Source organism: Numenius arquata, unplaced genomic scaffold, assembly GCF_964106895.1.
Source record: "Numenius arquata unplaced genomic scaffold, bNumArq3.hap1.1 HAP1_SCAFFOLD_424, whole genome shotgun sequence".
Lineage (NCBI taxonomy): Eukaryota > Metazoa > Chordata > Aves > Charadriiformes > Scolopacidae > Numenius > Numenius arquata.
The window spans coordinates 1-123012 of record NW_027414471.1 but is presented as its reverse complement, the minus strand read 5'-3'; the positions used below and the strand labels follow the sequence as shown (position 1 = coordinate 123012).

At 48.7% G+C, this 123012-nt stretch overlaps 2 protein-coding genes and 4 pseudogenes across 2 annotated transcripts; 4 read left to right on the top strand and 2 right to left on the bottom strand.

Moving 5' to 3' along the window:
• The first annotated feature begins 4208 nt into the window (after positions 1 to 4208).
• LOC141478028 (uncharacterized) lies at positions 4209 to 5833 on the top strand (annotated as a pseudogene).
• Positions 5834 to 16850: 11017 nt separating this feature from the next.
• Positions 16851 to 30343, bottom strand: LOC141478027 (carboxy-terminal kinesin 2-like). Its single transcript, XM_074167161.1, has 11 exons — positions 30328 to 30343; positions 28937 to 29085; positions 28716 to 28844; positions 28361 to 28477; positions 28073 to 28246; positions 27827 to 27994; positions 27602 to 27740; positions 18268 to 18407; positions 17777 to 17850; positions 17366 to 17441; positions 16851 to 16895 (listed from the first exon to the last, which is right to left on the bottom strand). The coding sequence occupies exons 1-11, from the start codon at positions 30341 to 30343 to the stop codon at positions 16851 to 16853; spliced, it is 1227 nt and encodes a 408-aa protein (XP_074023262.1).
• An 814-nt stretch (positions 30344 to 31157) lies between these two features.
• Positions 31158 to 33885, top strand: LOC141478026 (PHD finger protein 1-like; annotated as a pseudogene).
• Positions 33886 to 37214: 3329 nt separating this feature from the next.
• Positions 37215 to 38839, top strand: LOC141478025 (uncharacterized; annotated as a pseudogene).
• Positions 38840 to 58651: 19812 nt separating this feature from the next.
• Positions 58652 to 72147, bottom strand: LOC141478024 (carboxy-terminal kinesin 2-like). Its single transcript, XM_074167159.1, has 11 exons — positions 72132 to 72147; positions 70740 to 70888; positions 70515 to 70643; positions 70159 to 70275; positions 69871 to 70044; positions 69625 to 69792; positions 69400 to 69538; positions 60066 to 60205; positions 59576 to 59649; positions 59166 to 59241; positions 58652 to 58696 (listed from the first exon to the last, which is right to left on the bottom strand). The coding sequence occupies exons 1-11, from the start codon at positions 72145 to 72147 to the stop codon at positions 58652 to 58654; spliced, it is 1227 nt and encodes a 408-aa protein (XP_074023260.1).
• A 794-nt stretch (positions 72148 to 72941) lies between these two features.
• LOC141478023 (PHD finger protein 1-like) lies at positions 72942 to 75797 on the top strand (annotated as a pseudogene).
• Positions 75798 to 123012: the final 47215 nt, after the last annotated feature.

Here is a 123012-nt window from a genome sequence, read left to right as displayed (position 1 = left end):
CCTCTCCCCCCCCCAGGTTCATCTCTCAGCCCCCCCTCTCCCCCTTGGTTCATCTCAATGCCTCCCCCCCAAGCCCCCAGCTCCCCCAAGCCCCTAAAAGACCCCCCCTTAAACCCCCCCAGATCCCCTCAAACCCCTCCTCCCCCCCCAGGTTCATCTCTCAGCCCCCGCAGCCCCCCCCTCTCCCCCCAGGTTCATCTCAAAGCCCCCCCCAAAGCTCCGAAGCCCCCCCTCCAAGCCCCCAGCCCCTCCCAACCCCCTAAAAGACCCCCCCCCCGAAACCACCCCAAAGCCCCCCCACAGCCCCCCCCCCACCCCATCCTCCCCCCCCAGGTTGATCTCTCAGCCCACCCCAGCAGCCCCCCCCCCTCGACCCCCCCTCTCCTCCCAGGTTCATCTCGGGCCGAGAGATGAAGAAGCGCAAGGGGCTCTTTGGGCTGCACACGCGGGCGCCCACCCCGCTGCCCCCCGCTTTCCTGGGGGGCCCCCCCCCCTGCTGCCCCCCCCTCCCCGCTCACCGACAGCAGGTGAGCGGCCCCGGCCGCCCTCCGCCCAGTAGGTAACGGCGGGGGGGGGGCTCTGGGGGTTCCCCCCCCAACCTACCCCCTGCACCCCCAAACCTCCCCCCTGTGCCCCCCCGCCCGGGGGGGCCCCCCCCAAAACCCGGGCAGGATACGGAGGGTGTCTTACAGCTTCCCTTCAGGGCAGGGCCAGGGGGGGTCCCGCCGCCGCCCGCCCCCCCGCCGCCCGCAGGTGAGCCCCCCCCCTTCCCTAAACTAGCACCCCGATATTTTAGGGGTGCCCCCCCTCACTGCCCCCAATTTTTACCCCTCCCCAGGGCCCCCCGGCAGCTCCTACAACTTCCGACGCACTGACGCCCGCTGCCCCCCCAGGTTTGGGGGGAGTCAGGGGGCCTGGGGGGGGCTGTAGGAGGATTGGGGGGGCTCTGGGGGTTGGGGGGGCTGGGGGGGCTGTAGGAGGACTGGGGGGGTTCCGAGTGTCTTGGCGGGGGGCCTGGGGGGGGGCCTGCCACCAACTTCAGACCATCTCCTCTGCTCCTGTCATTATTCCCTTGGGAGAAGAGGCCAACACCCACCTCTCTACACCCTCCTTTCAGGGAGCTGTAGAGATCAATGAGGTCTCCCCTCAGCCTCCTCTTCTCCAAACTAAACATGCCCAGTTCCCTCAGCCTCTCCTCGTATGACTTGTTCTCCAGACCCCTCACCAGCTTGGTGGCTCTCCTCTGGCCACGCTCCAGCAGCTCAATGTCTTTCCTGTAGTGAGGGGCCCAGAACTGAACACAGCCCTCGAGGTGAGGCCTCACCAGTGCCCAGTACAGAGGCACCATCACTGCCCTGCTCCTGCTGGCCACGCTGTTCCTGAGACAGGCCAGGATGCCGTTGGCCTTCTTGGCCACCTGGGCACACTTCTGGCTCATGTTCAGCCGGCTGTCCACCAACACCCCCAGGAAGACAACAGTTCCCTGTGCTTGTAAGGGACTTGTAAGAGGGAGGTTCCCAATCAGCTCCTCGGAGACCGGTCCAGAGAAGAGCCGTTACGGATAGTTTTAATAAAGTCTGTGACATATGTATCCCGTGTGCCTTGTTTTTTAGAATGTTTTAATATACAAAGGTAATGTTCCTGGGGTCGGGAGGACATCAAGAAGCAATCTACTCCAAGTATTCTGGCGGAGCTTATCAAGAAAGACCTAATTCTGATTCGTCATGTTCAATGAAGCCCTCACGATCCCGGAGGCTCTAAAGGACTCCTGTGAGACTATACAGTATGTCTTGTTTCAGCTTTCATTTCCTAATCAAGAAGAGACAGAATCTCAGTCTAGAAAAGTTATCAAACTCACTAGGTGTGGGAAAAGCTAATTCAGTTAAACAGCAACTTTGACCCAGAATTACATGTGTACAAATTGCCACAAAATAGATAAGCTGGAGTTCAGGGCCATAAACGACTTTCCTGTAAGACCCACAGAAATGAGGAGTGAAGGCGATTGCATGTCATCAGCTTACAAAAGAAAAAGATGAAAGTTTATTTTAGCTATGAAGGAAGGGCACCAGATTCTGTTCTCCTGCAGCTTGCTCGGTTTTAATTTGTCAGCTTTGGGTTCTTTAGGATGGGGTAAACTCACAAATTCACTTTCCGAAGTATTACTTAAGAATTCATACACTGAAACTCAATTACTGAAGCATTCCTCTCCAAATTTATGTAACTACAATTCTAAACTGAGATTCTTTGGCTTTAAACCTGCGGCTGTACAACCACAGATTGCAGTGTTTTGAGAAGCTGTAGGTTTGTTACATGAAACAACCCGATTCGGTTTTGTTTTACAAAACAAAGATTGAAGGAATAATTCAACTTCCCCGTTATCACATAAGGGCTCCAAGTTTCCCTGCAACCAGAAAACATTATGCGTAAGAACAATTCTCAGTGGCGCTGGGAGGTAGATAAAGAGCTTTGGATAATTATTCACACCAAAATAACAGCTTTCTAAACGTCCACAAATTTTTTATCCCGGGCTATAGACAAAACAAACCAAAAAAATGCCCCACGTTCCTAATTGATTTCAGGTTCAGCAAGATGTTTTCAGTGGAAAAACATGTCCTCTGCTGCTTCTGTACCCGAGGTAGAACCTCTTCACACCAAGCTCCATGCTGGCACTCGGTGAAGTCACTGCAGATGGTGACACTGAACCGCAGAGACCAGGGCTGGCCTGTCGCTGCCCACAAGAAGGATGCCTCGGATGTCACCCCGATGCTCCCATCGCCCCAGAGAAACAGAATGTTTTCCTTCCTTGCCTTGCCCAAATTCTTCTGAGATCGGCACTGGTGAGGCCCCACCTCGAGGGCTGTGTCCGGTTTTGGGTCCCCTACCACAAAAAAGACATTGAGGGGCTGGAGCGGGTCCAGAGAAGGGCAACGGAGCTGGTGAGGGGTCTGGAGAACAAGTCCTGTGAGGAGCGGCTGAGGGAGCTGGGGGCGTTCAGCCTGGAGAAAAGGAGGCTGAGGGGAGACCTTCTCGCTCTCTACAGCTCCCTGAAAGGAGGGTGTAGCCGGGGGGGTTCGGTCTCTGCTCCCAAGTCACAGGCGATGGGACAAGAGGAAACGGCCTCAAGTTGCCCCAGGGGAGGTTCAGACTGGACATTAGGAAAAATTTTGACACTGAAAGGGTTATCAAGCCTTGGAATGGGCTGCCCAGGGAAGGGGCTGAGGCACCATCCCTGGAGGTGTTCAAAAGACGGGTTGACATGGTGCTGGGGGACATGGTTTAGTGGTGGTTTTTTTTGTCAGAGTTAGGTTGATGGTTGGACTAGATGACCTTGAAGGTCCCTTCCAACCTGGGTGATTCTATGATTCTACTTTTTGGTCGGTTTTTATCTGCAATGCAACTGCACGGTTTTTCCAGATTTTGCCTTCTCGTTTAGCAGAGGCGAGGGGGGGCTCATGCAGTGACTGTGTGGGACACCGATGGGATGAGCACAGGTGACTGTCACATCGATGGGCCCTGCTATGGGTCGACAGGGACTATAAATGACCGTTGTGCCCCACTGCAATGGGGGACCCCTCCCCACCACCCATCCTCACACTTGCCAAGGCCTGAGAATCGCGGATCAATGCGACGCCGGTGACTCCGGAGGATCATCGAGCCGTCCTGTGGACCCACCATCGTGGTGGTGATAGACTATTTCTTGTCTTGCAGCTCTCCCAAATTCTGCTTCTCCTTTCCTCCTTTCCTCTCCCTCTGCCTTTTCTCTATTGCCATTTGGCATCATTTTTTAGGTACCAAAAATAAAACTACAGTAAAGAGCATCAGACCTCATTTGTGTCTCAATCACGCCCCCGGAATCATTTTGAACCCCCTCCCGGACAAAAAAATCAGACCGGGACCTAACATATTACTGGTGACGAAGGTGGGATAGGATTCTGGGGACTGGGAGTGCTGTTTTTACTATTTGCTTATTGTGTGTATTGGAGAAGTGCTGAAGTTTTTGTGAACAGTAGGAGTTTATTTTTGGATTTGTTTATTGACTGTTAGTGGTCTGTGAACATACGTGTGTGCCTCTCGGAGACGTAAGGGGGTGGGAATCTGTGTTGAATTGTTTAGTGTGCTATGTGCGACCTCTCCGAGTGACTGCCCCCGACCTTTGTTGTTGAAAACCAGATTTGAGTTTTGATTTTTTTTGTTGTTGTTGAGTAAATATGAGTGAGAGCCTCTCACCCCCTTCGGGGCGAGATGTTTTGTCTGATCTTTTGGAAAAACATAATGCGCGCCCTTCAGTACCGGGTAGTGATTGGGCACGAGATAATTGGCATAATCTGCAGAGTGTTTCCGATCGAATCAGCACCTTACAAAGGGATGCCAGACTTCGCTTTGGAAAAGGGCAATCTATTCTATGCGCCGTTCTGGGTGCTAGTTCAGTTGCTGCCGTAGAAGCTCGGGATCAGCGACGCGGCGCCGAGTCTCAAATTGTATAGTCTCTGCAGACTCTGGTACAATCATCTTTGCAAGGAGGAGTGGAGGAGTTAAAGGGGCAGTGAGATCAAGAGCGAGCTCAGGCGAGTTGTTTGCAGTCCGCCCTTAAAGAACAACTCCTTGCGGACGGGAGCAGAAGAGATCCCTTATACCCCAGCACAGAATTAGGCGAAGCGAAAGCTAAATTGGACGAGGGGAAAGCCCCTCCTTGTTCGCTCCAGGCCTCTTGTCAAAGTGGAGTATGAGTTTGACGATGGTCAAAATGCTGCCCCTCAACTTACCATTAAGGAAATGCCTTACTCCGCTGTGGAATTAGCTAAACTAAAGAAAGAATTTAGCCGTGCTCCCAGGGAGTCAGAGACAGAGTATGTGTGGAGAGTGTCCTCATCGGGTGGAGATCAGGTACTGTTAAGTGAGAAGGAAGCTGAAGGATATTGGGCCCCTGGAATGTTCTTAACTACTGGCCACCACCGGGCTCCCTGGTCCCTAACTCAAAAAGCAGCCTATTGGGCCGGAGGTCTCAGTCCTTCAGAAGGAGGAGACCCCCTTGCTATCTCCGGGTCGGTCGATCAGATAGTGGAAAGTGTGCAAAAAGGGGTTTGCCTGCAAATGATGTCCAACCATGAGCTTAGACTCCAACGAGAATCCCCCGTGATGCTGCCAGTAGACCCCGAATGAACGGCACCGCCGATAAGAGGACTCCCTGGCTCTTTGAAACCAATCGGTACACAGCTGCGAGGAACCATTAGGGCAGCGTGCCGAGGTGAGGCAGCTGCAGCAGAGGAAGGGGAAGAAAGAGCACCCCCCGATCACAGAGATCCAAACCGGAGGGCGTGGACATGGGGAGAAGTTGCCCAAGAATTAATTAACTACGGGTGAAAATATGGTCCTGTTAGTGTCCCCTCTGCCAAACCAGACTCGAAAGGGTTAAGACAGACAGAGCTAGAAACCCCTCCGGCTGCCAGAGCCAGAGAAAAAACAATGGGTCAGTGGCGGGAGGGAGATATCCAAGAGGCGAAATACCTTGTGGACTATGGGATGGCAGAAAGGTACTCCCCGAGATCTGATGGATGGGTTACCAACTGACACGCTAGAAAAACTGGTTAAGGAGTGGCCCGAGAAACCTGTGGCTCCCCAAAATTTAACTTCAAGCTGGACAAAGACGCCGGGCAATTCTACCCCGAGTCTCCGCTGCCCCCCCGCTTTCGATCTCTCCAGCAGGAATCTGCGGGAAACTCACTGCTCCGCTTCTCAACAGCGGGCGGAGGAGCGGAGGGGCCTGGCTACGTATCAGACAGCTCCCTATGAACCAGCGAGGAGATGTTATGATTACCTGTTTTGTAGGACCTAAGAAAATCCCAATTACATTTTTGGTAGATACTGGAGCTCGAATTTCAGCCTTGAGAACTGAGGATGCGTCCCGTAGTGGCATTTCAGTACGGAAGCGAGGGTTGTTGTAGCTGATGCGGTCGGCAATGTACAAGCACAATCATTAGCCACAGTTAACTGGACACTGCCGGGAGAGGAAACAACCGTTTTAACACCAATGGTTGTCGGACCATTCCCACTTAACCTCTTAGGGCTGGGTGTCTTGAAAGATAGAAAGTGGACGGACACAGGGGGAGGGAGCTGGTCTTTTGGTGCAGTGGAGGTGCGACTTTTACAAACCGCACCCCCACTTCCCCCCTTGAAAATAACAAACATCAAACCCCTCGGGGCACGAGAGGGAATAGCCCCACTGTTAGAGGACTTAAGGGAACAAGGAGCTGTCGGTCCTACTCACTCTCCTTTTAATTCCCCGGTACGGCCAGTCCGAAAGCCAAATGGCAAATGGAGATTGACTGTAGATTATCCAAGAGTAAATGCAAATACTGGTCCATTAACAGCTGCAGTGCCAAAACCAGCTGACCTCACAGCTACTACCCAGGAGCGAGCTCACCCTGTTATGGCAACTATCGATGTTAAGGATATGTTTTCAATGGTCCCTCTGCAACCTGAGGACCAGGATCGTTTCGAGGGTACAAGCATTCTCCCGCATTAGCCCACCATGCTTTAGCAAAAGAACTTGAACTGATCCCGCTAGAAGAAGGAGTCAGAATTTACCAATACATCGATGATGTGCTAATAGGAGGAAATCAGACAGAAAAGGCTCAAAAAACACAAAATGACATTATTGTCCATTTGGAGAGCTTAGGATTAAAGATTCCACCTGAAAAGGTTCAAGCCCCCTCCAACGAGGTTAAATTCTTAGGAATCTTGTGGAAAGGAGGAATGACCTGCATTCCTAAAGATACTCTTACCACGCTAGACCAGGGAAAAATGCCCGGATCAAAGAAAGAGTTGCAGCATGTGTTGGGATTGCTCGTGTTTTGGAGAAAACATATCCCAGACTTTTCTATCATTGCCAGACCTTTGTATGACTTACTGAGAACAGGTGTGTCTTGGGACTGGACCCCATTCGTGAAGAAGCTTTGCAGCTTTTAATACATGAAGCAGCGAATCACCAGGCACTTGGCCCTGTATATCCCACGGATCCTGTGCAAATTGAGTGGGGGTTCTCTCAATCAGGATGGTCATTACGCTTTCGGCAAAAAGATCCTGAAGGTCCTCCTCGTCCTATCAGTCTTTCTGTCGGGTCCTTACAGGGCGCACTCACCATGGCCGCACTTCTCGCAGCGAACCGGGAGGTTTTCGGGGTTCAGGGCTCGGCCGGAGCAGACGCAGCAGGATTGTTCCTTGCCCGACACCGCCGCTGGGGGGGGATGCAATTAATGACAGGGGGGTAACTAATTAAAGGAGGGGAGGGGTTCATTAATTTAGGGGGAGCAGTTCTTACTGGGCCTGATGTCCCTTTACTTGAAGGGACTATTTTTACCTTAAAATTCTGGCAGGTGGCAACAGACCAAAGGAGAGGAGTAGGAGAGAAGGACGGGAGAAGCCGGGTGAAGGGTCCCTCTCGACTCCTGGTTTGACCAATGGAGGTGACACAATCATAGAACCATGGGATTGTCGGGGTCGGAAGGGACCTGTGGGATCATCTGCTCCAACCATGAACCCAACGCTGATAAAAGCCATCACTGACCCATGTCTCTAAGCACCATCTCAACCGGGCTTTTGAATCCCTCCAGGGATGGTGCCTCCACGCCTTCCCTGGGCAGCCCATTCCAAGGCTTCATAACACTTTCCATGGAAAAAATGTTCCCAATATCCAATCTGAACCTCCCCTGGTGCAACTTGAGGCCGTCTCCTCTCGTCCCATCGCCTGTTCCTTGGGAGAAGAGACCGACACACCCCCCCTGGCTACACCCGCCTTTCAGGGAGTTGGAGCGAGCGAGAAGGTCTCCCCTCAGCCTCCTCTTCTCCAGACTGAATACCCACAGCTCCTTCGGCTGTTCCTCAGAAGGTCTCCAGACCCCTCACCAGCTCCGTTGCCCTTCTCTGGACCCGCTCCAGCACCTCAAGGTCTTTTTTTGTGGTGAGGGGCCCAAAACCGGACACAGCCCTTGAGGTGGGACCTCCCCAGTGTCCAGTACAGGGGGACGGTCACCTCCCGAGTCCTACTCACCACGCTGTTCCTGACACAGGCTGTTGGCCTCCTTGGCCACCTGGGCACGCTGCTGGCTCATGTTCAGCCCACAGTCGACCAACACCCCCAGGTCCTTTTCCTTGGGGCAGCTCCAGCCGCTCTGCCCCACCCTGGAGCATCCATGGGATTGGTGTGACCCAAGGGCAGGACCCGGCACTTGGCCTTGTGGAACCTCATCCCATTGGCCTCGGCCCATCGATCCAGTCTGTCCAGATCCCTCTGCAAAGCCTTCCTGCCCTCCAGCAGATCAACATCCCACCCAGCTTGGTGTCGTCTCTGAAGTGCTTGAGGGAGCACTCAATCCCCTCCTGCAGATCATCGATGAAGATGTTGAAGAGAACCGGCCCCAGCACCCAGCCCCGGGGGACACCACTGGTGTTTCTAGATCTTTCAGGAAGTTCAGAGTGACACTCACAGGGAATGGACCGCAGCAAATCACGGCTCCCAGCTCAGACCCTGGGCAGGAACACCCCGGTGGCAGGTCCTGCGTGTCCTACAGATGAAACCTCGAGAGCTCCCTGTGCTGAATGTATCTAAAGGCAGCGGCATGATGTACGAAAGGATTCCTGAAAACCAGATTCCTCAAAAGCGACTTCTGTAAGTCCCTGGGCAAAACTGCCCATGGTATCACCACATTATGGAATCACAGAATCACACGGGGTTGCAAGGGACCTCTGGAGATCATCTCCTCCAACACCCTGCCAGAGCAGGTCCCAGAGGAAGGTGTCCAGGTGGGGTTTGAACGTCTCCAGAGAAGGAGACTCCACCACCTCCCTGGGCAGCCTGTCCCAGGGCTCTGCCACCCTCACAGGAAAGAAGTTCCTCCTCGTGTTTAGGTGGAACTTCTTAAATTCAAGTTTGTGCCCGTTTCCTCTTGTCCTGTCCCTGGGCACCACTGAAAAAAGACTGGTCCCGTCCTCCTGACACCCACCCTTTAAGTATTTATAGGCGTTGATCAGATCCCCCCTCAGTCTTCTCTTCTCCAGACTAAAAAGACCCAAGTCCCTCAGCCTTTCCTCATCAGAGAGGTGCTCCAGGCCCCTCATCATCTTGCTCCTGCATCCCCTGCTTGCCTTCCTCTGCCCGGGGACTGCCTCAGAGATTCCCCGATCCATGAGGTGCCGAGGTTAAATTTGTTCTTTGCCTTTAAGCTGTGTTTTTGTGGTTGTTCCTGCGTCCTGCCTGCATCGGCTCACACAATTATTATTTTTAGTGCTTGGGTTGTGCATCGTTTCGACCTTGGGAAAGAGGATGGAACTCGGCTTTGTTGTGCTACATCAAGATAAAGGCTGTTAATGAAAATATAATTACTGCAGGAGCGGTAATGTACTAGATTGGAGTTGGGTAGCTATCCTATTTTTTGAGCTTGCTGCTTTTGAGGTAGAAAAACTGCAAAGTTTAAATGTTTAAAGAAGTGCTAATAACTTCTACAGATTTACGCAACGACCGTTTAAATACCCTGAACTCAAGAAAATGGAGTAGAAAGCAAAAGCCGGAAGAGACACGTGTAAGAACAGAGAAATATAAAACCTTAAATCTTTTTGAGTTGCCTGAATCCCGGTTGACATCATTTGGAAATACTTCTTTCTAGGTTTGTCCAAAGCCTTTGCATTGAACCCACCAGCCTGCATCTGCCTTCCACTCTGCTTCTATCTACTTCTTGTCTAAATCTTACATGAGAGATGGGCAAAAGTCAATTCCTCTTTCTCTTCTAATGCTTTTGTTATCGGGGGGCGGGGGGAGGGTTGGTGTCTAAGCCCAGTTGTAACCCATACGGAATTATTTTCCCTACGGCTATTTGTGTGATCCTCTGAAAGAAACCTTACTAGTCTGACACGCTGAATTCTAATTAATTTCTGCAGCAAGTTACTCTGTCTTCTTGAATGATAACACTTGGTCTAACAACCTTTTACATACGTTTAAATGTGTTGGTTTTTTTTCCGTTACTGCATTTTTGGTCTTTCTGTGAACGGTCCATGAGGAAGGAGTAGGTCTGTCACCAAGAACATCAATTGCCATGTGAGCAAAACACTGATTTTATGTGGGATCTCTTTGATGACGTTTCTATGAGACATAAGGATTGTGTACAAAGTGTGATCTCTAAAGAAATAAAACAAGCCCCGAATCTTCTGTCTTATTATTTTAGCTTTTGGCTTTTCCATGCCGCTGTTTCCTCCTTTTTAAATGATCTAAGAAGTTGGGAAAAGAAGGGAGATCGGGCTTTTTCTTTTTTTTTAGAGCTGCAGAATGGCTGAAATGGAGGTACTTCCGGCAGAATTATTTTTAGGGTGTTCTTTTTTGCTGCTTTTACAACCTGATAAAAATATGCCTGGTCTGTCCCGGAAAACCAAGAAAACTTATTAAAAAAGCCAGCTGGAAAGTTGCTCTTTTGTGAGCTTCAGCTGAACTTTTGGATGCTGCAGAAGTCTGTGTTAAAGAATGAACTTCTGTCTTGTTTTCTTTTTCACATGAAGTAGTAAAAATTTAGGTCTCAAGACCTCTTTCCCTTTCCCGTCACCTCCTCCCAAAATCTCATACAACATGATTTCTGTTTGGTTTTTGCTCTAATTAAACACGAGGGTCTTAGGAAGCTGCGTAAACCTTGTCACTAAGCGTTCTTAGGGAGCTGAAGCTTTAAGTGCTTTAATTTGTGTGGTTTAATACTGTCTCTCTGTCTTCCAGCACCGAGCCCTTGGATGCGTTCGCCCATGGAGACGCCTTCCAGTGAGTCCAGTAAACGACGTCGTCTTTACCGGTCCATCAGACGGTGTCCGGCTTCTTCCTGGGGACACCCGAGAGTCTTCCCGCGGAGGTGAGATCTCTGGGTGGAAAAGAGAATTGATCATAGAATCACTCAGGTTGGAAGGGACCTTCAAGGTCATCTAGTCCAACCATCAACCTAACTCTGACAAAAAAAAACATCACTAAACCATGTCCCCCAGCACCATGTCAACCCGTCTTTTGAACACCTCCAGGGATGGTGCCTCAGCCCCTTCCCTGGGCAGCCCATTCCAAGGCTTGATAACCCTTTCAGTGTCAAAATTTTTCCTAATGTCCAGTCTGAACCTCCCCTGGGGCAACTTGAGGCCGTTTCCTCTTGTCCCATCGCCTGTGACTTGGGAGAAGAGACCGACCCCCCCCCCGGCTACACCATCCTTTCAGGGAGTTGTAGAGAGCGAGAAGGTCTCCCCTCAGCCTCCTTTTCTCCAGGCTGAACGCCCCCAGCTCCCTCAGCCGCTCCTCACAAGACTTGTTCTCCAGACCCCTCACCAGCTCCGTTGCCCTTCTCTGGACCTGCTCCGGCCCCTCAATGTCTCTTTTGTTGTAAGGGGCCCAAAACTGGACACAAAAATAGTCCCTGAAGGATAAGGCAGTGCTCAAGTAGGAGAATTATTGGCTGTGTGCAATGTCTTTCAGCACGAGGATCAATCTACCTCTCCTGCCTATATCTACACTGATTCTTTCGCTGTCTTTTAAGGGTGCACTGAGTGGCTCCCATTCTGGGAACAGAACGGGGGGGAAGTTAAAGGAAAAGTGGCAAGATATTCCAGCAATTGCTAAACAAGGGAGCTTTGCAGTGGCATGGATTGCCTCCCACCAGACCCACGAAACTCCGGCTAGCCGATGGAACAATGAAGCCGATGAGATGGCCCGACTTGCCCCCTCGCAAAATGAACCAATAGGGGAGAATTGGGAACGACTTTTGGAATGGTTACATGTGAAAAGGGGGCACACTGGGGCAAAAGATCTGCATGGAGAAGCTCAAACAAGAGGTTGGCCAGTCACCCGAGGAAATTGTCAGACTTGTATTCCAGCTCGTGGCCGATGCCGCGCGCCATTAGGAAAACATCCTCTTAGGGAAGACCCACTACGTATTCGAACGGGTGAAGGACTGTGGGGTGCCTGGCAAATAGATCACATGGGTCCATTCCCAAGATCTAATGGAAAATATTATGTACTCGTAGGGGTAGAAATAACATCAGGCCTAGTGCAAGCCGAGGCTTTTCCCCGTGCCACAGGAGAGAACGCTGTTAAAGCCTTGCAACTGTGGCTTAGTACCCTTCCTAAGCCTCAGGCAATTCAGTCGGACAATGGCTCTCACTTTACAGCTAAAATTGTTCAGGACTGGGCCAAAGAGAAAGGAATTCAATGGGTATTTCACACTCCGTACTATCCTCAGGCTAATGGAACAGTGGAACGTACTAATGGCCTCCTCAAACCCCATGAATCAGAGTGGGACAAACAGCCTTTCGGAAGCTGTTGCCCACGGTAACAGCCGGTGGGGGGTGAATGGATGCCCCAAAATTACAGCCTTTAGCCCACAAGCTCCTACCATAGTCCCAACAGCTCCTGGCCCAGACCACCCCAGTAAACCCTCGCATTACCCTGGACAACCAGTCCTGGTGGAACTACCTACGATAGGAGCAGTTCCCCTAGCATTGGGTACACCCCTTAAGAAATATACCTGGATTGCAAAAGATGCCCTAGACAAAGAATACAAAATTAATACTAGATGGACCGTCCCATCTTTTTAGTATCTGTAATCCCGCTTCCCGTTTTGAACCGAGGATGGCTTTTCTTTCATCTTGTCTTTCCAGGAACAGTCCACCAAAAACCGAAGACTCTACTGCAAGCTGTACTGAAGATATATGTAGGCTTTAATGCTTTAATCCTTTGCATCGTATTGGTACAATTGCTTTGTTTCGCTTATGCTTTTAGGATGTATTGTGTATCATCACAGAAACTGTTTTGGGCAACTCTTTACCCTTAGCTCTTGGGGAAGCTGTAGTCTCATAGATGTTACTGAATAGAAAAATGAGTTTGTGACGTTAGGGACCTCTGTAGCCCGGGCATTCAACCTCACTAATTGTTGGGTGTGCGGAGGACCACTTGGTTCAGCGACCTGGCCGTGGACCTCGGTCCCTGTTTCCCCTAATGGCTAGTGAGCAATTACAGCGAAGAAAAAAGGGACATCTGTTGGGAAGAAGAAAGCTCACCATCTCCTTGGCCAATCCGATACCCAGCTCGAGGCCAATACTGTCTGAGCCGCACTCAACCAGGTGGTACCTTTGTAGGGATCAGCACTTGTAATTGGACCTTCACACGTGGGAATCACGCGTCTCCCCCTAATGATCTTTTTGTGGTATCCGAAAGCAATTTAACTTCACTGCCAAAGGTCCTCGATAGGTTTGGGTGAATGAATCGGGGCACGTGAAGCTGTTTTCTGGCTTCTGGTCTCCGGTAAATATAACTGTCCACACAGACTGTTGGTATACACCAGAAAAAAACATAAGTTGTAACTGGAGGAATAGCACGGGTGCTTGGTGTTGCAGTGTTATAGATAGAGCCCACCATTCCAGTCCATGGCAAAATTTGGCATTCCATACCCCTTTAGGATTGAGTAATTCGACCTATTTTTCAGGTGCCCTAGACTCCCACTGGTCTATTTGAAAATGGCACCAGAGCACCGCAAGGCCACTATTGGATCTGTGGACACCATGCACACGAAATGCCACCAGCAAATTGGACAGGAACAGGTTACGTTGGAGGAATCCACCCTTTGTTTGTCCTCCTTCCCGAAAGCGGTGGTAATGATCTAAGTGTTAAGCTGTACGATGATCTCACACGGAATAAGCGATCTATTGACACCAGTCTGACACCTGGAAGTAGCCAAAAATGGGGAAAAGATGGCTGGTCCCCCGCAACAAACCATTGAACATCACGGGCCAGCCACCTGGAATCCTACTGAGTTAATTAGCGGTGCTCGAGAACCCATCTATAACCTAAACCGCATAATTCACCTTCAAGCTGTTTTAGGAATCGTTACTAACGAAACTGCTCGCGCCCCAGATCTGTTGGGGGGCCAGGCCACGCAAATGCAAACCCCAATTTTGCAACACCACGTGGTTCTCGACCACCTGCTGGCTGAAGGAGGAGGTGTTTGTGGTAAATTGAATGACTCAAATTGTTGCTTAAAAATTGATGATAACGGCCAGATTGTCAAACAAATAACCTCTGGGATAAGAAAGTTAGCCCACGTCCCTGTCCAAACCTGGAAAGACCGGGAAATTGATCCCTTTTCCTGGCTTCTAGGAGGTCCATGGGTCAAACGAATTCTGTTCTACTTGCTGTGTGGAACTGCAATGCTTTTCTTCTTACCGTGTATAATTCCGTGTTTAATACGATGGATTCAAAGTGCGGTACAAAATACGGAGTTTGTACCTACTGTCTCCCCTAACGGCGTGAAGTGTGTACGGGCCGTCCCAGAACCTGTTTCTTTGCCCCTAAATATTGTGTAAACTCCTGCCTAATTCTCCCTCTTTCCCTCCCCCCTCCTCACCCACCACGGGTCCTGAAGAACTCCTCGGGGACCTTCGAGCCGCGGGGTGGATGTAAGAGCCCGACAGATCGATAAGATGCCTCAAAGCCCGCTCGCCGCAGGACTTCTATCGCCGGTGTACCCATAACAAAGGATTTGTGTCCTTGGTTCTCAAAACTCTACCCTGTTTAACCCAAAAACTTGCCTGTTTCTCAAGGCCCAGCGCTGCTCACGAGGCAGAGGCAGGGCGGGGGGGAGGGGGCTCGTGCAGCAACCGTGTGGGACACCGATGGGATGAGCACAGTGGGAGACAGTGCCAAAAGCCTTGCTGAAGTCAAGGTAGATGACATCTGCTGCTCTCCCCTCATCCAGCCATCCAGTTATAACGTCACAGAAGGCTATCAGACTGGTCAAGCATGATTTACCCTTGGTAAATCCGTGTTGACCACGTCCAGTAACTTCTTGATCTTCAACGTGTTTGGAGATGACACCCAGAACGAGTCTCTCCGTTATTTTCCCAGGGATGGAGGTGAGACTAACCGGCCTGTAGTTCCCTGCGTCCTCCTCCTCGCCCTTTTTGTAGACTGGTGTGATATTTGCCTTCCTCCAGTCCTCAGGCACTTCACCTGTTCTCCAAGACCTCTCAAAAATGACGGAGCTGGCTGTGTGACAGAACTCAGAGGGTCATAATTAATGGAGCAGGGTCAAGCTGGAGGCCTGTAACCAGCGGTGTCCCCCAGGGGTCAATACTCGGCCCAGTCCTGTTCAACATATTCATCAATGACCTGGACGAGGGGACAGAGTGTATCCTCAGCAAGTTCGCTGATGACACCAAACTGGGAGGGCTGGTCGACACTCCAGAGGGCTGTGCCGCCATCCAGCATGACCTGGACAGGCTGGAGAGCTGGGCAGAGAAGAACCTCATGAGGGTCAACGAGGGCAAGCGTAGGGTCCTGCACCTGGGGAGGAAGAACCCCAGGCACCGATACAGGTTAGGGATGGATCTTCTGGAAAGCACTACTGAGGAGAAGGATCTGGGAGTCCTGGTGGATAGCAAACTTTCCATGAGCCAGCAGTGCGCCCTTGTGGCCAAGAGGCCAACGGGATCCTGGGCTGCGTAGGGAAGAGTGTGGCCAGTAGGTGGAGGGAGGTCATTCTCCCCCTCTGCTCTGCACTGGTGAGGCCACAACTGGAATACTGCGTCCAGTTCTGGGCTCCCCAGTTCAAGAGAGACAGGGAACTACTGGAGAGAGTCCAACGCAGGGCAACAAAGATGACTGAGGGATTGGAGCATCTCCCTGATGAGGAAAGGCTGGGAGAGCTGGGGCTCTTCAGCCTGGAGAAGAGAAGGCTGAGGGGAGACCTTATCTGTGTTTACAAGTACCTAAAGGGTGGGTTGAAGGAGGATGGAGCCGGACTCTTTTCAGGGGTTCCCAGTGACAGGACGAGGGGCAACGGGCACAAGCTGGAACATGGGAAGTTCCATCCAAATATGAGGAGAAACTTCTTTCCTGTGAGGGTGGCAGAGCCCTGGAACAGGCTGCCCAGGGAGGGGGTGGAGTCCCCTTCCCTGGAGATCTTCGAGACCCGCCTGGATGCTCCCGAGCGATGTGCTCTGGGCAGCCCTGCTTCAGCAGGGGAGTTGGACCGGATGGTCTCTAGAGGTCCCTTCCAACTCCGACAACTCCGTGATTCCGTGACTGTCACATCGATGGGCCCCGCTACGGGCCGACAGGGACTATAAATGACCGTCGTGCCCCACTGCAGTGGGGTACCCCTCCCCACCACCCACCCTCACCAAGGCCTGAGAGTCACGGAATGGGACCGGGACCTAACATGCCCCCCCCCCCCGCCTTTTCCAGTGACCCCTCCCAGCCCCTTTACCCTCCCCCAAGATGCAACAGCCCCCCCGCACCTCCCCCCCCCAAAGCCTACAGGGACAGGCAGGTGCCCTCTGAGACCCCCCCAAACCACCCCCAGCACCACTAAATACTTCCTGATGCCCCTGAATGCCCCCAGCCCCCCCAAAGTCCCCCACAAACCCCCTCAAAGCCCTGGAGCCCCCCCAACCCACCCTTATGTTCATCTCTCAGTCCCTCAGACACCTCCTCCCCAGACCCCCCCTTTATGTTCATCTCACAGCCCCCCCCAAGGTCGTCGTTCCCCCCCCCCAGCGGCTAAAAGATGCCCTCGACCACCCCCCCAAACCCTTTATTATTAAAATAAATCACCCGTTTCAGCCCTTTGACTGTTTTTTTTGTTTCAATTAACTTTATTTTACTTTATTATTTTTATTTATTAAAAATAATCCAATTAAATCCAGTTACTTCAATTATTTTTACATTTATTTCAGATCAGCGCTCGGTGGCGGCAGCAGCGGTCCCCTCGCAGGGCGCCGCCATTTTCCCCCGGGACACGTGAGCGCGAACAACCAATCAGCGATGGGGCAGGAAGTGGCGGGGGTTACTTCCGGTTGGGGTGGGCCGTGCCCACCACGCACTGGTTCACCTGAGGGAGGGGGAGGGGGAGGGGGAAGGGGAAGGGGAAGGGGAAGGGGGGGGGTGTTGTGGGACCCCCCAGAACGGCCCTTGGACCCCCCCCCCCAAACACCTGCCCCTTCTCCAACAGCTCCAACCTCACCCAAATCTACCCCCGCCCTCCCAAAATAGCCCCCCCCGCAAATCTACCCCTTTTCCCCCAAAACAGCCCCCCAGCCCCAAACCTACCTCCCGTTGCCCCCAAAACAGCCCCCCCTTGACTCCCCCCCCACCCAAACAGTTCACCCCCAAATCACCCCCTGCCCCCAAATCTGCCCCAGTCCCCCCAGTTACACTCCTCTGCCCCCCCAACCATCCCCCCCTTCCCAAATCATCCATCCCCCAAAACCACATTAATGCCCCCCCCCCCCCCGAAAATTTTCCCATTGCTTGTTTCCCAAATTATCCTTGAGCCCCCCCATCCAAACCTCCCCCCCCCACCTTGCTGGCGAAGCGCAGGGAGTTGAGGGTCTCGGAGAAGTTCTCCTCCAGGGGGGAGATGTTCACAAACATGAGCCTGGGGGAAGTCGCGGGGGTGTGGGGTGTCAAAGGGGCCCCCCCAAACCTCCCCCACCCCCCAATAACCCCAAACACCCTCCAGCCCCCCCACAACCCCCCCCAACCCCCTCACAAGCCTCCCCCCCAGCAACCCCTAGCCACAAAGAACCCCCAAGCCCCCCCCACCCCCAAAACTCCCCCCAGCCTCCCCATCCCCCCCCACACCACCCCCAGGCCCCCCCAAACCTCCCTCAACCCTCCCACCCCCCAACCCGCTCCGGCCCCCCCCAAACCTCCCTCAACCCTCCCACCCCCCAACCCGCTCCGGCCCCCCCCAAACCTCCCCCCCCTCACATCTTGGCGGAGCCCCCCAGGGAGTTCTGCAGCAGGTAGGTCAGTTTGCTGTTGCAATAGGGAATGTGGGGCTCCTGTGGGGACAGCGGGGGTTCGGGGGGGGGGGCCCTGAGGAACCCCCAAACCTCAGGCCCCACCCCCCCATTCCCAGTGCCCCCCCCTGACCCTCAGGGCCCTCCCCCACCCCCCCAATACCTTGTTGGAGAGGGCCATGAGGACGTGCCCCAGGGTGGGCAGGCTGGCATCAATGGGGGTCCTGAGGAACCCCCCAACCACCAGTGGCCCCCCCGATCCCCAGGGCCCCCCTGTGCCCCCCCCAACCTCCTCACAACCCCCAGGGCCCCCTTGTGCCCCCCCCCCCGCCTCCCCCTTTGTTGGAGAGGGCCATGAGGAGATGCCCCAGGGCTGGCATTGATGGGGTCCTGAGGAACCCCCAGTGCCCCCCCCCGCAAGCCCCAGGGCCCCCCCTGTGCACCCCCCAGGCCCCCTACCTTGTTGGAGAGGGCCATGATGACGTGCCCCAGGGCGGACAGGCTGGCGTTGATGGCCTGGGTCTCCCGCAGCCGCTCCCCCTGTGACAGCGACTTCTCCAGCCGCTCGCTACCCGCCAGGTCCACCAGGCTCAGCACAGCTGGGGGCACCCCAGAAAGGGGGGGGAAGAAGGGGTCACCCCAAAGCTGGGGCCACAGAGGGAGCAACCCCAAAAAGGGGGGGTCCCAAAAGGGCTCAGTCGAAACTGGGGGCTCTAAACCTGTGGCCCCCAAAGGGGGGACCCCGAAAGGGCTCAACCCTGATCGTGGCCCCAAACTTGTGGCCCGGGAGGGGGCGGGGGGGGCCCAAACCAGTGGCCGTAGACTGGGTGATGATGCCGTGAAAGACGAAATCAGGACTCAATAGTCGGGATGACTATTAAGCAGGTATCCTTTATTGCAGCGCTGGACGCACAGGGGATAGCTCCTCCAAATGTGCGTGCCCGACAGAGTCAGTTTAACAACATATATGCACACCATACATACATATTCATGCAAGGAGTTTTAACATATTCATTAGTTTCCAGTAACTCATTACCATATGCTACCTCCCTCTTGGAGCCCCCCATTTGTCAGAGATAAGATAACATTGTGCTGGCCTCACAATTGCTATCTACATAGGTACCTTCCTGTCTTGTTACTTATCGTAGCTCTGCAGGGGTGTAGGCCCCTATTTGTGGTCAGCCAAGTTGTATTTGCTAACTCATACTTAGGTAAGCAAACCTTCAAGCCATACCTAGCCTTATTCTTTAATTCAATCCCCCCTTTTCTTTATGCTATTGCAAATTCTTTTGCATAATTTTGTTTACAGTCCATAATACATGTACTTGTTGAGCAACAGTTCGTACTTTCCACCACAGCCAAATGTTGAGAATAGTCAGCAGTAGGGCTGCAAAAATCAGCACTAGTACAGGATGCACTAGGAAATTGAAAACCTGTGCAGCAGTTGGAGATTTTAGTGAGGTATTTAGAAAAATGTCCCACCAATGATGTTCACCAGTTTTCTCAATGGCTGTGATGATGTTCTTTATTTCTACAGTATCATGCTGGACTTGCCATAATGTTCGTTTCGAAGCTTCCTTCACCCTCTTTAGCAACATTTTAATGTCTGGGTGGGAAAGCATTTTCTTCAGGACATTAATGTCCATTCCAATCTGTAATTTAGGTATATCATTGTATAGCATGAAACTGTCAGAGATCAACTGAGAAGTGGTTATTGGAGCAGAATAATTAAAATCACAACCTTGTATCTTGGTAAAATTACAAACACAAAAGTTAGTTCCATTTGTTTCTTCTTCACAAGTATCAATGCTGACATTAACACAACTAGTCCTTATACAGACACATCCTTTTCCTACATAATACACCTGTGATTGAGCATGTTCTGAGGGAAGCATCTCAAACGTGCATGTACTGTCCTCTGTGTCTAAGCACAAATCTTCGTTTTCAATTACTGCATTCTCACAAACATATCCTAGTTGTTCCTTTGGGATGCAGGCTTCGGTACTAATGGTCTGCCATTTTCTTATATCATCATTATATTTTGCCCAAACATTATAGTTTATTGGTCTGACTACTACATCTTGATGGATTGCCCCTAGTGCTAAAATAGGGAAAATATCCCATACCTTTGCCTTTTGAATTGTCAGCACGTAGGCTTCAATTCGTTCTTTTGTGTCATCATAGGTGAAATTAACTAATTGCCACCAAGCCTGATGTTTTAATTCGAATGGGGTGGTAGTATCGTTCTTAGCGATAATTTCTCTAATTTCCTGTGGTAGGTTTCCTGACATCCCTTCTCTGATTATATCAGAAACCACAGATTGTATCCAAAGTTGTGTTTGTATACACTGAATGGCAATAGAGACATTTCCTTGTAGTCCTTTTACAAAAGTTGCTACTGCTTGGAAATCCTCAGTAGTATGGTTAGATAATAGGGAAATGAAATCAACAGTTAATTGCTGAGTTTCAGCCAGAGTGATTAAAGATGACCTTAGTGGTACTTCTAGCCTTCCTAAATCAGAGGTGACTGTGCTCAGTTTATTAATTATTACTTCCTGATCAATCGAGTTTAAAACTCCTAGTCCAGATCCAAACCATCCTGTTAAATCTCTCTGTTTCCTTGAGTGGTGAGCTCTGGAATGTAACCATGCCTTCCATCCTTTAAGACTTTGCGAAATAAAAGGTAAGCATTCTGATTTCATCTGAGATATATCAGCTTGTACCTTTACCCGTACCTTCTTTAAAGAATATGTGGGGTCCAGAAATAATTTCTGCTCATTGGATTGTCTCACTACATAAGGGCCTGCGAACGAAAGGTTATGGTATTTCACAGCACATTTAGCTGGTTCAAACAGAGGGATGGTGGTTGGACTTGGAGTAATTATATTTCTCCGAGGCACATAGAGCACAAAGGGGAATAGAAATGTTGCTGCACGGCTTTCTAGACTCCATAGTGCGCATATCTTATAAACTGCTTCTCCTTTATTTACTATAGTAAGGCTACATTGAGGTTGCTGACATGTAGCCTTCAAAGCAGTTGTTGGTACTTCCCATATGGTAAATTTCCCTTTTTCAGTGCTATTGTATTTTATATTTATAGTGATGTTTTCAGCCTTTTCAGATGCATTACAAGTAACCCTACTCCTAAAGGTAAATGTTTGAGTGAAAGTTTTTATCTCCTTTTTGCATGCTATATTTTCCCTATATATTACATAATTTTTATATATTACTGGTGCATTATAATTGAGAATAGTATTTGAACGTTTCACTTCTGGAAAGGGGATAAGTTGGGGAGAGAGAGTATCCATACCATGTGTGGCGGTTATATCCTTTGGGACTAAAATCAAGGCCGCTTGTCAGTATGATCTTATAATTTCCCTTGCATCATGTATAACTCCTATGCACCTAATCATTGAACTAACTTTAGGTTGGACCTCTGCTCGACAGTAATCTTGGTGGAGTGTACATACTGCTGAAAATATGCATTGTTGTGGCTCTTCTAAATTATATACATAAATGCCAACCGTTATTACAGTGGTTAAGTACACTTGTGTCATATCAAATTTACATGCTTTATCAATCAAGCTGTTTTCTCTTATTTCAAAGGATGGTATCTGTTGTGAATCTCCCCAGTCTCTTTTAATCTGGCCATCAATTTTTAAAACTGTGTATACCTTAGTCTTTTTATATGTGATATTCAGACCTGCATTGCCCAAATGTCCATTCCTGGTCCAGTCTTCGGGGTCGGGGACATCATCTAGGTCTTGATGGGTGGTGCAGTTCTCTGTCCATCCAGCTGTGATGTAGAAGATCACAATAATGATCTCCGGAATCGCAGTTTTGCTGATCCGGTACATTCGGAGGTCCATTTCTGCTCAAATTGGGGATCTTCCTTATGCCTCGGAGCCGTCTTTTGTAATCTTAGTTTTAAAGGTCCTAAAGGTTCAGAAGTCCACTGCTTGTCTGGAGCTTTTTTCACTCGAGAGTAGTGAATCCAGGACGGCTGCTCCTTCACCTTGATTGCAGTGAAGGTGGTCAGTAACACTTGAAATGGTCCGGTCCACCTCTCTTCCAGTGGATTGCCTGAAAAATTTTTGATATAAACCCAATTTCCAGGACTAAAGGGATGGATAGCGTGATCCAATCCCTTAACTCTAGTTCCTAGGACACTCTTATTGATTTTCTCTAATTGTTTTCCCAAAGAAATAACATATTTTTGTAAATAAGAATTACCCAACTGGTTTAAATCTTCTCCTTTATATTTTGTCTGGTATGGTCTCCCATATAATATTTCAAAAGGGCTTAGGTTTTCTTTAGCTCTTGGCTTTACACGTAGTCTAAGCAGAGCTATGGGTAATGCTTGATACCAATACAAATCTGCTTCTTGACATATTTTGGCTATCTGCTGTTTTATCATGTGATTCATTTTTTCTACTTGCCCACTGGCCTGCGGCCTATATGGGGTGTGTAACTGCCAATCAATTCCCAATAGTTTGCTAACTTGCTGCACTATTTGTGCACAAAAGTGAGTACCTCTATCTGATGAGATGACTATAGGTACCCCAAATCGAGGTATTATCTCGTTCAATAACACTTTAGTCACTTCTCTTGCCTGGTTTGTTCTACAGGGAAAAGCCTCTGGCCATCCAGAAAAGGTGTCTGTAAGCACCAATAAGTACTTATACCCCCCTTTTCTTGGGAGTTCGGAAAAATCGATTTGCCAATGGTCTCCTGGTATGTTTCCTTTCCCAATAGTTCCTAACTGTATTCGATTACCTGTGTTGGGGTTATTTCTCAAACATGTTTCACACTGCTGAGTCACCTGTCGAACAGTGGTATATAAATTCTTCCCTATCCATCTTTGGCCTAAAAATTTATATAACGAATCTGCTCCCCAATGTGTCTTATCGTGTTCTTCTTTAACAAGTCCCCACACTAGTTTGGCAGGTATAATCATTCTACCATCACTCAAATGAGCCCATCCCCGGGAAGGAACTTGTCCTCCTAATTCTCGTATGAACTCCTCATCTAATCTAGAATATTTAATGCCCTCGTGGTCATCCAGGTCTTGATTTCTATTGTCTGGAATTAAGGCTAGAATTTGTTCTTTCTGTATTCTTTCTGCTGCCTGTTTAGCCTCATAATCAGCCAATCTGTTACCTCTTTCTTGGTCAGTGTTACCCCTCAGATGTCCTCGACAATGCATGATGGCGACGCTAGCTGGTAACCGTACTGCCTCCAGTAGACGAAGTATTTCTTCTGCATGTTTGATTTGTTTTCCTTGTGCGGTTAGCAATCCTCGTTCCTTCCAGACTGCTCCATGAGCATGAACAACTCCAAAGGCATATTTGGAGTCTGTCCATATATTTATCCTTTTCCCTTTCGCCAGTTCCAAAGCCCTAGTCAAGGCAATAATCTCAGCCTTTTGAGCTGATGTCCCGGTAGGCAATGGTTGGGATTCAATTACCTTATTTGTTGTGGTCACTGCATATCCAGCCTTACGGATACCTTGTCGGACAAAGCTACTTCCCTCCGTAAACCAGGAGTCCTGTGCATCCTGCAGGGGTTCTTCTTTCAGATCTGGTCTGCTAGAATACACAGCCTCTATTGTTTCCAAACAGTCATGTGTTAGTGGTTCGGTTGTTGCTTCACTACGGAAAGAAGCTGGGTTCACAATGTTAGTCCTGGTATTTCAGAAACCTGGATGGGGAAAGCCAGTGATTCCCTTTTTGTTCTAATACAGCGGATACAGTATGCGAAACCAACACTGTCATCTTCTGGCCCAAGGTAAATTTCCGGGCTTCCTCAATATTTAGTATTACGGCCGCTACCGCTCGTAAACATCCTGGCCATCCTTTACTTACTTCATCTAATTGTTTAGAGAAATAAGCTACAGCTCTTTTGTATGGTCCCAGCCGCTGAGCTAAAACTCCTAGAGCTGTTCCTTGTTTCTCATGAGAAAAGAGCCAAAAAGGTTTGGTTACATCAGGCAAGCCCAAGGCCGGGGCTCTCATGAGTTCCTTTTTGAGTATTTCAAATGCGTTCTGAGCTTCTTTGGACCATATCAATCTAATGGGATTATTTTTCAAAAGTTCATATAAAGGTTTCACTATTATTCCGTAGTTATAAATCCATAATCGACACCAACCTGTCATTCCCAAGAAGGTTCTGAGTTCTTTTACCGTCTGAGGAAGTGGGGTTTTACAGATGGCTTCTTTTCGTTCAGTTCCCAACTCCCGTTGTCCTCCAGATAATTCATATCCCAGGTAGGTCACTTGCTGTTGTACCATTTGAACTTTCTGTTGAGAGACTCGATATCCATTTAGTCCAAGAAAGTTTAACAAGCTCACAGTCCATTGGATACACTCAGGTTTGGTTTCAGTTGCTATTAACAGGTCATCCACGTATTGTAAAAGGGTTCCATTTTTGGAAGGAGGCTTCCATCCCTCAAGCTCACGTGCTAATTGATTTCCGAAAATTGTTGGACTGTTTTTGAAACCTTGGGGTAACACTGTCCAAGTAAGCTGGGTTTTCCTACCAGTGGTAGGGCTTTCCCATTCAAAAGCAAACAACTTCTGACTTTCTTTAGCCAAAGGCAGACAAAAGAATGCATCTTTTAGGTCTAATACTGTAAACCATACCTGACTGTTTTTCAATTTGGTAAGTAATGTATAGGGATTGGCAACTACAGGGTGTAAATCTTTAACAATTTTGTTTATTTCTCTTAGGTCCTGAACTACCCGATAAGTTCCATTTGGTTTCTTTACCGGCAGTATGGGGGTGTTATATTCTGATTCACATTCCACTAGTAGTCCATGTTGTAAAAAGTTCTTAATTGGACCTTCTATCCCTCTGCGATCTTCTAATCTCAGGGGGTATTGTTTTTGACGTATTGGGCTTGCTCCCTCCTTAAGTTGTATTACTATGGGGGTAGCGTGTTTCGCCCTTCCTGGAGTCCCTGTAGCCCAAACCCCTGGATATACCTGATTAATGATTTCTTCAAGTTCGGGTGATGACACAGTGGGCTTTTCAGAGTGCATTAGGGCTAGGCTCAAAATTTCAATCAACTGATCTTCTTTCACTTTTAATTCCATGGCTCCTTGATTAAAAACTATCACTGCTCCTAATTGCTCTAATAAATCTCGCCCTAACAGTGATTTGGGGGAATGTGGCAAGTATAAAAATCGATGTATTCCGATCTGTTTTCCTAATTTAAATCTAAGGGGTTCCGAAAAGAACGCCTTTCTCTGCTGGCCAGTGGCTCCTATTACATTTACAAAATCCTTGCTTACAGGCATTAATTCTTGATTTCTAACTATCAATTCAAATCGTTTTGCCACCTTAGAGGGATCATCTCGATACCCTCTAGCTACCTCCTTCCAGTCATTTAAATCAGTGGTGGAAAACGGAATTTTCACTCTAGCTGGTCCACTAGATCCCATTACTTCCCGTAACGGGGCTAGGAGTTGTGGAGCTCTCTGAGTTTTGCTCCTGGTTCTTGCAGTAACTGGAGTAAAAGCAGTTGCCGCTTCCCCTTCTTCCTCACCGCTACCGCCACCCTCTGTCTCAGGGAATGGCGACTGGGGTGGAGAAAGCGGATCTGGCAATGGAGGGGGGGGCATTCCCAAATCCTCAAGCTGATCTTCTGTTTCCTCTTTCCTCTTACTGGATTCTGTCACTTTTAAACACCTTTGTCCAATACTACATGCCGAGCAACATCTCTTCATTTTCTGCTGCCCCTTCCTTTTATCTTTATGTTCTTTCTCGAGGGACAAAACTAAAGGGTCTTGCGGTGGTATATTAAATCCGCAGTCCTTTTGCCATTCAGGATGATTTCGCAAAGTGAAAAACATATCCGCATACATAACCTCATCCCATTTTCCTTCTCTCCGTAAGAACAACATCAACTGCAACATAGTATTATAGTTTAGGGTTCCATTAAGAGGCCACTTTTCTCCATCATCTAATTTGTATAAGGGCCACCATTGATTACAATATTTTATCAAAGTTTTCTTATTCATGTTCCCACCTGACGGTCCTCCTATATTTTTCCAATGTTTTAAAATACATCCTATGGGGCTCTTTTTCACAATTCCGCCACTTTGCTGTTCCCCCATATTTGCTAATTTAACACAGTACAGTTAGAGGATACAATCTGTCTCCTCAATATTCCTCCCACTGCATCCACAGCTGGCAATTAGGGCACTCAAGATCAGTACAATCTGAATTAGACCCAAACCAGTGAAAAAATCTTAAAACAATTTTAACACTTAACACTTATTGTTTGCTTTACACCCGTTATCTGGGTGGAAAGGACAATATCCATTTATATGACCGATCATATTCATCCAGTCAACCAAATATACTCGCTTTGTTCATCTCCGGCCGCACCCCTCGCGGGATAACGGAACCGCGGATCAGAACTCCACACTCGCTTCGCAGCTGTGCCGCGTCTCAGTCATACAAGAGCTAGCTCAATTCATTCACACACCTTTTACCAAATCCAAATCAACTTTCAATAAACAATTCCTTTAAACAGTTCCAATTTCAATACCGATAAGTTACTACCACCACAAAGTACGTTAATGCAAAGGTACTTAGCTTTACTCGTGACCGTACCTAACGTACTAAAACCAAGTGTATGAAATACAAAAGTACAAAACACAGCATGTGCTCATACCCGCATACACAAACCAAACCAAGTGTACGAAATACAGGAGTACAAAGCACAAAATGTGCCTGTACCCGCGTACACAAACCAAGTGTATGAAATACAGAAGTACAAAGCACAAAATGTGCCTATACCCGCATACACAAACCAAACCAAGTGTACGTAATGCAAGAGAGCGCAGCACAACCTGAGTTGCGCAGCACAACTCACGTACACAGTATGCCCTCAGGCACTAGTAGCCTGGCATACAGCGCCCTGCGTAGGACGTCTCCTACGACTTATGGGAACCCCAAATGACCGGTTCCAAAAACCAAAACTCTTTTTTTTTTTTTTTTTTTTTTCTCTAATTTTTCTTAAAAGAATACCTTATTTTCTAGATGGTCCTTGTCTGCCCCCGCAGTGATCCGTATGAGGCGAGGAGTCCCTCCGGGAAGATCCCGGGGGTACCCTAGGGAGTCCTGTTCTCAGAGGGTCCTGCAGCCGAGCAGAGAGGGTCCCACCTGGGGTGCCAGAATTGATGCTGTGAAAGACGAAATCAGGACTCAATAGTCGGGATGACTATTAAGCAGGTATCCTTTATTGCAGCGCTGGACGCACAGGGGATAGCTCCTCCAAATGTGCGTGCCCGACAGAGTCAGTTTAACAACATATATGCACACCATACATACATATTCATGCAAGGAGTTTTAACATATTCATTAGTTTCCAGTAACTCATTACCATATGCTACCTCCCTCTTGGAGCCCCCCATTTGTCAGAGATAAGATAACATTGTGCTGGCCTCACAATTGCTATCTACATAGGTACCTTCCTGTCTTGTTACTTATCGTAGCTCTGCAGGGGTGTAGGCCCCTATTTGTGGTCAGCCAAGTTGTATTTGCTAACTCATACTTAGGTAAGCAAACCTTCAAGCCATACCTAGCCTTATTCTTTAATTCAGTGACCCCTAAAATGTCACCCCAAACTGGTGGTCCCTAAAGGGTTGCCTATAGAGAGTGTCCCCGAAGGCTCCCCCTATAGAGGGTACTCCAAAACCAGGTACCCCCAAGGATTATCCCCAAACTGGGTGGCCCCCCAAGGTCCCAGCGCCCCCCCCAAAGGGGTCCCCCCCCCCCTACTCACAGGCGCAGCGGAGGCCGCGGGCCCGGTGGTGGCCCTGGATGTGGAGCTGGAAGATGCAGTGGCTACGGGAGGAGCGGTCGTTCAGCGCTGTCTGGGCCACCGAGCGGTTGGTGGCCGCCGTCTGCAGCAGCCCCAGCACCTGGAGGGGGGGGACACACACAGACACCCCGTCACCCCCAAACCCCAGCGCTAACGGGGTGGGGGGGTAAAGGGGGGGTCCCCTACCTCCTCCTCGCAGGCGATGGGGACGCGGCGCAGGTTGGGGACGTGCAGCTCCTCGCTGGCCGCGCTGACTCGACGGATCTCCAGCTCGGGCCCGCGTTCCCCCCGGGGCCCCAGTAGATCCCACAGGGACTCTTTGTAGATCTCCAGGAAACTGGCGCTGAAACCATACTGCCCACCGCCATCACAGCCAGCCCCAAACCCCCCAAAAAGGAATTAATCCTCTCTTTTTTTTTTTTTTTAACTCACTTCCCAGCCCTTTTCCCCCAGTTCCTGGGCTCCCTGGAAAAGCTGCCGCACGGCGCGAGGGATCACCCCCCTGCTCTGCTCGTCCGCCCCCTCCGGCCCCTCCATCGTGTAGGTCTTTCCGCTCCCCGTCTGCCCGTAGGCGAAGATGCAGACGTGGTACCCGTCCAGCGCTGACTGGGGGGGGGAAGAGGTGGCAAGAGAGGTGAGGAGGGGGCTGTTTGCCATTTTGGGGGGGGGGGTGGTGGGGGTTCAGGGGGAGATTTCGAGGGGAGGGGGGGAATCTGGGACCTGCACCAGCAGCGCGATCTCCTCGAAGATCTCCTGCTGGGAGGCAGCCGGGGGGAAGACGCGGTCGAAGCTGAAGTTGTAGCGTACGTCGCCTCGGGACTCGCGCCCCAGGTGAGACTTTTTCTGGGGGGAAAAAGGGATTTTTTTGAGGGGTCCCCAACTCCATCCTCAGGTCCCCTGGGTGAGCAGGAGCTGGAAAGCCCCCCTTTTGTCCTTAAAAAACTCATTTTGAAAGATGCCGGTGCTGATTGGTCTCATTAGGGGGGACTAACGATGGCGGGGGGGGGGTTGTTAGTGGCAGAGACCCAACAACCTGGGGAATTCAACGGGGGGGGGCACCCCCAAACTGACTCACCTCATCTGGCCTGGAGAGCACCAGCACAGTGTTGTCCTCAGGGGGGAACTGGAGAAGCTCCAGCCCCCTCTGGTGCTCCTGCTCCTCGGGCAACACCGGCCGCACACGGCAAAAGACACGGATGTTGCCCTGCAGAAGGGGAAGAGCCGTGATTTTGGAGGTACGGGGCGGGGGATTCAGATGATTTCCCACCCCCCCCCCAGACCCCCTCCCGGCTTCACCTTGAGCTCCTGGACCAGATTATGGAGACGACGACGCTCCATCTCCTGCCCGTGGAGCTGCTCCCCCTGCTGCTCCACCTTCTGCTTCTGGGCGGCTGCCTCCAGTCGCAGCTCGGCTGCCAGCGCTGCCTCCGCCCGCAGGTGCCCCTCTGTCACCTGCAGCTGGACCTGGGGGGGGAGGAGAACAGCCCTCGGTTAACACAGGAGGGGGAAAGACTGGCTCCGCAGGGGTGGAAAAGCAGCCCTGGTTGGGGGGACGCACACACACAGAAACCAGCCTCGACTGCGGGGTGCTGAGACAGCCCCGCTCCCGGGTGGCGCTTTGGGGCTGAGAGCAATCGGAGCAGAAAACCACCTTTTTTTTTATTTTTCTCCTCATTTTGCTGGAGGAAAGCAGGGAGATCTCCCCCCTCCGTGACCCACCTCCCTTTCCTGCAGCGCGGCCGCCAGCGCCCTGGCCTGCCCTTCGGCCTCGGCCACCGCTCGCCCCCCTTCCTCCACCTCCTCCTCCAGACGCCGCTTGTCCTCTGCCAAGCGCTGCGCCTCCCTCCGCCATTGATCTCTCTCATCCCGGCAGCTCGTCAGCTCCTTCTCCGTGCTCCTGGGGGACACGCACACCTCGTGTTAGGGGGGGGAAGTGACACCCCAATTCCCGGGGTGGGGGGCGGGGGGGGTCTCACTCCAGGCGGAGGGTGAGGAGGGTCCCCTGCTGCTGCTGTTCCTGCAGCTCCTTCTCCTGCTGCTCCAGGCGCTGGCGCAGCTCCTTCTCCTGCTGCTCCAGCCCGCTCTCACCCGGCGGCTGTCCCCCAGCGCAGCCCGCAGGGACATCAGAGGGGAGACAACTGTGGGGACACGGGAGGGGTTGGGGATATGAGGGGACATGGGGGGGGCACTCGAGGGGACACTGGGAGTTGGGGGCTCCAGGGGGACATCGGAGGGGAGACAACTGTGGGGACACGGGGAAAATGGGAGAGGGGCTTGGGGACGCCAAAGGGGCGCCTGTAAGGAGGTGAAGAGGGACTTGGGGAACACCGGGTGACATGGGAGGGGTGGCCCCGGGGACACCAAGGGAGTTGGGGGACACCAAGGGACTGGTCCCATCACTCACCAGGCCGTGGGGCGGCTGCAGCGGCCAGTTGAGGGGGAGGGACACGGGGGAAGGGACATGGAGGGAGGGAGGGTGGGCTCCCAGTATGGTACTGGGACCAGTGCCACTCCCCCAGCCCCAGTCCCTACTCCCCTCCCCAGTTCCCCCCCCCCCAAACCCAGTCCCTACTCCCCTCCCCAGTTCCCCCCCCCCCCCCCCAAACCCAGTCCCTACTCCCCTCCCCAGTTCCCCCCCATCGCTGTGTGAGCCCCCCCCCGGACCGAGACCCCCTCCGATTGGGAACCTGCCCCCTCCCCCATTCCTCCATGACCCCCCCCAGGCTGGGACACCCCCCCCCCCAAACTGGGAGCCCCCTCCAATCCAAGACACCCCCTCCAAACTGGGAGCCCCTCCCGTTCTTCCCTGAGCCCCCCCAGTCCGAGACCCCCCCAAAGTGGGACCCCCCCCAGTCCTGCATGGGCCCCCCCAAACTGGAAGCCCCGCCTATTACTCCATGAGCCCCCCCCCCCCAAGATCTGGACCCCTCCTCAAATTGGCACCCCCCCTCAGCCCCATTCCTTTGGGGGGGGTCCCCCCAAATCCTGCCCCCCCCCCCAATCCCCTGCGTGAGCACCCCCAGATTGGGACCCCCCCCAACTGGGAGCCCCCACGTCCCAGAGCATGCCCCTCCCCCTGCCCCCACTGCAAGCCACCCCAAACTGGGACCCCCCCCAAACTGGGACCCTGCCCCCATCCCAGCATGCCCCCCCCCCTAAAACTGGCACCCCCCCCAAACTGGGAGCCCCCACAGTCCAAGACACCCCCCCAAACTGGGAGCCCCTCCCATTCTTCCCTGAGCCCCCCCAGTCCGAGACCCCCCCAAAGTGGGAACCCCGCCCAATCCTGCATGAGCCACCCAGGCTGGGACCCCCCCAAACTGGGACCCTCCCACCATCCCAGCATGCTCCCCCCCCAAACTGGGAGCCCCTCCCAGCCCCATTCCTTTGGGGGGGTGGGGTGGTAAATCCTGCCCCCCCCAATCCCTCTCCCCCGATGCATTTTTGGGGGGGGGTGTCCCTAGCTGAGGGTCACCAGCTCCAACCCCCCCCCCCCCCAACAGGCACCCAGGATGTGATGGCGAGCGAGGCGGGGCCCCCCCCCAGCCGCGCCCCCCGCTGCCCCCCCCCAGCCGCCCCCCGCTTTTGGGAGGGCCAGGACGTCCTGGACGTTGGACGGACGGGCTCCTCTACCTGGGCACCATCAAAAAAGTGGGTGCCCGACCCCCCTAAATGCCCCCCTCCCCCCAAATGGCCCCTCCCATTTTAACACACCCCCCCCTTTTTTTTTTTGCCCCCCCCCCCCCGGTGGACACGGGGCGCCGGGGCTGCCTGGTGCAATTCGAGGATAATTCCCAATTCCTCGTCCTTTGGAAAGACATCAGCCCCGGTAAGAGCCTCCTCCTAAATTAATGAACCTTCCTTTAATTAATGAACCCCCCCCTCTCCTTTAATTAATTACCCCCCCGTTGTTAATTGCCCCCCCCCCCCCCGCTAGCGGCAGTGCCGGGTGAGGAACAATCCTGCTGCGTCTGCTCCGGCCGAGCCCTGAACCCCGAAAACCTCCTGGTTCGCTGCGAGAAGTGCGGCCATGGTGAGTGTGCCCCCCCCCGCACCTATTCCGGGGACACCCCCCCCCAAAATGTAACAGCCCCCCCCCCCAAAGCCTACCACCAGCAGTGCCACCTCCCCGCCGCCCACCCCGCCGGACCCTGGATGTGCCGCCGCTGCGTCTTCGCCGTGGCCACCAAGGTGAGCCCCAACGAGGGGGGGGGCGAGGGGTGTTTTGGGGGGGGGCACCACACGGGACGCCCCCTCCCCTTCATTTCCCTCCCCCCCCCCTTCCTTGTCCCCGCAGAGGGGGGGGGGCGCTGAAGAAGGGCCCCCAAGCCAAGGCGATGCTCAGCATGAAGGCGGTGCTGCCCTACCAGCTGAAGACCCTGGAGTGGGACCCCCCCCCACCTCGCCAACCGCCCGCAGTGCTACTGCTACTGCGGGGGGCCCGGCGAGTGAGTACAGACCCCCCCCTACCCCCCCCCGCTTTGCAATTTCGGGGTGCCCCCCCCCCTTAAATTAATTAATTAATTAATCCCCCCCCCAGGTGGAACCTGAAGATGCTGCAGTGCCGGGGCTGCGCCCAGTGGTTCCACGAAGCCTGTACCCAGTGTCTGAGCAAACCCCTGCTCTACGGGGACCGGTGGGTCCGGGGGGTCCGATTCGACCTGGAGCGGGAGATCCTGCCCTTCGCCAGCGCCAACTGGGACGCGCTGCTGCTGGGGCCGGTACGGGGGGGGCCCGCACCCCAAAAACCACGGGCGGGGGTCGGGGGGGGTCGGGTAGGGGTGGTCTCACCCCCCCTACGCCCCTGCAACCCCCCCCCCCCGCAGCTCGCCGAGACCCCCAAAGGGGAGCGCTACGGGCAGCTGCTGGGGGCTCTCAGCGCCCACAAGGACAGGTGGGTGCCTCCCCCCCCCCGAACCCCCAAACCCCTCCTGACCCCCCCACCCCCCCAGCACCCCTAAATCCTTCCTGATGCCCCTGAATGCCCCCAGCCCCCCACGAACTCCCCCCAAAGCCCCCCAGACCCCTGCCCCCATGTTCGCTTCTCAGCCCCCCCTCTCCCCCCCTCTCCCCCCAGGTTCATCTCAGAGCCCCCCCCAAAGCCCCCCCTCCAAGCCCCCAGCCCCTCCCAGACCCCCTAAAAGACCCCCCCCGACCCCTCCAAACCACCCCAAAGGCCCCCCCCAGCCCCCTCCCCAAACCCTTCCTCCTCCCCAGGTTCATCTCTCAGCCCCCCCAAAAGCCCCCCCCCTCCCCCAAACCACCCCAGAGCCCCCTCCAGACCCCCACAAGACCCTCCCCCCAAACCCAAGGCCCCCCCATCAGGCCCCCCCCCCAGCCCTCTCCAGAAGCGCCCCTCCCCCCCAACCCCCCCTCTCCCCCCCCCAGGTTCATCTCTCAGCCCCCCCTCTCCCCCTTGGTTCATCTCAATGCCTCCCCCCCAAGCCCCCAGCTCCCCCAAGCCCCTAAAAGACCCCCCCTTAAACCCCCCCAGATCCCCTCAAACCCCTCCTCCCCCCCCAGGTTCATCTCTCAGCCCCCGCAGCCCCCCCCTCTCCCCCCAGGTTCATCTCAAAGCCCCCCCCAAAGCTCCGAAGCCCCCCCTCCAAGCCCCCAGCCCCTCCCAACCCCCTAAAAGACCCCCCCCCCGAAACCACCCCAAAGCCCCCCCACAGCCCCCCCCCACCCCATCCTCCCCCCCCAGGTTGATCTCTCAGCCCACCCCAGCAGCCCCCCCCCTCGACCCCCCCCTCTCCTCCCAGGTTCATCTCGGGCCGAGAGATGAAGAAGCGCAAGGGGCTCTTTGGGCTGCACACGCGGGCGCCCACCCCGCTGCCCCCCGCTTTCCTGGGGGGGCCCCCCCCTGCCGCCCCCCCCTCCCCGCTCACCGACAGCAGGTGAGCGGCCCCGGCCGCCCTCCGCCCAGTAGGTAACGGCGGGGGGGGGGCTCTGGGGGTTCCCCCCCCAACCTACCCCCTGCACCCCCAAACCTCCCCCCTGTACCCCCCCGCCCGGGGGGGCCCCCCCCAAAACCCGGGCAGGATACGGAGGGTGTCTTACAGCTTCCCTTCAGGGCAGGGCCAGGGGGGGTCCCGCTGCCGCCCGCCCCCCCGCCGCCCGCAGGTGAGCCCCCCCCCTTCCCTAAACTAGCACCCCGATATTTTAGGGGTGCCCCCCCTCACTGCCCCCAATTTTTACCCCTCCCCAGGGCCCCCCGGCAGCTCCTACAACTTCCGACGCACTGATGCCCGCTGCCCCCCCAGGTTTGGGGGGAGTCAGGGGGCCTGGGGGGGGCTGTAGGAGGATTGGGGGGGCTCTGGGGGTTGGGGGGGCTGGGGGGGCTGTAGGAGGACTGGGGGGGTTCCGAGTGTCTTGGCGGGGGGCCTGGGGGGGGGCCTGCCACCAACTTCAGACCATCTCCTCTGCTCCTGTCATTATTCCCTTGGGAGAAGAGGCCAACACCCACCTCTCTACACCCTCCTTTCAGGGAGCTGTAGAGATCAATGAGGTCTCCCCTCAGCCTCCTCTTCTCCAAACTAAACATGCCCAGTTCCCTCAGCCTCTCCTCGTATGACTTGTTCTCCAGACCCCTCACCAGCTTGGTGGCTCTCCTCTGGCCACGCTCCAGCAGCTCAATGTCCTTCCTGGAGTGAGGGGCCCAGAACTGAACACAGCCCTCGAGGTGAGGCCTCACCAGTGCCCAGTACAGAGGCACCATCACTGCCCTGCTCCTGCTGGCCACGCTGTTCCTGAGACAGGCCAGGATGCCGTTGGCCTTCTTGGCCACCTGGGCACACTTCTGGCTCATGTTCAGCCGGCTGTCCACCAACACCCCCAGGAAGACAACAGTTCCCTGTGCTTGTAAGGGACTTGTAAGAGGGAGGTTCCCAATCAGCTCCTCGGAGACCGGTCCAGAGAAGAGCCGTTACGGATAGTTTTAATAAAGTCTGTGACATATGTATCCCGTGTGCCTTGTTTTTCAGAATGTTTTAATATACAAAGGTAATGTTCCTGGGGTCGGGAGGACATCAAGAAGCAATCTACTCCAAGTATTCTGGCGGAGCTTATCAAGAAAGACCTAATTCTGATTCGTCATGTTCAATGAAGCCCTCACGATCCCGGAGGCTCTAAAGGACTCCTGTGAGACTATACAGTATGTCTTGTTTCAGCTTTCATTTCCTAATCAAGAAGAGACAGAATCTCAGTCTAGAAAAGTTATCAAACTCACTAGGTGTGGGAAAAGCTAATTCAGTTAAACAGCAACTTTGACCCAGAATTACATGTGTACAAATTGCCACAAAATAGATAAGCTGGAGTTCAGGGCCATAAACGACTTTCCTGTAAGACCCACAGAAATGAGGAGTGAAGGCGATTGCATGTCATCAGCTTACAAAAGAAAAAGATGAAAGTTTATTTTAGCTATGAAGGAAGGGCACCAGATTCTGTTCTCCTGCAGCTTGCTCGGTTTTAATTTGTCAGCTTTGGGTTCTTTAGGATGGGGTAAACTCACAAATTAACTTTCCGAAGTATTACTTAAGAATTCATACACTGAAACTCAATTACTGAAGCATTCCTCTCCAAATTTATGTAACTACAATTCTAAACTGAGATTCTTTGGCTTTAAACCTGCGGCTGTACAACCACAGATTGCAGTGTTTTGAGAAGCTGTAGGTTTGTTACATGAAAAAACCCGATTCGGTTTTGTTTTACAAAACAAAGACTGAAGGAATAATTCAACTTCCCCGTTATCACATAAGGGCTCCAAGTTTCCCTGCAACCAGAAAACATTATGCGTAAGAACAATTCTCAGTGGCGCTGGGAGGTAGATAAAGAGCTTTGGATAATTATTCACACCAAAATAACAGCTTTCTAAACGTCCACAAATTTTTTATCCCGGGCTATAGACAAAACAAACCAAAAAAATGCCCCACGTTCCTAATTGATTTCAGGTTCAGCAAGATGTTTTCAGTGGAAAAACATGTCCTCTGCTGCTTCTGTACCCGAGGTAGAACCTCTTCACACCAAGCTCCATGCTGGCACTCGGTGAAGTCACTGCAGATGGTGACACTGAACCGCAGAGACCAGGGCTGGCCTGTCGCTGCCCACAAGAAGGATGCCTCAGATGTCACCCCGATGCTCCCATCGCCCCAGAGAAACAGAATGTTTTCCTTCCTTGCCTTGCCCAAATTCTTCTGAGATCGGCACTGGTGAGGCCCCACCTCGAGGGCTGTGTCCGGTTTTGGGTCCCCTACCACAAAAAAGACATTGAGGGGCTGGAGCGGGTCCAGAGAAGGGCAACGGAGCTGGTGAGGGGTCTGGAGAACAAGTCCTGTGAGGAGCGGCTGAGGGAGCTGGGGGCGTTCAGCCTGGAGAAAAGGAGGCTGAGGGGAGACCTTCTCGCTCTCTACAGCTCCCTGAAAGGAGGGTGTAGCCGGGGGGGTTCGGTCTCTGCTCCCAAGTCACAGGCGATGGGACAAGAGGAAACGGCCTCAAGTTGCCCCAGGGGAGGTTCAGACTGGACATTAGGAAAAATTTTGACACTGAAAGGGTTATCAAGCCTTGGAATGGGCTGCCCAGGGAAGGGGCTGAGGCACCATCCCTGGAGGTGTTCAAAAGACGGGTTGACATGGTGCTGGGGGACATGGTTTAGTGGTGGTTTTTTTTGTCAGAGTTAGGTTGATGGTTGGACTAGATGACCTTGAAGGTCCCTTCCAACCTGGGTGATTCTATGATTCTACTTTTTGGTCGGTTTTGATCTGCAATGCAACTGCACGGTTTTTCCAGATTTTGCCTTCTCGTTTAGCAGAGGCGAGGGGGGGCTCGTGCAGTGACTGTGTGGGACACCGATGGGATGAGCACAGGTGACTGTCACATCGATGGGCCCTGCTATGGGTCGACAGGGACTATAAATGACCGTTGTGCCCCACTGCAATGGGGGACCCCTCCCCACCACCCACCCTCACCCTTGCCAAGGCCTGAGAATCGCGGATCAATGGGACGCCGGTGACTCCGGAGGATCATCGAGCCGTCCTGTGGACCCACCATCGTGGTGGTGATAGACTATTTCTTGTCTTGCAGCTCTCCCAAATTCTGCTTCTCCTTTCCTCCTTTCCTCTCCCTCTGCCTTTTCTCTATTGCTGGCATCATTTTTTAGGTACCAACAATAAAACTACAGTAAAGAGCATCAGACCTCATTTGTGTCTCAATCGCGCCCCCGGAATCATTTTGAACCCCCTCCCGGACAAAAAAATCAGACCGGGACCTAACATATTACTGGTGGCGAAGATGGGATAGGATTCTGGGGACTGGGAGTGCTGTTTTTACTATTTGCTTATTGTGTGTATTGGAGAAGTGCTGAAGTTTTTGTGAACAGTAGGAATTTATTTTTGGATTTGTTTATTGACTGTTAGTGGTCTGTGAACATACGTGTGTGCCTCTCGGAGACGTAAGGGGGTGGGAATCTGTGTTGAATTGTTTAGTGTGCTATGTGCGACCTCTCCGAGTGACTGCCCCCGACCTTTGTTGTTGAAAACCAGATTTGAGTTTTGATTTTTTTTGTTGTTGTTGAGTAAATATGAGCGAGAGCCTCTCACCCCCTTCGGGGCGAGAAGTTTTGTCTGATCTTTTGGAAAAACATAATGCGCGCCCTTCAGTACCGGGTAGTGATTGGGCACGAGATAATTGGCATAATCTGCAGAGTGTTTCCGATCGAATCAGCGCCTTACAAAGGGATGCCAGACTTTGCTTTGGAAAAGGGAAATCTATTCTATGCGCCGTTCTGGGTGCTAGTTCAGTTGCTGCCGTAGAAGCTCGGGATCAGCGACGCGGCGCCGAGTCTCAAATTGTATAGTCTCTGCAGACTCTGGTACAATCATCTTTGCAAGGAGGAGTGGAGGAGTTAAAGGGGCAGTGAGATCAAGAGCGAGCTCAGGCGAGTTGTTTGCAGTCCGCCCTTAAAGAACAACTCCTTGCGGACGGGAGCAGAAGAGATCCCTTATACCCCAGCACAGAATTAGGCGAAGCGAAAGCTAAATTGGACGAGGGGAAAGCCCCTCCTTGTTCGCTCCAGGCCTCTTGTCAAAGTGGAGTATGAGTTTGACGATGGTCAAAATGCTGCCCCTCAACTTACCATTAAGGAAATGCCTTACTCCGCTGTGGAATTAGCTAAACTAAAGAAAGAATTTAGCCGTGCTCCCAGGGAGTCAGAGACAGAGTATGTGTGGAGAGTGTCCTCATCGGGTGGAGATCAGGTACTGTTAAGTGAGAAGGAAGCTGAAGGATATTGGGCCCCTGGAATGTTCTTAACTACTGGCCACCACCGGGCTCCCTGGTCCCTAACTCAAAAAGCAGCCTATTGGGCCGGAGGTCTCAGTCCTTCAGAAGGAGGAGACCCCCTTGCTATCTCCGGGTCGGTCGATCAGATAGTGGAAAGTGTGCAAAAAGGGGTTTGCCTGCAAATGATGTCCAACCATGAGCTTAGACTCCAACGAGAATCCCCCGTGATGCTGCCAGTAGACCCCGAATGAACGGCACCGCCGATAAGAGGACTCCCTGGCTCTTTGAAACCAATCGGTACACAGCTGCGAGGAACCATTAGGGCAGCGTGCCGAGGTGAGGCAGCTGCAGCAGAGGAAGGGGAAGAAAGAGCACCCCCCGATCACAGAGATCCAAACCGGAGGGCGTGGACATGGGGAGAAGTTGCCCAAGAATTAATTAACTACGGGTGAAAATATGGTCCTGTTAGTGTCCCCTCTGCCAAACCAGACTCGAAAGGGTTAAGACAGACAGAGCTAGAAACCCCTCCGGCTGCCAGAGCCAGAGAAAAAACAATGGGTCAGTGGCGGGAGGGAGATATCCAAGAGGCGAAATACCTTGTGGACTATGGGATGGCAGAAAGGTACTCCCCGAGATCTGATGGATGGGTTACCAACTGACACGCTAGAAAAACTGGTTAAGGAGTGGCCCGAGAAACCTGTGGCTCCCCAAAATTTAACTTCAAGCTGGACAAAGACGCCGGGCAATTCTACCCCGAGTCTCCGCTGCCCCCCCGCTTTCGATCTCTCCAGCAGGAATCTGCGGGAAACTCACTGCTCCGCTTCTCAACAGCGGGCGGAGGAGCGGAGGGGCCTGGCTACGTATCAGACAGCTCCCTATGAACCAGCGAGGAGATGTTATGATTACCTGTTTTGTAGGACCTAAGAAAATCCCAATTACATTTTTGGTAGATACTGGAGCTCGAATTTCAGCCTTGAGAACTGAGGATGCGTCCCGTAGTGGCATTTCAGTACGGAAGCGAGGGTTGTTGTAGCTGATGCGGTCGGCAATGTACAAGCACAATCATTAGCCACAGTTAACTGGACACTGCCGGGAGAGGAAACAACCGTTTTAACACCAATGGTTGTCGGACCATTCCCACTTAACCTCTTAGGGCTGGGTGTCTTGAAAGATAGAAAGTGGACGGACACAGGGGGAGGGAGCTGGTCTTTTGGTGCAGTGGAGGTGCGACTTTTACAAACCGCACCCCCACTTCCCCCCTTGAAAATAACAAACATCAAACCCCTCGGGGCACGAGAGGGAATAGCCCCACTGTTAGAGGACTTAAGGGAACAAGGAGCTGTCGGTCCTACTCACTCTCCTTTTAATTCCCCGGTACGGCCAGTCCGAAAGCCAAATGGCAAATTGAGATTGACTGTAGATTATCCAAGAGTAAATGCAAATACTGGTCCATTAACAGCTGCAGTGCCAAAACCAGCTGACCTCACAGCTACTACCCAGGAGCGAGCTCACCCTGTTATGGCAACTATCGATGTTAAGGATATGTTTTCAATGGTCCCTCTGCAACCTGAGGACCAGGATCGTTTCGAGGGTACAAGCATTCTCCCGCATTAGCCCACCATGCTTTAGCAAAAGAACTTGAACTGATCCCGCTAGAAGAAGGAGTCAGAATTTACCAATACATCGATGATGTGCTAATAGGAGGAAATCAGACAGAAAAGGCTCAAAAAACACAAAATGACATTATTGTCCATTTGGAGAGTTTAGGATTAAAGATTCCACCTGAAAAGGTTCAAGCCCCCTCCAACGAGGTTAAATTCTTAGGAATCTTGTGGAAAGGAGGAATGACCTGCATTCCTAAAGATACTCTTACCACGCTAGACCAGGGAAAAATGCCCGGATCAAAGAAAGAGTTGCAGCATGTGTTGGGATTGCTCGTGTTTTGGAGAAAACATATCCCAGACTTTTCTATCATTGCCAGACCTTTGTATGACTTACTGAGAACAGGTGTGTCTTGGGACTGGACCCCATTCGTGAAGAAGCTTTGCAGCTTTTAATACATGAAGCAGCGAATCACCAGGCACTTGGCCCTGTATATCCCACGGATCCTGTGCAAATTGAGTGGGGGTTCTCTCAATCAGGATGGTCATTACGCTTTCGGCAAAAAGATCCTGAAGGTCCTCCTTGTCCTATCAGTCTTTCTGTCGGGTCCTTACAGGGCGCACTCACCATGGCCGCACTTCTCGCAGCGAACCGGGAGGTTTTCGGGGTTCAGGGCTCGGCCGGAGCAGACGCAGCAGGATTGTTCCTTGCCCGACACCGCCGCTGGGGGGGGATGCAATTAATGACAGGGGGGTAACTAATTAAAGGAGGGGAGGGGTTCATTAATTTAGGGGGAGCAGTTCTTACTGGGCCTGATGTCCCTTTACTTGAAGGGACTATTTTTACCTTAAAATTCTGGCAGGTGGCAACAGACCAAAGGAGAGGAGTAGGAGAGAAGGACGGGAGAAGCCGGGTGAAGGGTCCCTCTCGACTCCTGGTTTGACCAATGGAGGTGACACAATCATAGAACCATGGGATTGTCGGGGTTGGAAGGGACCTGTGGGATCATCTGCTCCAACCATGAACCCAACGCTGATAAAAGCCATCACTGACCCATGTCTCTAAGCACCATCTCAACCGGGCTTTTGAATCCCTCCAGGGATGGTGCCTCCACGCCTTCCCTGGGCAGCCCATTCCAAGGCTTCATAACACTTTCCATGGAAAAAATGTTCCCAATATCCAATCTGAACCTCCCCTGGTGCAACTTGAGGCCGTCTCCTCTCGTCCCATCGCCTGTTCCTTGGGAGAAGAGACCGACACCCCCCCCCCGGCTACACCCGCCTTTCAGGGAGTTGGAGCGAGCGAGAAGGTCTCCCCTCAGCCTCCTCTTCTCCAGACTGAACACCCACAGCTCCTTCGGCTGTTCCTCAGAAGGTCTCCAGACCCCTCACCAGCTCCGTTGCCCTTCTCTGGACCCGCTCCAGCACCTCAAGGTCTTTTTTTGTGGTGAGGGGCCCAAAACCGGACACAGCCCTTGAGGTGGGACCTCCCCAGTGCCCAGTACAGGGGGACGGTCACCTCCCGAGTCCTACTCACCACGCTGTTCCTGACACAGGCTGCTGGCCTCCTTGGCCACCTGGGCACGCTGCTGGCTCATGTTCAGCCCACAGTCGACCAACACCCTCAGGTCCTCTTCCTTGGGGCAGCTCCAGCCGCTCTGCCCCAGCCTGGAGCATCCATGGGATTGGTGTGACCCAAGGGCAGGACCCGGCACTTGGCCTTGTGGAACCTCATCCCATTGGCCTCGGCCCATCGATCCAGCCTGTCCAGATCCCTCTGCAAAGCCTTCCTGCCCTCCAGCAGATCAACATCCCACCCAGCTTGGTGTCGTCTCTGAAGTGCTTGAGGGAGCACTCAATCCCCTCCTGCAGATCATCGATGAAGATGTTGAAGAGAACCGGCCCCAGCACCCAGCCCCGGGGGACACCACTGGTGTTTCTAGATCTTTCAGGAAGTTCAGAGTGACACTCACAGGGAATGGACCGCAGCAAATCACGGCTCCCAGCTCAGACCCCGGGCAGGAACACCCCGGTGGCAGGTCCTGCGTGTCCTACAGATGAAACCTCGAGAGCTCCCTGTGCTGAATGTGTCTAAAGGCAGCGGCATGATGGACGAAAGGATTCCTGAAAACCAGATTCATCAAAAGCGACTTCTGTAAGTCCCTGGGCAAAACTGCCCACGGTATCACCACATTATGGAATCACAGAATCACACGGGGTTGCAAGGGACCTCTGGAGATCATCTCCTCCAACCCCCTGCCAGAGCAGGTCCACCCAGAGCAGGTCCCAGAGGAAGGTGTCCAGGTGGGGTTTGAATGTCTCCAGAGAAGGAGACTCCACCACCTCCCTGGGCAGCCTGTCCCAGGGCTCTGCCACCCTCCCAGGAAAGAAGTTCCTCCTCGTGTTTAGGTGGAACTTCTTATATTCAAGTTTGTGCCCGTTTCCTCTTGTCCTGTCCCTGGGCACCACTGAAAAAAGACCGGCCCCGTCCTCCCGACACCCACCCTTTAAGTATTTATAGGCGTTGATCAGATCCCCCCTCAGTCTTCTCTTCTCCAGACTAAAAAGACCCAAGTCCCTCAGCCTTTCCTCATCAGAGAGGTGCTCCAGGCCCCTCATCATCTTGCTCCTGCATCCCCTGCTTGCCTTCCTCTGCCCGGGGACTGCCTCAGAGATTCCCCGATCCATGAGGTGCCGAGGTTAAATTTGTTCTTTGCCTTTAATCTGTGTTTTTGTGGTTGTTCCTGCGTCCTGCCTGCATCGGCTCACACAATTATTATTTTTAGTGCTTGGGTTGTGCATCGTTTCGACCTTGGGAAAGAGGATGGAACTCGGCTTTGTTGTGCTACATCAAGATAAAGGCTGTTAATGAAAATATAATTACTGCAGGAGCGGTAATGTACTAGATTGGAGTTGGGTAGCTATCCTATTTTTTGAGCTTGCTGCTTTTGAGGTAGAAAAACTGTAAAGTTTAAATGTTTAAAGAAGTGCTAATAACTTCTACAGATTTACGCAACGACCGTTTAAATACCCTGAACTCAAGAAAATGGAGTAGAAAGCAAAAGCCGGAAGAGACACGTGTAAGAACAGAGAAATATAAAACCTTAAATCTTTTTGAGTTGCCTGAATCCCGGTTGACATCATTTGGAAATACTTCTTTCTAGGTTTGTCCAAAGCCTTTGCATTGAACCCACCAGCCTTCATCTGCCTTCCACTCTGCTTCTATCTACTTCTTGTCTAAATCTTACATGAGAGATGGGCAAAAGTCAATTCCTCTTTCTCTTCTAATGCTTTTGTTATCGGGGGGCGGGGGGAGGGTTGGTGTCTAAGCCCAGTTGTAACCCATACGGAATTATTTTCCCTACGGCTATTTGTGTGATCCTCTGAAAGAAACCTTACTAGTCTGACACACTGAATTCTAATTAATTTCTGCAGCAAGTTACTCTGTCTTCTTGAATGATAACACTTGGTCTAACAACCTTTTACATACGTTTAAATGTGTTGGTTTTTTTTCCGTTACTGCATTTTTGGTCTTTCTGTGAACGGTCCATGAGGAAGGAGTAGGTCTGTCACCAAGAACATCAATTGCCATGTGAGCAAAACACTGATTTTATGTGGGATCTCTTTGATGACGTTTCTATGAGACATAAGGATTGTGTACAAAGTGTGATCTCTAAAGAAATAAAACAAGCCCCGAATCTTCTGTCTTATTATTTTAGCTTTTGGCTTTTCCATGCCGCTGTTTCCTCCTTTTTAAATGATCTAAGAAGTTGGGAAAAGAAGGGAGATCGGGCTTTTTCTTTTTTTTTAGAGCTGCAGAATGGCTGAAATGGAGGTACTTCCGGCAGAATTATTTTTAGGGTGTTCTTTTTTGCTGCTTTTACAACCTGATAAAAATATGCCTGGTCTGTCCCGGAAAACCAAGAAAACTTATTAAAAAAGCCAGCTGGAAAGTTGCTCTTTTGTGAGCTTCAGCTGAACTTTTGGATGCTGCAGAAGTCTGTGTTAAAGAATGAACTTCTGTCTTGTTTTCTTTTTCACATGAAGTAGTAAAAATTTAGGTCTCAAGACCTCTTTCCCTTTCCCGTCACCTCCTCCCAAAATCTCATACAACATGATTTCTGTTTGGTTTTTGCTCTAATTAAACACGAGGGTCTTAGGAAGCTGCGTAAACCTTGTCACTAAGCGTTCCTAGGGAGATAAAGCTTTAAGTGCTTTAATTTGTGTGGTTTAATACTGTCTCTCTGTCTTCCAGCACCGAGCCCTTGGATGCGTTCGCCCATGGAGACGCCTTCCAGTGAGTCCAGTAAACGACGTCGTCTTTACCGGTCCATCAGATGGTGTCCGGCTTCTTCCTGGGGACACCCGAGAGTCTTCCCGCGGAGGTGAGATCTCTGGGTGGAAAAGAGAATTGATCATAGAATCACTCAGGTTGGAAGGGACCTTCAAGGTCATCTAGTCCAACCATCAACCTAACTCTGACAAAAAAAACCATCACTAAACCATGTCCCCCAGCACCATGTCAACCCGTCTTTTGAACACCTCCAGGGATGGTGCCTCAGCCCCTTCCCTGGGCAGCCCATTCCAAGGCTTGATAATCCTTTCAGTGTCAAAATTTTTCCTAATGTCCAGTCTGAACCTCCCCTGGGGCAACTTGAGGCCGTTTCCTCTTGTCCCATCGCCTGTGACTTGGGAGAAGAGATCGACCTCCCCCGGCTACACCATCCTTTCAGGGAGTTGTAGAGAGCGAGAAGGTCTCCCTTCAGCCTCCTTTTCTCCAGGCTGAACGCCCCCAGCTCCCTCAGCCGCTCCTCACAAGACTTGTTCTCCAGACCCTTCACCAGCTCCGTTGCCCTTCTCTGGACCTGCTCCGGCCCCTCAATGTCTCTTTTGTTGTAAGGGGCCCAAAACTGGACACAAAAATAGTCCCTGAAGGATAAGGCAGTGCTCAAGTAGGAGAATTATTGGCTGTGTGCAATGTCTTTCAGCACGAGGATCAATTTACCTCTCCTGCCTATATCTACACTGATTCTTTCACTGTCTTTTAAGGGTGCACTGAGTGGCTCCCATTCTGGGAACAGAACGGGGGGGAAGTTAAAGGAAAAGTGGCAAGATATTCCAGCAACTGCTAAACAAGGGAGCTTTGCAGTGGCATGGATTGCCTCCCACCAGACCCACGAAACTCCGGCTAGCCGATGGAACAATGAAGCCGATGAGATGGCCCGACTTGCCCCCTCGCAAAATGAACCAATAGGGGAGAATTGGGAACGACTTCTGGAATGGTTACATGTGAAAAGGGGGCACACTGGGGCAAAAGATCTGCATGGAGAAGCTCAAACAAGAGGTTGGCCAGTCACCCGAGGAAATTGTCAGACTTGTATTCCAGCTCGTGGCCGATGCCGCGCGCCATTAGGAAAACATCCTCTTAGGGAAGACCCACTACGTATTCGAACGGGTGAAGGACTGTGGGGTGCCTGGCAAATAGATCACATGGGTCCATTCCCAAGATCTAATGGAAAATATTATGTACTCGTAGGGGTAGAAATAACATCAGGCCTAGTGCAAGCCGAGGCTTTTCCCCGTGCCACAGGAGAGAACGCTGTTAAAGCCTTGCAACTGTGGCTTAGTACCCTTCCTAAGCCTCAGGCAATTCAGTCGGACAATGGGTCTCACTTTACAGCTAAAATTGTTCAGGACTGGGCCAAAGAGAAAGGAATTCAATGGGTATTTCACACTCCGTACTATCCTCAGGCTAATGGAACAGTGGAACGTACTAATGGCCTCCTCAAACCCCATGAATCAGAGTGGGACAAACAGCCTTTCGGAAGCTGTTGCCCATGGTAACAGCCGGTGGGGGGTGAATGGATGCCCCAAAATTACAGCCTTTAGCCCACAAGCTCCTACCATAGTCCCAACAGCTCCTGGCCCAGACCACCCCAGTAAACCCTCGCATTACCCTGGACAACCAGTCCTGGTGGAACTACCTACGATAGGAGCAGTTCCCCTAGCATTGGGTACACCCCTTAACAAATATACCTGGATTGCAAAAGATGCCCTAGACAAAGAATACAAAATTAATACTAGATGGACCGTCCCATCTTTTTAGTATCTGTAATCCCGCTTCCCGTTTTGAACCGAGGATGGCTTTTCTTTCATCTTGTCTTTCCAGGAACAGTCCACCAAAAACCGAAGACTCTACTGCAAGCTGTACTGAAGATATATGTAGGCTTTAATGCTTTAATCCTTTGCATCGTATTGGTACAATTGCTTTGTTTCGCTTATGCTTTTAGGATGTATTGTGTATCATCACAGAAACTGTTTTGGGCAACTCTTTACCCTTAGCTCTTGGGGAAGCTGTAGTCTCATAGATGTTACTGAATAGAAAAATGAGTTTGTGACGTTAGGGACCTCTGTAGCCCGGGCATTCAACCTCACTAATTGTTGGGTGTGCGGAGGACCACTTGGTTCGGCGAGCTGGCCGTGGACCTCGGTCCCTGTTTCCCCTAATGGCTAGTGAGCAATTACAGCGAAGAAAAAAAGGACATGTTGGGAAGAAGAAAGCTCACCATCTCCTTGGCCAATCCGATACCCAGCTCGAGGCTGAATTAAAGAATAAGGCTAGGTATGGCTTGAAGGTTTGCTTACCTAAGTATGAGTTAGCAAATATAACTTGGCTGACCACAAATAGGGGCCTACACCCCTGCAGAGCTACGATAAGTAACAAGACAGGAAGGTACCTATGTAGATAGCAATTGTGAGGCCAGCACAATGTTATCTTATCTCTGACAAATGGGGGGCTCCAAGAGGGAGGTAGCATATGGTAATGAGTTACTGGAAACTAATGAATATGTTAAAACTCCTTGCATGAATATGTACGTATGGTGTGCATATATGTTGTTAAACTGACTCTGTCGGGCACGCACATTTGGAGGAGCTATCCCCTGTGCGTCCAGCGCTGCAATAAAGGATACCTGCTTAATAGTCATCCCGACTATTGAGTCCTGATTTCGTCTTTCACAGCATCAATTCTGGCACCCCAGGTGGGACCCTCTCTGCTCGGCTGCAGGACCCTCTGAGAACAGGACTCCCTAGGGTACCCCCGGGATCTTCCCGGAGGGACTCCTCGCCTCATACGGATCACTGCGGGGGCAGACAAGGACCATCTAGAAAATAAGGTATTCTTTTAAGAAAAATTAGAGAAAAAAAAAAAAAAAAAAAAAAAGAGTTTTGGTTTTTGGAACCGGTCATTTGGGGTTCCCATAAGTCGTAGGAGACGTCCTACGCAGGGCGCTGTATGCCAGGCTACTAGTGCCTGAGGGCATACTGTGTACGTGAGTTGTGCTGCGCAACTCAGGTTGTGCTGCGCTCTCTTGCATTACGTACACTTGGTTTGGTTTGTGTATGCGGGTATAGGCACATTTTGTGCTTTGTACTTCTGTATTTCATACACTTGGTTTGTGTACGCGGGTACAGGCACATTTTGTGCTTTGTACTCCTGTATTTCGTACACTTGGTTTGGTTTGTGTATGCGGGTATGAGCACATGCTGTGTTTTGTACTTTTGTATTTCATACACTTGGTTTTAGTACGTTAGGTACGGTCGCGAGTAAAGCTAAGTACCTTTGCATTAACGTACTTTGTGGTGGTAGTAACTTATCGGTATTGAAATTGGAACTGTTTAAAGGAATTGTTTATTGAAAGTTGATTTGGATTTGGTAAAAGGTGTGTGAATGAATTGAGCTAGCTCTTGTATGACTGAGACGCGGCACAGCTGCGAAGCGAGTGTGGAGTTCTGATCCGCGGTTCCGTTATCCCGCGAGGGGTGCGGCCGGAGATGAACAAAGCGAGTATATTTGGTTGACTGGATGAATATGATCGGTCATATAAATGGATATTGTCCTTTCCACCCAGATAACGGGTGTAAAGCAAACAATAAGTGTTAAGTGTTAAAATTGTTTTAAGATTTTTTCACTGGTTTGGGTCTAATTCAGATTGTACTGATCTTGAGTGCCCTAATTGCCAGCTGTGGATGCAGTGGGAGGAATATTGAGGAGACAGATTGTATCCTCTAACTGTACTGTGTTAAATTAGCAAATATGGGGGAACAGCAAAGTGGCGGAATTGTGAAAAAGAGCCCCATAGGATGTATTTTAAAACATTGGAAAAATATAGGAGGACCGTCAGGTGGGAACGTGAATAAGAAAACTTTGATAAAATATTGTAATCAATGGTGGCCCTTATACAAATTAGATGATGGAGAAAAGTGGCCTCTTAATGGAACCCTAAACTATAATACTATGTTGCAGTTGATGTTGTTCTTACGGAGAGAAGGAAAATGGGATGAGGTTATGTATGCGGATATGTTTTTCACTTTGCGAAATCATCCTGAATGGCAAAAGGACTGCGGATTTAATATACCACCGCAAGACCCTTTAGTTTTGTCCCTCGAGAAAGAACATAAAGATAAAAGGAAGGGGCAGCAGAAAATGAAGAGATGTTGCTCGGCATGTAGTATTGGACAAAGGTGTTTAAAAGTGACAGAATCCAGTAAGAGGAAAGAGGAAACAGAAGATCAGCTTGAGGATTTGGGAATGCCCCCTCCTCCATTGCCAGATCCGCTTTCTCCACCCCAGTCGCCATTCCCTGAGACAGAGGGTGGCGGTAGCGGTGAGGAAGAAGGGGAAGCGGCAACTGCTTTTACTCCAGTTACTGCAAGAACCAGGAGCAAAACTCAGAGAGCTCCACAACTCCTAGCCCCGTTACGGGAAGTAATGGGATCTAGTGGACCAGCTAGAGTGAAAATTCCGTTTTCCACCACTGATTTAAATGACTGGAAGGAGGTAGCTAGAGGGTATCGAGATGATCCCTCTAAGGTGGCAAAACGATTTGAATTGATAGTTAGAAATCAAGAATTAATGCCTGTAAGCAAGGATTTTGTAAATGTAATAGGAGCCACTGGCCAGCAGAGAAAGGCGTTCTTTTCGGAACCCCTTAGATTTAAATTAGGAAAACAGATCGGAATACATCGATTTTTATACTTGCCACATTCCCCCAAATCACTGTTAGGGCGAGATTTATTAGAGCAATTAGGAGCAGTGATAGTTTTTAATCAAGGAGCCATGGAATTAAAAGTGAAAGAAGATCAGTTGATTGAAATTTTGAGCCTAGCCCTAATGCACTCTGAAAAGCCCACTGTGTCATCACCCGAACTTGAAGAAATCATTAATCAGGTATATCCAGGGGTTTGGGCTACAGGGACTCCAGGAAGGGCGAAACACGCTACCCCCATAGTAATACAACTTAAGGAGGGAGCAAGCCCAATACGTCAAAAACAATACCCCCTGAGATTAGAAGATCGCAGAGGGATAGAAGGTCCAATTAAGAACTTTTTACAACATGGACTACTAGTGGAATGTGAATCAGAATATAACACCCCCATACTGCCGGTAAAGAAACCAAATGGAACTTATCGGGTAGTTCAGGACCTAAGAGAAATAAACAAAATTGTTAAAGATTTACACCCTGTAGTTGCCAATCCCTATACATTACTTACCAAATTGAAAAACAGTCAGGTATGGTTTACAGTATTAGACCTAAAAGATGCATTCTTTTGTCTGCCTTTGGCTAAAGAAAGTCAGAAGTTGTTTGCTTTTGAATGGGAAAGCCCTACCACTGGTAGGAAAACCCAGCTTACTTGGACAGTGTTACCCCAAGGTTTCAAAAACAGTCCAACAATTTTCGGAAATCAATTAGCACGTGAGCTTGAGGGATGGAAGCCTCCTTCCAAAAATGGAACCCTTTTACAATACGTGGATGACCTGTTAATAGCAACTGAAACCAAACCTGAGTGTATCCAATGGACTGTGAGCTTGTTAAACTTTCTTGGACTAAATGGATATCGAGTCTCTCAACAGAAAGTTCAAATGGTACAACAGCAAGTGACCTACCTGGGATATGAATTATCTGGAGGACAACGGGAGTTGGGAACTGAACGAAAAGAAGCCATCTGTAAAACCCCACTTCCTCAGACGGTAAAAGAACTCAGAACCTTCTTGGGAATGACAGGTTGGTGTCGATTATGGATTTATAACTACGGAATAATAGTGAAACCTTTATATGAACTTTTGAAAAATAATCCCATTAGATTGATATGGTCCAAAGAAGCTCAGAACGCATTTGAAATACTCAAAAAGGAACTCATGAGAGCCCCGGCCTTGGGCTTGCCTGATGTAACCAAACCTTTTTGGCTCTTTTCTCATGAGAAACAAGGAATAGCTCTAGGAGTTTTAGCTCAGCGGCTGGGACCATACAAAAGAGCTGTAGCTTATTTCTCTAAACAATTAGATGAAGTAAGTAAAGGATGGCCAGGATGTTTACGAGCGGTAGCGGCCGTAATACTAAATATTGAGGAAGCCCGGAAATTTACCTTGGGCCAGAAGATGACAGTGTTGGTTTCGCATACTGTATCCGCTGTATTAGAACAAAAAGGGAATCACTGGCTTTCCCCATCCAGGTTTCTGAAATACCAGGACTAACACTGTGAACCCAGCTTCTTTCCGTAGTGGAGCAACAACCGAACCACTAACACATGACTGTTTGGAAACAATAGAGGCTGTGTATTCTAGCAGACCAGATCTGAAAGAAGAACCCCTGCAGGATGCACAGGACTCCTGGTTTACGGAGGGAAGTAGCTTTGTCCGACAAGGTATCCGTAAGGCTGGATATGCAGTGACCACAACAAATAAGGTAATTGAATCCCAACCATTGCCTACCGGGACATCAGCTCAAAAGGCTGAGATTATTGCCTTGACTAGGGCTTTGGAACTGGCGAAAGGGAAAAGGATAAATATATGGACAGACTCCAAATATGCCTTTGGAGTTGTTCATGCTCATGGAGCAGTCTGGAAGGAACGAGGATTGCTAACCGCACAAGGAAAACAAAGCAAACATGCAGAAGAAATACTTCGTCTACTGGAGGCAGTACGGTTACCAGCTAGCGTCGCCATCATGCATTGTCGAGGACATCTGAGGGGTAACACTGACCAAGAAAGAGGTAACAGATTGGCTGATTATGAGGCTAAACAGGCAGCAGAAAGAATACAGAAAGAACAAATTCTAGCCTTAATTCCAGACAATAGAAATCAAGACCTGGATGACCACGAGGGCATTAAATATTCTAGATTAGATGAGGAGTTCATACGAGAATTAGGAGGACAAGTTCCTTCCCGGGGATGGGCTCATTTGAGTGATGGTAGAATGATTATACCTGCCAAACTAGTGTGGGGACTTGTTAAAGAAGAACACGATAAGACACATTGGGGAGCAGATTCGTTATATAAATTTTTAGGCCAAAGATGGATAGGGAAGAATTTATATACCACTGTTCGACAGGTGACTCAGCAGTGTGAAACATGTTTGAGAAATAACCCCAACACAGGTAATCGAATACAGTTAGGAACTATTGGGAAAGGAAACATACCAGGAGACCATTGGCAAATCGATTTTTCCGAACTCCCAAGAAAAGGGGGGTATAAGTACTTATTGGTGCTTACAGACACCTTTTCTGGATGGCCAGAGGCTTTTCCCTGTAGAACAAACCAGGCAAGAGAAGTGACTAAAGTGTTATTGAACGAGATAATACCTCGATTTGGGGTACCTATAGTCATCTCATCAGATAGAGGTACTCACTTTTGTGCACAAATAGTGCAGCAAGTTAGCAAACTATTGGGAATTGATTGGCAGTTACACACCCCATATAGGCCGCAGGCCAGTGGGCAAGTAGAAAAAATGAATCACATGATAAAACAGCAGATAGCCAAAATATGTCAAGAAGCAGATTTGTATTGGTATCAAGCATTACCCATAGCTCTGCTTAGACTACGTGTAAAGCCAAGAGCTAAAGAAAACCTAAGCCCTTTTGAAATATTATGTGGGAGACCATACCAGACAAAATATAAAGGAGAAGATTTAAACCAGTTGGGTAATTCTTATTTACAAAAATATGTTATTTCTTTGGGAAAACAATTAGAGAAAATCAATAAGAGTGTCCTAGGAACTAGAGTTAAGGGATTGGATCACGCTATCCATCCCTTTAGTCCTGGAAATTGGGTTTATATCAAAAATTTTTCAGGCAATCCACTGGAAGAGAGGTGGACCGGACCATTTCAAGTGTTACTGACCACCTTCACTGCAATCAAGGTGAAGGAGCAGCCGTCCTGGATTCACTACTCTCGAGTGAAAAAAGCTCCAGACAAGCAGTGGACTTCTGAACCTTTAGGACCTTTAAAACTAAGATTACAAAAGACGGCTCCGAGGCATAAGGAAGATCCCCAATTTGAGCAGAAATGGACCTCCGAATGTACCGGATCAGCAAAACTGCGATTCCGGAGATCATTATTGTGATCTTCTACATCACAGCTGGATGGACAGAGAACTGCACCACCCATCAAGACCTAGATGATGTCCCCGACCCCGAAGACTGGACCAGGAATGGACATTTGGGCAATGCAGGTCTGAATATCACATATAAAAAGACTAAGGTATACACAGTTTTAAAAATTGATGGCCAGATTAAAAGAGACTGGGGAGATTCACAACAGATACCATCCTTTGAAATAAGAGAAAACAGCTTGATTGATAAAGCATGTAAATTTGATATGACACAAGTGTACTTAACCACTGTAATAACGGTTGGCATTTATGTATATAATTTAGAAGAGCCACAACAATGCATATTTTCAGCAGTATGTACACTCCACCAAGATTACTGTCGAGCAGAGGTCCAACCTAAAGTTAGTTCAATGATTAGGTGCATAGGAGTTATACATGATGCAAGGGAAATTATAAGATCATACTGACAAGCGGCCTTGATTTTAGTCCCAAAGGATATAACCGCCACACATGGTATGGATACTCTCTCTCCCCAACTTATCCCCTTTCCAGAAGTGAAACGTTCAAATACTATTCTCAATTATAATGCACCAGTAATATATAAAAATTATGTAATATATAGGGAAAATATAGCATGCAAAAAGGAGATAAAAACTTTCACTCAAACATTTACCTTTAGGAGTAGGGTTACTTGTAATGCATCTGAAAAGGCTGAAAACATCACTATAAATATAAAATACAATAGCACTGAAAAAGGGAAATTTACCATATGGGAAGTACCAACAACTGCTTTGAAGGCTACATGTCAGCAACCTCAATGTAGCCTTACTATAGTAAATAAAGGAGAAGCAGTTTATAAGATATGCGCACTATGGAGTCTAGAAAGCCGTGCAGCAACATTTCTATTCCCCTTTGTGCTCTATGTGCCTCGGAGAAATATAATTACTCCAAGTCCAACCACCATCCCTCTGTTTGAACCAGCTAAATGTGCTGTGAAATACCATAACCTTTCGTTCGCAGGCCCTTATGTAGTGAGACAATCCAATGAGCAGAAATTATTTCTGGACCCCACATATTCTTTAAAGAAGGTACGGGTAAAGGTACAAGCTGATATATCTCAGATGAAATCAGAATGCTTACCTTTTATTTCGCAAAGTCTTAAAGGATGGAAGGCATGGTTACATTCCAGAGCTCACCACTCAAGGAAACAGAGAGATTTAACAGGATGGTTTGGATCTGGACTAGGAGTTTTAAACTCGATTGATCAGGAAGTAATAATTAATAAACTGAGCACAGTCACCTCTGATTTAGGAAGGCTAGAAGTACCACTAAGGTCATCTTTAATCACTCTGGCTGAAACTCAGCAATTAACTGTTGATTTCATTTCCCTATTATCTAACCATACTACTGAGGATTTCCAAGCAGTAGCAACTTTTGTAAAAGGACTACAAGGAAATGTCTCTATTGCCATTCAGTGTATACAAACACAACTTTGGATACAATCTGTGGTTTCTGATATAATCAGAGAAGGGATGTCAGGAAACCTACCACAGGAAATTAGAGAAATTATCGCTAAGAACGATACTACCACCCCATTCGAATTAAAACATCAGGCTTGGTGGCAATTAGTTAATTTCACCTATGATGACACAAAAGAACGAATTGAAGCCTACGTGCTGACAATTCAAAAGGCAAAGGTATGGGATATTTTCCCTATTTTAGCACTAGGGGCAATCCATCAAGATGTAGTAGTCAGACCAATAAACTATAATGTTTGGGCAAAATATAATGATGATATAAGAAAATGGCAGACCATTAGTACCGAAGCCTGCATCCCAAAGGAACAACTAGGATATGTTTGTGAGAATGCAGTAATTGAAAACGAAGATTTGTGCTTAGACACAGAGGACAGTACATGCACGTTTGAGATGCTTCCCTCAGAACATGCTCAATCACAGGTGTATTATGTAGGAAAAGGATGTGTCTGTATAAGGACTAGTTGTGTTAATGTCAGCATTGATACTTGTGAAGAAGAAACAAATGGAACTAACTTTTGTGTTTGTAATTTTACCAAGATACAAGGTTGTGATTTTAATTATTCTGCTCCAATAACCACTTCTCAGTTGATCTCTGACAGTTTCATGCTATACAATGATATACCTAAATTACAGATTGGAATGGACATTAATGTCCTGAAGAAAATGCTTTCCCACCCAGACATTAAAATGTTGCTAAAGAGGGTGAAGGAAGCTTCGAAACGAACATTATGGCAAGTCCAGCATGATACTGTAGAAATAAAGAACATCATCACAGCCATTGAGAAAACTGGTGAACATCATTGGTGGGACATTTTTCTAAATACCTCACTAAAATCTCCAACTGCTGCACAGGTTTTCAATTTCCTAGTGCATCCTGTACTAGTGCTGATTTTTGCAGCCCTACTGCTGACTATTCTCAACATTTGGCTGTGGTGGAAAGTACGAACTGTTGCTCAACAAGTACATGTATTATGGACTGTAAACAAAATTATGCAAAAGAATTTGCAATAGCATAAAGAAAAGGGGGGATTGAATTAAAGAATAAGGCTAGGTATGGCTTGAAGGTTTGCTTACCTAAGTATGAGTTAGCAAATACAACTTGGCTGACCACAAATAGGGGCCTACACCCCTGCAGAGCTACGATAAGTAACAAGACAGGAAGGTACCTATGTAGATAGCAATTGTGAGGCCAGCACAATGTTATCTTATCTCTGACAAATGGGGGGCTCCAAGAGGGAGGTAGCATATGGTAATGAGTTACTGGAAACTAATGAATATGTTAAAACTCCTTGCATGAATATGTATGTATGGTGTGCATATATGTTGTTAAACTGACTCTGTCGGGCATGCACATTTGGAGGAGCTATCCCCTGTGCGTCCAGCGCTGCAATAAAGGATACCTGCTTAATAGTCATCCCGACTATTGAGTCCTGATTTCGTCTTTCACGGCATCAAGGCCAATACTGTCTGAGCCGCACTCAACCAGGTGGTACCTTTGTAGGGATCAGCACTTGTAATTGGACCTTCACACGTGGGAATCACGCGTCTCCCCCTAATGATCTTTTTGTGGTATCCGAAAGCAATTTAACTTCACTGCCAAAGGTCTTCGATAGGTTTGGGTGAATGAATCGGGGCACGTGAAGCTGTTTTCTGGCTTCTAGTCTCCGGTAAATATAACTGTCCACACAGACTGTTGGTATACACCAGAAAAAAACATAAGTTGTAACTGGAGGAATAGCACGGGTGCTTGGTGTTGCAGTGTTATAGATAGAGCCCACCATTCCAGTCCATGGCAAAATTTGGCATTCCATACCCCTTTAGGATTGAGTAATTCGACCTATTTTTCAGGTGCCCTAGACTCCCACTGGTCTATTTGAAAATGGCACCAGAGCACCGCAAGGCCACTATTGGATCTCTGGACACCATGCACACGAAATGCCACCAGCAAATTGGACAGGAACAGGTTACGTTGGAGGAATCCACCCTTTGTTTGTCCTCCTTCCCGAAAGCGGTGGTAATGATCTAAGTGTTAAGCTGTACGATGATCTCACACGGAATAAGCGATCTATTGACACCAGTCTGACACCTGGAAGTAGCCAAAAATGGGGAAAAGATGGCTGGTCCCCCGCAACAAACCATTGAACATCACGGGCCAGCCACCTGGAATCCTACTGAGTTAATTAGCGGTGCTCGAGAACCCATCTATAACCTAAACCGCATAATTCACCTTCAAGCTGTTTTAGGAATCGTTACTAACGAAACTGCTCGCGCCCCAGATCTGTTGGGGGGCCAGGCCACGCAAATGCAAACCCCAATTTTGCAACACCACGTGGTTCTTGACCACCTGCTGGCGGAAGGAGGAGGTGTTTGTGGTAAATTGAATGACTCAAATTGTTGCTTAAAAATTGATGATAACGGCCAGATTGTCAAACAAATAACCTCTGGGATAAGAAAGTTAGCCCACGTCCCTGTCCAAACCTGGAAAGACCGGGAAATTGATCCCTTTTCCTGGCTTCTAGGAGGTCCATGGGTCAAACGAATTCTGTTCTACTTGCTGTGTGGAACTGCAATGCTTTTCTTCTTACCATGTATAATTCCGTGTTTAATACGATGGATTCAAAGTGCGGTACAAAATACGGAGTTTGTACCTACTGTCTCCCCTAACGGCGTGAAGTGTGTACGGGCCGTCCCAGAACCTGTTTCTTTGCCCCTAAATATTGTGTAAACTCCTGCCTAATTCTCCCTCTTTCCCTCCCCACTCCTCACCCACCACGGGTCCTGAAGAACTCCTCGGGGACCTTCGAGCCGCGGGGTGGATGTAAGAGCCCGACAGACCGATAAGATGCCTCAAAGCCCGCTCGCCGCAGGACTTCTATCGCCGGTGTACCCATAACAAAGGATTTGTGTCCTTGGTTCTCAAAACTCTACCCTGTTTAACCCAAAAACTTGCCTATTTCTCAAGGTCCAGCGCTGCTCACGAGGCAGAGGCAGGGCGGGGGGGGAGGGGGCTCGTGCAGCAACCGTGTGGGACACCGATGGGATGAGCACAGTGGGAGACAGTGCCAAAAGCCTTGCTGAAGTCAAGGTAGATGACATCTGCTGCTCTCCCCTCATCCAGCCATCCAGTTATAACGTCACAGAAGGCTATCAGACTGGTCAAGCATGATTTACCCTTGGTAAATCTGTGTTGACCACGTCCAGTAACTTCTTGATCTTCAACGTGTTTGGAGATGACACCCAGAACGAGTCTCTCTGTTATTTCCCCAGGGATGGAGGTGAGACTAACCGGCCTGTAGTTCCCTGCGTCCTCCTTCTCGCCCTTTTTGTAGACTGGTGTGATATTTGCCTTCCTCCAGTCCTCAGGCACTTCACCTGTTCTCCAAGACCTCTCAAAAATGACGGAGCTGGCTGTGTGACAGAACTCAGAGGGTCATAATTAATGGAGCAGGGTCAAGCTGGAGGCCTGTAACCAGCGGTGTCCCCCAGGGGTCAATACTCAGCCCAGTCCTGTTCAACATATTCATCAATGACCTGGACGAGGGGACAGAGTGTATCCTCAGCAAGTTCGCTGATGACACCAAACTGGGAGGGCTGGTCGACACTCCAGAGGGCTGTGCCGCCATCCAGCATGACCTGGACAGGCTGGAGAGCTGGGCAGAGAAGAACCTCATGAGGGTCAACGAGGGCAAGCGTAGGGTCCTGCACCTGGGGAGGAAGAACCCCAGGCACCAATAGAGGTTAGGGATGGATCTTCTGGAAAGCACTACTGAGGAGAAGGATCTGGGAGTCCTGGTGGATAGCAAACTTTCCATGAGCCAGCAGTGCGCCCTTGTGGCCAAGAGGCCAACGGGATCCTGGGCTGCGTAGGGAAGAGTGTGGCCAGTAGGTGGAGGGAGGTCATTCTCCCCCTCTGCTCTGCACTGGTGAGGCCACAACTGGAATACTGCGTCCAGTTCTGGGCTCCCCAGTTCAAGAGAGACAGGGAACTACTGGAGAGAGTCCAACGCAGGGCAACAAAGATGACTGAGGGATTGGAGCATCTCCCTGATGAGGAAAGGCTGGGAGAGCTGGGGCTCTTCAGCCTGGAGAAGAGAAGGCTGAGGGGAGACCTTATCTGTGTTTACAAGCACCTAAAGGGTGGGTTGAAGGAGGATGGAGCCGGACTCTTTTCAGGGGTTCCCAGTGACAGGACGAGGGGCAACGGGCACAAGCTGGAACATGGGAAGTTCCATCCAAATATGAGGAGAAACTTCTTTCCTGTGAGGGTGGCAGAGCCCTGGAACAGGCTGCCCAGGGAGGGGGTGGAGTCCCCTTCCCTGGAGATCTTCGAGACCCGCCTGGATGCTCCCGAGCGATGTGCTCTGGGCAGCCCTGCTTCAGCAGGGGAGTTGGACCGGATGGTCTCTAGAGGTCCCTTCCAACTCCGACAACTCCGTGATTCCGTGACTGTCACATCGATGGGCCCCGCTACGGGCCGACAGGGACTATAAATGACCATCGTGCCCCACTGCAGTGGGGGACCCCTCCCCACCACCCACCCTCACCAAGGCCTGAGAGTCACGGAATGGGACCGGGACCTAACATGCCCCCCCCCCCGCCTTTTCCAGTGACCCCTCCCAGCCCCTTTACCCCCCCCCAAGATGCAACAGCCCCCCCGCACCTCCCCCCCTCAAAGCCTACAGGGACAGGCAGGTGCCCTCTGAGACCCCCCCAAACCACCCCCAGCACCACTAAATACTTCCTGATGCCCCTGAATGCCCCCAGCCCCCCCAAAGTCCCCCACAAACCCCCTCAAAGCCCTGGAGCCCCCCCAACCCACCCTTATGTTCATCTCTCAGTCCCTCAGACACCTCCTCCCCAGACCCCCCCTTTATGTTCATCTCACAGCCCCCCCCAAGGTCGTCGTTCCCCCCCCCCAGCGGCTAAAAGATGCCCTCGACCACCCCCCCAAACCCTTTATTATTAAAATAAATCACCCGTTTCAGCCCTTTGACTGTTTTTTTTGTTTCAATTAACTTTATTTTACTTTATTATTTTTATTTATTAAAAATAATCCAATTAAATCCAGTTACTTCAATTATTTTTACATTTATTTCAGATCAGCGCTCGGTGGCGGCAGCAGCGGTCCCCTCGCAGGGCGCCGCCATTTTCCCCCGGGACACGTGAGCGCGAACAACCAATCAGCGATGGGGCAGGAAGTGGCGGGGGTTACTTCCGGTTGGGGTGGGCCGTGCCCACCACGCACTGGTTCACCTGAGGGAGGGGGAGGGGGAGGGGGAAGGGGAAGGGGAAGGGGAAGGGGGGGGGTGTTGTGGGACCCCCCAGAACGGCCCTTGGACCCCCCCCCCCAAACACCTGCCCCTTCTCCAACAGCTCCAACCTCACCCAAATCTACCCCCGCCCTCCCAAAATAGCCCCCCCCGCAAATCTACCCCTTTTCCCCCAAAACAGCCCCCCAGCCCCAAACCTACCTCCCGTTGCCCCCAAAACAGCCCCCCCTTGACTCCCCCCCCACCCAAACAGTTCACCCCCAAATCACCCCCTGCCCCCAAATCTGCCCCAGTCCCCCCAGTTACACTCCGCTGCCCCCCCAACCATCCCCCCCTTCCCAAATCATCCATCCCCCAAAACCACATTAATGCCCCCCCCCCCCCGAAAATTTTCCCATTGCTTGTTTCCCAAATTATCCTTGAGCCCCCCCATCCAAACCTCCCCCCCCCACCTTGCTGGCGAAGCGCAGGGAGTTGAGGGTCTCGGAGAAGTTCTCCTCCAGGGGGGAGATGTTCACAAACATGAGCCTGGGGGAAGTCGCGGGGGTGTGGGGTGTCAAAGGGGCCCCCCCAAACCTCCCCCACCCCCCAATAACCCCAAACACCCTCCAGCCCCCCCACAACCCCCCCCAACCCCCTCACAAGCCTCCCCCCCAGCAACCCCTAGCCACAAAGAACCCCCAAGCCCCCCCACCCCCAAAACTCCCCCCAGCCTCCCCATCCCCCCCCACACCACCCCCAGGCCCCCCCAAACCTCCCTCAACCCTCCCACCCCCCAACCCGCTCCGGCCCCCCCCAAACCTCCCTCAACCCTCCCACCCCCCAACCCGCTCCGGCCCCCCCCAAACCTCCCCCCCCTCACATCTTGGCGGAGCCCCCCAGGGAGTTCTGCAGCAGGTAGGTCAGTTTGCTGTTGCAATAGGGAATGTGGGGCTCCTGTGGGGACAGCGGGGGTTCGGGGGGGGGGCCCTGAGGAACCCCCAAACCTCAGGCCCCACCCCCCCATTCCCAGTGCCCCCCCCTGACCCTCAGGGCCCTCCCCCACCCCCCCAATACCTTGTTGGAGAGGGCCATGAGGACGTGCCCCAGGGTGGGCAGGCTGGCATCAATGGGGGTCCTGAGGAACCCCCCAACCACCAGTGGCCCCCCCGATCCCCAGGGCCCCCCTGTGCCCCCCCCAACCTCCTCACAACCCCCAGGGCCCCCTTGTGCCCCCCCCCCCGCCTCCCCCTTTGTTGGAGAGGGCCATGAGGAGATGCCCCAGGGCTGGCATTGATGGGGTCCTGAGGAACCCCCAGTGCCCCCCCCCGCAAGCCCCAGGGCCCCCCCTGTGCACCCCCCAGGCCCCCTACCTTGTTGGAGAGGGCCATGATGACGTGCCCCAGGGCGGACAGGCTGGCGTTGATGGCCTGGGTCTCCCGCAGCCGCTCCCCCTGTGACAGCGACTTCTCCAGCCGCTCGCTACCCGCCAGGTCCACCAGGCTCAGCACAGCTGGGGGCACCCCAGAAAGGGGGGGGAAGAAGGGGTCACCCCAAAGCTGGGGCCACAGAGGGAGCAACCCCAAAAAGGGGGGGTCCCAAAAGGGCTCAGTCGAAACTGGGGGCTCTAAACCTGTGGCCCCCAAAGGGGGGACCCCGAAAGGGCTCAACCCTGATCATGGCCCCAAACTTGTGGCCCGGGAGGGGGCGGGGGGGGCCCAAACCAGTGGCCGTAGACTGGGTGATGATGCCGTGAAAGACGAAATCAGGACTCAATAGTCGGGATGACTATTAAGCAGGTATCCTTTATTGCAGCGCTGGACGCACAGGGGATAGCTCCTCCAAATGTGCGTGCCCGACAGAGTCAGTTTAACAACATATATGCACACCATACATACATATTCATGCAAGGAGTTTTAACATATTCATTAGTTTCCAGTAACTCATTACCATATGCTACCTCCCTCTTGGAGCCCCCCATTTGTCAGAGATAAGATAACATTGTGCTGGCCTCACAATTGCTATCTACATAGGTACCTTCCTGTCTTGTTACTTATCGTAGCTCTGCAGGGGTGTAGGCCCCTATTTGTGGTCAGCCAAGTTGTATTTGCTAACTCATACTTAGGTAAGCAAACCTTCAAGCCATACCTAGCCTTATTCTTTAATTCAATCCCCCCTTTTCTTTATGCTATTGCAAATTCTTTTGCATAATTTTGTTTACAGTCCATAATACATGTACTTGTTGAGCAACAGTTCGTACTTTCCACCACAGCCAAATGTTGAGAATAGTCAGCAGTAGGGCTGCAAAAATCAGCACTAGTACAGGATGCACTAGGAAATTGAAAACCTGTGCAGCAGTTGGAGATTTTAGTGAGGTATTTAGAAAAATGTCCCACCAATGATGTTCACCAGTTTTCTCAATGGCTGTGATGATGTTCTTTATTTCTACAGTATCATGCTGGACTTGCCATAATGTTCGTTTCGAAGCTTCCTTCACCCTCTTTAGCAACATTTTAATGTCTGGGTGGGAAAGCATTTTCTTCAGGACATTAATGTCCATTCCAATCTGTAATTTAGGTATATCATTGTATAGCATGAAACTGTCAGAGATCAACTGAGAAGTGGTTATTGGAGCAGAATAATTAAAATCACAACCTTGTATCTTGGTAAAATTACAAACACAAAAGTTAGTTCCATTTGTTTCTTCTTCACAAGTATCAATGCTGACATTAACACAACTAGTCCTTATACAGACACATCCTTTTCCTACATAATACACCTGTGATTGAGCATGTTCTGAGGGAAGCATCTCAAACGTGCATGTACTGTCCTCTGTGTCTAAGCACAAATCTTCGTTTTCAATTACTGCATTCTCACAAACATATCCTAGTTGTTCCTTTGGGATGCAGGCTTCGGTACTAATGGTCTGCCATTTTCTTATATCATCATTATATTTTGCCCAAACATTATAGTTTATTGGTCTGACTACTACATCTTGATGGATTGCCCCTAGTGCTAAAATAGGGAAAATATCCCATACCTTTGCCTTTTGAATTGTCAGCACGTAGGCTTCAATTCGTTCTTTTGTGTCATCATAGGTGAAATTAACTAATTGCCACCAAGCCTGATGTTTTAATTCGAATGGGGTGGTAGTATCGTTCTTAGCGATAATTTCTCTAATTTCCTGTGGTAGGTTTCCTGACATCCCTTCTCTGATTATATCAGAAACCACAGATTGTATCCAAAGTTGTGTTTGTATACACTGAATGGCAATAGAGACATTTCCTTGTAGTCCTTTTACAAAAGTTGCTACTGCTTGGAAATCCTCAGTAGTATGGTTAGATAATAGGGAAATGAAATCAACAGTTAATTGCTGAGTTTCAGCCAGAGTGATTAAAGATGACCTTAGTGGTACTTCTAGCCTTCCTAAATCAGAGGTGACTGTGCTCAGTTTATTAATTATTACTTCCTGATCAATCGAGTTTAAAACTCCTAGTCCAGATCCAAACCATCCTGTTAAATCTCTCTGTTTCCTTGAGTGGTGAGCTCTGGAATGTAACCATGCCTTCCATCCTTTAAGACTTTGCGAAATAAAAGGTAAGCATTCTGATTTCATCTGAGATATATCAGCTTGTACCTTTACCCGTACCTTCTTTAAAGAATATGTGGGGTCCAGAAATAATTTCTGCTCATTGGATTGTCTCACTACATAAGGGCCTGCGAACGAAAGGTTATGGTATTTCACAGCACATTTAGCTGGTTCAAACAGAGGGATGGTGGTTGGACTTGGAGTAATTATATTTCTCCGAGGCACATAGAGCACAAAGGGGAATAGAAATGTTGCTGCACGGCTTTCTAGACTCCATAGTGCGCATATCTTATAAACTGCTTCTCCTTTATTTACTATAGTAAGGCTACATTGAGGTTGCTGACATGTAGCCTTCAAAGCAGTTGTTGGTACTTCCCATATGGTAAATTTCCCTTTTTCAGTGCTATTGTATTTTATATTTATAGTGATGTTTTCAGCCTTTTCAGATGCATTACAAGTAACCCTACTCCTAAAGGTAAATGTTTGAGTGAAAGTTTTTATCTCCTTTTTGCATGCTATATTTTCCCTATATATTACATAATTTTTATATATTACTGGTGCATTATAATTGAGAATAGTATTTGAACGTTTCACTTCTGGAAAGGGGATAAGTTGGGGAGAGAGAGTATCCATACCATGTGTGGCGGTTATATCCTTTGGGACTAAAATCAAGGCCGCTTGTCAGTATGATCTTATAATTTCCCTTGCATCATGTATAACTCCTATGCACCTAATCATTGAACTAACTTTAGGTTGGACCTCTGCTCGACAGTAATCTTGGTGGAGTGTACATACTGCTGAAAATATGCATTGTTGTGGCTCTTCTAAATTATATACATAAATGCCAACCGTTATTACAGTGGTTAAGTACACTTGTGTCATATCAAATTTACATGCTTTATCAATCAAGCTGTTTTCTCTTATTTCAAAGGATGGTATCTGTTGTGAATCTCCCCAGTCTCTTTTAATCTGGCCATCAATTTTTAAAACTGTGTATACCTTAGTCTTTTTATATGTGATATTCAGACCTGCATTGCCCAAATGTCCATTCCTGGTCCAGTCTTCGGGGTCGGGGACATCATCTAGGTCTTGATGGGTGGTGCAGTTCTCTGTCCATCCAGCTGTGATGTAGAAGATCACAATAATGATCTCCGGAATCGCAGTTTTGCTGATCCGGTACATTCGGAGGTCCATTTCTGCTCAAATTGGGGATCTTCCTTATGCCTCGGAGCCGTCTTTTGTAATCTTAGTTTTAAAGGTCCTAAAGGTTCAGAAGTCCACTGCTTGTCTGGAGCTTTTTTCACTCGAGAGTAGTGAATCCAGGACGGCTGCTCCTTCACCTTGATTGCAGTGAAGGTGGTCAGTAACACTTGAAATGGTCCGGTCCACCTCTCTTCCAGTGGATTGCCTGAAAAATTTTTGATATAAACCCAATTTCCAGGACTAAAGGGATGGATAGCGTGATCCAATCCCTTAACTCTAGTTCCTAGGACACTCTTATTGATTTTCTCTAATTGTTTTCCCAAAGAAATAACATATTTTTGTAAATAAGAATTACCCAACTGGTTTAAATCTTCTCCTTTATATTTTGTCTGGTATGGTCTCCCACATAATATTTCAAAAGGGCTTAGGTTTTCTTTAGCTCTTGGCTTTACACGTAGTCTAAGCAGAGCTATGGGTAATGCTTGATACCAATACAAATCTGCTTCTTGACATATTTTGGCTATCTGCTGTTTTATCATGTGATTCATTTTTTCTACTTGCCCACTGGCCTGCGGCCTATATGGGGTGTGTAACTGCCAATCAATTCCCAATAGTTTGCTAACTTGCTGCACTATTTGTGCACAAAAGTGAGTACCTCTATCTGATGAGATGACTATAGGTACCCCAAATCGAGGTATTATCTCGTTCAATAACACTTTAGTCACTTCTCTTGCCTGGTTTGTTCTACAGGGAAAAGCCTCTGGCCATCCAGAAAAGGTGTCTGTAAGCACCAATAAGTACTTATACCCCCCTTTTCTTGGGAGTTCGGAAAAATCGATTTGCCAATGGTCTCCTGGTATGTTTCCTTTCCCAATAGTTCCTAACTGTATTCGATTACCTGTGTTGGGGTTATTTCTCAAACATGTTTCACACTGCTGAGTCACCTGTCGAACAGTGGTATATAAATTCTTCCCTATCCATCTTTGGCCTAAAAATTTATATAACGAATCTGCTCCCCAATGTGTCTTATCGTGTTCTTCTTTAACAAGTCCCCACACTAGTTTGGCAGGTATAATCATTCTACCATCACTCAAATGAGCCCATCCCCGGGAAGGAACTTGTCCTCCTAATTCTCGTATGAACTCCTCATCTAATCTAGAATATTTAATGCCCTCGTGGTCATCCAGGTCTTGATTTCTATTGTCTGGAATTAAGGCTAGAATTTGTTCTTTCTGTATTCTTTCTGCTGCCTGTTTAGCCTCATAATCAGCCAATCTGTTACCTCTTTCTTGGTCAGTGTTACCCCTCAGATGTCCTCGACAATGCATGATGGCGACGCTAGCTGGTAACCGTACTGCCTCCAGTAGACGAAGTATTTCTTCTGCATGTTTGCTTTGTTTTCCTTGTGCGGTTAGCAATCCTCGTTCCTTCCAGACTGCTCCATGAGCATGAACAACTCCAAAGGCATATTTGGAGTCTGTCCATATATTTATCCTTTTCCCTTTCGCCAGTTCCAAAGCCCTAGTCAAGGCAATAATCTCAGCCTTTTGAGCTGATGTCCCGGTAGGCAATGGTTGGGATTCAATTACCTTATTTGTTGTGGTCACTGCATATCCAGCCTTACGGATACCTTGTCGGACAAAGCTACTTCCCTCCGTAAACCAGGAGTCCTGTGCATCCTGCAGGGGTTCTTCTTTCAGATCTGGTCTGCTAGAATACACAGCCTCTATTGTTTCCAAACAGTCATGTGTTAGTGGTTCGGTTGTTGCTCCACTACGGAAAGAAGCTGGGTTCACAGTGTTAGTCCTGGTATTTCAGAAACCTGGATGGGGAAAGCCAGTGATTCCCTTTTTGTTCTAATACAGCGGATACAGTATGCGAAACCAACACTGTCATCTTCTGGCCCAAGGTAAATTTCCGGGCTTCCTCAATATTTAGTATTACGGCCGCTACCGCTCGTAAACATCCTGGCCATCCTTTACTTACTTCATCTAATTGTTTAGAGAAATAAGCTACAGCTCTTTTGTATGGTCCCAGCCGCTGAGCTAAAACTCCTAGAGCTATTCCTTGTTTCTCATGAGAAAAGAGCCAAAAAGGTTTGGTTACATCAGGCAAGCCCAAGGCCGGGGCTCTCATGAGTTCCTTTTTGAGTATTTCAAATGCGTTCTGAGCTTCTTTGGACCATATCAATCTAATGGGATTATTTTTCAAAAGTTCATATAAAGGTTTCACTATTATTCCGTAGTTATAAATCCATAATCGACACCAACCTGTCATTCCCAAGAAGGTTCTGAGTTCTTTTACCGTCTGAGGAAGTGGGGTTTTACAGATGGCTTCTTTTCGTTCAGTTCCCAACTCCCGTTGTCCTCCAGATAATTCATATCCCAGGTAGGTCACTTGCTGTTGTACCATTTGAACTTTCTGTTGAGAGACTCGATATCCATTTAGTCCAAGAAAGTTTAACAAGCTCACAGTCCATTGGATACACTCAGGTTTGGTTTCAGTTGCTATTAACAGGTCATCCACGTATTGTAAAAGGGTTCCATTTTTGGAAGGAGGCTTCCATCCCTCAAGCTCACGTGCTAATTGATTTCCGAAAATTGTTGGACTGTTTTTGAAACCTTGGGGTAACACTGTCCAAGTAAGCTGGGTTTTCCTACCAGTGGTAGGGCTTTCCCATTCAAAAGCAAACAACTTCTGACTTTCTTTAGCCAAAGGCAGACAAAAGAATGCATCTTTTAGGTCTAATACTGTAAACCATACCTGACTGTTTTTCAATTTGGTAAGTAATGTATAGGGATTGGCAACTACAGGGTGTAAATCTTTAACAATTTTGTTTATTTCTCTTAGGTCCTGAACTACCCGATAAGTTCCATTTGGTTTCTTTACCGGCAGTATGGGGGTGTTATATTCTGATTCACATTCCACTAGTAGTCCATGTTGTAAAAAGTTCTTAATTGGACCTTCTATCCCTCTGCGATCTTCTAATCTCAGGGGGTATTGTTTTTGACGTATTGGGCTTGCTCCCTCCTTAAGTTGTATTACTATGGGGGTAGCGTGTTTCGCCCTTCCTGGAGTCCCTGTAGCCCAAACCCCTGGATATACCTGATTAATGATTTCTTCAAGTTCGGGTGATGACACAGTGGGCTTTTCAGAGTGCATTAGGGCTAGGCTCAAAATTTCAATCAACTGATCTTCTTTCACTTTTAATTCCATGGCTCCTTGATTAAAAACTATCACTGCTCCTAATTGCTCTAATAAATCTCGCCCTAACAGTGATTTGGGGGAATGTGGCAAGTATAAAAATCGATGTATTCCGATCTGTTTTCCTAATTTAAATCTAAGGGGTTCCGAAAAGAACGCCTTTCTCTGCTGGCCAGTGGCTCCTATTACATTTACAAAATCCTTGCTTACAGGCATTAATTCTTGATTTCTAACTATCAATTCAAATCGTTTTGCCACCTTAGAGGGATCATCTCGATACCCTCTAGCTACCTCCTTCCAGTCATTTAAATCAGTGGTGGAAAACGGAATTTTCACTCTAGCTGGTCCACTAGATCCCATTACTTCCCGTAACGGGGCTAGGAGTTGTGGAGCTCTCTGAGTTTTGCTCCTGGTTCTTGCAGTAACTGGAGTAAAAGCAGTTGCCGCTTCCCCTTCTTCCTCACCGCTACCGCCACCCTCTGTCTCAGGGAATGGCGACTGGGGTGGAGAAAGCGGATCTGGCAATGGAGGGGGGGGCATTCCCAAATCCTCAAGCTGATCTTCTGTTTCCTCTTTCCTCTTACTGGATTCTGTCACTTTTAAACACCTTTGTCCAATACTACATGCCGAGCAACATCTCTTCATTTTCTGCTGCCCCTTCCTTTTATCTTTATGTTCTTTCTCGAGGGACAAAACTAAAGGGTCTTGCGGTGGTATATTAAATCCGCAGTCCTTTTGCCATTCAGGATGATTTCGCAAAGTGAAAAACATATCCGCATACATAACCTCATCCCATTTTCCTTCTCTCCGTAAGAACAACATCAACTGCAACATAGTATTATAGTTTAGGGTTCCATTAAGAGGCCACTTTTCTCCATCATCTAATTTGTATAAGGGCCACCATTGATTACAATATTTTATCAAAGTTTTCTTATTCACGTTCCCACCTGACGGTCCTCCTATATTTTTCCAATGTTTTAAAATACATCCTATGGGGCTCTTTTTCACAATTCCGCCACTTTGCTGTTCCCCCATATTTGCTAATTTAACACAGTACAGTTAGAGGATACAATCTGTCTCCTCAATATTCCTCCCACTGCATCCACAGCTGGCAATTAGGGCACTCAAGATCAGTACAATCTGAATTAGACCCAAACCAGTGAAAAAATCTTAAAACAATTTTAACACTTAACACTTATTGTTTGCTTTACACCCGTTATCTGGGTGGAAAGGACAATATCCATTTATATGACCGATCATATTCATCCAGTCAACCAAATATACTCGCTTTGTTCATCTCCGGCCGCACCCCTCGCGGGATAACGGAACCGCGGATCAGAACTCCACACTCGCTTCGCAGCTGTGCCGCGTCTCAGTCATACAAGAGCTAGCTCAATTCATTCACACACCTTTTACCAAATCCAAATCAACTTTCAATAAACAATTCCTTTAAACAGTTCCAATTTCAATACCGATAAGTTACTACCACCACAAAGTACGTTAATGCAAAGGTACTTAGCTTTACTCGCGACCGTACCTAACGTACTAAAACCAAGTGTATGAAATACAAAAGTACAAAACACAGCATGTGCTCATACCCGCATACACAAACCAAACCAAGTGTACGAAATACAGGAGTACAAAGCACAAAATGTGCCTGTACCCGCGTACACAAACCAAGTGTATGAAATACAGAAGTACAAAGCACAAAATGTGCCTATACCCGCATACACAAACCAAACCAAGTGTACGTAATGCAAGAGAGCGCAGCACAACCTGAGTTGCGCAGCACAACTCACGTACACAGTATGCCCTCAGGCACTAGTAGCCTGGCATACAGCGCCCTGCGTAGGACGTCTCCTACGACTTATGGGAACCCCAAATGACCGGTTCCAAAAACCAAAACTCTTTTTTTTTTTTTTTTTTTTTTCTCTAATTTTTCTTAAAAGAATACCTTATTTTCTAGATGGTCCTTGTCTGCCCCCGCAGTGATCCGTATGAGGCGAGGAGTCCCTCCGGGAAGATCCCGGGGGTACCCTAGGGAGTCCTGTTCTCAGAGGGTCCTGCAGCCGAGCAGAGAGGGTCCCACCTGGGGTGCCAGAATTGATGCTGTGAAAGACGAAATCAGGACTCAATAGTCGGGATGACTATTAAGCAGGTATCCTTTATTGCAGCGCTGGACGCACAGGGGATAGCTCCTCCAAATGTGCGTGCCCGACAGAGTCAGTTTAACAACATATATGCACACCATACATACATATTCATGCAAGGAGTTTTAACATATTCATTAGTTTCCAGTAACTCATTACCATATGCTACCTCCCTCTTGGAGCCCCCCATTTGTCAGAGATAAGATAACATTGTGCTGGCCTCACAATTGCTATCTACATAGGTACCTTCCTGTCTTGTTACTTATCGTAGCTCTGCAGGGGTGTAGGCCCCTATTTGTGGTCAGCCAAGTTGTATTTGCTAACTCATACTTAGGTAAGCAAACCTTCAAGCCATACCTAGCCTTATTCTTTAATTCAGTGACCCCTAAAATGTCACCCCAAACTGGTGGTCCCTAAAGGGTTGCCTATAGAGAGTGTCCCCGAAGGCTCCCCCTATAGAGGGTACTCCAAAACCAGGTACCCCCAAGGATTATCCCCAAACTGGGTGGCCCCCCAAGGTCCCAGCGCCCCCCCCAAAGGGGTCCCCCCCCCCCTACTCACAGGCGCAGCGGAGGCCGCGGGCCCGGTGGTGGCCCTGGATGTGGAGCTGGAAGATGCAGTGGCTACGGGAGGAGCGGTCGTTCAGCGCTGTCTGGGCCACCGAGCGGTTGGTGGCCGCCGTCTGCAGCAGCCCCAGCACCTGGAGGGGGGGGACACACACAGACACCCCGTCACCCCCAAACCCCAGCGCTAACGGGGTGGGGGGGTAAAGGGGGGGTCCCCTACCTCCTCCTCGCAGGCGATGGGGACGCGGCGCAGGTTGGGGACGTGCAGCTCCTCGCTGGCCGCGCTGACTCGACGGATCTCCAGCTCGGGCCCGCGTTCCCCCCGGGGCCCCAGTAGATCCCACAGGGACTCGTTGTAGATCTCCAGGAAACTGGCGCTGAAACCATACTGCCCACCGCCATCACAGCCAGCCCCAAACCCCCCAAAAAGGAATTAATCCTCTCTTTTTTTTTTTTTTTAACTCACTTCCCAGCCCTTTTCCCCCAGTTCCTGGGCTCCCTGGAAAAGCTGCCGCACGGCGCGAGGGATCACCCCCCTGCTCTGCTCGTCCGCCCCCTCCGGCCCCTCCATCGTGTAGGTCTTTCCGCTCCCCGTCTGCCCGTAGGCGAAGATGCAGACGTGGTACCCGTCCAGCGCTGACTGGGGGGGGGAAGAGGTGGCAAGAGAGGTGAGGAGGGGGCTGTTTGCCATTTTGGGGGGGGGGGTGGTGGGGGTTCAGGGGGAGATTTCGAGGGGAGGGGGGGAATCTGGGACCTGCACCAGCAGCGCGATCTCCTCGAAGATCTCCTGCTGGGAGGCAGCCGGGGGGAAGACGCGGTCGAAGCTGAAGTTGTAGCGTACGTCGCCTCGGGACTCGCGCCCCAGGTGAGACTTTTTCTGGGGGGAAAAAGGGATTTTTTTGAGGGGTCCCCAACTCCATCCTCAGGTCCCCTGGGTGAGCAGGAGCTGGAAAGCCCCCCTTTTGTCCTTAAAAAACTCATTTTGAAAGATGCCGGTGCTGATTGGTCTCATTAGGGGGGACTAACGATGGCGGGGGGGGGGGTTGTTAGTGGCAGAGACCCAACAACCTGGGGAATTCAACGGGGGGGGGCACCCCCAAACTGACTCACCTCATCTGGCCTGGAGAGCACCAGCACAGTGTTGTCCTCAGGGGGGAACTGGAGAAGCTCCAGCCCCCTCTGGTGCTCCTGCTCCTCGGGCAACACCGGCCGCACACGGCAAAAGACACGGATGTTGCCCTGCAGAAGGGGAAGAGCCGTGATTTTGGAGGTACGGGGCGGGGGATTCAGATGATTTCCCACCCCACCCCCCCCCAGACCCTCTCCCGGCTTCACCTTGAGCTCCTGGACCAGATTATGGAGACGACGACGCTCCATCTCCTGCCCGTGGAGCTGCTCCCCCTGCTGCTCCACCTTCTGCTTCTGGGCGGCTGCCTCCAGTCGCAGCTCGGCTGCCAGCGCTGCCTCCGCCCGCAGGTGCCCCTCTGTCACCTGCAGCTGGACCTGGGGGGGGAGGAGAACAGCCCTCGGTTAACACAGGAGGGGGAAAGACTGGCTCCGCAGGGGTGGAAAAGCAGCCCTGGTTGGGGGGACGCACACACACAGAAACCAGCCTCGACTGCGGGGTGCTGAGACAGCCCCGCTCCCGGGTGGCGCTTTGGGGCTGAGAGCAATCGGAGCAGAAAACCACCTTTTTTTTTATTTTTCTCCTCATTTTGCTGGAGGAAAGCAGGGAGATCTCCCCCCTCCGTGACCCACCTCCCTTTCCTGCAGCGCGGCCGCCAGCGCCCTGGCCTGCCCTTCGGCCTCGGCCACCGCTCGCCCCCCTTCCTCCACCTCCTCCTCCAGACGCCGCTTGTCCTCTGCCAAGCGCTGCGCCTCCCTCCGCCATTGATCTCTCTCATCCCGGCAGCTCGTCAGCTCCTTCTCCGTGCTCCTGGGGGACACGCACACCTCGTGTTAGGGGGGGGAAGTGACACCCCAATTCCCGGGGTGGGGGGCGGGGGGGGTCTCACTCCAGGCGGAGGGTGAGGAGGGTCCCCTGCTGCTGCTGTTCCTGCAGCTCCTTCTCCTGCTGCTCCAGGCGCTGGCGCAGCTCCTTCTCCTGCTGCTCCAGCCCGCTCTCACCCGGCGGCTGTCCCCCAGCGCAGCCCGCAGGGACATCAGAGGGGAGACAACTGTGGGGACACGGGAGGGGTTGGGGATATGAGGGGACATGGGGGGGGCACTCGAGGGGACACTGGGAGTTGGGGGCTCCAGGGGGACATCGGAGGGGAGACAACTGTGGGGACACGGGGAAAATGGGAGAGGGGCTTGGGGACGCCAAAGGGGCGCCTGTAAGGAGGTGAAGAGGGACTTGGGGAACACCGGGTGACATGGGAGGGGTGGCCCCGGGGACACCAAGGGAGTTGGGGGACACCAAGGGACTGGTCCCATCACTCACCAGGCCGTGGGGCGGCTGCAGCGGCCAGTTGAGGGGGAGGGACACGGGGGAAGGGACATGGAGGGAGGGAGGGTGGGCTCCCAGTATGGTACTGGGACCAGTGCCACTCCCCCAGCCCCAGTCCCTACTCCCCTCCCCAGTTCCCCCCCCCCCAAACCCAGTCCCTACTCCCCTCCCCAGTTCCCCCCCCCCCCCCCCCAAACCCAGTCCCTACTCCCCTCCCCAGTTCCCCCCCATCGCTGTGTGAGCCCCCCCCCGGACCGAGACCCCCTCCGATTGGGAACCTGCCCCCTCCCCCATTCCTCCATGACCCCCCCCAGGCTGGGACACCCCCCCCCCCAAACTGGGAGCCCCCTCCAATCCAAGACACCCCCTCCAAACTGGGAGCCCCTCCCGTTCTTCCCTGAGCCCCCCCAGTCCGAGACCCCCCCAAAGTGGGACCCCCCCCAGTCCTGCATGGGCCCCCCCAAACTGGAAGCCCCGCCTATTACTCCATGAGCCCCCCCCCCCAAGATCTGGACCCCTCCTCAAATTGGCACCCCCCCTCAGCCCCATTCCTTTGGGGGGGGTCCCCCCAAATCCTGCCCCCCCCCCAATCCCCTGCGTGAGCACCCCCAGATTGGGACCCCCCCCAACTGGGAGCCCCCACGTCCCAGCATGCCCCTCCCCCTGCCCCCACTGCAAGCCACCCCAAACTGGGACCCCCCCAAACTGGGACCCTGCCCCCATCCCAGCATGCCCCCCCCCCTAAAACTGGCACCCCCCCAAACTGGGAGCCCCCACAGTCCAAGACACCCCCCCAAACTGGGAGCCCCTCCCATTCTTCCCTGAGCCCCCCCAGTCCGAGACCCCCCCAAAGTGGGAACCCCGCCCAATCCTGCATGAGCCACCCAGGCTGGGACCCCCCCAAACTGGGACCCTCCCACCATCCCAGCATGCTCCCCCCCCAAACTGGGAGCCCCTCCCAGCCCCATTCCTTTGGGGGGGTGGGGTGGTAAATCCTGCCCCCCCCCGATGCATTTTTGGGGGGGGGTGTCCCTAGCTGAGGGTCACCAGCTCCAACCCCCCCCCCCCCAACAGGCACCCAGGATGTGATGGCGAGCGAGGCGGGGCCCCCCCCCAGCCGCGCCCCCCGCTGCCCCCCCCCAGCCGCCCCCCGCTTTTGGGAGGGCCAGGACGTCCTGGACGTTGGACGGACGGGCTCCTCTACCTGGGCACCATCAAAAAAGTGGGTGCCCGACCCCCCTAAATGCCCCCCTCCCCCCAAATGGCCCCTCCCATTTTAACACACACCCCCCTTTTTTTTTTTGCCCCCCCCCCCCCCCCCCCCCCCGGTGGACACGGGGCGCCGGGGCTGCCTGGTGCAATTCGAGGATAATTCCCAATTCCTCGTCCTTTGGAAAGACATCAGCCCCGGTAAGAGCCTCCTCCTAAATTAATGAACCTTCCTTTAATTAATGAACCCCCCCCTCTCCTTTAATTAATTACCCCCCCGTTGTTAATTGCCCCCCCCCCCCCCGCTAGCGGCAGTGCCGGGTGAGGAACAATCCTGCTGCGTCTGCTCCGGCCGAGCCCTGAACCCCGAAAACCTCCTGGTTCGCTGCGAGAAGTGCGGCCATGGTGAGTGTGCCCCCCCCCGCACCTATTCCGGGGACACCCCCCCCCAAAATGTAACAGCCCCCCCCCCCAAAGCCTACCACCAGCAGTGCCACCTCCCCGCCGCCCACCCCGCCGGACCCTGGATGTGCCGCCGCTGCGTCTTCGCCGTGGCCACCAAGGTGAGCCCCAACGAGGGGGGGGGGCGAGGGGTGTTTTGGGGGGGGGCACCACACGGGACGCCCCCCTCCCCTTCATTTCCCTCCCCCCCCCCCTTCCTTGTCCCCGCAGAGGGGGGGGGCGCTGAAGAAGGGCCCCCCCAAGCCAAGGCGATGCTCAGCATGAAGGCGGTGCTGCCCTAACCAGCTGAAGACCCTGGAGTGGGACCCCCCCCACCTCGCCAACCGCCAGCAGTGCTACTGCTACTGCGGGGGGCCCGGCGAGTGAGTACAGACCCCCCCCCTACCCCCCCCCCGCTTTGCAATTTCGGGGTGCCCCCCCCCCTTAAATTAATTAATTAATTAATCCCCCCCCCAGGTGGAACCTGAAGATGCTGCAGTGCCGGGGCTGCGGGCTGCGCCCAGTGGTTCCACGAAGCCTGTACCCAGTGTCTGAGCAAACCCCTGCTCTACGGGGACCGGTGGGTCCGGGGGGGGGGGCAAGGGGGGGGAAAAGGGGTGACACCACCCCCACCCCCCCCCTCCGGCTTCCTAATGGGGGGGGACACACTGTTAAATCCCCCCCTCCCCCCCGCTTTGAAATTCTTGCCCCCAGGTTTTACGTCTTCGAGTGCTGCGTCTGCACCGGGGGGGTCGAGAGCGTCCGGCGGCTGCCGCTGCGGTGGTGAGGGGGGGGGGGGACCCCCAACTGCACCCCCCCCAACTGCACCCCCCCCCAACTGCACCTCCCCCCCCCCAAATCGCACCCCCCGAACTGCACCCCCCGGCATCCCTCAATCTGCAGCCCCCAAACTCCACCCCACCCCCCCAGCACCCCCCCAATGCACCTCCCCCACCCTGTACCCCCCCCCAAACTGCACCCACCCCCCCGCACCCCCTCATTTTTGGGGTCCCTCCACCCCCTCCACCCCCCCTCATTTTTGGGGGCCCCCCCAGGGTGGACATTGCCCCCCCATCACCCCCCATTTTTGGGGGTTTCCCAGAGAATCGTTCCCGTCATCACTCTGTATTTTTGGGGGCCCCCCCCAGGACACCCTTCCCTCCACCCCCCCTGATTTTTTTTGGGGCCTCCCCCTTATTTTCGGCCCCCCCCCAGGGTGGACGTCGCCCACCTCATCCTCTACCACCTGAGCGTCTGCTGCAAGAAGAAATACTTCGACCTGGAGCGGGAGATCCTGCCCTTCGCCAACGCCAACTGGGACGCACTGCTGCTGGGGCCGGTACGGGGGGGGCCCGCACCCCAAAAACCACGGGCGGGGGTCGGGGAGGGGTGGTCTCACCCCCCCCTATGCCCCTGCAACCCCCCCCCCCCCCTGCAGCTCGCCGAGACCCCCAAAGGGGAGCACTACGGGCAGCTGCTGGGGGCTCTCAGCGCCCACAAGGACAGGTGGGTGCCTCCCCCCCCCCCGAACCCCCAAACCCCTCCTGACCCCCCCACCCCTCAGCACCCCTAAATCCTTCCTGATGCCCCTGAATGCCCCCAGCCCCCCACGAACCCCCCCCAAAGCCCCCCAGACCCCTGCCCCCATGTTCGCTTCTCAGCCCCCCCAGCCCCCCCCTCTCCCCCAGGTTCATCTCAGAGCCCCCCCCAAAGCCCCCCCTCCAAGCCCCCAGCCCCTCCCAGACCCCCTAAAAGACCCCCCCCGACCCCTCCAAACCACCCCAAAGGCCCCCCCCAGCCCCCTCCCCAAACCCTTCCTCCTCCCCAGGTTCATCTCTCAGCCCCCCCAAAAGCCCCCCCCTCCCCCAAACCACCCCAGAGCCCTCTCCAGACCCCCACAAGACCCTCCCCCCAAACCCAAGGCCCCCCCATCAGGCCCCCCCCCCCAGCCCACCCCAGAAGCGCCTCTCCCCCCCCAGGTTCATCTCAAAGCCCCCCCCAAAGCTCCGAAGCCCCCACTCCAAGCCCCCAGCCCCTCCCAACCCCCTAAAAGACCCCCCCCCGAAACCACCCCACAGCCCCCCCACAGCCCCCCCCCACCCCATCCTCCCCCCCCAGGTTGATCTCTCAGCCCACCCCAGCAGCCCCCCCCCCTCGACCCCCCCTCTCCTCCCAGGTTCATCTCGGGCCGGGAGATGAAGAAGCGCAAGGGGCTCTTTGGGCTGCACACGCGGGCGCCCCCCCCGCTGCCCCCCGCTTTCCTGGGGGGGCCCCCCTGTTATAGTTTAAAATAAAAAAGGCTAAGTCTGAAATAGATTCACTAAATGTTTATTAAGGTAGGAAAGCAAAAACAGCGCTGGGCGGCCGGGGAGTCACAGCTCCACCAAAGGCTCGCAAATTCAAGCAAACTGAACATCTCTTTTTATCCTCACAGAGGTCGGGTTCGACATCTTCAGTACGCCCCTCTGCTTCTTCCGTTATCTTTACTCCCTCTGGTCTGTCTTGCTTCACAGCGGTTTCAAGGCAATGTTGGTTGTAAATTAGTTTACACCCTTCCCCTTCTACACGATTGATTAGTTACAAAGTTAAAACAGGGATAACATTGGGGTTAAGCTTATCTTGTAAAAACAGGACATTCCTATACAGTTTAGTAATATAATATAGTGGACGTCTCTTCTTGTTAGGGAGTTCTCAAGACTGCCACAATAAATTACAATCCAGCTTCAGGGGAGTTTTGCAGGTGGTGGTGGCATAATTAGCTTGTGCCATCTCTTACATACATTTGGTTAATACAAAGATAAACATTCACTTACATGGACACATTTTGATAGCATTGCAGTTTGTGTAAGTCAGGACTTTCTTACACTATGTACAACAGAAATGGATAATCCTAAGATTTGATCAGCAACAAATCTTCCTCAGCTATCCATTACAATTCCCCCCTTTTCTTTTATTCACACATCCTACTTTGCTGATCAAATCTTGACAATACTTCACACGCGGCTCAGTTTCTTCTTTTTAACTCTGTGCTTTTTCTTTACAACTCGATTAGGACCTACAGCCTGCAGCATTTTTGTTTCCTGTTTTTGGATAAATATTAGCCCACCCCTATCAGTTCCAGGCTCCCAAACCCTTATGCCCCAAGTTTTCCCAGTCAACCACCCGGGATCTTGATGCTGCAATATCAATATTTTTAAAGATTTACAGTTTCCATCTCCTAATTCTAGTGTTGCCCCACTACTATCATAGCTTGGCTGGGTGCACCCTTCAGGCCACCAAGTAACATTGAGATATTTGTCTGGAGACGTGACTGGCCATCTGGCGGTGGCTATGGTTTCGCAACCCCAATAGGCACAATAATGATGATTAGGGTGATTACAGTAACCTTTTCCCGGATTTGAGCTGGGACACCAATAGGTAGCCCTTACATTCACCCAGGGTTCACACCCTGTGCCCCCAGGAAATCCCACTGCAGCTCCTATTAGTTCGCAATTGGTTAAATTAAAAGAGGGTGCTCCCGCGGTAATATTCATTGGGAGGATCCTGGCTTCATTCCAACTGGAGATAGTCCAATTAAAGGGCTGATGTGGATACCCTAATATCCTGGATATTAAAAGACTTAGTAAGATAACAGCCTTCATTTCCCCACAGTTCAATACCTCTCTGCCTTCCTCGTCTACTCTTTTGCGGAGAGCAACGGGATTTCAGTATCTTCTCGGCAGCAGCAGGTAGTCTTCAGGGGAACCCAGCTGGTATCCTGTCAACAATTTAAATATTTCCACCTGTTTGGCTGTTGTGCCCGTTTCCAGACAAATTCTATGGCACACAGTCTTAGAACTTTATACCAGTCCGTTTCATATACTTCCCAAAGTTCAGGTATTGACAATTCCCATCCACAAAATAATTTACAGATCTCCACTGGATCATCTGGTTCCCGGATATACCTTAAGTCTTTACGACATTTCATGCAATAATTTTGCCTGTTAAATGAAACACAAGACCATTTTCTGTTACAATTTAAACGCTGGCATACAACCCAACATAAGTGCCCAGAGGTAGGGTGTTTTAGACAGGGTATTCCACGGGGACCTCCTATCCCGGATGACACATGTATTTCTGTTTCTGTTTCACAACAAAAGGGAAAAACCTGGGGAGTTCCAGTGAGTTTATATAGCCCAGACCCCCCCGTTTGGTCAGGGATCCTCTCTTCACTCCAGGGTGCAAAATATACTCTCCGCAGATTATTTCCGGGTGATAGTTGGAACCATTGATATAAACTATTTCTTACTTCTCTCCTAGAATGATTCATTTACCAACTTCACTCCGTCTGATTGTTACCCGGAGATCCCCTGGTTGCGTCGTTACTGTCCACTTTTCTGGAAAGATAGGTCCCTTAATTCGGCTGGCATGAGTCCATCCTTTTTCCGCTGTCCGTACAGCCGTATCTGTAGTAAGTAAAACAACAAAAGGTCCCTCCCAACAGGGTGTTAAGGAGGTTTCTTTCCAGGTCTTAATTAATACCTGGTCTCCAGGCTGGACTCGGTGCAAAGAGATGTCCAAGGGGGGTCTTTGTACTACCAAGCCCTTCCTTCTTAGTTCCTGTCTTCTTTTTGTGAGTTCCAAAATGTATTCTGTTAATATTTTATCTTCAACCTTTGGATGCTCTACTAATAACCCAAAATCATAAGGCATCCCATACAACATTTCAAAGGGGGATATACCAGTATCTGTTCTTGGTTGGGTCCTAATATAAAGCAAAGCCAACGGTAAACATTTAACCCAATTCATTTTTGTTTCCACCATAAGTTTAGTTAAGTGTTTCTTTATTTCCCCATTCATTCTCTCTACTCTTCCAGAACTTTGTGGGTGCCAGGGGGTATGATACTCCCACTTTGTACCGAACAATTCAGTTATTCCTTTAATCACTTTGGATGTAAAGTGTGGGCCTCGGTCTGAGTCTATTACTGCAATAGTTCCATATCTCGGGATAATTTCTTCCAACAGAATTTTAATAACTGTCTTGGCAGTAGCCCTTACCACTGGAAAGGCTTCTACAAAGTGTGTGAGGTGATCAACCAAGACTAATAAATACTGATATCGCCCGACCTTCGGCAATTCGGTAAAATCCACCTGTATTTTCTCAAAGGGTCTCTTAGCCAGTTCCCGACCCCCTTGAACCTTTTCCCTCAGTTGTCGTTTATTCACTCTGCGACACGTTAGACACCCTTCTAAAATTCTCTTGGCCAGATTGTAGATTCCAACACAGGCATAGTTCGTTTCGAATTGATCTACTAATGCCTGAACCCCCCAGTGTGTTTTATCATGCAACTTGTTTAATACTTTTTGAGCTAGTCCTTTTGGGAGAATCTCTCTGCCATCCGGTAGCAGCCACTTATCACCATTTCTTTTTGCTCCAATTTGTTTTAACTTATCCAATTCTTGGAGGGTGAATGTCTTATCTAATTTTAGCCGTTCAGGTTCTTCTCCCAATGTCTGAACTATTAACAATGTGGCCTGTTTCGCCTCTGCATCGGCTAGATTGTTCCCTCTTACTGTATGTGTTAGTCCCTTCTGATGTCCGTTTACATGGACTATAGCTATCCTTAGTGGACCTCGTAAAGCCTTTAAAATCTCCTGGATTAGTTTTTCATGGACTAATCCCTTTCCTTGGGTGTTGATTAAACCTCGCTCTTCCCAAATTTTTCCAAAAGTATGTACCACCCCAAAGGCATACTTTGAATCTGTATAAATAGTTCCAATTTTATTTTCTAAGAGTTTTAATGCTCTTAACATGGCATATAGCTCGCACGCTTGTGCGGACCATGCTTTACTTAATGGTCCTGATTCTTTTACCTCAAAGGTATGCCCATCCACAATAGCATATCCTGATTTCCGTTTTCCTTCGACCACTCGTGAAGAGCCATCCACAAATAATTTTTCTCCTTCATCCAGTTCATATTCTTCTAAGTCTTCCCTTATCTTAGTCTGTAAATTTATTAGTTGGAGGCAGTCGTGGGTCAAATTTTCTTTAGGTTCTCCGTACAAAAATTGGGCGGGATTTTGAATAGCAGTGGTTTCCATTTCTAGCCTAGGGGAGTTGATTAAAATTCCCTCATATTTTAACAATCGACTATCTGTAAGCCACTTATCAGCCCTTTGTTGTAATACTCCCTGAATGTTATGGGGGGTGTATACCTTTAGTTCACCTCCTAAGGTGACTTTTCCAACCTCTTCTACCAGTAATGCAGTGGCCACTATGGCCTGCAGGCAGGTGGGCCACCCGCGGCTTACAGGATCCAGTATTTTAGAATAATATCCTATAGGCTTTCTTTGTCCTGCCCACCCTTGGGTCAGAACCCCATAAGCAGTCCCATTATCTACATTGATAAAAAGTTGAAAGGGTTTTCGGATATCGGGTAAACTGAGGACAGGTGCTTCTATCAGATCTCTTTTTATATTCTCCCAGCGATTGTCATCCTCGATGGACCATTTTACTAATCCGTTTTTAGTTAATTTTTCATACAAGAATTTTACTTTACTACTGTAATTTTCTATCCACTGTCGACAATACCCTAATAATCCCAATAACTGTCTTATCTGTCTTTTATTAGTGGGCGCTGTTAGAGACAAAATTCCTTTTACTCTTTCAGGATCTAATTTCTTATGTCCCTTTGTGAGCCAATGCCCTAAGTATTTTACCTCTTCTTCAGTGAACTGTAATTTGGATTTAGCAACCTTTAATCCTTTGAGGCCTAAAAAGTTCAATAGCTTGATGCTCTCATTTCTGACTTCTTCCTGAGTCTTTCCAGCAATTAGTAAATCATCCACATATTGTATTAGGATTTGTCCCTGACCTAATTCGTAAGATTCTAATAACTGTTCCAGAGCCTGTCCAAACAAATTTGGGGATTCTGTGAATCCCTGGGGCAAAACGGTCCACCGTAACTGTTGTTTCCTATGCGTCTTGGGATTCTCCCACTCGAAAGCAAAATAGTCTCTGCATTTTTCCTCTAATGGACAGGCCCAAAAAGCATCTTTTAAATCTATAACACTATACCATTTATAATCGGGACTTAACCGATTGAGTATAGTGTGAGGATTAGCCACCACAGGGAACCGGGTAACGGTTTGTTCATTTACAGCTCTCAGGTCCTGTACTAAGCGATAAGACCCATCTGATTTCTTTATGGGCAATATGGGAGTATTATGGGGAGACATACAGGGTTCCAGAAGCCCTTGGGCTAAAAGTCTCTCAATTACTGGCTGCAACCCTTCCCTCCCCTCTCTAGAGATGGGATACTGTTTTATCCTAATTGGCCGGTCTGGGTTTTTTATGGAAACCGTAATTAGTTTGATATTTAGCTTTCCCACCGACCCTGGGCTATACCAAATTTCTGGATTTATCTTGGCTTCATCTTCGGCGGTTAATAAACAATTTTATTTTCAATTTCTCTTGGTCTACTTCTAAATTGATTCCTAATTCTACCATCCGGTCCCGTCCCAAGAGGTTATATTCAGCTTCAGGGACCAATAAAAAGGTTCCCACCCCGTATTTGTTTGGGGCTTCTATTGTTACATTCCTTATCAGGAGTACTTTGAAAGGTTCCCCCTTTGCACCAATTATTTGGAGTGTATCTTTTGATTTAACACATCCAGATGGTAACTTTTGGACGGTTGATCTCTCGGCGCCTGAGTCCACAAGGAACTCGAACACCTCATGCTGAGGACCCAATTTCAATTTTATCAAGGGCTCTGTGTTTCTCTGGGTCCCCAGCAAATAGAGCCCCTGACCCCCCTAATCCTCCTTAAAAATCCTTTCATCCTGCGCCCTCTTCCGGCAGTTTCTCTGAATGTGTCCCTTCTTATGACAATAAAAACATTCCATGCTTTGTGTATCAACCTTCTGTTTCCTCAGCTCCACTGGACCCCTTTGGGGACCTTCCCTTCCCCTGACTTGATTTTGCCCCTCTCTCACCGCTGCCATCAGAATTCTGGCTTGTTTCTTCTGATTTTCTTCTTCCCTCCTTACGTATACCTTTTGAGCTTCTCGGAGTAGCTCATCTAACCCTCTCCCCTGCCAGTCCTCTATTTTCTCTAACTTCTTTCTGATATCTGTCCACGATTTAGCCACAAATTGAGTTTTTAATAGAGTTCGACCCACTGGGTTATCAGGGTCTAACCTGGAATACAACTGCAAACTTTTCCTTAATCTTTCTAGCCATTCAGTGGGGGTCTCATCTTTCTTTTGTTGCTCATTAAAGGCCTTATTAATGTTCTGCCCCCGGGGTACAGAGTCTCTAATCCCCTGAATTACCATATCCCGGAGGTCAACCATGTTATTTCTATGTGCAGGATCCTGGTTATCCCAGTTAGGCCGCTGCAGGGGCCATTTAATATCTCCATTGAGACCATTCAGATGCCTCTGATCCCAGTGTCTCATGCCCGCCGTTCTAATCATTCCTCGTTCTTCGTTTGTAAACAAGATTTTTAAGATAGACTCCATCTCGTCCCAAGTATAAATGTTAGGCCCGAGGAATTGATCAAAACGCTCTGCTACCCCTAATGGGTCCTCTAACAGGTGTCCCATTTCTTTCTTAAACTCCCTCACATCCCCGGAGCTGAGAGGTACAGATACAAATCCAACTCCGGGTTGTGGTCCCCCCATAGCAGTCTCCCTTAAGGGATACAATTGATTTTCCTCCCTCCTTTCTCTGGTTTGACTTCTAGTTATTCTTCGATTAGAAGGAGGAGTCTCTTCCTCAGGTTCTGAGGGGGCTGTTGGAGGGAGATTTTGCTCAGGACCTTGCGGTGGGGGGGGAGGGGGGACATAGGGTGGGGGGGACGCTGGAGGTTCGTTTACTTCCCACCTTTTCTTTTTATCATTTTTCTTTTCTTTTAATGGAAACAGATTAGCGGCCTGGGACGTGCCCAGGATCCACAAAAAGGCATATTCACTCTCCTCCTTATTAAATGGTCATTTGTTGTTAACGTATATGTTTAATTGTTGGCATATCCAATCCTCTAAGGATCCATAAATTGGCCAATATAAATCTTTTCTTATCTGTTTTCCTCCCCATTTTTCCATACAATAATGGATCATTTTCTCCTTAGATTTTCCTTTCCGACACGGGGAATTATCCCAATATTGAATCATCAATCCTAGCGGGCTGTCTTGGGGTATATCAGGGAGCCCACCCCCGCCCCGTATCTCCTGCATGGAACCAGAAACCTTACTTTTCTTCTGGCCCATCTTCCGAGAGTGCCTTCTTTCACTCAAATTTCACTCGCTTCCCTCCGTTCGTGGCCCACGCCCTCGCGGACAATGGGAACCGCACTACTAGGAGGACCACACTCACTTCGCCCGGTGGGCTACTAAGCCCAGTGGACGTCTCAGTCACTCACACCCCGGGTACCCAATCCCCGACCGAACGGAACCGCAATATACTCACTCACTCCCGAGTCTTCGTCCGGCTCTTTGTGCACAAAAATTACGGGGAACTGCAGTATCTCCTTTCTCTTTCTTTTTGCTTTCCTACCTCAGTTCGGAAAATCCAGGTGAGCTAGGTCGGAATCTCCTCCGGGACCATCCGAAGATGGGGCGCCCTCCCAGAGTTGAAATCCAAGTCAGCTGTCTGGATCCGAGTCACGGCACCAAATTTGTTATAGTTTAAAATAAAAAAGGCTAAGTCCAAAATAGATTCACTAAATGTTTATTAAGGTAGGAAAGCAAAAACAGCGCTGGGCGGCCGGGGAGTCACAGCTCCACCAAAGGCTCGCAAATTCAAGCAAACTGAACATCTCTTTTTATCCTCACAGAGGTCGGGTTCGACATCTTCAGTACGCCCCTCTGCTTCTTCCGTTATCTTTACTCCCTCTGGTCTGTCTTGCTTCACAGCGGTTTCAAGGCAATGTTGGTTGTAAATTAGTTTACACCCTTCCCCTTCTACACGATTGATTAGTTACAAAGTTAAAACAGGGATAACATTGGGGTTAAGCTTATTTTGTAAAAACAGGACATTCCTATACAGTTTAGTAATATAATATAGTGGACGTCTCTTCTTGTTAGGGAGTTCTCAAGACTGCCACAATAAATTACAATCCAGCTTCAGGGGAGTTTTGCAGGTGGTGGTGGCATAATTAGCTTGTGCCATCTCTTACATACATTTGGTTAATACAAAGATAAACATTCACTTACATGGACACATTTTGATAGCATTGCAGTTTGTGTAAGTCAGGACTTTCTTACACTATGTACAACAGAAATGGATAATCCTAAGATTTGATCAGCAACAAATCTTCCTCAGTTATCCATTACACCCCCCTGCCGCCCCCCCCTCCCCGCTCACCGACAGCAGGTGACCGGCCCCGGCCGCCCTCCGCCCAGTAGGTAACGGCGGGGGGGGGGCTCTGGGGGTTCCCCCCCCCCCCAACCTCACCCCCTGCACCTGTCTTTTTAAGAAAGACCCCCTGTCTTTCTTAAAAATTACCTGTGGGGGTTAGCCCAATCTCTTACAGATTTGAGACAGCGTGGATTGCTGCCTCAGACGGCTCCACTGGATTTCAAACTACACCAGATACAGCCTGGAGACTGGGTACTAGTGAAGTCCTGGCAAGAGGATACTCTGACTCCAGCGTGGGAAGGACCTTTCCTGGTACTCCTGACAACAGAAGCAGCTGTGCGAACTAAGGAGAAGGGGTGGACACGTGCTACACGGGTAAAAGGACCAATAGCCCCACCTCCTGGAGAGTGGACAGTAACCCAGGGAAGTGATCCACTGAAATTGACTCTTAAAAGACAGAATTGGTAAAATCGAGAGTAATGAAATAAAAGTGTAATACCTGGGGAGGTTACCAGCAAAGGTTCTAAAAACTAGAGCCAAGGGCAAGACTGGCTCAGTCTCTTCACTCCTCTTCTGTGAGCGGTCTCCGCTGCTGGCTGCAATCCAGTAGGCGTTGAGAGATGGGAGGGAAGGCTGTGCCAGACCTTGGCAGGTTTTATGCTACCATACTAATGAACCTTGTGACCATCCCTCTGTGTTACAGTCAAATGGAAGATAACCAATTTGTAACATTAGGGAATGAAATAGCAAAAAGCTTTAATTTGAGTAATTGTTGGGTATGTGGAAGCCCGAGGGGATCTGAAGAATGGCCATGGGTAGCCCGGCCTGTGCAGCCTAAGTGGCTGGTGAGTAGCTTATGTACAGTACGCCATGGAACAAAGGTCTGGGCAGAAGAGGGAGCTGCATGGAAAATATTGTACCCAGGAAAAGGGAATTATTGCCTGAACAGAACCAAATCGGGAGGGAAATATTTAGGGAAAAGTGAATGTGAGTGGACATTATCACCAGGAATGGATTGTTATGACTCACTGTGTACTCCTTATAATTGCCGGAAGGAAGGAAGGAAGGTGGAACCAAACACACATTAAGCTTAGAGATGGCACCTGGGTAAGATGTTCCTTCCATGAACCTTGGCATGCTGGTTGCAGGGCAGCGGCAAGAGAGATTGGCAAAAAGGGGAGTTTTAAAGATTCTCTGTTCCTGGCTTGTCAGCGGGACAATACTACCAGCAAAAACCATGTAATAAGAGTCTATCAATGGGCTTGGCAAAATTCAAATGGGACCAGAACATATTTCACAAAGTTCTGGTCAGCTACAAACCGAACGATAAGAGAGGGAGGATGTAACTGTAAATGGCATCCGGATGCAGAGGCCTTTGAACGTGACTATTGTGACTCCAATGGGGATTTAAACGCCTCAGGAGGACCATGGGGCACAGAAGATCCGCTATACTATGAAACACCACAAGGTGATGAAACATGGGACGGTCCCTTTGCCAACGGGGCTTGGGCCTTAGAGGGCCATTATTGGATTTGTGGGAAACATGCTTACCGAAGATTACCTCCAAACTGGTCAGGAGTCTGTTATGTTGGATATGTAATGCCTTTCTTTTTCTTGCTGTCTAATACACAGGCAGCTGGGCTGGGGGTCCGGCTATATGATGAATTGAGGAGAAAGAAACGAACAACGATCGAAATGGGAGGAACTCAGAATTGGGGGCAGGATGAATGGCCCCCACAACGCATAATAGAAACATATGGACCAGCAACATGGGCACAAGATGGTAGCTGGGGATATCGAACACCTGTTTATATGCTCAATAGAATAATTAGGTTGCAAGCAGTGCTTGAAATAATTACCAATGAGACAGCCTCAGCCTTAGACTTAATAGCAGTCCAACAAACACAGATGCGAACTGCCATATACCAAAATAGACTGGCACTAGACTACCTATTAGCAGAAGAGGGGGGGGTATGTGGCAAATTTAACACATCAGAGTGTTGTCTTCATATTGATGACAACGGACAAGCTGTAAGAGATATAGCAGCAAACATCAGAAAACTAGCACACGTCCCAGTGCAAAGGTGGAAATCTATGATGGATGTCAACTGGTGGAATGATTTTTTTGGAATATCTTGGTGGAAGAAGGTAGGCTTCATTCTATTACGTGCTCTTGCTGGACTGCTGTTCATACCTTGTTTTATTCCTCGTGCAGTGGGATTAATTTCTAGAGTGGTAGAAGGAATGCAAGTGACCAGTCTATCGAATGTGGATGCTGTGAATCAAGGTGCTACATCGCAGAGGATAATGGTCTTAAGAAAAAGAGATCACCGAAAAGAAGAACAAAATGAAAGATTACAGTTATTGTTGAATAAATGGGAAGAAGATAATAAGCTTCAGCAAAAATGTAATAAATAAAAAGGGGGTGGATTGTGAGAAATGAGCTGAATTTTGCTTCAGCTACTTGGTATATTTCTATTTGTGTGCTCGGTTATAGCATCTAACTAATCCTTACAAGTACCCTGGAATGGCCCAGAGGCTCTGGTTTACAAGAAGCCATTTAGGTAAAGAGAACCGAATTGATGGTAGACTGATAAGCGAACAAAGGACGGTGGAAGGTGATAAGTGGATAAAGGCCACCTGGGGGGTGACTGAAGAAAAGAAGGATATGGACACTAGGTCAAGAAGATGACCACCGGGATGTTTGTAACTACTAACATTAGACAGTAGATATTAGCAGAGACTGTGAAACAATGTATTGTTAATTAAAGGTTTGTGTCTTTAGGCGGTCGGGAAGAATGTGAGCTCCAACTTCTCAGCCAATGAGAAGAGAGACAGGTATTCAGGCGGCCGGGAAAGAAAGGTATAAAATATCTAAAAAACTAAAGATGTGTGTGCCTCTACTTTGAGATGCACCCGATTCAGCGCTGCTTCGTACAATAAACCTTTGCTCCAGTGACTTCGTCCTCTTTAAAATTTTAAGTGTGAGCCGGTGTTTCTCACAATTTGGGGGCTCGTCCGGGAGCCAGCACTCCTGTTCCTGCGTGGTGAGACAGCGAAGAGGGGACGGCGCGCCCCGCTGATTTCAGTGGTCTCCAACCCACCGTCTCATCCCGTGAGGGGCAGCGGGTCCTATCCGGACAGAGGACTCCCGGAGCAAAGGAGGGGAAGGGAAGAATTGAGTTAACGGGATTGAGTTACGCGCGGCAGCCGATAAGTTCTGTGCACGGGACCCGGGTAAGAAAATTGACTGTTAAGTACTACTCGGGCGGCTGGGATAGCGGGATTGGGACTGTGTGTGTGAGACTCAGAATTGTCTGCGGAGCGAGTGTGGAGCCCTTCTAACTGCGGTTCCGTTTCTCCGCGAGGAGACCGGCCAGTGAAGGGGCGAAGCGAAACGGTTCCAGGTGAAAAAGTCCCACGGGAAAGTAAAATGGGAAATAGGCCTAGCAGAGAGAAGGCTATAAAGAATCAAGGACTTGAAAGTCCTGGTGCGAGCATTCCACCCGACAGTCCTTTAGGGGTGATGCTCGGGAAGTGGGGGCAGGGTTGCACCCGGGGAAAAGATAAAAAAACAATGATACAGTACTGTATGTTTGAGTGGGTGAAAGAACCTATTAGATCTGACCCACTGTGCTGGCCGCAGTTCGGGTCAATGGAGAATTGGTTGTGCCAGGCTTTGAATCTCTACGTATGTAGTAAGACTCCAGTAAACCAAGAAGAAATTGAATATGCTTCATGTTGGAGGAGGTCTCACTCCTTATTCATGACAAAAGACCTCGGGGGAAAGAAGATTAAGAAGAGAGAAGAAAGTTGGGAACCTCCGGATCATTTGCCACCCCCATACCACCCTGAATTCGACGAAACAGAAGAAGATTGGGGGGGGGAGGAGGAGGATAATGAACGGGAAGGGGGGGGACTCTGTGAGACCGGGTGCCCCTCTGCTCGGGGAGACTCGGAGAACCCGGGTCACTGAATTAGATCAGATAGTAAGGGATGTTCGGAATTTTCCTTTGCCGTCTTGTAAAGGGGAACATAAGGAGGGTATGTTCCCTTTGAGAGAGGTACCCATGCCGGGAGCCCCGGGGGGGGTGGGCTTTGTGAATGTACCTCTGACTAGCACCGAGGTGCGGGAATTTAAGAAAGAGATGAAAAAGTTATTAGAGGACCCTTTAGGGTTGTCAGAGCAGCTCGACCAGTTTCTGGGCCCTAATCTTTACACTTGGGATGAAATGCAGTTCATTTTAGGAGCCCTGTTCACACCGGAAGAAAGACAAACGATCCGGGCTGCGGGTATTAGAATTTGGGAGCGAGAAAATCCTCCCGATATCCCTGGGGGAGTCCTAGGGGAACAGAAATTCCCTGTGACCAGGCCTGCCTGGGATCAGAATAATGCGGAGGGGAGGAATAATATGTCTGATTACAGAAGATTAGTAATCAGGGGAATAAAAGAGGCAGTCCCAAAAGGACAGAATTTTGATAAAGCCTTTGAAAGCACGCAACAAAAAGATGAATCTCCTACAGATTGGCTGGAAAGGTTAAGGAGAAATATACAACAATACTCAGGAATAGATCCCGAGAATGATGTGGGGCGAGAGTTGTTGAAGGTTAATTTTGTCACTAAGGCGTGGCCTGATATAAAGAAGGAGTTAGAGAAACTGGAAGACTGGCATGATCGGAGCTTGAATGAATTGTTGCGAGAGGCTCAGAAAGTGTATGTCAGGAGAGATGATGAGAAGCAGAAAGCTAAAGCTAAGTTGATGGTGGCAGCAGTGGAACAAGTAACGGGGTGGCAGCCTGAGAGAGGGAGAGAGGTGGTGTGAACGTGGCAGAGGTCCCAGCCGCGGGCCACAGCGTGAGCGCAGAGAATATAAGGTTCAACCGGCTGGGAGGGGGAACCCTCATGGGTGGCAAGTAGGTCCTAGAAGGTGTTTTCATTGTGGGAGAGAGGGGCACTTTAAGAGGGATTGTCCGATGAGGCAGAAGGAAAACGGAGTGTTTCGAGTAATGGAGCGGGATGATTATTCTTTAGAATAGGGGTGTCAGGGGCTCTACCTTCTGGGGTCGAACCATCACATTGAGCCCTTGATAAATTTAAAATTAGGATCCCAGAAGGAGGAATATGTATTCCTAGTGGACACAGGAGCAGAAAGAACAAGTATAACCAAAATCCCACAGGGATATGAAATTGGGGAACTTACGACGAACGTGGTTGGGAGAAAAGGGGAAGGGTTTTCAGTCCCTATTGTAGAGCAAGTAACTATACGAGGGAATAACCGAGAAGTAAAAATGGACTTAGTAGTGATACCTGAAGTAGGAGCGAACTTATTGGGGAGGGATTTACAGATATTGTTAGGGATCGGAATAGTTCCAAAAGATGATAGGATGATGGTGCAGCTTTATAAGTTGACCACAGAGGATGAAAAAGTGATTAATCCAATAGTCTGGGTGGCGGAGGGAAACCGGGGAGGACTGGACGTACTCCCCCTCAAAGTGGAATTAAAGAAAGAAAGTCAGCCTGTGCGTGTAAAACAATATCCTATATCTCTAGAAGGGAGGAAGGGGCTCCAACCTGTAATTGAGGGATTGTTGAAAGATGGTCTCTTAGAGCCCTGCATGTCTCCTTATAATACACCTATTTTACCCGTCAGAAAGTCGGATGGGAGTTGGAGATTAGTGCAAGATTTAAGGGAGCTGAATAAAATTGTTCAGACACGTCACCCGGTAGTACCCAATCCTTATACATTGCTAAGCAAAATACCTCATGAACACAAGTGGTTCAGTGTAGTAGACCTTAAAGATGCTTTTTGGACCTGTCCCTTGGCGGTGGAAAGTCGGGACATGTTTGCCTTTGAATGGGAGGACCCGGTAACAGGGAGGAGGCAGCAATTCCGCTGGACCACGTTACCACAGGGGTTTACGGAATCACCCAACCTTTTTGGGCAAGTGTTGGAACAAATACTTGAGGAAATTTCGTTTTCCCCAGGGATCAAGCTGCTTCAGTATGTAGATGATTTACTAATATCGGGGGAAGAGGAGATGGAGGTTCGACCTGCAACCATCAAATTACTTCACTACTTGGGAGAAAAAGGGCTCCGAGTCTCAGAAACTAAGTTGCAGTTTGTAGAAAAGGAGGTGAGGTACCTCGGGCACGTGATCAGCGAAGGGAAAAGGAGAATAAACCCAGAACGAATTTCTGGTATTGTAACAACTCCAATTCCAAGGAGTAAGAAAGAAATAAGAAAGTTTTTGGGCCTCCTTGGATACTGCCGACTATGGATTGATAATTTTAGCCAACATGTGAAATTTTTGTATGAAAAATTGCAAGAAGAGACAGAAGACCCCCAGTGGACAGCAGAGGAGCGGCAGCAGTTTGAAGAACTTAAACAAAAACTAATACAAGCACCTGTATTGTCTCTTCCTTCCCCAGGAAAGCCATTCCACCTTTATGTAAATGTTGAGAGTGGAATGGCCTATGGAGTGTTAGCCCAGGTCTGGGGAGGGCAGAAACAACCAGTAGCCTATTGATCTAAAGTATTGGATCCGGTGTCACGAGGGTGGCCAACCTGTGTGCAAGCGGTGGCAGCAACAGCCTTACTGGTGGAGGAAAGCCGGAAACTGACCTTTGGGGGAACACTGATAGTATCCACCCCCCACATAGTGAGAACAATATTAAGCCAAAAATCCGGACGGTGGTTGACTGATTCTAGGATTCTGAAATACGAAACCATCTTAATGGAAAAAGATGACTTAGTTTTAACTACTGACAAAAGCATCAACCCTTCCCAATATTTATAGGGGAAGACAGAGGAAGAGGTACCAGGGCATAATGGTCTCGATATCATAGAGTATCAAACCACAAAACACATATCACCCAGCTGGTAATAGAGACTAAGTTGCCCTGGACCAAATGCCTGCCCCTAGCCCTGTTGAGAATTAGGACTGCTCCAAGGAAGGATTTAGGAGTATCTCCCTATGAAATGCTATTCGGACTTCCATATCTGGGAAGGGAAGAAGGTGTGCCAATTCCTGAAATTAATGATGTCTTTCTTAAAAATTACCTGTGGGGGTTAGCCCAATCTCTTACAGATTTGAGACAGCGTGGATTGCTGCCTCAGACGGCTCCACTGGATTTCAAACTACACCAGATACAGCCTGGAGACTGGGTACTAGTGAAGTCCTGGCAAGAGGATACTCTGACTCCAGCGTGGGAAGGACCTTTCCTGGTACTCCTGACAACAGAAGCAGCTGTGCGAACTAAGGAGAAGGGGTGGACACGTGCTACACGGGTAAAAGGACCAATAGCCCCACCTCCTGGAGAGTGGACAGTAACCCAGGGAAGTGATCCACTGAAATTGACTCTTAAAAGACAGAATTGGTAAAATCGAGAGTAATGAAATAAAAGTGTAATACCTGGGGAGGTTACCAGCAAAGGTTCTAAAAACTAGAGCCAAGGGCAAGACTGGCTCAGTCTCTTCACTCCTCTTCTGTGAGCGGTCTCCGCTGCTGGCTGCAATCCAGTAGGCGTTGAGAGATGGGAGGGAAGGCTGTGCCAGACCTTGGCAGGTTTTATGCTACCATACTAATGAACCTTGTGACCATCCCTCTGTGTTACAGTCAAATGGAAGATAACCAATTTGTAACATTAGGGAATGAAATAGCAAAAAGCTTTAATTTGAGTAATTGTTGGGTATGTGGAAGCCCGAGGGGATCTGAAGAATGGCCATGGGTAGCCCGGCCTGTGCAGCCTAAGTGGCTGGTGAGTAGCTTAAGTACAGTACGCCATGGAACAAAGGTCTGGGCAGAAGAGGGAGCTGCATGGAAAATATTGTACCCAGGAAAAGGGAATTATTGCCTGAACAGAACCAAATCGGGAGGGAAATATTTAGGGAAAAGTGAATGTGAGTGGACATTATCACCAGGAATGGATTGTTATGACTCACTGTGTACTCCTTATAATTGCCGGAGGTACCAAGGAAGATGGAACCAAACACACATTAAGCTTAGAGATGGCACCTGGGTAAGATGTTCCTTCCATGAACCTTGGCATGCTGGTTGCAGGGCAGCGGCAAGAGAGATTGGCAACAAGGGGGGTTTTAAAGATTCTCTGTTCCTGGCTTGTCAGCGGGACAATACTACCAGCAAAACCCATGTAATAAGAGTCTATCAATGGGCTTGGCAAAATTCAAATGGGACCAGAACATATTTCACAAAGTTCTGGTCAGCTACAAACCGAACGATAAGAGAGGGAGGATGTAACTGTAAATGGCATCCGGATGCAGAGGCCTTTGAATGTGACTATTGTGACTCCAATGGGGATTTAAACGCCTCAGGAGGACCATGGGGCACAGAAGATCCGCTATACTATGAAACACCACAAGGTGATGAAACATGGGACGGTCCCTTTGCCAACGGGGCTTGGGCCTTAGAGGGCCATTATTGGATTTGTGGGAAACATGCTTACCGAAGATTACCTCCAAACTGGTCAGGAGTCTGTTATGTTGGATATGTAATGCCTTTCTTTTTCTTGCTGTCTAATACACAGGCAGCTGGGCTGGGGGTCCGGCTATATGATGAATTGAGGAGAAAGAAACGAACAACGATCGAAATGGGAGGAACTCAGAATTGGGGGCAGGATGAATGGCCCCCACAACGCATAATAGAAACATATGGACCAGCAACATGGGCACAAGATGGTAGCTGGGGATATCGAACACCTGTTTATATGCTCAATAGAATAATTAGGTTGCAAGCAGTGCTTGAAATAATTACCAATGAGACAGCCTCAGCCTTAGACTTAATAGCAGTCCAACAAACACAGATGCGAACTGCCATATACCAAAATAGACTGGCACTAGACTACCTATTAGCAGAAGAGGGGGGGGTATGTGGCACATTTAACACATCAGAGTGTTGTCTTCATATTGATGACAACGGACAAGCTGTAAGAGATATAGCAGCAAACATCAGAAAACTAGCACACGTCCCAGTGCAAAGGTGGAAATCTATGATGGATGTCAACTGGTGGAATGATTTTTTTGGAATATCTTGGTGGAAGAAGGTAGGCTTCATTCTATTACGTGCTCTTGCTGGACTGCTGTTCATACCTTGTTTTATTCCTCGTGCAGTGGGATTAATTTCTAGAGTGGTAGAAGGAATGCAAGTGACCAGTCTATCGAATGTGGATGCTGTGAATCAAGGTGCTACATCGCAGAGGATAATGGTCTTAAGAAAAAGAGATCACCGAAAAGAAGAACAAAATGAAAGATTACAGTTATTGTTGAATAAATGGGAAGAAGATAATAAGCTTCAGCAAAAATGTAATAAATAAAAAGGGGGTGGATTGTGAGAAATGAGCTGAATTTTGCTTCAGCTACTTGGTATATTTCTATTTGTGTGCTCGGTTATAGCATCTAACTAATCCTTACAAGTACCCTGGAATGGCCCAGAGGCTCTGGTTTACAAGAAGCCATTTAGGTAAAGAGAACCGAATTGATGGTAGACTGATAAGCGAACAAAGGACGGTGGAAGGTGATAAGTGGATAAAGGCCACCTGGGGGGTGACTGAAGAAAAGAAGGATATGGACACTAGGTCAAGAAGATGACCACCGGGATGTTTGTAACTACTAACATTAGACAGTAGATATTAGCAGAGACTGTGAAACAATGTATTGTTAATTAAAGGTTTGTGTCTTTAGGCGGTCGGGAAGAATGTGAGCTCCAACTTCTCAGCCAATGAGAAGAGAGACAGGTATTCAGGCGGCCGGGAAAGAAAGGTATAAAATATCTAAAAAACTAAAGATGTGTGTGCCTCTACTTTGAGATGCACCCGATTCAGCGCTGCTTCGTACAATAAACCTTTGCTCCAGTGACTTCGTCCTCTTTAAAATTTTAAGTGTGAGCCGGTGTTTCTCACAATTTGGGGGCTCGTCCGGGAGCCAGCACTCCTGTTCCTGCGAGGTGAGACAGCGAAGAGGGGACGGCGCGCCCCGCTGATTTCAGTGGTCTCCAACCCACCGTCTCATCCCGTGAGGGGCAGCGGGTCCTATCCGGACAGAGGACTCCCGGAGCAAAGGAGGGGAAGGGAAGAATTGAGTTAACGGGATTGAGTTACGCGCGGCAGCCGATAAGTTCTGTGCACGGGACCCGGGTAAGAAAATTGACTGTTAAGTACTACTCGGGCGGCTGGGATAGCGGGATTGGGACTGTGTGTGTGAGACGCAGAATTGTCTGCGGAGCGAGTGTGGAGCCCTTCTAACTGCGGTTCCGTTTCTCCGCGAGGAGACCGGCCAGTGAAGGGGCGAAGCGAAACGGTTCCAGGTGAAAAAGTCCCACGGGAAAGTAAAATGGGAAATAGGCCTAGCAGAGAGAAGGCTATAAAGAATCAAGGACTTGAAAGTCCTGGTGCGAGCATTCCACCCGACAGTCCTTTAGGGGTGATGCTCGGGAAGTGGGGGCAGGGTTGCACCCGGGGAAAAGATAAAAAAACAATGATACAGTACCGTATGTTTGAGTGGGTGAAAGAACCTATTAGATCTGACCCACTGTGCTGGCCGCAGTTCGGGTCAATGGAGAATTGGTTGTGCCAGGCTTTGAATCTCTACGTATGTAGTAAGACTCCAGTAAACCAAGAAGAAATTGAATATGCTTCATGTTGGAGGAGGTCTCACTCCTTATTCATGACAAAAGACCTCGGGGGAAAGAAGATTAAGAAGAGAGAAGAAAGTTGGGAACCTCCGGATCATTTGCCACCCCCATACAACCCTGAATTCGACGAAACAGAAGAAGATTGGGGGGGGGAGGAGGAGGATAATGAACGGGAAGGGGGGGGACTCTGTGAGACCGGGTGCCCCTCTGCTCGGGGAGACTCGGAGAACCCGGGTCACTGAATTAGATCAGATAGTAAGGGATGTTCGGAATTTTCCTTTGCCGTCTTGTAAAGGGGAACATAAGGAGGGTATGTTCCCTTTGAGAGAGGTACCCATGCCGGGAGCCCCGGGGGGGGTAGGCTTTGTGAATGTACCTCTGACTAGCACCGAGGTGCGGGAATTTAAGAAAGAGATGAAAAAGTTATTAGAGGACCCTTTAGGGTTGTCAGAGCAGCTCGACCAGTTTCTGGGCCCTAATCTTTACACTTGGGATGAAATGCAGTTCATTTTAGGAGCCCTGTTCACACCGGAAGAAAGACAAACGATCCGGGCTGCGGGTATTAGAATTTGGGAGCGAGAAAATCCTCCCGATATCCCTGGGGGAGTCCTAGGGGAACAGAAATTCCCTGTGACCAGGCCTGCCTGGGATCAGAATAATGCGGAGGGGAGGAATAATATGTCTGATTACAGAAGATTAGTAATCAGGGTGTAATAAGTAACTAAGGGTAATTTGCTGATCAAACAGGTTAAGCAAGAGGAACGAACCCATTGTAGCAGTCTTGAGAACTTCCTATTTAACCAGAAGATACACGTCCACAATGTTATCTGGCAACACCAAACATGGGAACACCCTGTTTGACAAGAAAGGCTTAACCACAATGTCATCAGAATGTGTTACCTTGAGCGAATGTTAAACCGTTAATGTCTTGCTAACGTGTGCCATTGTACCAATCAACCCTGAAAAGAATAGATTGTATAAGCTGATTCTGTGACGATGTCTTATCGAAATTGCCCCAAGCAAGAAGCCCCTCGGAAGAAGCTGAGGGGCGTACCGAAGATGTTGCAATCGACCTCTGTGAAGACAAAAGGAGTCGTTTAGCTTGCCTGAATTTGCGAGTCTTTGGTGGAGCTGCGACTCCCCGGCCGCCCAGCGCTGCTTTTGCTTTCCTACCTTAATAAATATTTAATAAATCTATTTCGGACTCGATTTGTCTTAAAATTCAACTATAACAAATTTGGTGCCGTGACTCGGATCCAGACAGCCAACTCAGAATTCAACTCTGGGAGGGCGCCCCCATCTTCGGATGGTCCTGGAGGAGATTCCGACTTAGCTCACCTGGATTTTCCGAACTGAGATAGGAAAGCAAAAAGAAAGAGAAAGGAGAAACTGCAGTTCCCCGTAATTTTTGTGCACAAAGAGCCGGACGAAGACTCGGGAGTGAGTAAGTATATTGCGGTTCCGTTCGGTCGGGGATTGGGTACCTGGGGTGCGAGTGACTGAGACGTCCACTGGGCTTAGTAGCCCACCGGGCGAAGTGAGTGTGGACCTCCTAATAGTGCGGTTCCCATTGTCCGCGAGGGCGTGGGCCACGAACGGAGGGAAGCGAGTGAAACTTGAGTGAGAGAAGGCACTCCCGGAAGATGGGACAGAAGAAAAGTAAGGCTTCTGGTTCCATACAGAAGATACGGGGTGGGGGTGGGCTCCCTGATATACCCCAAGATAGCCCATTAGGCCTAATGATTCGATATTGGGATAGTTCCCCTTCCCTAAAAGGGAAATCCAAGGAGAAATTGGTCTATTATTGTATGGAAATATGGGGAGGAAAACAGATAAGAAAAGATTTATATTGGCCAATTCATGGATCCTTAGAGGATTGGATATGCCAACAATTAAACATATACGTTAACAACAAACGACTGTTTAGTAAGGAGGAGAGTGAATATGCCTTTTTATGGATCCTGAGCACGGCTCAGGCCGCTAATTTGTTTCCATTAAAGGAAAAGAAAAATGATAAAAAGAAAAGGTGGGACATAGACGAACCTCCAGTGTCCCCCCCCACCCTATGTCCCCCCTCCTCCGCCACCACAAGGTCCTGAGCAAGATCTCCCTCCAACAGCACCTACAGAACCTGAGGAAGAGACTCCTCCTTCTAATCGAAGAATAATTAGAAGTCAAATTAGAGAAAGAAGGGAGGAAAATTTATTGTATCCCTTAAGGGAGACTGCTATGGGGGGACCACAACCCGGAGTTGGATTTGTATCTGTACCCCTCAGCTCCGGGGATGTGAGGGAATTTAAGAAAGAAATGGGACACTTGTTAGAGGACCCATTAGGGGTAGCAGAACGTTTTGATCAATTCCTCGGGCCTAACATTTATACTTGGGACGAGATGGAGTCTATTTTAAAGATCTTGTTCACAAACGAAGAACGAGGAATGATCAGAATGGCAGGCATGAGACACTGGGATCAGAGGCATCAGCATGGTCCCGCCGGGGATGTAAAATGGCCTTTGCAGAGGCCCAATTGGGACAATCAAGACCCCGCACATAGAAATAACATGGTTGATCTCCGTGATATGATAATTCAGGGGATTAGGGATTCTGTACCTAGAGGGCAAAATATCAATAAGGCCTTTAATGAACAACAGAAGAAAGATGAAACCCCCACCGAATGGCTGGAAAGATTGAGAAAGAGTTTACAGCTATATTCTGGGTTAGACCCCGATAGCCAAGTGGGTCAAGCCCTGCTGAAAACTCAATTTGTAGCTAAATCTTGGACAGATATAAGAAGAAAGTTAGAGAAAGTAGAAGACTGGCAGGAGAGGGGGTTAGATGAGTTACTACGAGAAGCTCAGAAGGTGTATGTGAGAAGGGAAGAAGAAAGTCAGAAGAAACAAGCCAGAATCCTGATGGCTGCTGTAAGGGAAGGGCAAAGTCAGGGAAAGAGAAGAGAAAGTCCCTGGAAGGGCCCAGTAGAACCGAGAAGAAGGAGATTTGGTTTGCAGGACATAGAATGTTTTTATTGTCGCAGGAAGGGACATCTGCAGAGAAATTGTCGGAAAAGAATGCAGGATGAGGAGATTTTTAAGGAAGATTAGGGGGGTCAGGGGCTCTATTTGCTGGGGACCCCTAAGGTTACCGAGCCCTTGATAAAATTGAAATTGGGTCCTCAGCATGAAGTGTTCGAGTTCCTCGTGGACTCGGGTGCCGAAAGATCAACCGTCCAAAAGTTACCATCTGGATGTGTTGAATCAAAGGATAAACTCCAAGTAATTGGTGCAAAAGGGGAACCTTTCAAGGTGCCCCTGATAAGGAATGTAGCAATAGAAGCCCCAAATAAAGATGGGGTGGGAACATTTTTATTGGTCCCAGAAGCTGAATATAACCTTTTGGGACGAGACCTGATGGTGGAATTAGGAATTAATTTGGAAGTAGACCAAGAGATGTTAAAAGTAAAGTTATGCTTATTAACCGCTGAAGATGAAGCCAAGATTAATCCAGAAACTTGGTATAGCCCTGGATCGGTGGGAAAATTAAATATCAAACCGATCACAGTCTCTATAAAAGACCCAGACCAGCCAATTAGGATAAAACAGTATCCCATCTCCAGAGAAGGGAGAGAAGGGTTGCAGCCAGTAATTGAGAGACTTTTGGTCCAAGGACTTTTAGAACCCTGTATGTCTCCTCACAACACTCCCATATTGCCCGTAAAGAAGCCGGATGGGTCTTATCGCTTAGTACAAGATCTGAGAGCCATAAACGAACGAACCATTACCCGGTTCCCTGTGGTGGCTAACCCACACACTATACTTAATCGGTTAAGTCCAGAATATAAATGGTATAGTGTTATAGATTTAAAAGATGCTTTTTGGGCCTGTCCCTTAGAAGAAGAATGTAGAGACTATTTTGCTTTCGAGTGGGAGGACCCCAGAACCCATAGAAAACAACAATTACGGTGGACTGTTTTGCCCCAGGGATTCACAGAATCCCCAAATTTGTTTGGACAAGCTCTGGAACAATTATTGGAATCCTACGAATTAAGTCAGGGATTAATCCTGATTCAATACGTAGACGATTTATTGATTGCAGGAAAAACTCAAGAAGAAGTCAGAAATGAGAGCATCAAATTATTAAACTTTTTGGGCCTCAAGGGGTTAAAGGTTTCTAAGTCCAAATTGCAGTTCACTGAAGAAGAGGTAAAATATTTGGGACATTGGCTCACAAAGGGACACAAGAAATTAGATCCCGAAAGACTGAAAGGAATTTTATCCCTAACAGCGCCCACTAATAAAAGACAGATAAGACAGCTGTTGGGATTGTTAGGGTATTGTCGACAGTGGATAGAAAATTACAGCAGTAAAGTAAAATTCTTGTACGAAAAGCTAACTAAAAATGGGTTAGTAAAATGGACCCCTGAAGATGAGAAGCGCTGGGAGAACGTGAAAAGAAACCTGGTGGAAGCACCTGTCCTCAGTTTACCTGATATCCGTAAACCCTTTCAACTTTTTATCAATGTGGATAACGAGACAGCTTATGGGGTTCTGACCCAAGGGTGGGCAGGGCAGAGAAAGCCTGTAGGATATTATTCTAAAATACGAGATCCTGTAAGCCGCGGGTGGCCCACTTGTTTACAAGCAATAGTGGCCACTGCATTATTGGTAGAAGAAGTTGGAAAGGTCACCTTAGGAGGTGAACTAAAGGTATACACCCCCCATAACATTCGAGGAGTATTGCAACAACGAGCTGATAAGTGGCTTACAGACAGTCGATTACTAAAATATGAGGGAATTTTGATTAACTCCCCATGGTTAGAAATGGAAACCACCTCTGTTCAGAATCCTGCCCAATTTTTATATGGGGAACCTAGGGAAGATTTGACACATGACTGTCTCCAACTAATAAATTTGCAAACTAAGATAAGGGAGGATTTAGAGGAAGATGAATTAGGCGAAGGGGAGAAATTATTTGTGGATGGTTCCTCACGAGTGGTTGAAGGACAACGGAAATCGGGATATGCTATTGTGGACGGGTATACCTTTCAGATAAAAGAGTCAGGACCATTAAATAAAGCTTGGTCCGCACAAGCATGTGAGTTATATGCTATGATGAGAGCATTAAAACTTTTAGAAAATAAAATTGGAACCATTTATACGGATTCAAAGTATGCCTTTGGGGTGGTGCATACCTTTGGAAAAATTTGGGAAGAGAGGGGCTTAATTAACACCCAGGGAAAGGGATTAGTCCGTGAAAAACTAATCCAAGAAGTTTTAAAGGCCTTAAGAGGTCCACTAAAGATAGCCATAGTCCATGTAAAAGGACATCAGAAGGGACTAACCCATACAGTAAGAGGAAACAATCTAGCCGACGCAGAGGCAAAACGGGCTGCCCTGTTAATGGTTCAGACCTTGGGAGAGGAACCTGAGAGGCTAAAAATAGAGAAGACTTTCACTCTCCAAGAATTGGATAAGCTAAAACAAATTGGAGCAAAAAGAGATGGCGATAAATGGCTGCTACCAGATGGTAGGGAAATTCTTCCAAAGGGATTAGCCAGAGGAATACTAAATAAATTACACCATAAAACCCATTGGGGAATTCAGGCTTTAGTGGATCAGTTTGAAACAAAATATGCCTGCATCGGAATATACGGATTAGCCAAAAGGATCTTAGAGGGATGTTTAACCTGTCACAAAGTGAATAAACGACAACTTAGGGAGAAGGTTCAAGGGGGTCGTGAACTGGCTAAAAGGCCCTTTGAGAAAATACAAGTGGATTTTACTGAATTACCGAAGGTTGGGAGATATCAGTATTTATTAGTCTTGGTTGATCACCTTACGCACTTTGTAGAAGCCTTCCCAGTGATAAGGGCTACTGCAAAGACAGTTATTAAAATCCTCTTGGAAGAAATTATTCCGAGGTATGGAACTATTGCGGTAATTGACTCAGACCGAGGCCCACATTTTACATCCAAAATAATTAAAGAAACAACTGAATTGTTCGGTACAAAATGGGAATACCATACTCCCTGGCACCCACAAAGTTCCGGGAAAGTAGAAAGAATGAATGGGGAAATAAAGAAACACCTAACCAAACTTATGGTGGAGACAAAAATGAGTTGGACTAAATGTCTACCGCTGGCCTTGCTTTACATTAGAACTCAACCTAGGACAGATACTGGTATATCCCCCTTTGAAATGTTGTATGGGATGCCTTATGACTTTGGATTATTAGTAGAGCACCCAAAGGTCGAGGATAAAATTTTAACAGAATATATTTTAGAACTTACAAGAAGGAGACAGGAACTAAGAAAGAAGGGTTTGGTAGTACAAAGACCTCCCTTGGACATTTCCATACACCAAATCCAGCCTGGAGACCAGGTATTAATCAAAACCTGGAAAGAAACCTCCCTAACACCCCGTTGGGAAGGACCCTTTGTTGTTTTACTTACCACAGATACGGCTGTACGGACAGCAGAAAAAGGATGGACTCATGCCAGCAGAATTAAGGGACCTATCTTCCCAGAAAGGTGGACCGTAACGTCAGAACCAGGAGACCTCTGAATGAAGATAAGGAAAAACGAGACCGGTAAATGAACCACTCCAGAAGGGAAGCAAGAAATAGTTTACATCAATGGTTCCAAATACCACCTGGAAATACCCTACGAAAAGTATATTTTGCACCTTGGAGTGAGGAGAGAATACCTGACCAAACGGGGGGGGCTGGATTATACAAACTGACAGGAACTCCTCAGGTTTTTCCTTTTTGCTGTGAAACAGAGACAGAAATACCTGAATCGCCCAGTGTAGGAGATCTCCGTAGAATACCCTGCGTGAAACACCCCACTTCCGGACATTTATGTTGGGTTGTTTGCCGATGTTTAAATTGCGATAAAGAATGGTCCTGTGTTTCATTTAAGAGACAACCTTATTGTATGAAATGTCGCAATAATTTGACACATACCAGGGAACAACGGGCTCAAGCAGAGATTCGTAAATTATTTTGTGGGTGGGAATTGTCAATACCCGAGCTTTGGGAAATATATGAAACAGACTGGTATAGAGTTTTAAGACAGTGTGTTATAAGATTTGCCTGGAAACGGGCACAACAACCAAACAGGTGGAAATATATTTGAGAGGTAACTAACTCTTTAGACCTTGGAAATTATTGACAGGATAACAGCAAAATCCCCCTGAAGACTACCTGCTGCTGCCGAGAAGATATTAATATCCCGTTGCTCTCCGCAAAAGAGTAGACGAGGAAGGCAGAGAGGTACTGAACAGTGGGGGAAATGAAAGCTGGTATCCTATTAATGGTATTAATTACCACGACTTTAGAAAATAAACATCAACCCTTCAATTGGACCTTTTGTTCATGCAAAACGGAGGATTATGCGCTGCCCTAGGTGAAGAATGTTGCTTTTATGCTGACCATACAGGGGTAGTAAGAGATTCGTTAGCTAAGCTGAGAGAAGGATTAGAGAAAAGAAAACGGGAACGAGAGGCTCAGTCCTCCTGGTATGAATCTTGGTCACCATGGCTGACTACCTTAATTTCTACTTTGGCGGGACCCCTCATAATGTTACTATTGGCTCTGACTTTTGGACCCTGTGTCATTAATAAACTTGTAACCTTTTTTAAAGGCAGGTTAGAAAAAGTGCAGCTAATGCTGATGAAGCAATCGGAACTGGAAATGAAAATTATACCAAACGAAAATCCTGAATTAGATGCCGCTTGTGAGGTATTGTCTAGGTTTGATCAGCAAATCACTTATAAATAAAAAAAAGGGGGGATTGTAATAAGTAACTAAGGGTAATTTGCTGATCAAACAGGTTAAGCAAGAGGAACGAACCCATTGTAGCAGTCTTGAGAACTTCCTATTTAACCAGAAGATACACGTCCACAATGTTATCTGGCAACACCAAACATGGGAACACCCTGTTTGACAAGAAAGGCTTAACCACAATGTCATCAGAATGTGTTACCTTGAGCGAATGTTAAACCGTTAATGTCTTGCTAACGTGTGCCATTGTACCAATCAACCCTGAAAAGAATAGATTGTATAAGCTGATTCTGTGACGATGTCTTATCGAAATTGCCCCAAGCAAGAAGCCCCTCGGAAGAAGCTGAGGGGCGTACCGAAGATGTTGCAATCGACCTCTGTGAAGATAAAAGGAGTCGTTTAGCTTGCCTGAATTTGCGAGTCTTTGGTGGAGCTGCGACTCCCCGGCCGCCCAGCGCTGCTTTTGCTTTCCTACCTTAATAAATATTTAATAAATCTATTTCGGACTCGATTTGTCTTAAAATTCAACTATAACAAGGGGAATAAAAGAGGCAGTCCCAAAAGGACAGAATTTTGATAAAGCCTTGAAAGCACGCAACAAAAAGATGAATCTCCTACAGATTGGCTGGAAAGGTTAAGGAGAAATATGCAACAATACTCAGGAATAGATCCCGAGAATGATGTGGGGCGAGAGTTGTTGAAGGTTAATTTTGTCACTAAGGCGTGGCCTGATATAAAGAAGGAGTTAGAGAAACTGGAAGACTGGCATGATCGGAGCTTGAATGAATTGTTGCGAGAGGCTCAGAAAGTGTATGTCAGGAGAGATGATGAGAAGCAGAAAGCTAAAGCTAAGTTGATGGTGGCAGCAGTGGAACAAGTAACGGGGCGGCAGCCTGAGAGAGAGAGAGAGAGGTGGTGTGAACGTGGCAGAGGTCCCAGCCGCGGGCCACAGCGTGAGCGCAGAGAATATAAGGTTCAACCGGCTGGGAGGGGGAACCCTCATGGGTGGCAAGTAGGTCCTAGAAGGTGTTTTCATTGTGGGAGAGAGGGGCACTTTAAGAGGGATTGTCCGATGAGGCAGAAGGAAAACGGAGTGTTTCGAGTAATGGAGCGGGATGATTATTCTTTAGAATAGGGGTGTCAGGGGCTCTACCTTCTGGGGTCGAACCATCACATTGAGCCCTTGATAAATTTAAAATTAGGACCCCAGAAGGAGGAATATGTATTCCTAGTGGACACAGGAGCAGAAAGAACAAGTATAACCAAAATCCCACAGGGATATGAAATTGGGGAACTTACGACGAACGTGGTTGGGAGAAAAGGGGAAGGGTTTTCAGTCCCTATTGTAGAGCAAGTAACTATACGAGGGAATAACCGAGAAGTAAAAATGGACTTAGTAGTGATACCTGAAGTAGGAGCGAACTTATTGGGGAGGGATTTACAGATATTGTTAGGGATCGGAATAGTTCCAAAAGATGATAGGATGATGGTGCAGCTTTATAAGTTGACCACAGAGGATGAAAAAGTGATTAATCCAATAGTCTGGGTGGCGGAGGGAAACCGGGGAGGACTGGACGTACTCCCCCTCAAAGTGGAATTAAAGAAAGAAAGTCAGCCTGTGCGTGTAAAACAATATCCTATATCTCTAGAAGGGAGGAAGGGGCTCCAACCTGTAATTGAGGGATTGTTGAAAGATGGTCTCTTAGAGCCCTGCATGTCTCCTTATAATACACCTATTTTACCCGTCAGAAAGTCGGATGGGAGTTGGAGATTAGTGCAAGATTTAAGGGAGCTGAATAAAATTGTTCAGACACGTCACCCGGTAGTACCCAATCCTTATACATTGCTAAGCAAAATACCTCATGAACACAAGTGGTTCAGTGTAGTAGACCTTAAAGATGCTTTTTGGACCTGTCCCTTGGCGGTGGAAAGTCGGGACATGTTTGCCTTTGAATGGGAGGACCCGGTAACAGGGAGGAGGCAGCAATTCCGCTGGACCACGTTACCACAGGGGTTTACGGAATCACCCAACCTTTTTGGGCAAGTGTTGGAACAAATACTTGAGGAAATTTCGTTTTCCCCAGGGATCAAGCTGCTTCAGTATGTAGATGATTTACTAATATCGGGGGAAGAGGAGATGGAGGTTCGACCTGCAACCATCAAATTACTTAACTACTTGGGAGAAAAAGGGCTCCGAGTCTCAGAAACTAAGTTGCAGTTTGTAGAAAAGGAGGTGAGGTACCTCGGGCACGTGATCAGCGAAGGGAAAAGGAGAATAAACCCAGAACGAATTTCTGGTATTGTAACAACTCCAATTCCAAGGAGTAAGAAAGAAATAAGAAAGTTTTTGGGCCTCCTTGGATACTGCCGACTATGGATTGATAATTTTAGCCAACATGTGAAATTTTTGTATGAAAAATTGCAAGAAGAGACAGAAGACCCCCAGTGGACAGCAGAGGAGCGGCAGCAGTTTGAAGAACTTAAACAAAAACTAATACAAGCACCTGTATTGTCTCTTCCTTCCCCAGGAAAGCCATTCCACCTTTATGTAAATGTTGAGAGTGGAATGGCCTATGGAGTGTTAGCCCAGGTCTGGGGAGGGCAGAAACAACCAGTAGCCTATTGATCTAAAGTATTGGATCCGGTGTCACGAGGGTGGCCAACCTGTGTGCAAGCGGTGGCAGCAACAGCCTTACTGGTGGAGGAAAGCCGGAAACTGACCTTTGGGGGAACACTGATAGTATCCACCCCCCACATAGTGAGAACAATATTAAGCCAAAAATCCGGACGGTGGTTGACTGATTCTAGGATTCTGAAATACGAAACCATCTTAATGGAAAAAGATGACTTAGTTTTAACTACTGACAAAAGCATCAACCCTTCCCAATATTTATAGGGGAAGACAGAGGAAGAGGTACCAGGGCATAATGGTCTCGATATCATAGAGTATCAAACCACAAAACACATATCACCCAGCTGGTAATAGAGACTAAGTTGCCCTGGACCAAATGCCTGCCCCTAGCCCTGTTGAGAATTAGGACTGCTCCAAGGAAGGATTTAGGAGTATCTCCCTATGAAATGCTATTCGGACTTCCATATCTGGGAAGGGAAGAAGGTGTGCCAATTCCTGAAATTAATGATGTCTTTCTTAAAAATTACCTGTGGGGGTTAGCCCAATCTCTTACAGATTTGAGACAGCGTGGATTGCTGCCTCAGACGGCTCCACTGGATTTCAAACTACACCAGATACAGCCTGGAGACTGGGTACTAGTGAAGTCCTGGCAAGAGGATACTCTGACTCCAGCGTGGGAAGGACCTTTCCTGGTACTCCTGACAACAGAAGCAGCTGTGCGAACTAAGGAGAAGGGGTGGACACGTGCTACACGGGTAAAAGGACCAATAGCCCCACCTCCTGGAGAGTGGACAGTAACCCAGGGAAGTGATCCACTGAAATTGACTCTTAAAAGACAGAATTGGTAAAATCGAGAGTAATGAAATAAAAGTGTAATACCTGGGGAGGTTACCAGCAAAGGTTCTAAAAACTAGAGCCAAGGGCAAGACTGGCTCAGTCTCTTCACTCCTCTTCTGTGAGCGGTCTCCGCTGCTGGCTGCAATCCAGTAGGCGTTGAGAGATGGGAGGGAAGGCTGTGCCAGACCTTGGCAGGTTTTATGCTACCATACTAATGAACCTTGTGACCATCCCTCTGTGTTAGAGTCAAATGGAAGATAACCAATTTGTAACATTAGGGAATGAAATAGCAAAAAGCTTTAATTTGAGTAATTGTTGGGTATGTGGAAGCCCGAGGGGATCTGAAGAATGGCCATGGGTAGCCCGGCCTGTGCAGCCTAAGTGGCTGGTGAGTAGCTTATGTACAGTACGCCATGGAACAAAGGTCTGGGCAGAAGAGGGAGCTGCATGGAAAATATTGTACCCAGGAAAAGGGAATTATTGCCTGAACAGAACCAAATCGGGAGGGAAATATTTAGGGAAAAGTGAATGTGAGTGGACATTATCACCAGGAATGGATTGTTATGACTCACTGTGTACTCCTTATAATTGCCGGAGGTACCAAGGAAGATGGAACCAAACACACATTAAGCTTAGAGATGGCACCTGGGTAAGATGTTCCTTCCATGAACCTTGGCATGCTGGTTGCAGGGCAGCGGCAAGAGAGATTGGCAAAAAGGGGGGTTTTAAAGATTCTCTGTTCCTGGCTTGTCAGCGGGACAATACTACCAGCAAAAACCATGTAATAAGAGTCTATCAATGGGCTTGGCAAAATTCAAATGGGACCAGAACATATTTCACAAAGTTCTGGTCAGCTACAAACCGAACGATAAGAGAGGGAGGATGTAACTGTAAATGGCATCCGGATGCAGAGGCCTTTGAACGTGACTATTGTGACTCCAATGGGGATTTAAACGCCTCAGGAGGACCATGGGGCACAGAAGATCCGCTATACTATGAAACACCACAAGGTGATGAAACATGGGACGGTCCCTTTGCCAACGGGGCTTGGGCCTTAGAGGGCCATTATTGGATTTGTGGGAAACATGCTTACCGAAGATTACCTCCAAACTGGTCAGGAGTCTGTTATGTTGGATATGTAATGCCTTTCTTTTTCTTGCTGTCTAATACACAGGCAGCTGGGCTGGGGGTCCGGCTATATGATGAATTGAGGAGAAAGAAACGAACAACGATCGAAATGGGAGGAACTCAGAATTGGGGGCAGGATGAATGGCCCCCACAACGCATAATAGAAACATATGGACCAGCAACATGGGCACAAGATGGTAGCTGGGGATATCGAACACCTGTTTATATGCTCAATAGAATAATTAGGTTGCAAGCAGTGCTTGAAATAATTACCAATGAGACAGCCTCAGCCTTAGACTTAATAGCAGTCCAACAAACACAGATGCGAACTGCCATATACCAAAATAGACTGGCACTAGACTACCTATTAGCAGAAGAGGGGGGGGTATGTGGCAAATTTAACACATCAGAGTGTTGTCTTCATATTGATGACAACGGACAAGCTGTAAGAGATATAGCAGCAAACATCAGAAAACTAGCACACGTCCCAGTGCAAAGGTGGAAATCTATGATGGATGTCAACTGGTGGAATGATTTTTTTGGAATATCTTGGTGGAAGAAGGTAGGCTTCATTCTATTATGTGCTCTTGCTGGACTGCTGTTCATACCTTGTTTTATTCCTCGTGCAGTGGGATTAATTTCTAGAGTGGTAGAAGGAATGCAAGTGACCAGTCTATCGAATGTGGATGCTGTGAATCAAGGTGCTACATCGCAGAGGATAATGGTCTTAAGAAAAAGAGATCACCGAAAAGAAGAACAAAATGAAAGATTACAGTTATTGTTGAATAAATGGGAAGAAGATAATAAGCTTCAGCAAAAATGTAATAAATAAAAAGGGGGTGGATTGTGAGAAATGAGCTGAATTTTGCTTCAGCTACTTGGTATATTTCTATTTGTGTGCTCGGTTATAGCATCTAACTAATCCTTACAAGTACCCTGGAATGGCCCAGAGACTCTGGTTTACAAGAAGCCATTTAGGTAAAGAGAACCGAATTGATGGTAGACTGATAAGCGAACAAAGGACGGTGGAAGGTGATAAGTGGATAAAGGCCACCTGGGGGGTGACTGAAGAAAAGAAGGATATGGACACTAGGTCAAGAAGATGACCACCGGGATGTTTGTAACTACTAACATTAGACAGTAGATATTAGCAGAGACTGTGAAACAATGTATTGTTAATTAAAGGTTTGTGTCTTTAGGCGGTCGGGAAGAATGTGAGCTCCAACTTCTCAGCCAATGAGAAGAGAGACAGGTATTCAGGCGGCCGGGAAAGAAAGGTATAAAATATCTAAAAAACTAAAGATGTGTGTGCCTCTACTTTGAGATGCACCCGATTCAGCGCTGCTTCGTACAATAAACCTTTGCTCCAGTGACTTCGTCCTCTTTAAAATTTTAAGTGTGAGCCGGTGTTTCTCACAATTTGGGGGCTCGTCCGGGAGCCAGCACTCCTGTTCCTGCGAGGTGAGACAGCGAAGAGGGGACGGCGCGCCCCGCTGATTTCAGTGGTCTCCAACCCACCGTCTCATCCCGTGAGGGGCAGCGGGTCCTATCCGGACAGAGGACTCCCGGAGCAAAGGAGGGGAAGGGAAGAATTGAGTTAACGGGATTGAGTTACGCGCGGCAGCCGATAATTTCTGTGCACGGGACCCGGGTAAGAAAATTGACTGTTAAGTACTACTCGGGCGGCTGGGATAGCGGGATTGGGACTGTGTGTGTGAGACGCAGAATTGTCTGCGGAGCGAGTGTGGAGCCCTTCTAACTGCGGTTCCGTTTCTCCGCGAGGAGACCGGCCAGTGAAGGGGCGAAGCGAAACGGTTCCAGGTGAAAAAGTCCCACGGGAAAGTGAAATGGGAAATAGGCCTAGCAGAGAGAAGGCTATAAAGAATCAAGGACTTGAAAGTCCTGGTGCGAGCATTCCACCTGACAGTCCTTTAGGGGTGATGCTCGGGAAGTGGGGGCAGGGTTGCACCCGGGGAAAAGAGAAAAAAACAATGATACAGTACTGTATGTTTGAGTGGGTGAAAGAACCTATTAGATCTGACCCACTGTGCTGGCCGCAGTTCGGGTCAATGGAGAATTGGTTGTGCCAGGCTTTGAATCTCTACGTATGTAGTAAGACTCCAGTAAACCAAGAAGAAATTGAATATGCTTCATGTTGGAGGAGGTCTCACTCCTTATTCATGACAAAAGACCTTGGGGGAAAGAAGATTAAGAAGAGAGAAGAAAGTTGGGAACCTCCGGATCATTTGCCACCCCCATACAACCCTGAATTCGACGAAACAGAAGAAGATTGGGGGGGGGAGGAGGAGGATAATGAACGGGAAGGGGGGGGACTCTGTGAGACCGGGTGCCCCTCTGCTCGGGGAGACTCGGAGAACCCGGGTCACTGAATTAGATCAGATAGTAAGGGATGTTCGGAATTTTCCTTTGCCGTCTTGTAAAGGGGAACATAAGGAGGGTATGTTCCCTTTGAGAGAGGTACCCATGCCGGGAGCCCCGGGGGGGGTAGGCTTTGTGAATGTACCTCTGACTAGCACCGAGGTGCGGGAATTTAAGAAAGAGATGAAAAAGTTATTAGAGGACCCTTTAGGGTTGTCAGAGCAGCTCGACCAGTTTCTGGGCCCTAATCTTTACACTTGGGATGAAATGCAGTTCATTTTAGGAGCCCTGTTCACACCGGAAGAAAGACAAACGATCCGGGCTGCGGGTATTAGAATTTGGGAGCGAGAAAATCCTCCCGATATCCCTGGGGGAGTCCTAGGGGAACAGAAATTCCCTGTGACCAGGCCTGCCTGGGATCAGAATAATGCGGAGGGGAGGAATAATATGTCTGATTACAGAAGATTAGTAATCAGGGTGTAATAAGTAACTAAGGGTAATTTGCTGATCAAACAGGTTAAGCAAGAGGAACGAACCCATTGTAGCAGTCTTGAGAACTTCCTATTTAACCAGAAGATACACGTCCACAATGTTATCTGGCAACACCAAACATGGGAACACCCTGTTTGACAAGAAAGGCTTAACCACAATGTCATCAGAATGTGTTACCTTGAGCGAATGTTAAACCGTTAATGTCTTGCTAACGTGTGCCATTGTACCAATCAACCCTGAAAAGAATAGATTGTATAAGCTGATTCTGTGACGATGTCTTATCGAAATTGCCCCAAGCAAGAAGCCCCTCGGAAGAAGCTGAGGGGCGTACCGAAGATGTTGCAATCGACCTCTGTGAAGACAAAAGGAGTCGTTTAGCTTGCCTGAATTTGCGAGTCTTTGGTGGAGCTGCGACTCCCCGGCCGCCCAGCGCTGCTTTTGCTTTCCTACCTTAATAAATATTTAATAAATCTATTTCGGACTCGATTTGTCTTAAAATTCAACTATAACAAATTTGGTGCCGTGACTCGGATCCAGACAGCCAACTCAGAATTCAACTCTGGGAGGGCGCCCCCATCTTCGGATGGTCCTGGAGGAGATTCCGACTTAGCTCACCTGGATTTTCCGAACTGAGATAGGAAAGCAAAAAGAAAGAGAAAGGAGAAACTGCAGTTCCCCGTAATTTTTGTGCACAAAGAGCCGGACGAAGACTCGGGAGTGAGTAAGTATATTGCGGTTCCGTTCGGTCGGGGATTGGGTACCTGGGGTGCGAGTGACTGAGACGTCCACTGGGCTTAGTAGCCCACCGGGCGAAGTGAGTGTGGACCTCCTAATAGTGCGGTTCCCATTGTCCGCGAGGGCGTGGGCCACGAACGGAGGGAAGCGAGTGAAACTTGAGTGAGAGAAGGCACTCCCGGAAGATGGGACAGAAGAAAAGTAAGGCTTCTGGTTCCATACAGAAGATACGGGGTGGGGGTGGGCTCCCTGATATACCCCAAGATAGCCCATTAGGCCTAATGATTCGATATTGGGATAGTTCCCCTTCCCTAAAAGGGAAATCCAAGGAGAAATTGGTCTATTATTGTATGGAAATATGGGGAGGAAAACAGATAAGAAAAGATTTATATTGGCCAATTCATGGATCCTTAGAGGATTGGATATGCCAACAATTAAACATATACGTTAACAACAAACGACTGTTTAGTAAGGAGGAGAGTGAATATGCCTTTTTATGGATCCTGAGCACGGCTCAGGCCGCTAATTTGTTTCCATTAAAGGAAAAGAAAAATGATAAAAAGAAAAGGTGGGACATAGACGAACCTCCAGTGTCCCCCCCCACCCTATGTCCCCCCTCCTCCGCCACCACAAGGTCCTGAGCAAGATCTCCCTCCAACAGCACCTACAGAACCTGAGGAAGAGACTCCTCCTTCTAATCGAAGAATAATTAGAAGTCAAATTAGAGAAAGAAGGGAGGAAAATTTATTGTATCCCTTAAGGGAGACTGCTATGGGGGGACCACAACCCGGAGTTGGATTTGTATCTGTACCCCTCAGCTCCGGGGATGTGAGGGAATTTAAGAAAGAAATGGGACACTTGTTAGAGGACCCATTAGGGGTAGCAGAACGTTTTGATCAATTCCTCGGGCCTAACATTTATACTTGGGACGAGATGGAGTCTATTTTAAAGATCTTGTTCACAAACGAAGAACGAGGAATGATCAGAATGGCAGGCATGAGACACTGGGATCAGAGGCATCAGCATGGTCCCGCCGGGGATGTAAAATGGCCTTTGCAGAGGCCCAATTGGGACAATCAAGACCCCGCACATAGAAATAACATGGTTGATCTCCGTGATATGATAATTCAGGGGATTAGGGATTCTGTACCTAGAGGGCAAAATATCAATAAGGCCTTTAATGAACAACAGAAGAAAGATGAAACCCCCACCGAATGGCTGGAAAGATTGAGAAAGAGTTTACAGCTATATTCTGGGTTAGACCCCGATAGCCAAGTGGGTCAAGCCCTGCTGAAAACTCAATTTGTAGCTAAATCTTGGACAGATATAAGAAGAAAGTTAGAGAAAGTAGAAGACTGGCAGGAGAGGGGGTTAGATGAGTTACTACGAGAAGCTCAGAAGGTGTATGTGAGAAGGGAAGAAGAAAGTCAGAAGAAACAAGCCAGAATCCTGATGGCTGCTGTAAGGGAAGGGCAAAGTCAGGGAAAGAGAAGAGAAAGTCCCTGGAAGGGCCCAGTAGAACCGAGAAGAAGGAGATTTGGTTTGCAGGACATAGAATGTTTTTATTGTCGCAGGAAGGGACATCTGCAGAGAAATTGTCGGAAAAGAATGCAGGATGAGGAGATTTTTAAGGAAGATTAGGGGGGTCAGGGGCTCTATTTGCTGGGGACCCCTAAGGTTACCGAGCCCTTGATAAAATTGAAATTGGGTCCTCAGCATGAAGTGTTCGAGTTCCTCGTGGACTCGGGTGCCGAAAGATCAACCGTCCAAAAGTTACCATCTGGATGTGTTGAATCAAAGGATAAACTCCAAGTAATTGGTGCAAAAGGGGAACCTTTCAAGGTGCCCCTGATAAGGAATGTAGCAATAGAAGCCCCAAATAAAGATGGGGTGGGAACATTTTTATTGGTCCCTGAAGCTGAATATAACCTTTTGGGACGAGACCTGATGGTGGAATTAGGAATTAATTTGGAAGTAGACCAAGAGATGTTAAAAGTAAAGTTATGCTTATTAACCGCTGAAGATGAAGCCAAGATTAATCCAGAAACTTGGTATAGCCCTGGATCGGTGGGAAAATTAAATATCAAACCGATCACAGTCTCTATAAAAGACCCAGACCAGCCAATTAGGATAAAACAGTATCCCATCTCCAGAGAAGGGAGAGAAGGGTTGCAGCCAGTAATTGAGAGACTTTTGGTCCAAGGACTTTTAGAACCCTGTATGTCTCCTCACAACACTCCCATATTGCCCGTAAAGAAGCCGGATGGGTCTTATCGCTTAGTACAAGATCTGAGAGCCATAAACGAACGAACCATTACCCGGTTCCCTGTGGTGGCTAACCCACACACTATACTTAATCGGTTAAGTCCAGAATATAAATGGTATAGTGTTATAGATTTAAAAGATGCTTTTTGGGCCTGTCCCTTAGAAGAAGAATGTAGAGACTATTTTGCTTTCGAGTGGGAGGACCCCAGAACCCATAGAAAACAACAATTACGGTGGACTGTTTTGCCCCAGGGATTCACAGAATCCCCAAATTTGTTTGGACAAGCTCTGGAACAATTATTGGAATCCTACGAATTAAGTCAGGGATTAATCCTGATTCAATACGTAGACGATTTATTGATTGCAGGAAAAACTCAAGAAGAAGTCAGAAATGAGAGCATCAAATTATTAAACTTTTTGGGCCTCAAGGGGTTAAAGGTTTCTAAGTCCAAATTGCAGTTCACTGAAGAAGAGGTAAAATATTTGGGACATTGGCTCACAAAGGGACACAAGAAATTAGATCCCGAAAGACTGAAAGGAATTTTATCCCTAACAGCGCCCACTAATAAAAGACAGATAAGACAGCTGTTGGGATTGTTAGGGTATTGTCGACAGTGGATAGAAAATTACAGCAGTAAAGTAAAATTCTTGTACGAAAAGCTAACTAAAAATGGGTTAGTAAAATGGACCCCTGAAGATGAGAAGCGCTGGGAGAACGTGAAAAGAAACCTGGTGGAAGCACCTGTCCTCAGTTTACCTGATATCCGTAAACCCTTTCAACTTTTTATCAATGTGGATAACGAGACAGCTTATGGGGTTCTGACCCAAGGGTGGGCAGGGCAGAGAAAGCCTGTAGGATATTATTCTAAAATACTAGATCCTGTAAGCCGCGGGTGGCCCACTTGTTTACAAGCAATAGTGGCCACTGCATTATTGGTAGAAGAAGTTGGAAAGGTCACCTTAGGAGGTGAACTAAAGGTATACACCCCCCATAACATTCGAGGAGTATTGCAACAACGAGCTGATAAGTGGCTTACAGACAGTCGATTACTAAAATATGAGGGAATTTTGATTAACTCCCCATGGTTAGAAATGGAAACCACCTCTGTTCAGAATCCTGCCCAATTTTTATATGGGGAACCTAGGGAAGATTTGACACATGACTGTCTCCAACTAATAAATTTGCAAACTAAGATAAGGGAGGATTTAGAGGAAGATGAATTAGGCGAAGGGGAGAAATTATTTGTGGATGGTTCCTCACGAGTGGTTGAAGGACAACGGAAATCGGGATATGCTATTGTGGACGGGTATACCTTTCAGATAAAAGAGTCAGGACCATTAAATAAAGCTTGGTCCGCACAAGCATGTGAGTTATATGCTATGATGAGAGCATTAAAACTTTTAGAAAATAAAATTGGAACCATTTATACGGATTCAAAGTATGCCTTTGGGGTGGTGCATACCTTTGGAAAAATTTGGGAAGAGAGGGGCTTAATTAACACCCAGGGAAAGGGATTAGTCCATGAAAAACTAATCCAAGAAGTTTTAAAGGCCTTAAGAGGTCCACTAAAGATAGCCATAGTCCATGTAAAAGGACATCAGAAGGGACTAACCCATACAGTAAGAGGAAACAATCTAGCCGACGCAGAGGCAAAACGGGCTGCCCTGTTAATGGTTCAGACCTTGGGAGAGGAACCTGAGAGGCTAAAAATAGAGAAGACTTTCACTCTCCAAGAATTGGATAAGCTAAAACAAATTGGAGCAAAAAGAGATGGCGATAAATGGCTGCTACCAGATGGTAGGGAAATTCTTCCAAAGGGATTAGCCAGAGGAATACTAAATAAATTACACCATAAAACCCATTGGGGAATTCAGGCTTTAGTGGATCAGTTTGAAACAAAATATGCCTGCATCGGAATATACGGATTAGCCAAAAGGATCTTAGAGGGATGTTTAACCTGTCACAAAGTGAATAAACGACAACTTAGGGAGAAGGTTCAAGGGGGTCGTGAACTGGCTAAAAGGCCCTTTGAGAAAATACAAGTGGATTTTACTGAATTACCGAAGGTTGGGAGATATCAGTATTTATTAGTCTTGGTTGATCACCTTACGCACTTTGTAGAAGCCTTCCCAGTGATAAGGGCTACTGCAAAGACAGTTATTAAAATCCTCTTGGAAGAAATTATTCCGAGGTATGGAACTATTGCGGTAATTGACTCAGACCGAGGCCCACATTTTACATCCAAAATAATTAAAGAAACAACTGAATTGTTCGGTACAAAATGGGAATACCATACTCCCTGGCACCCACAAAGTTCCGGGAAAGTAGAAAGAATGAATGGGGAAATAAAGAAACACCTAACCAAACTTATGGTGGAGACAAAAATGAGTTGGACTAAATGTCTACCGCTGGCCTTGCTTTACATTAGAACTCAACCTAGGACAGATACTGGTATATCCCCCTTTGAAATGTTGTATGGGATGCCTTATGACTTTGGATTATTAGTAGAGCACCCAAAGGTCGAGGATAAAATTTTAACAGAATATATTTTAGAACTTACAAGAAGGAGACAGGAACTAAGAAAGAAGGGTTTGGTAGTACAAAGACCTCCCTTGGACATTTCCATACACCAAATCCAGCCTGGAGACCAGGTATTAATCAAAACCTGGAAAGAAACCTCCCTAACACCCCGTTGGGAAGGACCCTTTGTTGTTTTACTTACCACAGATACGGCTGTACGGACAGCAGAAAAAGGATGGACTCATGCCAGCAGAATTAAGGGACCTATCTTCCCAGAAAGGTGGACCGTAACGTCAGAACCAGGAGACCTCCGAATGAAGATAAGGAAAAACGAGACCGGTAAATGAACCACTCCAGAAGGGAAGCAAGAAATAGTTTACATCAATGGTTCCAAATACCACCTGGAAATACCCTACGAAAAGTATATTTTGCACCTTGGAGTGAGGAGAGAATACCTGACCAAACGGGGGGGGCTGGATTATACAAACTGACAGGAACTCCTCAGGTTTTTCCTTTTTGCTGTGAAACAGAGACAGAAATACCTGAATCGCCCAGTGTAGGAGATCTCCGTAGAATACCCTGCGTGAAACACCCCACTTCCGGACATTTATGTTGGGTTGTTTGCCGATGTTTAAATTGCGATAAAGAATGGTCCTGTGTTTCATTTAAGAGACAACCTTATTGTATGAAATGTCGCAATAATTTGACACATACCAGGGAACAACGGGCTCAAGCAGAGATTCGTAAATTATTTTGTGGGTGGGAATTGTCAATACCCGAGCTTTGGGAAATATATGAAACAGACTGGTATAGAGTTTTAAGACAGTGTGTTATAAGATTTGCCTGGAAACGGGCACAACAACCAAACAGGTGGAAATATATTTGAGAGGTAACTAACTCTTTAGACCTTGGAAATTATTGACAGGATAACAGCAAAATCCCCCTGAAGACTACCTGCTGCTGCCGAGAAGATATTAATATCCCGTTGCTCTCCGCAAAAGAGTAGACGAGGAAGGCAGAGAGGTACTGAACAGTGGGGGAAATGAAAGCTGGTATCCTATTAATGGTATTAATTACCACGACTTTAGAAAATAAACATCAACCCTTCAATTGGACCTTTTGTTCATGCAAAACGGAGGATTATGCGCTGCCCTAGGTGAAGAATGTTGCTTTTATGCTGACCATACAGGGGTAGTAAGAGATTCGTTAGCTAAGCTGAGAGAAGGATTAGAGAAAAGAAAACGGGAACGAGAGGCTCAGTCCTCCTGGTATGAATCTTGGTCACCATGGCTGACTACCTTAATTTCTACTTTGGCGGGACCCCTCATAATGTTACTATTGGCTCTGACTTTTGGACCCTGTGTCATTAATAAACTTGTAACCTTTTTTAAAGGCAGGTTAGAAAAAGTGCAGCTAATGCTGATGAAGCAATCGGAACTGGAAATGAAAATTATACCAAACGAAAATCCTGAATTAGATGCCGCTTGTGAGGTATTGTCTAGGTTTGATCAGCAAATCACTTATAAATAAAAAAAAGGGGGGATTGTAATAAGTAACTAAGGGTAATTTGCTGATCAAACAGGTTAAGCAAGAGGAACGAACCCATTGTAGCAGTCTTGAGAACTTCCTATTTAACCAGAAGATACACGTCCACAATGTTATCTGGCAACACCAAACATGGGAACACCCTGTTTGACAAGAAAGGCTTAACCACAATGTCATCAGAATGTGTTACCTTGAGCGAATGTTAAACCGTTAATGTCTTGCTAACGTGTGCCATTGTACCAATCAACCCTGAAAAGAATAGATTGTATAAGCTGATTCTGTGACGATGTCTTATCGAAATTGCCCCAAGCAAGAAGCCCCTCGGAAGAAGCTGAGGGGCGTACCGAAGATGTTGCAATCGACCTCTGTGAAGATAAAAGGAGTCGTTTAGCTTGCCTGAATTTGCGAGTCTTTGGTGGAGCTGCGACTCCCCGGCCGCCCAGCGCTGCTTTTGCTTTCCTACCTTAATAAATATTTAATAAATCTATTTCGGACTCGATTTGTCTTAAAATTCAACTATAACAAGGGGAATAAAAGAGGCAGTCCCAAAAGGACAGAATTTTGATAAAGCCTTGAAAGCACGCAACAAAAAGATGAATCTCCTACAGATTGGCTGGAAAGGTTAAGGAGAAATATGCAACAATACTCAGGAATAGATCCCGAGAATGATGTGGGGCGAGAGTTGTTGAAGGTTAATTTTGTCACTAAGGCGTGGCCTGATATAAAGAAGGAGTTAGAGAAACTGGAAGACTGGCATGATCGGAGCTTGAATGAATTGTTGCGAGAGGCTCAGAAAGTGTATGTCAGGAGAGATGATGAGAAGCAGAAAGCTAAAGCTAAGTTGATGGTGGCAGCAGTGGAACAAGTAACGGGGCGGCAGCCTGAGAGAGAGAGAGAGAGGTGGTGTGAACGTGGCAGAGGTCCCAGCCGCGGGCCACAGCGTGAGCGCAGAGAATATAAGGTTCAACCGGCTGGGAGGGGGAACCCTCATGGGTGGCAAGTAGGTCCTAGAAGGTGTTTTCATTGTGGGAGAGAGGGGCACTTTAAGAGGGATTGTCCGATGAGGCAGAAGGAAAACGGAGTGTTTCGAGTAATGGAGCGGGATGATTATTCTTTAGAATAGGGGTGTCAGGGGCTCTACCTTCTGGGGTCGAACCATCACATTGAGCCCTTGATAAATTTAAAATTAGGACCCCAGAAGGAGGAATATGTATTCCTAGTGGACACAGGAGCAGAAAGAACAAGTATAACCAAAATCCCACAGGGATATGAAATTGGGGAACTTACGACGAACGTGGTTGGGAGAAAAGGGGAAGGGTTTTCAGTCCCTATTGTAGAGCAAGTAACTATACGAGGGAATAACCGAGAAGTAAAAATGGACTTAGTAGTGATACCTGAAGTAGGAGCGAACTTATTGGGGAGGGATTTACAGATATTGTTAGGGATCGGAATAGTTCCAAAAGATGATAGGATGATGGTGCAGCTTTATAAGTTGACCACAGAGGATGAAAAAGTGATTAATCCAATAGTCTGGGTGGCGGAGGGAAACCGGGGAGGACTGGACGTACTCCCCCTCAAAGTGGAATTAAAGAAAGAAAGTCAGCCTGTGCGTGTAAAACAATATCCTATATCTCTAGAAGGGAGGAAGGGGCTCCAACCTGTAATTGAGGGATTGTTGAAAGATGGTCTCTTAGAGCCCTGCATGTCTCCTTATAATACACCTATTTTACCCGTCAGAAAGTCGGATGGGAGTTGGAGATTAGTGCAAGATTTAAGGGAGCTGAATAAAATTGTTCAGACACGTCACCCGGTAGTACCCAATCCTTATACATTGCTAAGCAAAATACCTCATGAACACAAGTGGTTCAGTGTAGTAGACCTTAAAGATGCTTTTTGGACCTGTCCCTTGGCGGTGGAAAGTCGGGACATGTTTGCCTTTGAATGGGAGGACCCGGTAACAGGGAGGAGGCAGCAATTCCGCTGGACCACGTTACCACAGGGGTTTACGGAATCACCCAACCTTTTTGGGCAAGTGTTGGAACAAATACTTGAGGAAATTTCGTTTTCCCCAGGGATCAAGCTGCTTCAGTATGTAGATGATTTACTAATATCGGGGGAAGAGGAGATGGAGGTTCGACCTGCAACCATCAAATTACTTAACTACTTGGGAGAAAAAGGGCTCCGAGTCTCAGAAACTAAGTTGCAGTTTGTAGAAAAGGAGGTGAGGTACCTCGGGCACGTGATCAGCGAAGGGAAAAGGAGAATAAACCCAGAACGAATTTCTGGTATTGTAACAACTCCAATTCCAAGGAGTAAGAAAGAAATAAGAAAGTTTTTGGGCCTCCTTGGATACTGCCGACTATGGATTGATAATTTTAGCCAACATGTGAAATTTTTGTATGAAAAATTGCAAGAAGAGACAGAAGACCCCCAGTGGACAGCAGAGGAGCGGCAGCAGTTTGAAGAACTTAAACAAAAACTAATACAAGCACCTGTATTGTCTCTTCCTTCCCCAGGAAAGCCATTCCACCTTTATGTAAATGTTGAGAGTGGAATGGCCTATGGAGTGTTAGCCCAGGTCTGGGGAGGGCAGAAACAACCAGTAGCCTATTGATCTAAAGTATTGGATCCGGTGTCACGAGGGTGGCCAACCTGTGTGCAAGCGGTGGCAGCAACAGCCTTACTGGTGGAGGAAAGCCGGAAACTGACCTTTGGGGGAACACTGATAGTATCCACCCCCCACATAGTGAGAACAATATTAAGCCAAAAATCCGGACGGTGGTTGACTGATTCTAGGATTCTGAAATACGAAACCATCTTAATGGAAAAAGATGACTTAGTTTTAACTACTGACAAAAGCATCAACCCTTCCCAATATTTATAGGGGAAGACAGAGGAAGAGGTACCAGGGCATAACGGTCTCGATATCATAGAGTATCAAACCACAAAACACATATCACCCAGCTGGTAATAGAGACTAAGTTGCCCTGGACCAAATGCCTGCCCCTAGCCCTGTTGAGAATTAGGACTGCTCCAAGGAAGGATTTAGGAGTATCTCCCTATGAAATGCTATTCGGACTTCCATATCTGGGAAGGGAAGAAGGTGTGCCAATTCCTGAAATTAATGATGTCTTTCTTAAAAATTACCTGTGGGGGTTAGCCCAATCTCTTACAGATTTGAGACAGCGTGGATTGCTGCCTCAGACGGCTCCACTGGATTTCAAACTACACCAGATACAGCCTGGAGACTGGGTACTAGTGAAGTCCTGGCAAGAGGATACTCTGACTCCAGCGTGGGAAGGACCTTTCCTGGTACTCCTGACAACAGAAGCAGCTGTGCGAACTAAGGAGAAGGGGTGGACACGTGCTACACGGGTAAAAGGACCAATAGCCCCACCTCCTGGAGAGTGGACAGTAACCCAGGGAAGTGATCCACTGAAATTGACTCTTAAAAGACAGAATTGGTAAAATCGAGAGTAATGAAATAAAAGTGTAATACCTGGGGAGGTTACCAGCAAAGGTTCTAAAAACTAGAGCCAAGGGCAAGACTGGCTCAGTCTCTTCACTCCTCTTCTGTGAGCGGTCTCCGCTGCTGGCTGCAATCCAGTAGGCGTTGAGAGATGGGAGGGAAGGCTGTGCCAGACCTTGGCAGGTTTTATGCTACCATACTAATGAACCTTGTGACCATCCCTCTGTGTTAGAGTCAAATGGAAGATAACCAATTTGTAACATTAGGGAATGAAATAGCAAAAAGCTTTAATTTGAGTAATTGTTGGGTATGTGGAAGCCCGAGGGGATCTGAAGAATGGCCATGGGTAGCCCGGCCTGTGCAGCCTAAGTGGCTGGTGAGTAGCTTATGTACAGTACGCCATGGAACAAAGGTCTGGGCAGAAGAGGGAGCTGCATGGAAAATATTGTACCCAGGAAAAGGGAATTATTGCCTGAACAGAACCAAATCGGGAGGGAAATATTTAGGGAAAAGTGAATGTGAGTGGACATTATCACCAGGAATGGATTGTTATGACTCACTGTGTACTCCTTATAATTGCCGGAGGTACCAAGGAAGATGGAACCAAACACACATTAAGCTTAGAGATGGCACCTGGGTAAGATGTTCCTTCCATGAACCTTGGCATGCTGGTTGCAGGGCAGCGGCAAGAGAGATTGGCAAAAAGGGGGGTTTTAAAGATTCTCTGTTCCTGGCTTGTCAGCGGGACAATACTACCAGCAAAAACCATGTAATAAGAGTCTATCAATGGGCTTGGCAAAATTCAAATGGGACCAGAACATATTTCACAAAGTTCTGGTCAGCTACAAACCGAACGATAAGAGAGGGAGGATGTAACTGTAAATGGCATCCGGATGCAGAGGCCTTTGAACGTGACTATTGTGACTCCAATGGGGATTTAAACGCCTCAGGAGGACCATGGGGCACAGAAGATCCGCTATACTATGAAACACCACAAGGTGATGAAACATGGGACGGTCCCTTTGCCAACGGGGCTTGGGCCTTAGAGGGCCATTATTGGATTTGTGGGAAACATGCTTACCGAAGATTACCTCCAAACTGGTCAGGAGTCTGTTATGTTGGATATGTAATGCCTTTCTTTTTCTTGCTGTCTAATACACAGGCAGCTGGGCTGGGGGTCCGGCTATATGATGAATTGAGGAGAAAGAAACGAACAACGATCGAAATGGGAGGAACTCAGAATTGGGGGCAGGATGAATGGCCCCCACAACGCATAATAGAAACATATGGACCAGCAACATGGGCACAAGATGGTAGCTGGGGATATCGAACACCTGTTTATATGCTCAATAGAATAATTAGGTTGCAAGCAGTGCTTGAAATAATTACCAATGAGACAGCCTCAGCCTTAGACTTAATAGCAGTCCAACAAACACAGATGCGAACTGCCATATACCAAAATAGACTGGCACTAGACTACCTATTAGCAGAAGAGGGGGGGGTATGTGGCAAATTTAACACATCAGAGTGTTGTCTTCATATTGATGACAACGGACAAGCTGTAAGAGATATAGCAGCAAACATCAGAAAACTAGCACACGTCCCAGTGCAAAGGTGGAAATCTATGATGGATGTCAACTGGTGGAATGATTTTTTTGGAATATCTTGGTGGAAGAAGGTAGGCTTCATTCTATTATGTGCTCTTGCTGGACTGCTGTTCATACCTTGTTTTATTCCTCGTGCAGTGGGATTAATTTCTAGAGTGGTAGAAGGAATGCAAGTGACCAGTCTATCGAATGTGGATGCTGTGAATCAAGGTGCTACATCGCAGAGGATAATGGTCTTAAGAAAAAGAGATCACCGAAAAGAAGAACAAAATGAAAGATTACAGTTATTGTTGAATAAATGGGAAGAAGATAATAAGCTTCAGCAAAAATGTAATAAATAAAAAGGGGGTGGATTGTGAGAAATGAGCTGAATTTTGCTTCAGCTACTTGGTATATTTCTATTTGTGTGCTCGGTTATAGCATCTAACTAATCCTTACAAGTACCCTGGAATGGCCCAGAGACTCTGGTTTACAAGAAGCCATTTAGGTAAAGAGAACCGAATTGATGGTAGACTGATAAGCGAACAAAGGACGGTGGAAGGTGATAAGTGGATAAAGGCCACCTGGGGGGTGACTGAAGAAAAGAAGGATATGGACACTAGGTCAAGAAGATGACCACCGGGATGTTTGTAACTACTAACATTAGACAGTAGATATTAGCAGAGACTGTGAAACAATGTATTGTTAATTAAAGGTTTGTGTCTTTAGGCGGTCGGGAAGAATGTGAGCTCCAACTTCTCAGCCAATGAGAAGAGAGACAGGTATTCAGGCGGCCGGGAAAGAAAGGTATAAAATATCTAAAAAACTAAAGATGTGTGTGCCTCTACTTTGAGATGCACCCGATTCAGCGCTGCTTCGTACAATAAACCTTTGCTCCAGTGACTTCGTCCTCTTTAAAATTTTAAGTGTGAGCCGGTGTTTCTCACAATTTGGGGGCTCGTCCGGGAGCCAGCACTCCTGTTCCTGCGAGGTGAGACAGCGAAGAGGGGACGGCGCGCCCCGCTGATTTCAGTGGTCTCCAACCCACCGTCTCATCCCGTGAGGGGCAGCGGGTCCTATCCGGACAGAGGACTCCCGGAGCAAAGGAGGGGAAGGGAAGAATTGAGTTAACGGGATTGAGTTACGCGCGGCAGCC

Coding starts and splice junctions, on each gene's coding strand:
- LOC141478027 (XM_074167161.1), bottom strand. Junction 28,845..28,936: donor ATCTGGTCCAGGAGCTCAAG/GTGAAGCCGGGA, acceptor CCCCTTCTGCAG/GGCAACATCCGTGTCTTTTG. Junction 17,851..18,267: donor TCATGGCCCTCTCCAACAAG/GTAGGGGGCCTG, acceptor CTGTCCCCACAG/GAGCCCCACATTCCCTATTG.
- LOC141478024 (XM_074167159.1), bottom strand. Junction 60,206..69,399: donor CCGCGGCCTCCGCTGCGCCT/GTGAGTAGGGGG, acceptor GGGTGCCCCCAG/CTGTGCTGAGCCTGGTGGAC. Junction 59,242..59,575: donor CTGGGGGGCTCCGCCAAGAT/GTGAGGGGGGGG, acceptor GACTTCCCCCAG/GCTCATGTTTGTGAACATCT.